This window comes from Dipteris shenzhenensis, chromosome 14, assembly GCF_047967505.1.
Source record: "Dipteris shenzhenensis isolate YYH24624 ecotype China chromosome 14, Dip_SZ_1.0, whole genome shotgun sequence".
In the NCBI taxonomy this organism is placed as follows: domain Eukaryota; kingdom Viridiplantae; phylum Streptophyta; class Polypodiopsida; order Gleicheniales; family Dipteridaceae; genus Dipteris; species Dipteris shenzhenensis.
In genome coordinates this window covers 50,808,461-50,952,639 of record NC_141609.1, presented here as the reverse complement: position 1 = coordinate 50,952,639, position 144,179 = coordinate 50,808,461, and the positions used below count along the sequence as shown (strand labels likewise).

At 43.2% G+C, this 144,179-nt stretch overlaps 1 protein-coding gene across 4 annotated transcripts; it reads left to right on the top strand.

The window, feature by feature from the left end:
* The first annotated feature begins 29,856 nt into the window (after positions 1-29,856).
* Positions 29,857-116,895, top strand: LOC147894783 (uncharacterized). 4 transcript variants are annotated; one of them, XR_015542113.1, is made up of 16 exons: positions 29,857-30,311; positions 30,439-30,538; positions 77,763-77,832; positions 110,797-110,936; positions 111,973-112,040; positions 112,158-112,220; positions 112,350-112,506; positions 112,623-112,765; positions 112,862-113,044; positions 113,129-113,287; positions 114,302-114,343; positions 114,503-114,543; positions 114,663-114,777; positions 114,960-115,033; positions 115,428-115,553; positions 115,684-115,778. XR_015542113.1 is itself a non-coding variant. In XM_087384860.1 (16 exons), the coding sequence occupies exons 1-16, from the start codon at positions 30,146-30,148 to the stop codon at positions 116,765-116,767; spliced, it is 2,850 nt and encodes a 949-aa protein (XP_087240986.1). In that variant the 5' UTR covers positions 29,857-30,145; the 3' UTR covers positions 116,768-116,895. The 4 variants fall into 4 exon arrangements, 3 of the variants coding, with proteins under 3 accessions (XP_087240986.1, XP_087240987.1, XP_087240985.1); XM_087384860.1 differs by having other exon boundaries at positions 112,862-113,017; positions 114,960-115,179; positions 115,684-116,895; XM_087384861.1 differs by having other exon boundaries at positions 115,510-115,553; positions 115,684-116,895.
* Positions 116,896-144,179: the final 27,284 nt, after the last annotated feature.

Below are 144,179 nucleotides of genomic sequence, written 5' to 3'. Positions count from 1 at the left end.
ATGGCCCCCATCCGGTGTCCAAACCAGGACCTACCAGATAACCGAGCTACTCAAATGCCTTCTCCTCATATGGGGGGCTTACAAGTAGAGTTAGCTGGTTCTTGCATAGTTACACAAGAGTGGAGCATTGATATCTAATAGTGTGGACAAGACTCAACATCTAAGCCAAATGTTGGGAAATTTTGTTTTATGCTAGTAGTGCTGTGAGTAAATTTGTACCCACAATGTGTGCATTCTTCTTGAGAGACTGATTTTGACACTCTTCATATCTTGATCACATATGATCAAATCTTACTGTGCACCATGCCTTTAACTTTGCTACAAAAGCATAGAAGCTAAAATCATTTACAATCTCACCATTGATAAGCAAGAGCTTGTGTAAAAATGTTAACATCCACAGGGTACAATCCCAGAATGCAGGGTAATCAGTGATTAGAGGTGATTAGGCTTCATGATTTACTTCAACGGTTGTAGCCATGGAAGGAGTACAGTGCAAGATTCACAGGGTTTGAACCATAAATAACTCAAGCGGTCACAAGTCTCAGGGGATTTGAGCCCCAAATATCCCAAGTGGTTACAGGATTAAGGCACAAATTGCCACAAATATCTCAAGTGGCTATGGGCCTCAAGGGATTTGAGTCCCAAATAGCTTCGACCTTGGAGGCATGATGCTAACATAAGCACCATTTGGCGCTCTTATATGGTTAACACAAGTGCTATTTCCAACACACGAGAGTGGAATAGTAGAAGAAAGATGGAAAGGATAGCAAAGATGCCTTGGCATCCTATGGGCAAGAGCCTTTTAAATGTAAGAAAGAGAGAGTGCTAAAAGGAAAAGGGTTGGCCCTCCCTTCAAAAGGTGACTTGTATAAAAGGCCAAATGGTTGACTTTAGTCTTCATTGTTGTATGCACAAGTTTGGAATACAAGCTCCCTCTTCTCTTCAAGAGTGTCTTTGGGTGTTCTCTTGTTTTCTTTGTAGTGCCTTTGTGTTTGCCACTCCATCCCTCTTTACTCTCCTCTTCCCTTCTCCTTCTCCCTTCCTTCTCCACTCTCTTCTCCCTTCTCCCCCTTCCCTCGTTCTCTCATGAAGACACACTGCAACAAATCCAAAGCCGCTCAAGTGATGCATGTGAATGGCTCGCGCCTTGTATTACTCCCACAAGGAGTAGCTATGAGTGGAGGCTCCATTGACATTCCTTCAAGATCCCCATGACATGTTAGTCACCATCGAGACTACACATTTTTGGCACCACATTGCATTTACTTTCTTTCATAATCTACCCATTGCACATGGCTTTAAGCTTAACTTGGAGCTTTGTTAGTGGAGTTTTAGTAGAGGAATGAGGAAGGAATTGTGAGTTGGACGGAAAAGAGAAGGAAAGCTGTCATTTCATGTTGAAAAGCATTTTTTAGTTTAGGAATCTTGTTTTTGAGGTTTGTTAGTGTTTTAGAATGATAGGAAGGTAGTTTCTCAAATTGCTAAGGTGTTTATGATGTCAAATCTTACAAAAAACAACCATGAATGAAGAATCAAGCTGAAAATCAAAGTTGTTTTGTGTGTTGCTAGCCACCCCTCTAGAAATCTCTGATTTTTGCACTCAAATGTTGTTTTTCTTTCTTGTTTTTTGCATTGACTAGGTAGGTAGGTAGTTTAGCATCCCCCCATCAGAAAAAACCTTGAACAAATACTCCAAATCTATCAAGAATCACTAAAAATCAGTTGGTGACATAGCGCATTCCTATCCCCATGGGTCAATGTCTTAGCGCTATCCCGCTGACCATTGCCATAGCACTATCCTGTCAATCAAACTTTGTTGACCCATGGCCATAGCCCGTATTCCCACGACCTAACTTTTGACCACGGTTTAACCCGCTGCCCTAATTAATGCATGTCAAAATCAAGTATCCCACCAGACTGATAGTCATTGTCTCATGGCCTTAGCACTATCCGCATGCCTGTCTCCATATTCGTAACCCACTAACCGGTGCCATAATCTTATCCCCATGCCTATCGCCATACTCGTATCTCACTAATCGATGTCTTAAACTTACCCTGTGACCATTGTCATATAGTATCCCGTCGATCTAGACATCCCACCGACCGATGCCTTAAGCTATCCCCATGCCCATTGCCATACCATTATCCTGCCGACCTCATTATCCTGCCGACTTGATTATCCCTTTGACCTAGTCTTAGCTCATCCCCATGACCATGGGGATACCACCTATGTCCTATCCCACCGACACGTGGCATCCTGCCGACTGGCACCTTAGTCTATCCACACGCCCATCGCCATACTCGTATCCAGTCGATCGACACCTTAGTCTATCCGCATGCCCATTGCCATACTCATATCCCGCCGACCGATGCAATAAGCCTACCCCTATGATCGTTGTCATAGCCCTATCCCCATGCTTGTCGGGATACCTCTGGGGTAGTCCAAAAATAAATAAATACAAAATCAAAGTTTCACTGAGAGTGTGCCCTTTTAGATGTCTTATACATGCACTTGTGATCTGGTAGAATTTTGTCCAAGGAGCCCACGCCTGACGACAGTGCTTCGAGCTACTCTCAGCCCACCTTTTGTCCCAGTTGGGGATTGGTCCAAACTGGAAGCTCACTTCCTAGCTCCCACTCCATAAGAGGAGCCTGATAGGAGGATCCATCTAGCTTCGACAAGACAGAGAGCTTAAACAAGGAGATACAAGACCCCATGGGTCCAAGTCAAGCCCCCTTACTAGTGTGGCTCCCCCCAACTCTCCTACTTCTGTAGCATCTAGGATAAGAGGTACATTCACCAACATGTTTGGACGTTGAGGCCAAATAGATTTGGCAGACATGGAGAACCCCTTCGCCAGCATGTCTATTGAAAGGAAGGTCAACAAAACAACCAATTCCTGAACCGCAAATAGGGACTGAAACCATCTTTGTGGACCCAAGTCCCACAGCTTTTGCAAGGCACTCTCAATGGAAACGCATGGAGGATGAAGACCCATGGATGAGGGACTTCATGGGACAAGACCCTAATTGAGGAGATGCAAGAGGCTCCCAAGGAGGGGCGTCTTATGAACTTCCAACCTTCTAAGTACCCCCAACCTTTGCCGGTTATGGTGCACCACAAGTTCCACCCAATCGCCCAATCCAAGGACCCTCCATGCCAATGCCCTGACCCACCTCCTCTAGGAGTCCAACCATTTCCACCCGCATCTGTTACTCCAATGAATGGAGGCCTTGGCGTGTCGACCCCAATGCTAGTACTAGCAACCCAATAAATGTCACCACTAGGGCTACCCCAATGTCTCGTTAGGCCCACAATGGCACCACCTCCACCAGTTGCCCAAATGCTGCTATTAGATGAGGCGATGTGCATCCTGGTGAATCAGCTAGGAAGGGGGGCCACACCACCCTCGCCTATACCAATGTTTCCAGCAGGGATCACAAACCCCTCAAGGAGTCGACCCATAGCCATCTCCAAGTTGATGACCAAATTCTTTAGGGAAGGAGACCTGATCTCCCACATGGAGCGATTTGAGCATATATGTGAAGCCTTTGGAGCTCTCAGAGATCTAGAAATGGCTAATGCATTGCAGATGGCAAGGCAGGCCAATGGTATAGGGCTCTCACCTCGGAAGAAAAAGTCAACTTGGAGACACTGAGAAAAGCCTTCATTGTAGGGTTCGCCCCCAGTGGACATAAATGGAGCCCGATTAATCGGTTATATGAGGTAAAGCAAAATGACAAGGAATCCCTTTGAGATTACATAGCTAGAATCAAGCACCTCAATTCCCGCTCTGTGAACCATACGAGCAGATGAGCAACGAGCGATTGTTGCCCTACTTCCTTATCGGATTGGTAGACCCAAAGCTGCATGACCATCTGATGGTTATGAATCCTACCTCCTTCGAACTACGTAGCAAGGTAGCTATCCATATAAGTGATAATATGATGGACAAGCCTAACTCGAATAGAACCCCATCAGAAGTATCACCATCGGTCAGGTCTTCCAGTGTGGAGATGTCCAAGAAGGAGATCAATGAGCCCAAGGGCTTGGATACGAGTGAGATGGCCTCGAAATTGCTGAATCAACTCTGCCAAGAGTGGAGGTTAGGGACCTCCAAGGAGGTGCCAAGGAATCCCCACTTGTTTCCACGGAGAGACAATGTCTGGTGCGGGATATGTAATGGCAACCATCCCTCCAATGAGTGTCCCCACCTTAGGGCAAGGCCAATCCTCTACTGCACACACTGTCATAGATGGGGGAATTATGATACCTCCCAATGCCAATTTTCGAGGTCCTTGCCCCAACCTATGTATCAATCAAGACCCCCATTAGCCCTGACACATCCGCCTAATCCTATAAACGCACAATGTGCTCCTTTGGCTAATCCAAGCTAGTACAAAGCACAAAAGGCTCTGCTACGGCTGCCCATATTGGGTCCTCAACCTCCCCTACCCTGTATAGCTCCCATCAATCAAGTAATGGTAGAGGAAGTGCCCGATGATTGGGAGATGGATGCAGACCACAGACCCCTCGATTACTACCCTTACGAGGAAGGAAGTGGTACTCTAAGTCACTACCTCCTGCAAGAGGATCAGCAAGTCCTAGTGTTCCAGACCTCCCCCTTGATCACAAGGGCCATAGACATAAACTATGTTGCTTGAAGGCCCCCGATCCAATGCTATATCTAACAAGGTCCGCACAGGGCAAGTGAGTGCCCCTACAAGGGTACTTTGAACCCTCCGGTGATATGCTTCAAGTGTTAAGAGTTGAATTTCTTAAAGGATTGCCCCTACATGGATCTTTCCCCAACCGCTCCCTCCACGATAGGTCCTACACCCTTGTTTGTGAGGTGCGAAATCGAGCATCTATTCAAAGATTGTCCCTTGAGAAGACCAGCAACCCCAGTCACCCCGCCTAAGGGCACCAGCCTTAACTTGCTCAGTATTGAACAAGGCTAAGTGGCTGCAGTACCCTTAAAGGTCATCACAAGGATGCAGGCCAAAGCCATAAGTAGGGTAATGAAGAAATAGGCAAGGAAGGATAAATGGCCCCTGTTGCCATAAAGCCCTGAGGTTTCTCAACCCCCGCAAACTGGTCCAAGAAAGCCATACAGGTAGGTGATGGGGTCAACCAAGTGCTCATCAAAGATGGTTCCAATGAGGAGATAGCCACCCTCACCACCTCCTCTACCTCCAAATGTACTTCCACCTAGGGTGACCCGAGTGTACCTCCATACCCATTTATAAACAAGCCAGTGCAGGCCCAAGGACTTGCACCTCCACCTCCATATAAGAAAGCCTATCCGGACCCAATCCTAGAAAAAAAATATGTAATAGAGGCTCAGAACCTGGTATGGGACCGCCAAGAAAAGTTTGAGCATAGACTCAAGGAAAGCAGAGGGTCGGATACCATCCACCCAACCCACTTGACTAACCACCGAGGGGCAAAGGTGCTCAGGGTGCCAGAAAGGGTAGAAGAAGAGGAATGTTTCAGCATCGGTAAGTTAGAGGCTCAAGATTTGATGCAGTGGATGTTCCAAGAGGACCCAGTGTTGCAAACCCTATAGGAGGAAGGAGACCTTTATGGTTTTGAGGATCTACTATCAGTAGGAACGGAGACCTCACAAGAACCCTATGATAGCACGAGGTTGGTTGCCTGCCTCTCTACTAAGGTAAAAATGCCAATTGCCTCCTTATTGAGAGGGAATCCTACCCTTTGGCAAGACCTATCCTACTAGATGAACGGATGATCCCTACCCTCAAGACCTGCTAGTGCTAAGGCAGATCAATCGCCAGAGGAGGGACATAACTTACCCAAGGTTCCCATCAATAAACTAGGCCAATAGCTCAAGGGTAAAATAATTATTTCTATAAAGATTTATGAATTATCTTTTTTACCTTTCCAATATGAATTGTCCACATTTTATTATTGTGGGGGTTAAAGGTCACTGTGCCTTAACCCCGGTTATGTACAATACTCAAACACATATATAAATGAATGAAAAAGAAGATTAGGGTGGTTCTGCACCCACCAAACTTGTGTGGCTCTCTGTCTCTCTCTCTCTCTCTCCTTCTTCCATTCTTGCTTCCGTTGAGAGCACTCTCAACTGGTATCAGAGCCCGGGTGATCTAGCTGAGCGTGCGTGAATGAATGCTTGAAGCTCAGCAGCTCTGTGGGAAAAAGGAGAAGCTCTGTGGGAAGCTTTGTGGGTGACTTTACTTGCATCCGAGTGTGCAGAGACCTTGGAGGAACCTTTGGAAAAGTTACTTTGGCTTTGCGAAGTGGTTTTGAGAGCCTGTTAAGTGGTTTGAAAGAAAAAGTCGTTTTTTGAGCTTTTCCCTGTTCCGTTCGATGACAGAGACTCCGTATTGACTTGTAGAGGCAACTATTGCTTGCTTTTGGTGTCCACATTACTTCAGGAGCTTGGAAACACCTTCATTCTTGAATCTGGGATCATTTCAGTGGATTTTTGACTCACTGTATCAGTTCTTGCGTTTTTTGCCCGGGTGTTGGAACTCAAGTTTGGAGCAACCATTTGCAGATCTGTCAGTTCCGGTGGACTCAGGAGGTCCTAAAACTTCTATGTTGCTCATCATTCGCACTCCGGTGGAGTTTACAGATAGCTCTGTTTCAAAAAAAACGTTTTTCAGTCCGTGTGTTGGACCTAGTGATTGAGACCACGGTTTCCAAAACCGTATGTCCCATTGCGTTCCGGACGCCCAAAAACCCCTACCTATCAGTTCTTGCGTGATTCGGTGGAGGATTTTCAGAGTTATAAATCTCTGTGTATTCGATTTCGTCTCTCTGTTATGCATTTTTCATACTAAGGTTTTGAAACCTTAGATTTATGCCACATGGCAGTGGATAAGTGTTGACTCCCATTTCTCACTCATCGGTTGGGATTTTGGAGTTCTGGCAGAAGAGAGATATTTGCAGATTTTCTTGCTGGTTCCGATTATGCAATGGCGCCCATGTTTTGAGGCATCTCAGGTTCTATTTTCAGTAGCGCTCATTACCGTGGGACTATGATTTCTTGAGCATACCTTATGCAGATCACTCTGGTTGCAGTTTGAGCAGTGTGCGCTCATTCGTGGTATGCATTGGGTTGCAGTGGATGATTTATAGGCCATTTTGATGCATTGCGGTCCTTGTTGGATGCGCTGATAGGCCCAAATTGCCTTGTGGGATGCTATTTTTTATGGACGCTTTGCACATGGATGCTATTTAAGCTGAGGGACAGCTTTGACACATTGCAGGTGATGCACTGATAGTGCTATGCTCTCTTGGATGAGACATTATTGATGCATATGCCAGTGGACAGTGTTTATGCTTGAGTCATTTGGCACTTATTGGCATTTTCTTTTGGGCCAGATTTGCTCATATGGATGCATAGTATATGCACATGAGTCAGATGCTTTGAGCTTTGAGTTTTGGTGATATTTCACTCTATTGTGGCATACACATTTGGGTGCACCTAGTATTTGGTGTGATTCTCTCTTGTAGGTACTAGCATTTGGGATTTTGTTTCATTTGCATCATGACATCCTCTTCCACGTCTGAAAAGGAGTTTTTCAGCATTAAAAAGTTTGATGGGACAAACTTTTCTTTGTGGAAAGAACAGATAAGGGATGTGCTTATTCAAAAGAAGCAGATTAAACCCTTAGCAGGGATTGAAGCTAAGCCTGCAAATATGTCTGAGGATGATTGGAATGAGTTGGATGCATTAGCAAAGTCTACTATTAGACTTCATCTTGCAGAGTCAGTTTATTTCACAGTAGTAAATGAGCAGACTACGGAAGATTTGTGGAAGAAACTGTGTGCCACTTATGAGAAGGAAACTGCCTCTAATAAAGTTTACCTCATGAAGAGGTTGTTTGAGCTGCAGATGAAGGAAGGGGTCTCCATTGCTTCTCATTTGAATGAATTCAATATTATTTTCAGCCAGCTTCAGGCTCAGAAAATGAATTTTGATGCGGAGACTAAGGCAATATTTCTCTTATGTTCATTGCCATCCTCATGGGATACCTTCCGTACAGCTGTCAGTAACTCTGCACTTGGTGGAGTACTGAAATTTGATGATGTTGTGGGTAGCTTGTTGGCCGAGGAGATTAGACGGAAGTCTATGGATGGCAACAAGCAGGATGCAGCCTTAAATGTGCAAAGGGGCAGATCACAGTTCAGGGGGAAGTCCCAAGAAAGAGGGAAGTCTCGTAGTAAATCCAGGGCACGGAACATTGAGTGTTACCATTGTGGCAAGAAGGGCCATATGAAAAAGGATTGCTACAAGCTGAAAAGAGAGCAAAAGGATAAGAAAAAGAATGCAAATTGGGGTGCAAATCAAAAGGAAGAGAGTCCAAGGGAGGACAAAGGAAAAGTGAAGATCGAGGAGATCAATGCAGTCACACATGATAGTGACAATGATGTTCTCTTCATGTCTACTTTATCTGCAGAGTTGCTTACCACTTCAGATGATGCATATTCCCAGGATTGGATTTTGGATTCTGGTGCTTCATTCCATGTTACTCCCCATAGGGAATGGTTCTCCACTTATGACAGTGGAAAGACAGGTTGTGTGCATCTTGGAAATGACTATGCATGTGACATAGTGGGAGCAGGTGACATAAATTTTTCTTTTGCAAATGGGTCTGCATTTGTTTTGAAACATGTGAGACATGTGCCTAAGCTGACCAAGAGTCTTATTTCAGTGGGTCAGCTAGATGATGCTGGTTTTCACACCACTTTTGGCTTTCAGAGTTGGAAAATTCAGAAGGGCTCTATGCTTTTGGCCAGGGGTGCCAAGTGTGGGACTTTGTATGCCTTACATGTATCAGGGGTATTTGATCATGTTGTTGCAATAACCGAGCAGCCAAGCACTTCTTTGTGGCATTGCAGGTTGGGGCACATGAACTAGAATGGAATGAAACTCTTATGCCGTTTGGGTTATGTACCGCATTTGAGTTTCTCTGATTTTGAATTTTGTGAGCATTGTCTCTATGGGAAGCAGACTAAATCAGCCCATAAAAGAAGGGGAAAGAAAGAGTTTGAAATGCTTGATTTGGTGCATTCAGACGTATGTGGTCCCATGCCTACACGGTCATTAGGCGGGGCCGAATACTATGTGACATTCATTGATGATGCAACTAGGAAAGTGTGGGCTTATGCTATAGCTCGAAAGAGTGATGTATTCCAGGTATTTCAGAAATGGCTGGCCTTGGTTGAGAATCAGTCAGGTAGAATGCTTAAATGCCTACGGACTGACAATGGTGGAGAGTATCTCTCTCATGACTTTCAGCATTTCTGTGATACACGTGGGATTAAGAGGGAGCTCACATCCCCTCGTACTCCAGAGCAAAATCCAGTTGCAGAAAAGATGAATCGTACCATTCAAGAAAGGTTGCAATGCATGCTTTCCAATGCAAGTCTTTCTGGTGGTTTTTGGGCTGAGGCAATGAAGACTGCAGTGCATGTGATCAATAGATCACCTAGTAAGAGTTTGGATGGTGGTATTCCTGAAGAGGCATGGAGTGGCAAGAAGCCCTCTTACTCTCATTTGCGTATATTTGGGTGTGAGGCATATGCACATGTGCCAAAAGAGCTTCGAAAGAAGCTAGATCCTAAGTCTAGGAAATGCATCTTTCTAGGTTATGGTGAAAGTGGAGAGATGGGCTATCGTCTCTGGGATCCAGAAGCAAAGAAGATCATACGTAGCCATGATGTGGTCTTCAATGAGAAAAAGATGCATAAGGCACCCATGAGGGATGTGGAAATGAGGAGAATCACGTTCCAGGATGTGAATCCACCTGCCTATGTTGATAGACAGCAAGCTGTCCATGCACCAAATGTGCAAGAAATGGTACCACCAAGTACTCCCACAGGTATACAATCAAGGATAGATGATGGATCATCTATTGGTGGAAATGATGAGCCAAATGTGGCTGATATGCAAGTGGGACAGCAAGCTGAAATGCCCTTGAGAAGATCATCTAGAGTGTCTAGACCACCTGATAGGTTTGTTCCAGGGGTAGACTATGTGATGCTTACTGATTGCGGGGAGCCTTCTTGCTACAAAGAGGCTATGATGCGTGAGGATCAATGCAAGTGGGAGTATGCTATGCAATCAGAGATGAGTTCACTTATGAAGAATAAGACTTGGGACTTGGTTTCTTTGCCACGTGGAAAGAAAGCATTGCCATGTAAATGGGTCTACAAAATGAAGGTCACAGGTGATGATGTGCCTAGGTACAAGGCCCGTTTGGTTGCTAAAGGGTTCAAGCAAGAGAAGGGTGTGGACTTTGATGAGATCTTCTCTCCGGTTATGAAGATGACCACACTTAGATGCATGCTTGGACTAGTGGCAGTAGAGGATATGGAGCTTATGCAAATGGATGTCAAGACAGCTTTCTTGCATGGGGATTTGCATGAGGAAATTTACATGGTGCAGCCGGAAGGCTTTGAAGAAAAGGGCAAAGAGCATTTAGTTTGCAAGCTGAAAAAGAGTCTCTATGGTCTTAAGCAAGCACCTAGAGAATGGTATCAGAAGTTTGATGCTTTCATTCGGTCCCAGGGTTTTAGAAGGAGTGAAATTGATCACTGCCTCTACACTAAAAGAGCTAAGGATAGTAGCCTGATAATCCTGGCACTATATGTGGATGATATGCTATTGGCTAGCAAGAACACTTATGAGCTAGATGCATTAAAGGCCAAGTTGCATGAGGCCTTTGATATGAAGGATTTGGGACTTGCAGGTCATATTCTTGGTATGCGCATCACGCGTGATCGGAGTAGGAAACTCCTTTGGCTTTCACAAAAAGAGTATGTTACAAAAGTATTACAGCATTTCAATATGGAGGGGGGGAAGGCAGTGAGTACTCCATTGCCTCCATATGTGAAACTGAGTCATACAGATAGTCCCAAATCAGATGAGGAAAGGGCCATGATGGCCAAGGTTCCTTATGCATCAGCAGTTGGGAGTCTTATGTATGCTATGATAGCTACTAGACCAGACATTGCATTTGCAGTGGGAGTTGTTAGCCGATATATGGCTAATCCAGGAAAGAGGCATTGGGAGGCAGTTAAGTGCATCATGAGGTACATGAAGGGTACTAAGGAGATGTGCATTTGCTTTGGTAAAGGAGACATGCGTGTACTTGGGTACACAGATTCAGACTATGCAGGGCATGTGGATAGTAGGAGATCCACTTCTGGTTATGTGTTCACCTTTGCAGGTGGTGCAGTGTCATGGATGTCTCGTGCACAGAAGTGCGTGGCTTTATCTACCACAGAGGCTGAGTATGTTGCAGCCACAGAGGGTTGCAAGGAGGCTATATGGCTTGATCGGCTAGTGGGAGATTTGGGGATTCATACAGGTGTACCGACATTGCATAGTGATTCCATGAGTGCTATTCAGCTAGCACGGAATCCGGTCTTTCATGCAAAGACCAAACACATTGAGGTCAGGTACCATTTCATCAGGGAGGTACTTGAGGACAAGCGCATAGAGCTTGTCAAGGTTCATACAGATGATAACCCTGCAGATATGCTGACGAAGAGTCTACCGAGTCAGCGGTTTGAGTATTGTCGTGTATTGATGGGCATTGGATAGTATGCTCACTAGTTGTTCTCTCTTAAAGGCACATTGTCCTTTAAGTGGGAGGTTGTGGGGGTTAAAGGTCACTGTGCCTTAACCCCGATTATGTACAATACTCAAACACATATATAAATGAATGAAAAAGAAGATTAGGGTGGTTCTGCACCCACCAAACTTGTGTGGCTCTCTGTCTCTCTCTCTCTCTCTCCTTCTTCCATTCTTGCTTCCGTTGAGAGCACTCTCAATTATAATTTGGTAAGACAAAACCTTGTTTAGGACAAGACTTTAAAGAACTGTATAATGTTTCATCTCTCGTGATATTAAAAGGCACTCCATTCTTTGAAATTGCTTTAGTGCATCTCAAAGTTCTCTTCATGCACATGTTATCTAAGAAACCATCGACCATGGGTGGATGATTTCCTTCCTTCTTGCCTCTTCTTAATGAGGCTCTAATGGCATGTACCATTCATGAAGAGGAAATTTTTCCAATAGAGGGAAATTTGGCTAAAGAGAAAATGCATCCATCAACATGTCAAACATATAGTGCAACTCCTATTACAAGTTTGAACATTACAAAACACATTGATGTGCATGACCAAGGTGGTCAATATAGTAGCAATAGAGGAAATTCCTCTGGAAGAAAAAATCATCATGGTTTACATCAAAGTCATAGTCATTATGCCAATGAACCCAATACAATGTATCTTTGGTTGAGGGTATCAAAAAGAACATCTAGTCCAAGCTAGAATGAAATTATCAAATTGAACATGTAGATCAATATCCATGATACATTGATAGTGGTGCATCACCTCACATGATAGGAAATCAGGAGTGGTTTTTAGAGATCAAAGCATTAGCAAGATCTAAGAATGTCATCTACACTGCAAATTATTCATAGTCTCTATTAATAATTCGACTAGTACAAAAGGATTGATGAAAGATGTACTTTGTTCCAAGACTCAACAAGAATCTTTAGTTAGTTGAAGAAGTGTTTAAACATAACTATAGACTCATCTTTGATAAAGATGAATGTATAATTAAAGTTAAATCCAGAGGACATCAACTACTTGGAAAAGTAAACAAATAAGGATAGTTATTCAAGATATTAGCTTCAATACAAGACTTGTATGACATGTCAGTCTAACATTAACCAATGCCACTTTCTACAATATGGCATAAGAGATGTGGTCATGTCAACTTCAGAAGTTTGATTGCTTTGATATATATAGATGTATGTGTTATGCATAGAACTATAGCATCAATGGTTTAATGTACTACTTGACTTTCATTGATGACTGTAGCAAATATTGTTGGGTTTATTTTTTCAAGGACAAATCTGAAGTCTTTTCTAGATTTTAAATGTTCAAATTCATGGTAAAACTAGACAAGAAAAAATCAAAGTCCTCAAATTAAACACAAGAGATGAATACACATCTTTTGCATTTGTGAAAGTTTTGCAAAATAATGGTATTCAAAGACTTTTCACATGTGGAAATGCTCCTCAACAAAATGCAATAGCTAAAAGGAAGAACGAAACTTTAGCAAACGATACTAGAGCAATGCTCAATGACAAGCATCATCCAAATCAGTATTAGATAGAAGCACTCCACATTGTAAACTTTTTGCTTAATCAACTTCCAATTGAACCAATTTAAGGTATGACACCTTTTGAGGCACTCACTGGTATAAGCCATGCATTGGGCATCTCAACTGTGACAAGACCTCAATCCTCGAGGGCTTCTGCTCTACTAGTCCACCCAGCCACAGATTCCTGAGAGTCTTCAGATTACTTTCTTTTTCAGCTCCTTCTAGAATCCTCCCTCCTAGCCTAGTGCATGCCACATGGTGTTCTCTTGAGTGCCATGTGTCCATTTGGACCTTAGAGTCTCTATGCCCATTTAGGCCTTACTTATGCACTCCGTATTGATGCAAGCACTATCGAGCCCTCTGGTTTCCCGCTTCACCACAACCACACTAGACGATTCTGGGATTATGGCTGATGTAACATTCCCTTCCCCTTAAAAATTGTTTACGTCCTCGAAAACAAAATTGGGAAACCTCCTCTAGAGACTACTTACCTTTTCCCATGTTGAACTCTCTTCAGATCTATCTTTCGACTTAACCAGACATTCTTTCCATATAGTATGTCACGTTCCTTTTTCTTGTGTATCTAAAATTTTTTTTGATTCGTGTGGTAAATATGTGGGTTCAATACGTTCAACTAGGACTTCATTTCCAATGAGATTATCATCATCTCCTAATTTTCTTTTTAGCCTACTAACATGAAAAACTGGATGTACTCTACATCCCTTAGGTAAGGCTAATTTGTAAGCAAGTTCTCCAATCCTCTTAAGTATTGTGAATGGTCCACAATACCTAGGAGACAACTTTGGACATTTACCTATTTTTAAAGATTCTAAAGATTCAGGTACCTTAAGGTAGACTTTCTCATTTGTTTCAAACTCCAACTTTCTACGGTGGGGGTTTGCATAACTTCGTGCTCTATCTTGAGCTCTTCTTATACTATCTTTAGCTAACTTAAGCATTTGATTCATATCCTCAAGAAAGTCTTTGGCTGCTTGAACCTTCTCTTTTTCAAGTCCCACTGTCATTGGGGCTCTAGGTTGAAATCCATACATCATCATGAATGGACTAAAACCTGTAGCTGAATGTTTGGCACTGTTATATGCAAATTCTAATATGGGCAAATACTGTTCCTAATTAGTTTGTTGTTTATTTACATATGCTCGAAGCATATCCTCAATGATCTGATTGACTCCTTTAGTTTGACCATCACTCTGTGGATGGTCCACGGTGCTCATATTCAATGAAGTTTCCCGTCTCTTAAATACAGCCCTCCAAAAATGGCTATTAAATTTGCTATCTCGGTCACTAACAATACTGGCTGGTAGCCCATACAATCTGTAGATATGCTCCACAAATAGCCTAGCTAATTCTGGAGTTTTAACATCTTCACTAACAGTAAGAAAATGAGCCATCGTGGTCAACCGATCCACAATTACCCACACAGAGTTGTACCCCCTTTGTGTCCTAGGTAACCCCACAATGAAATCCATGGAGATGCTTTCCCATTTGCCAGATGGAATCTCCAATGGGTGTAGGAGACCTCCTACCTTAAGGCGTTCAGCCTTATTGACCCGGCATTTTTGGCACTTCAATACATAATCTTGGACATCTTACCTATTCCAGGCCAAAAGAATTGTCTTTTCAGAAGTACATATGTCTTCTGAATTCCCCAGTGTCCAACACTCGGACTATCATGACATTCAAAAAGGATTTGGCGCCTAATGTCATTATCATCCGGGACACATACTCTGCCCTTGTAGAGTAGGTAGCCATCTTCAATAGTATATTTTCTCCACTTGAGTCCTTTATCACCAACCTGTGGTTTCTCTTTTGAGGTTCATCCCATATGAAGGTGCTTCCCTTCCCCTTAAGCTGGTCCGTTATCGGAACAACAATCTTAGCATAATCTTGGATGAATCTCCTATAGAATCCTGACAAACCTAAGAATATATGTAATTCTTCTAGATTTGTAGGATGTGGCCATACCAATATGGCCCTTACTTTGTCAGGGTTGATACGAACCCCTTCTTGGGATATTATATGTCCCAAGTATTTCGCTTCTTTTGCAAAGAATTCACATTTGGATTCTTTTGCAAAGAGTGAATTATCTCTAAGCAGTTGGAACACTTTTTGCAAATGTTCCAAATGTTTTTTTCTGGTTTTACTACAAATAAGGATATCGTCTAGAAATACTATAGCAAATTTCCCTAGATATGGCCTTAAGACACTATTCATAAGTGTCATGAAAGTTACTGGAGCATTTCTTAATCCAAATGGCATTACTTTAAATTGATAATGCCCATACCTAGTACGAAATGATGTCTTAGGGACATCTTCTTCCCTAATTCGTACTTGATGATATCCTAATCTTAAATCAATTTTAGTAAAGTATTTTTCCCCTTGCAATTGATCAAAGAGCTCATCAATGCGAGGCATAGGATACTTATTTTTTATGGTGATTTTATTTAGTGCTCAGTAATCTATGCATAAACACATAGTACCATCCTTTTTCTTTACCAGTAAAACTGGTGCAGAGCAAGGTGAACTACTTGTTTGGATTTGGCCCTTTCTAAGATATTCTGTTAACTGTCTTTCGACCTCATGTTCCTTTGTTTGACTAAGCCTATATGGGGGTTTAGAAACAGGGGTGGATCTAGGAATTAAATCTATTTTATGATCTATTTCTTTCTCATGAGGTAAACCATCAGGTAAATCAGACGAAAAAACATCTTTAAATTCAAACATCAAATCTTTCAAATAAGATTTATGCTTTTTAACATTATCAAAAACAACATTACTTCTTTCCGATGCAAAAGACATAAAATCACCAATAAAAGTAATCTGTTCGGTCGAGATGCATGATTTGGAAATCCAAGGCATCCTGATAGCCTTGAATATCCATCTCTACACCATATATCATGGTGTCCCAAACTTTTTTATCACTGCCCTTTGCCAAAGAGACCACATATTTATGGGCACTGGGACTCTCAAGCAATTTTAATTTATTAATTAACGAGTAGTTTAAGAAATTATGTGTTGCACTATCATCGACCATCACTCTTACTCTTTGCCCCTTAATTTTTCCATGCATCCTCATTAAATCATGAGGACCAAAGGTGGGCTGCCACATTGCCGATGATAGACAGCACATGTGGGTGCTATCCTCATGATAAACCTCTACCTCAATGTACTTTTCAGTACCATTAAGTGGTAACACTTGCACCGCATGCACTTGTTTTTATGGAGGTCTATTTGGGGCTTTAACTCCTGCTGGTTTATTTTTAGGGCAGTTCCAAGCAGCATGGTCTTTGCCCAAACAGTTGAAGCAAAGATTTTCTTGCCTGGCACTTTCATAATCCTCTTTCTTCAAGAGAGGATAATTTTGTGTTTGAGGTTTCTTAGGTGGTGCCTGAGGAACCTCCTTTTTAAAGTGCCCCTTCCTTTTCAAATTGGAAAATTTATTGAACTTTGGAACAAATCCTGTTTGCTCCGAAGTTTTAATTCTGAATTTCCCCGTCGTATCATCATATATTTGGGCATACTTAATGGCTTCCTCGAAGGTTTTTGGAGAATTTCTTTTCACCTCAACCTTATAAGTGTCTTTGAGACCTCACACAAAACCCCTTATCTTCTAGAATTCATCAATTCCCTTCAGCTTAAGGACTGCCTCCCTATAATTTGCTATGTACTGGACTAGAGTGTTTTTACCCATAGTGCAATTGTCCCAAGCCTCCCACGCTCTTTCTAATTCATTTTCTGGTAAAAACTCTTTTAGGAAGGCTTGCTCAAACTCAGTCCAATATCTAGGAATTTTATCACTCTCCCTGAGGCTTATTTACCATTTATAGGCTTTATTTCCAAGGGAAAGACTTGCTTCCACGACTTGATTTTCTGGAGGTGTATTCCTGAGTCGATGAAAGTCTTGCCATTTTTGCAAGAATGTATTAATTGTATCTTTATTATGCTCCTTTTCTTCCCCATTGAAAATTGGCGGTTTTAAGTCCTTAAGGATGTTCGAGGTTTCTCTAAGTCAAGAGGTAGACCTCTCAACTTGATTAGGAGGAATCGGTGATTTTTTAGTAATAGATACCGATTGAGACTCGGCTATCTTAGTTATAGCTTCAACTAGGGTTTTTAATGTTTCACTAATAAACCCTAACTGTGTTTCTATATTTTGCGTTCGAGTTTCAAGTTTAGTGAATTCCGCATACGGAATTCCATAATCACCATAATCAATATCCTCCATTTGTACATTATCTTCTTGAGTTTCAGTTTGTACCTCCTCATGTATTTCCTCTCCAACTATTGCTTTTCCCTTTCTAGCCCTTTCCTTGGCCTCCCTAATCATACCATCCCTTTCTAGAGTGGTGATTATAAAGATGTATATTTTCCAGAAATTATAAAGCAAAGCGCTTTACATCATAGAGAAAAAATATGATGCCCACTTTCCTGGTATTTGTTCAAGGTGCTAGATTTGTCTTGAAAGTCACTCACTTTCTTTGATTCGCGCCTTCTCACTTTCTTTCAATTCACAATCTTTCGATCCCGCTTCTTCCGTTTCCCTCGATGTAGAACCTTGAATTCCTCGACATCTTCTTCTTCTTTCAATTTGGCGAGGCTAAGGAGTTTTGGGAAGAACAAGGGGGTAAAAAGCTTTTGAAACCTTAAGAAGAAGCGGGGTAGAAAGGGTGTTGGTGATGTGGCTTTTACTAAGGTCTTGTAGACCTTAGATGATGTGCTGATTTCTTGTTTGCCAATGAATTCTCTATAAAGAATGTACTCTGTCAGAGAAATGCGACGCGATACCAATGTTGCATCAATCGGTGCTTACTGATTCAAAGTCCTTTTTTTTTTTTAAGACGGAAGAGACAGAGTGTAAACATGTATTTAAAGCCAGCAGCCAGTAGCCCATACGTCATAACAGAATCCTGTAGATGAGCTGGTTTTGAGAATCAGAAGGTTGCATGTTCAATTCACGTCGGGTTCACCACGCTTCCGCTGCGCCACTCTGATCCACATGTTTGCTGCAATCTCTATCAGTTTCGGATGGCTTCATCCCCCACCTAGCCTGTCTGAGTGGACAATGGTACCTGCAGTGTTCTACTGTAACTTCTATTTCGATAACCTCAAATGCTTTCGAAACTACTCATTGTAGCTCGCAAAAGCTGCTAGAAGGTCATCAAGATAATCTCAATCCTTTGGAGTAGTGGAACGACAGCTTTAACAAGAGATTTCTAAAGTCTACGCATCTGACAGGTGAGGATCCTTTTTGGGCGACCTTTCCTTCGGTGGTATATTAGCTAGCACCTATGCATTTAGGCGAAGCAAACCAGTTGTTCAACAAATTGCTTAAATATATGGAGCTACTGCTACCATAGCATTTCTCACCACCACGAAATGGGTGTGGCCAGGAGAGCTGCTCCTGCCTGCAATCTCTGTGAGTCAGCATATGTGAAAATATTTTAGTCTTCTAAACCGATCACAACCTGCTCTGATACCAATGTGATGAGACCTCAATCGTAGTCCACCTAGCCACGGATTCCTAAGAGTCTTCAGATTACTTTCTTTTTCAGCTCCTTCTGGAATCCTCCCTCCTAGCCTAGTGCCTACCACATGGTGTTCTCTTGAGTGCCATGTGTCCATTTGGACCTTAGAGTCTCTATGCCCATTTAGGCCTTACTTATGCACTCCGTATTGATGCAAGCACTATCGAGCCCTCTAGTTTCCCGCTTCAACACAACCACACTAGACGATTTCGGGATTATGGCTGACGTAACATCAACATATTTAGAAGCATAAAATATGCCCACATACATGACAATCATTGTTGCTAAAAATTGTGTGTCACATCACGTAAATGCACCATGGTTGGCTGCAGTGAAGAGTGCAAAGCATCTAAGGTGTTGATCCCATCAACCAAAAGGTCATAACCTTTAGAGATGTAGTGTTTGATGAAGAATCATAATGGAGGCATCAAACACATAGGACATAGTCAGACCAATTACTTAGTCACATATAGAGAAGGTTGATATGGAAGAGCAAGAATTGCCAGAAGATCCCCCAAAAGTGCAAGAACTTAGATAGTTTACAAGACAAACTAGGCCACTAGCCAAGCTAACATATGCTTAAAAAGGCAAAGCAATTCAAGTTGAAAGCACAAATTATGCTCTTGTGAGTATGATCATGGCTACATTTTCGCCAGTGTACTGAGGATGCAGTCAGCAAGCCAAAATGTCAATTTGCTATGGATGAATAGGTGGATGCTTTCCACTAGAAAAGAAGGACAAGTGGTTTTACAATTTCAAGAACAATCTAGATGGTAGCATTGAAAGATACAAAACCAAACAAGTTGCAAAAGTTTTGGCATAGCACTATGGCCAAGGTTATGATGAGATCCAGTAGAGAAAATATGGATTCCATAAGATTTTTAATATCACTAACTATACTCCATAGATGGAATGTTTACCAGCTAGATGTCAAGTATTCTCTCTTCTCTATGGGTACTTAGATGAGGAAGTAAACATGGAGCGACCTTCAAGGTATGCTAAATAGAGAAAAGAGAATTAGGTTTTCCATCTTAAGAAAAAGAATCTATCTTAAATCAAGCATCCAAAACTTGGGTACAACAAAATGGATAAGTATTTTGTTGATTTGGGATTGATCAAGTCAAATGGAGATCATACACTCTACTTCAAATTTCAAGTGAAAGAAATTACCCTTAGACTTTTGTATGTAGATGGTACGATTATGATAGGAAGCAATGAAAGGTTCATCAACAAGTGAAACAAGACTTAACTAGAGATCTCAACATGAAAGATCTTGGACTTGTGTATTGCAATATTGAATTCTAGAGAGACTCAAATAGCACCTTCATGAGCCAATGAAAGTTTGTGGATAGTCTCCTAAACAATTTTCATATGGTAGATTGCAATCTTGTAGCCACTCCCATGGAGAAAAACTTGAAACTCACCAAAGATCCCAAAAAAACTATAGACAATGGCAAGTATTATCGGTAGCTCATTGGATCTCTTATATATTCGACTATCACAAAACTAGATATTTGTTATGTAGTAAGTTCATTTGCAGATAGTCCCCTAAAGAGTTTTCATATGGTAGATTGCAATCTTGTAGCCACTCCACTCCCATGGAGAAAAAATAGAAGCTCACCAAAGATCCAAATCAATGACAAGTGTATTATTGGTAGCTCATTGGATCTCTTATATATATGAGTATCACAAGGCTATATATTTGTTCTACAATAAGCTCACTCGCATAGTCTTATAAGAATGGAGCCACAAGAGTATTAAGTTACATCAAAGGTACAAGACAATTTGGAATAGAATACAGTCATCCAAGGTTGCATGGATATTGTGGCATTGACTATGTAGGGGATTGTGAGACCAAGAGATCCACTCAAGGATATGTATTTTTCCCTAATCAAGGTCCTATATTATGGTTATCAAACAAGAAGGGACCTTTTTCTTTATCTTCAACAAAAGCAAAAGCAACTTTTTCTTTGTCTTCAACAAAAGCAAAATATATCGCTCACAGTAGGTGCATGTGAGCCTATATGGATAGACTATTAGTAGAAACATATTACTTTGATGAGACAAAGCCAACAATAATATATTGTGATAATCAAATTAAGCTTTAACCGAGAATACATTATATCATTCCAAATTAAAGCACATGAATGACAAAGAGAAGTCCATTAGAGAAATAATGTTACTTGTTGGTATCACATTGCAACATTGCGAAGCAAAGAGAATTTTACAGATATCTTTACCAAACCATTTGTAGAGATTTTTGAGAAACATTGACAAGCTCTAGGAAGGACATTCCCATTAAAGGGGTGTTGTGATGGAATGTAATGTTATTGTCTTCTTCATTCACTCAAATCATCATCTTGAAGAAAGGCGTACTTCATGATGTTGATCTTGAGGGAAAGTATTGAGGATTCATCTCAATATCATGTGTTCATTTTACGCATAGTACTAACACACAAAGTGCTGAAAGGTAATAAGGGTTGGAAATCCTCTCTAAAGCGGTATGTGTATATTCATTTGTTTTAACTAATATAATGTACAATTAATCATCTACGATGTACTCTCAATTGAAGCCCTTTCTCCTCATCTCTCCTCTTCTCCTATCCCTCTTCATAATTGTTCATAAAAGGTCATAATTTTGGTTCATGATTTGATAGCCATGGTTTTGCTTCATGGTGTTGGTAAGCCATGTTTTAGGGACATAGATTTAGCAATCCATGGTCTTCCATGCAATCAAATGAGATGGAATTTGTTCCAATGTATCCAAAATAGATGAGCTTAATTCATCAACCTAGATGAGCTTAATTCATCTATTTAACCTAGGTAAATTTAGTTCCCATCCCACCAAACGAGGTGAACTAAGTTCTCATTAAACCAAACTAGGTGAATTTTGTTCCCAAGGTGGAGCTTCCCCAAATCAAAGTGTCAAGCCTTCACTTTGTATACTAGGGCTTTCCTTCAAGTTTAACCTAGGATATGGTCATTGCATGTCTTAACATGTATCATGCCTTTCTTATGCAATATGATGAGCTAAATTTAGCTTATGTATAACTCTTTTCATTCTCTACATTTGAGCATATAGAAGGTTTATAGTGTATGTCCACATTCCCCTTAGATGACATTATGTTGCATATATGGAGGCACATACTAGCTACATATGGTTTTATCATACCAACAATTTGATGGATTAAAGATGGTGGATCCAAATTGTATTATAGTGACCTTTACCCATGGTCAAGATTTGCATATGTATTCACTATAAAAGGGTAAAGTATGGTTACGAAACCATACATCCCTCCCACTCTTTAGTAATTGACTCCATCTACTAGGCCTTTGAATTTTCTACTTTAATAGAAAATAATTCATGTGCAGGCATCATCTGTAATACCTTGCTAGATCATGTGGAAATTCTTTTAATAGCACCACTATGCTAATTATTGGTTCTCACCACCTTTTCATCATGACCCTAGCAATAGCTAGATTTTGGGATTACAAGCCCTAATCTAGGGTGCAATACACAAACTTCTCATCTTGTGAGAAGAGAATATATGACTTATAGTCTACATTAGCATGCCTTCTTGGGAGGAAGCCTCCTCCTCATCATGTAGACATTGATCCAGTGTCACTTAGCAACATTGTTGTTTGCATGATGAGGAGTTATCTAGGAATATGGAATACATGAATCAAAAGTATGGGAGAGATTCATTTTATTTATGTACATCACAATGTAATATCTACTTCTCCATGTGAAATTCTCTCATCAAGTGGATAATAAGAATGTGGTCCATGTACACTACTTTTTCCTATCATGTGCCTCTTAGTGGCATGGTTGCCTATTAGTGGAGAAGTCAATTTGAGGAGATGGAGAAAAAAATGTCACTTTTTATATTGTGCACTACAAGACATATTCGACTTCTCCAAAAGGAATTCTCTCATCATGTGGGGATTGGGGACATCGTCCACATTATACATTTTCCTATCATGTGCCTTTTAGTGGCTTGGTCACCTATTTGTTGAGATTCCACTTTAAGAGACAAGGGAACTCAGTATGGCACTTTTCATTATTTTCATTTGAAGAATCCATGTAAAATGAATGAGGTATGAAAACATTAAAATTTCCACACTCTCTTTCTTAATTATGAACAAGGCTGCACATGGTGTGCACAAAAGCACTAGCTCTAAATCCCAAAGAATTAAGATAAAATGCTCCTAGTCCTTTTCATCCCCTTTTTTTTCTTTCATGAGTTATTGGGGCCAAGTGGGAGATTAAGTCATAGCACTGCCTAGGACTAGTCCTTGCTCACCTTTGCTAGGGTGGATCATTGGTACTATTCACTGCATCTCCTGGCGCTAGTCCTAATACCTATTCCCAAACCAAATCATCAAACTAGCCAACTCTTTCCTTTTGTTGTTTCTAATAAAAGCAGCATATCCAAACAAAATTTTGCTAACATTAGCAGCAACAATGAGTCAAGAAATCAATCACCACAATAAGTACCATATGATAGCTATGCTATTGTTTTTAGAAAACGAAGAGAACTAGTCTAAGTAAGGACAACTCTTTTGAGGAGTAAAGTGCAATGCAAACTTCTTTTAATTTTCTATGAATGATGTTGATAAGAAATATAAATAGGGCTTTGATCAGTCCAATAAGCTTCAGTTGTTCCATAGTAACTGCTTGTTATAGGAGCATTTCTCCAAACATGGTCAAGTTGCGATGCATAAATCATTGTTGTTGTTTTATTTATTAAATGCAGATTATGTTTTCCATAAGTTTTACTAACTGCTTTTGCTTTGAATATTTGACAAGGATGTCAATGTTTAAATCCCTACTAGCACAAATGTTGGATAATCAATTGGCTTTTGATTTAGTATTTGTGTTAAGTATTGCAAGAAGATGGCAAGGGTACATGAGTTGCTTTAGTGCATCGGTACTACAAACATTGATTGCTTGTTGGCCGAAAATGCATTGTCATTATTTCAAGTATTTTCCAAATGATATCATCAAATATGTGCCTTTTCTTAGCATTTAGCATTCATATTTACAAGAGTGTTCACTTAATAAAAGTAGTTCTTCTGCTAGTTGCAAGAGCTGGTAAGACTTAGTGATGTCATTTCCTTGTTTATTTCTTGTTTCAGGAAATGGAAGTTCTATTGGTTGATTCTTTGAGCAATCATGATGTGTCACATCTATTATATTAGTTTTGTCCATCAATGTAGCACTATTGAAAGAATCAAGCCAAACATTGTTATTTGCACTTGTAGCCATTTCATCAACTTGTTGCTCAAAATTTTGCCAAGCTTTAGCATTTTGATCATTTAAACTTATTCTAAGGTTGAATTTTTTGTGCACCTCAATAATTGAGGTAGGCTAATTTTTGTGTCTTAGTTGTTTGTTTTAAGCTCTCTTTTGTTTCTCAAAATGGAACATAAAGTATTAGCTACTCCTTGTAATAGTTTTCAGGATCACAATGCTGATCAAAGTGTCGGAATCAAATTACTTGTGGCTTTCGTTTTTTTTCTAAGACTTCTTGTCATACTTAGACACAAACTCGTGAGAGATATGAAGTCATAATATTTGGCCATGCTATGTAATGGTCAGTACTTGTTGCAGTAGAGATAAATCTAGTAGAGTCATCCGCCGGCACTGTTTGCAATATCTTGTCAAGCTTCAGGACTGCTACACGGGTGATGTATTTATGAATTGTATTGTTCTGGAGGCATCGTGTAATGGCAATGAAAGTATTGTGTAGACTACTTGTTGTGCTAACATCTGATGTAAGGTTAGAAACGCAACTCCCATCTTTTTTATGAGAGAAATTGCATCGCTATTTTCATTATTGGATTTTCGATTATGTCATGGAATGCTATTGTCCACTTTTGTAAGATATGACATGCAATAAGCAACTGTAGCATATGGAACCAATATGAATTATGGATCAGTGTTTGCATCCCATAACGGTGCCAATGATTTAGCAAATAGATTTGTCCAAGCATTATATGGATTTCTTTTAAAAAACAATGTGGGTCATCTTAGATTTACTCGCAAACATTCAATGTATTTGTCCTTGTTGAGCTCCAATTTTGCTAAGAAATCTTGCAAGTTCTATGCTGCACTTTAAGTCAAATCATTTAGCTCTTTGTCTACATTTTTCAATGTGGCTTTAGTTTCTTTACACTACTCCTGACCCTTACAAAGCCTTGCGTGCCTCTTTTATCCAAAGGCAGCTAGAACATAGGACTCCACAAGGGAGGAAAGGATCTCCTATCTACTCCTTTTGCCTCTATTGTGGGACAGCAGGAGGGACGAACTCCTATCGTAAGCAAACACTACTCTCGACTCTTATGAAGCCCTGAGTGCCCCTTTTGCTCGAAGGCAGCTAGAACACAAGACTCCACAAGGGAAGAGAGGATCTTCTATAAGATCCTTCACTAGTAGAACTCTAAAATAGTCATTTCATCCATTGGAGACAAGGGGAGATAAAATGTACACTTTTTGAAGGTATTTGATGCTGAATACATGGTCTTGCCTTCGAAGAAGTTTCTAGTGCTCCTCTGGGAAGCATGCTAAAGACACACGTGGTTGGAAAAAAGGGACCTTTCTATTTCACACTCCGTACAATGGAGGATCTTCTTACTTGCATCCAGTCAAAGGGCTCAAGTCAAGCAAGTTGTGAAAGGGGAGAGAGAGGAAAAGACGAAAGACTTGACTTCTCATAGAAGACCAAGGTTATGGATTCAATAGCCCCCTTCATGTAATCTCCATTCCCACACTGTGGAAGAAGAATAAAAAAGTTTGCTTCTTCCTATGATGTTTTGGATGATCTATTTGAGGAAAAAGAGTCTCTTACCCACAGCTTTTGATGAAGCTTATCTTTGGTACCAAAAATGGTATCATTATTTCTGTTGTAAGAGGGATTGTTTACGGCAAGTCAACCATTTGATGAGGATCCCTATGATGGCTCACATGAGAAACAAAGAAAGGAACATAGTTTTTTCCGCATGTGTATGGTATATAAACCCAACGTTTGCAAACGTCTGAAGAAAATAAGTATGAAATGGCATTTCAAACGTTACCAGGGGCACATGACTGCAAATCCATTCAGTATACATATTTTTTTGCTTTAAGCATCATGCACACTTTGTTTTATTATTTTGTCTCAGCACTATGGGGGCCAAAAGAATGAATATCAACCAAAGAATTGCCCATTCTGTAGCTAGCAAAGAAATCTGTACGTCATTTAGCTCTTAATTGGATTAAATATTTTCTTAAGACTTGTAGTCCTTGATGTGAAGGTTTTTAAAAGAATATTATGGTTTTATGGGGTCGTGGAAGTTCAAAGATACATCCGCTTATAGAGGCAGGTGGCTGTGGTGCTTGATATAGGTAATGTGATGTCATCATTGGACTTGGATAGTGAGGAGTGGAACAAAGTGATGGCTACAAATTTGAGAGGATTGTGATATCTTTTGTGCTCTAATACCTTATGTTACCCTATGAAAATTTCCTTGATTTCAACATGTAGCTTGGATGAATTATTCATGAAAATGTGGAAATTGGTTTATTCATAAGCCCAGTTCCTAATTAAGCAGTCATACTCATAATCACACATACTTTGTCCATGATATGCATAGGTAGGATTTCATGAGGTACTTACGCATATGGAGATGTACCCATGTACAAAATAATAAATAGCCATCTTTTCTTCTTTAAGATATAAATGGCTTACACAAAAAGGTTTGAAACATACAAAAACACATGAAATAGTATTATTACTCATGGCACATGAGATTTGATCCAAATGGCTCCGGAGACCCATCAAGCACTTTATTCACTCACCAAGGATACATTTAATTCTAACCCTTAACCAACTATCAAGTCACCAAATCAATGAATTCTTTTCATGATTTCTCATCTTATCATCCATGTCCAATGCTTCATACAATCCAAGGAAGAAACACACCAAGAAAAAGAGATTTCACAACATCTAGATGCTCATCTAGAACTTAAGGTACTTTCAAACATAGAAATAATAAGAAAAGTACATGATACCTAAGGAAATCCCTTTACCCTTTATTGAAAAACTTATCGTAATATTCCTACCTCTAAAAAGAGAGGATCTCAATAATTAGAAATTCACTCTTACAACAACATCTTCATCACAACATGACTTGCAACACTCAACATAGAGTAAAAATGTAACAAAACATACAAGAAACCATTTTTTAAATGCAAAGAAAACAGAGCAATCCCTTGTAAAAATGCAAGAAAACACACAACAAATCATAGAAATTCTAAAGTTTGCATTCTTTGTTTTGTTGCTCTATAGGCAGACAATTAGAAGCACAAATATTCTAAGCCATTGCAATCGACATCAAATCATGATTCTTAACCTATGCTTTCTTCACATTCCATTTACAATCTACTTCAAAGATATGTTCCATCATCAAAGAGCTTCACACAATATTAATAGTTTCATGTCATCCTCTTTCTAACAGAAAACATTTTTCGCTAACCTTGTTATGCATAATATACCATACAATAGATCCGAGCTTTCTTGCTAGACAAACATCCCCCAAATGCTACCCAAAGTATATTTCTAGCTCGGCAAAGTGCATAAAGTCTTCAACTTTGCATAGGTCACTAATGCTAAGGACAAAGCATTTCAACTTTCTCATCAAAATTCTCAACCTATGGTTTCTCACATTCTATTCACAATCTACTTCACATATATATTTCATAACCAAAGAGCTTCACACAATATCAACTATTCTCATCACGTCCACTTTCTAACCATAAAAGAATTTTTGTTGCACATTACATCCTCTAAATAGAATCAAACCTTACTCCACATAATATACATACACAAATGCAAGTTTTCTTGGTGGACAAGCATCCTAAATGCTGCCAAAAGAATATAAAGATCAAAGACAACTATTTGTAACATCTATGCATAGAAACATCTATAGAAAGACCAAAGAATTAATGGCCGAATCATACACAATAGAAATTGGTCTATCAAGGCCGTCAACACAGCTGCAACTATAGAATTTTGAAAATATATAGAGGTATTTCAATTCCAAACTTGCAACCTTTTTTATATCTTTTCGTTTAGCTTTTCTTTCTATTCATCATTCTGTCCCCCACCTTCACCTTTGTCCTCTTTTCCCTTACCTTTTCTATCTAGTTTGTATGAGTTGGAATTTCTTCTATTGCCTATTGGTAGTCAACGAATTATTGGTTGGGAATCCAACTTGCTTTTTTGCAGAGGATATGGAGGGTGTTTGAGCATCTAGTGGTAGCTTCAAGCAAACTGTTTGCTTCTCATTTTTGAGTTTGTCCATTGTTCTTTTCCTGTGGGATACATTTTTCTCTCTTGTACTAAGTGGAATCTTTGACCGAGTTAGCAGTTGGTAGGCAACAGGTCAGTTGTTGACAGACATTGGTTTTGGTGATGTCTTCATTGTATGTAAGGGTTTCCTCTTCCTTTACTTTTTAGAGATCAATTCTGGTGATTTGACCATTGGCTAGTGGATGCTATGTTGTTCATTTTAATGGTATTAGTTTAGTCGATGCTTATGTGGATGGATTTATCTTTGTATGGATAGTCCTTGTGTGATTGTAATCAAAGAGGATTTTCTCAAAAGGGAAGCAATCCCTTGATGAGTTTCTAGAGTTGAAGGGTGTACACTTATGTTTCTTATGATCTTCCATATTCACATCGTAACTTTTGTGAGTTCATGATGAATTTTCTAGAGGCATATTATTTAGGAAGAGGGAAGTATTTATACGTAGAAAAAAGAAGAGGCGTGTTGGAAATTTGATGCCATATAAATCAATGTGTAGGAAGATCAAAAAGGGGTGTTGGAAATTTCATGGTATGTACCATGAATGCACAACATTTGGAAACTTGACGCCGCATAAACCAATGTGTGAGAGAATATAAAAGAGGTGTTGAAAATTTCATGCCATATAAATGAATGGGTTGTGGAAATTTCATTAATGTGTGGGGAAAGAAGAACAATGGAGGTGATGGAAAAAAAGAGGGGAGAGGATAAGAAATGCCAACACAACACACCTCAAGCTACCAATCATATATATGCAAAAGAAATATGAACACAACGCCTCAAGCTCTAGTCCTACCTCTCTACCATGTAGATGAACAATAGTGTCTTTCATCCATGATCCCTCGAAAGAAGCAAGCTAGCAGTGAATTGAACCAATTATTAGTTAGTTAGTAACAATTGTGGACCAAGGCTTCCAGTTGCATACTAACAACATTATTCCATTGCATAGGACACACACAATATTCCTTGCAAGACAAAATAGGGACACCCCTGGCACAACCTTAGCTTTCCCATAGTAGACTGACTTCTCCAAATCTTCTTTGCAGGCAGAGTGAAAAGCAAAGGAGCAACCCTTTTCAAACTCATAGACTACCAAGAAGTCGACTCTCATCAATACAAACAATCCTAAATGATAGACATAACCACAATAAGGCACATTAAAATACACCCTTTATTAGCCTCGCACATGTTCCTTAGATAACCCCATAATGAGCTCAGGCCTTCCCCTTGACAGAAGCCCATAGACTCCAAACTCTTGCAATTATGCTCAATGATGCATGCTACAAGTTATTGGTCTGCTTTTGGTAGTGATGATTTCTCCTTGAAAGGGAATGGAATGTATTGTTCCACATGGTTTGGTGTCAAGTCTTTCTATTTAAATACCATGCAATCCACCATCAACTTATATTGAAATTTGCTTTGCCTTGCTCCTAACACTCTTGTCGAGATTTGAGAGAGAGAGAGATAGAGAGAGAGAGAGTTAATGGTTGCACAAAGTTGATCCGTTGATCCCTTCAATCCAGGATTCTCAATTTTGCTTTCAATGTGTCATTGTGATTTTATTTTACATTTTAGTCGATGTTTTACATTTTGGGCAGGCCTTCTGAATGACAAAAGTCATTCATCTTGTTTTCGAAGATCATTTAACTTCGGTTTTCCGTTGGAAGGTATGCACCTCCTCTCTCCATCTCACAAAATCCTGTCTTCGTAGTTGCTACGGTTGTGGCATCGGCCCCTTGTTCCTCCGTGAGAATTAGCTCGAGCAAACCAGGAACTTGCCTCCGGGGAAGGGCTTTCCAGCCTTCTACCAATTGGGAGATTTGGCCAACTTACGGGCTCCTGCTCTTGTTTTTGTTTGCTTCACTTCGCAATGCTGGCTTGTGAACTAAGAAATGCGTATTGGAGGAGCCACCGAGATAGCTTGCCTGTGGCGTTCCCATTTCGAGTTCGAAAGTATGGTACAGTTTGGGCGCTTGCGACTGAGGAGATCTCTCGGTCCTCCGGAACCTGATACAAGCATTCGGGCATAAAGTGATGGGAAGTCCTGGCGATCCAGTAAAGAATATCTAAAACATGGCAGTGCATTTCAAGTTCAGAAGCGCTGTACAGTATGATTCTATCAACCTCGATGGTCATTGTATTAGTATTGCTAATTTGAAAGAAAAGATCGTGGAACAGAAGAATCTTGGCAAAGGCACCGACTTTGATCTTTTAATAACAAATGCCGAAACTGGAGAAGGTATTTTTTTTTGCACCTCAGTTTTGTTGAAAAGGTGCAGTCCTCTTTTCATGGCTGCCTCAGCCAATCCATGCGGTTACCGTTTTATGTGTCTTCAAGCTTATAATTTTACTGTCTGCATTTGCAGAATACACTGACGACAGCTTTCTCGTTCCAAAAAATACGAGCGTGATCATTAAAAGAGTTCCTGCTACGCGTACGAATGCAACACTCCTTGTTCATGACCCGTACTGTCCAAAGCCTTCTCACTTTTTTTGTTCAAAAGTTGTATCGTCTTCTCTTCTAAAATCCTTCTTTCGGTCTGGCCTTTTTTGTCTCTCAAACTCTCCCCACTCATCCCGCCCCCCCTTTCCGCCTCTCTATAAAGAAAATTCTCAAATTGTGGGATTGGATATGTTCTATTCTTACGATGCTACATTGTTTCAGCAGTTGCAATTTGTCAACATAAAAGGTTTTGTGAAATCCAAGCTCATTTTGTTCTTAGTTCATGATTTCAGCGTTCACATATACATACATAGGTGCGATTGTCTATTGTCTGTTGCGAGAATGCATTTCAATGCCTCACTGCGAGACTGTTCACCTCTGCACGTTAAAAAATTCTCAAAACCTCCATATGGCATATGAAAAGGTAGTAGATTGTAGAAGAATTTTTGAATTATCTACCCTCTAGCGTTGCCAGTGGAACTCGTTAAATGGAATGCACCTTTCACAGAGGCACATAATTATGTGTGTTTTTTTGGCCTTGCCATAGGGAGGCCTAAGTGAAGGCAACGCTTTTTGGAGAAGCCAAATTTCAAGGCAAGCACTCTCTCTCCCCCCCCTCCCCTCTCTTTCCTTGGTCAGAATCCAAGTCATCTCTCTCTCTCGTTCTCGCTCTCTGACTCTCTCCCCTCTCTTTTCCTTGCTGCACGGCAGGCCACTTGAATGTCGTTCACCTTGTTTTTTTTTTTTGGGGTTTAATTCTTGAAAATGTCATGGCTTTTGGGGTGTAGCTACCGTTGGTTTGTTGGGATATAGGAGTCACGTCCCCAAGTGCGAGCCCCCAAATGAGGAGGACATGGGGGAGGATGACCTGTATCAGAAGAAAGGGCCAGAGAGGTGCCACGTGGGCAGACAAGAAGGCTGCCTCGGGGGCAGATGAGATAAGACGGAGGGCTGCTGCAGGCTTCATGTGGGCAGCAAGATCTGAGATGAGTGGCTGCTGTTAGAGGGCAGCACTATGCTGCTGTTGTGCCCTAGAGTGTGGACTGAAGGGCCCACAGATGGGTGCAAGATAGGACAAGGGAACAGACGGTGGCTCATGTCGACAGTACAGATCCCAATAGGGACTGCAGCAGGTTGGCAGACAGCAGCATCAGGGTCAGCCAGGCTGGCAAGTCAGTCAGGCTGGTAATGGGTTGAGCCTGTCTGTCCTGAAGGCTTGATGTCCTAAAAGGGCCCATTTGTGGGCCCTTCCAAATGGGCCCTTTAGTAGTGTAGTCTGCAGGAATTTTTGGCCTTCTAGGTGCCTATACTAGAGCAGATCTATAAGCTAGTAGAAGAGTAAGAATTGGAGCACAGGAAGGGGGGGGGCAGAAGGACTCAGCCTTGTAGTCACTGAAGCCTTTGGACGCACATGGCAGGGGGACGAGTTCCTACAGTGGAGGGTGCAGCATAAAGTGATACCAACCTGAGCAGATCCTTGCCTGCAGGTGTGTGTACAGGATAAGGCAGTTTTGTATTTGGTTTCTACATCAATACATTGTTGTTTTGGCTGTACAGCTGAGTGTACTTTCTCTAGTTCTGAAGTGTCTTTCATTATTTGTGTGCACATGGTTTATGGAGTGAGGTGTGTTTACGCACTGTGTGGATTTTGGGCAGTCTTTCGCAGTGGGAGTGTAGGCTACAGCAAGCAACCTCCATCTGTTATTCTAACATGGTTAACTTATTAACAACTTGTTCTAAGTAGAATTAGCTTGCAACGCTATTCTATGGTGTGAACAGGTGTGATTGCATGCATGCAGAGATGTATGAAAGCATGTGTAGTTTTCACAGAGAGAGAAAAAGAAAGAAAGAAAGTTTATTAAAGTTTTCGAAGCAGACGGGTACACATAGCCTGGCATAATTGTCTGCATGGGAGGATCCTTGTTAGTCCATCAGAGTGTCGGAACCTTTGTATGCTGTTTGGGGGACCAAATCCACTGGTCGGCTGGAGTTAATGCCTAAAGGATAGGACCTTGCTGGTGCTCAACCTGGTCAGCCTGTCTGGGCCCCTCTCTCCCCCTCTATGGTCTTTGAGAGGTAGCTTGTGGTGTGGCGAGCGCCACTGTCACTCCGGTCGTCTGTCTCCCCGAGTTGAAGAGTGAGGACACCTTTCCTGTCCATATGTGTGGGACCTGGGTCAATGCGAAGGCTTGTTTGTCGTGTTGTGCTCTCTGGATCCCAACTGTGTTGTGTCCCCTGCGGCCTTTTAGATTGCAAGAATGAGATACAAAAGGGCTATCAACATGATAACCCTAGGGTGAGTTAAAACTGGCTGTACTACTAACTCAACCACTAACTGTTGTTAGGAGGAAAAACCATAGAAGGAAAAAATGTCCCTAATCCTCTCTTAATTAACTATTTCATTGGCCACTGCCTTAAATATTACAATATTTCCAACACCCCCTGCTGTGACAATGTCCTGGTGTACAAGGATCTCAATCACCAAATGGAAGTAAGCCCAAAGTGTTGCAGAAGGCTTCAAAATTTCTTTGGAGAGGGCCTCTGTGAAAAGATGTGCAACGTTCAGATGTGTGGGACAGTATATCAAATTGATCTCTCTTGCATGTAACCTCTCTTCAACAAAATAATAATGGATCTCAATGAGATGGCTGTAAACCAACCATGAAGATCTGCCATCAATCTCCTGAGCCATACACATATAACTGTTATTGTGAAAGCTACCCTATACTTAGCTTCACAAGATGAAGTTGCACAATGGATTGTTTATTGCTCAACCAAGAAATGCATGAACAGCCAATAAAGAATAATTTCCACTGGTGGAATATCTAGTGTCATAATCTCCAGCCCAATTTGAATTATAGAAAGCATGCAAGTCAGAGTCAACGTCCTGGCATAGAATTAACCAAGAGATTAAGTACCTGCAAATATCTAAAAACATGCTTTACAGCACACCAAGAAGGCTGTGCATATATGTGCTGAATTGGGATACACTAAACTGAATATCTAGATGGGTATTGCAGAGATAATTAAGCCATCTAACAGCCTGACTGTATACAACAGCATCAAAAGGTTCACCTGCCTCATGCATGGAGAGCCTCAACCTTGGTTCCATGGGAGTTGAAATAGGTTTACAGTCCTGAAATTGAATCTTTGTAACAGTCCTTGAATGCATTTTGACTGTTTGAGCACAACGACTTCATCTGTTTGCATAAACTGAATGTTCAAATAATTTTTTGTTACTTTTTCTCATCTTCCTGTGATGAAGTCTTGGAAGATTCTCTGTTTTGGAACCAAAAGTATCTCATCATGCTCCACTTTTGGTGGATCTTCATAGACCAGATCATCAGGAATATCCCCAACATAGGGTTTGATCAAATTGACATGGAAGACATTGTGTATCTACTAATGTGATGGAAGATCTGGCGGAATGGCTGCAAAGGCCCTCTGTCTTTTTAGTTTCAGCTACCTTTTGTTCTTTCTGAGCCTTTTGGATGGTTGTGTGGACTGTGGAATAAGTGGAGTCATAATTCTCTACGAATTGGTAAGTGGCAAAGACTTTGCATTAATGGAATTGGTAGGGATTTGCCATAGATGATTTGAAAAGGAGTCTTTTTCATAAAAAAGTGTATGGTAACTATGGGGAGAAGCCAAGAGTGTTTAGTCCAAGAGGCGAAAACGTGCGGGTGTGTGTGTGCCAGTCCTGAGTTAAAACCCCAGAGGCAGCTCATGGTTCCATCTTGGTCACCTCGTACAGGGGCTTTGTTGGCACTTATCAAAAAAATAAAAACTATGCGGAGATACTTGTCCCAAATAGACTTTGAGTAGATCCAATAGGGTGCTATTAGTAATCTCACTCTAGCCATCAGTTTGAGTAAGTCAGGAGTGATGAGAACGGAAGCTGTGGTGAAGGCACGTTTCAGCTTTTGAAAAGATTCTCTCTTTTTAAAAGTCCATTTAAACTCAACCTTCTTCTTGGTCAGATCATGTAGGGCTGCGGCTATCTTTGCAAAATGGCAATTGAATCTCCTATAATATGAGCATATACCAAGAAATGATCTTATCTCATGAGGAGTCTTTAGATCGGGCCATTCCATGCTTGCTTGTATCCATTCGAATACTATCTTTGGAGATAATATGGCCTAGGTATGGGATTTCTACTAGGAAGAATTCACTCTTCTTTTAATTAATTAAAAGGCCATTTTCTGATAAGACTTGAACATAGTTTTCAATGCTCTCTATGTTCCTCCTTATTCCTACTAAAAATAAGAATGTCATTGAAGAAAGCTCTTGTGAATTCTTGATGCTTTCTAAATAATCATTCCATCATCCTATTGAAGGGGTTTGGTCATTAGGAAGATTGAAAGGCATTACTAGATGCTTAAAGTCCGAAAGTTGTTCGAAATGTAGTTTTATGAATATCTTCAAGCCTTACCGGAACCTGATGATAGTCACTCTTAAGGTCTATGCGGCTGAAAATTGTAGATCCTCCTAGATGATAAAAAATGTAATCTATTCGAGGAATGGGGAGATGGCTTTTGATGGCTTGACTCTATAGTCTACACACATTATGAAAGATCTATCTTTCTTAAGGACTAGCAAGACAAGAGAGTAAAAGAGTGAACTACTAAGTTGGACCAGGCTTTCTCCAAGAGTTCTTGAACTTATTTGAAGATCTCATCTTGTTGGGTTGGAATAACTCAATGTGGAGGTCTTATTGGGGGGAGTACATTTGGGAAGTAAGACAATTTTATGGTCTTCAGGCCTTTCTGGTGGAAGCTGACCATGCAACTCTTGTGAGAAACAATTTGAAAATTCTTTATGAATGCTTGACTAAGTGGATTTGTGGAAACCTCTTCTGGAAGTTCCTTTTAGCAACATAAATAAGGAAAGAACATATTTCTTTTCTAACAACTATTGAAGATTGTGAATGGCTCATGCAAAATTCAAGGCGAATCCATAACGCAATCATCCAGTGAATTCTTATTCACAAAGCAATTCAAACAATCCGCAACTTGCCTGATCTCTATCAAAATTCAAGGCGAATCCATAACACAATCGTCGAGTGAATTCTTATTCACAAAGCAATTCAAGCAATCCGCTTCATAACTGGTTAGATCTCTCCCTCTCTCTTCTCTCTCTGCACAGCTGACTAAGGTCAAAGAGATTTGACTAGGGTTAAGTATTTTGACCTCTATCAAGATTCTTAACCACGATCAAAGTGGGTCAACCTCGATCAACTAGAGTACTTTCATTTTGTGTGTGCACCGATTTGCTTTGTGGGGACGCCTACAGAAAATAGGATTAGTCTAGAGATTATTTTTGCATGCAAAAGCTAACAATTAATGGATGCCATGGTGGTGTGCTTCATTAAATTGTTGCAGGTACCAAGAGGGGTTAAAGTGGCCTACTTTTAAGGGGCCAAGGCTGCTTACCAAGAGGAATCTACATCAACATGTGACCCAGGGCTAGGAAAGCCTCCACAACTGCCAATTCATTTGGCATGTAGTTAGAAAATTGACACTTGGCACTTGCCAAGCATGGAGAGCTAAGCTCCCTTGTACTTTGCTCTTTCTCACGTTTTTGTATAAGCAGCCTCTGGCTGAGAACACTATACTCAGATTTTCATTGTGAAATAAAATCCTAGGAGGGGTCCACAGCGCCCAAGTTGGTCCTAGGCCCTTGTGCACAAATATTTTGGTTGACTGTAGTCAACCTTCTTGGACTAAACTAAGTCTCCTCGACCATAGTTAGACCTTCTTGATGTGAACTAAGCTAAATTGCCACGATACAAGGGTGGTGATGGAAGTAGCATGCACCAGACAAGGCCAACAAGGCGTGCAACAGTAGACCATAGCAGTTTTCACACTTGCAGAGAGGGCTCCATTCAGGAATGCAGATAGATCTCTTGTGAATTGCGGCAGTTGGGTGGAATACTAGATTTGAGTTTATCCATTGATTGGTGTAAGATACACCAAGTTCAAGTGGATTTAAAAGAGAGCAGGCTTTTATGCTAGCTGTGAGTGGATTACTGCCAAATATCAAGACCTAAAAAAGCAAGGAATGCCAAGACTGAGAGATTTAATGCCGAAGCCAATAATTTTTGGGAGTATGCATACAAAGCATTGTTAGCACAGCTTGTAGAAGCCAGGAAAGATCCTCTATTTTGCAGATTCGAACATCCTCTTGCAGAGGAAGGGCCAGAGAAAGCTCCTTCTGGAGCAACCTAGAAGCAAATTGGCAGGAAAAGATCTCTAAGTTCAAACCCTTCTCTTTCCTTAGATAATGCATCGAAGATGAGTAAGTGAGGTCCCTTGTGTATCGTATGATACACAATCTGCTCTGGCTGAAGGATCTCCTCCATCTCATCCACTTCTGGTGGATGTTCTGTTATAGGTTTTGTAGGCTCCGGTCCTTGATATTTCTTTAGAAGACTCACAGGAAAGGCATTATGAATATTCCAATACTTTGGCAACTACAATCTGTATGCCACCTCATTGATTTCTGTGACCTGAAAAGGGCCATAGTTCCTGGTAGACAGCTTGGCATCCATTTTCTCTTTGCCCTTAAGCTTGCGGAGCTTGGCTTTCTCAAATTTTAAAAGCACCCAATCCCCTCTCTAGCTGTCTTCTATGCTTATCTGCTGCTTTTTTTTGTTTCTCTTGAGATCTCCCAATTGCTGTCCACACTTGGCTGAATGCTGTCTGGAGATCTTTGACATACTGATAAGCTGCAAATATCTCATCTTTGGTCGTCAAGATTGGTGGCAGAATCATGTTTCCGTAAATGACCTCAAATAGGGCTTTACTTGTGGAGGTATGAAGTGTATTATTGTATGCAAACTCCAGAGCAAAAGCTACTTTTCCCAATCTGATTTTTGATCAGCCACGTAGCATTTCAGAAGGTCTAGCACCGTTGAATTTGCTACTTCACTTTGACCATGTCTGGGGATGGAAAGAAGAAGATTCGTTCCCAGATTGTCAAATAAAGCTCTCCAAAATAGGCTGGTCATTCTGGGGTCTCGGTCACTAACAATGGACTTAGGCATATCGCGGTGCTTGAAAATTTGAGCTAGGAAATGCCTCGTTTGCCTTGAATATTGGAATGAAATTGGCTTGCTTGCTGAATCTGCCTATAACAGTCCATATCCCATCATTCCAGTCTTTGATTGTGGCAAATCAAAGATAAAGTCCATTGCTATGCTTTCCCATGGTGCTTGTGGCACATGACGAGGCATCAGTAGGTAAGATGTCTTCCGTCTGTCATACTTGACTTTGTGACAAGTGAGGCATTCTTAAGCAAGCTGGTGTATATTCTTACGCATGGCTGGCCAATAAAAATACCTCTTCAAAGCTTGATTAGTAGATAGCTGCAATTCCTTTATGCCCAACATATGGAGGTGCATGGCATTCCTCCAAAATCTTTTGCCTCATATCTTTGGTGATGCATAGGCAGTCATCCTTCATTAAATAGCCATCTTTCATGGAATACTGACTTGCTAACTAGCCCTCCTGGCAATTTGCTGCATTATCTATCCAAAGTCTGGGTTGTTGGGATATTGCTCTCTCATCTCTTCGTGATCCCTATGATAAGCAATTGTCAGATTATTGACCTGGGGCCTTAGTGACAAGGCATCTGCCACTCTATTCTGAGTTCTCAGTGTATGGACAATCTGAAAATGATACATTGATAGCTTTTTTGCCAGCCTTCGCAAAATATGCGTGGAAGAGATAGTGCTTCCATGTATTAATGGCATGTATCACAGCTAGCAACTCAACATCCCGTATTCTCCGGCTTTCATAAGCCACTACATGGCCATTTTAATGAAATGCAGCCCCAACACATTCTCCGCAAGCATCACAATCCACATCGAAAGACTTGTACAAATCGGGGACTGCAAGAATTGGCTTTATAATCAGCTTGCTTTTGAGTGTAATAAATGCTTGGTTCTATAGTCACCTCCGGAGTGCCGACAGAAACTCAATACGAAGACTTTGTATAAATGGATGCTCAAGTATGTGTGGGTGTGTGGATTTGTATGTGTGAGAGCATATTTTGATACTATGGTCTACACCCACTGTTGGGCGCTGATGACGTCAGTGGGGATGTCAGAGTAGCTAGTCCCTGCTATGCATGATGGAGTTAATGGTTTTCAACCTTGTGAGTGACTATCATGAGATTGAAATTGCACTATGTTATGTTTTTAGAGGATGAGTTTGGGAATGTTCCTGGATTCATCTAGGTATATTAAATGCTTTCCTTTGTGGCTCATGCCATATGAAGGCTGCATTTTTTTGGGTCAAGTCATGAAGTGGAGCAGCTATGTTAGCAAAATGCATGATAAACCTTCTGTAGTACAAGCAAAAACCCAAGAAGCTGCATACTCCATGAATACTTTTCAACGCAGGCCATCCCTAAATGGCTTGAATCTTAGCAGGATCCATATGAAATCCATTCTTGGAAATGATGTGTCCCAAATAATGGATCTCTTCCCAAAAGAATTCACTCTTCTAGCTATTGGCATAGAGCTTATGATTATGCACTCTTGAAAGACAGTACCAAGGTGTTCCTTGTGCTCTTTTTTGGACTTTGAAAAGAATATGATGTCATCAAAGAAAGTACCAGTGAAATGCCTATAAGGACGGAAGATACGATCCATCATTCTGTTAAAGGTGGCAGGGGCATTTGTCAAACCAAACGGCATCACCACATACTCGTATAAACCAAAGGTAGTGCGGAATGCTGTCTCATGAACATCTTGGGGATGTATGTGGACTCGATGATAACCACTTTTCAGATCTATTTTGCTAAATACCGAAGCTCCACTAAGCTGATCCAGCACATCATCTATGCGTGGAATAGGAAAGCTATTCTTTATGATCATTGAGCTGTAAGGGTGATGAAGTCCAGGTGGATGTGCACGAACCGCGAGGAGGAGTCACTGGAGTATAGACTCTAGAGTCACTATAGAGAAGCAATCACAAGCTTGGCGCAGTAGTCGAGGCAAGGAGAAGCAGGGCGTGCGGGCGGTTTAACATGAGGAGTAGGGAGCTGGCACCGCAGTAGTGCGTGCGGGGTGGGAGGGATTTGAAGGCGGTCACAAAGCACGAGGTAGCTTAGAAGTTAGGGACCTTAGGGCAGTAGTTCTGCTTGCGGGACACAGCAGACTGAGCGGCGGATGGCGACGGGAATCATGCTTCAGAACAGTCGAAAGGCCGTGTGTACCGTAGAGAGCAAGGACATTGACTCGTTGAGATTTTAAGAGAGCGTGGTCAGTCAAAGGGCAGTGACACAGTGAGGATGGCAAGAAAAGGTAGCGCAACGAGGAGAGCAAGTGATTGGATGGTTTGGAGTAATGAGGTAAGGGAGGGCATCATTTAAATAGGAGGTGAATGGTAGTGGAAAGGTTAGGGGAGCGGGGAACGGAGTCGGTTCATTGTAGATTTTGGGAAAGTGCGATAGTCGGGGTAGTGAAGCACGATAGTCGGGGGTTAGGAATAGTTTAGGAGGTTTAAACTACGTGGATTTAAATAAAAGAAAGAAAATGAGTAGGAAAAGCAAGGAAATTTAAATAAAAAAGGAAATTAGGGAGAAAAGAGTATTAGAAAAATAGGGGGAAAATTAGATGAAATTAAAAGGAAAAATTTTTTAATTAAAATTTTAAAAAGGAAAGGGAAATGAGAGGAATAAAAAAGGAAATAATAAAGGAAACTAAGGGAAAAAATGGAAGAGAGATAAGATAAGGAAAATGAATTTAAGAAATTAAGGGAGACATTAAAGGGAAAGTGCAAGTGGGGGGGGGTGTGGGGGGGTTAGAGGAAAAAAGGCAAAGTGAATGTAAAAAGGGGGGAAGGAGTAGGAAGTGTGTGTGTGTGCGTGTGCGTGTGTGTGTGTGTGGTGATTTGTTTAGAGCGATACAAATATGGATCTTGTGCTTTTGCAATAGCATGTGAAGTTCATAGGTCTGTGTGTGTGTGGTGATTTGTTTAGAGCGATACAAATATGGATCTTGTGCTTTTGCAATAGCATTTGAAGTTTATAGGTCTTTTAAAAAGAATTAGGGTGTGGATGTGTCATTTTTTGGGGAATAAAGTATGTATGTTTCATGTGCTTTGGAGGATTCCGGAAAGGATTTGCTCAATTGGTATACGAAGTTTATAGGGCATTTCTTTTAGTATCATTGTGGAATAATGCTGCCTTATATAGTCATTGGCATCCACTTCTAGTGCCAATACATGGGCATAGTGTCACTAAATGCTTTAAGGTTTCAAAACTTGTATTCTTCCACCAGATAGGTGGCTTGGCTTGCCTTTCTTTCTTTTCATTCCCTTTTGAACATTATTCAATGGTGTTGTAATTGTGGAATAAACCTAGGTAAACTTCTAGAAAAAGCTTTATCTGCAAATTGTTCTAAGGATGGGCCGTTTCTTGATGCTTGTACTTTTTCTTCTTTTATCTAAAGTCCATCTAGCCACATGATGTGTCCAAGGTAAAGCAATTTACATTAAGCAGTTCATGCTTGAATTCCTTGGTATACAACGTCTCTTGCCTTAGAATATTCAAGGCAGGAGATCACTACAAATTTTTCTCATATAAATGAAAGAGATTATTCATCATCATCTATTGGAAAGTTGTAAGTGCATTTGTTAAACAGAAAGGCATAACCAACAACTTGTAGTAACAATAACGGTCCCTTAAATGTACTTTTGGGAATATCAGAAAATCGAAGTCATATTTTGAATTTGGTGATAGCTTGGATTGGAGATCGATCATGGTGAAAATTGTTGCATCTTGAAGCCGATCTATAAGATCATCCATCCACAATGAGTGCACTCTTGTGAGTTAGTTCAGACACACATGCGGAAAACCTTCTTCTTAGAAATAAAACTAGAGGTGGTCTATGGCGCTGAATCTAACCATATAGATATACTCTTGCTCTTACCTAGCAATATTGCCTTTCTTTGCTTGGCAGAACCTATAAGGTTGTCAGAAGATAGGTAGCTTGCTTGGGAGTAAATCAATTGCATGATTCACACTACATACGATAAGTTTCCAAGAAATAAATCTTGTTAATTGCGCTTGATATGTTGTATTAAATGTTCCTAAGAGGTGACACTATCAAAGTCATAGGTTGACAACTTGACCTTAAAACGCAGTCGTGTTAGCTTCATTAAAAGATTGATGCTATAAGCTCATTATCCATGCCAATCACAAAAATGTCTTGATAAGACTCCAAAGGCATTGTGAGTCTTGTAAGTTGTTTGCAAGGTCTCACTTGGGTGTTGGAGTTTTGCTCCAAACAAAAATTTGTATAAAGTTCTTACGTTGATCTATTTCAAACTTCACACGCATCCCATGATTGATTTAGTTACATGGATTAAACCATGCCAAATTAGGTATGATCTGACCTCTTTTGGATGGTGGCTTTCTCTAAAATATCAATAATTTTATTGAAAGGTCTATAGAAAAAAAATACATAAAAAAATCTCCTTCTTGACAATAGAGGGATTCACAAACATAGCTCCTTCAGGCCTAAAATAACCTGAGGGCTTTTCACGCCTTTTCATGAAATTATCAAATAATAGTTTAGCATACATTCTTTACAAGATTGACTTCCATCATTCAACCACTCGATTGGCACATGTCAATCACTAAGATCTTCATCATGTTTTCATTCTTGGTCATCCAACTACTCATCATCTATACTCAAGCCGCAAATCATATCAATAATGAAGAAATTGAAATATATAAGCATTTCTAGTAGACCCAATGTAAGACACTCTTGCAATATAGACCTCATACCAAATGTTTACCAAATGTTTAGCACCATGAACATTAATCGGAGTCATGCTAGTTGAGTCACAAGGAATGTTTCTAGGTTTTCACCTAGAAACACATTTCATGCATTTCTTCAAGAAACATTGTCTATAAGATTTAGAAATGCCTGTACAAAATTAGGTATTTTCATAACACAATAAACAGTTGAAAAGTACAACACTTACAGTATCTATCCTAGTCATGGATGCTGGAGTACCCTAGGCACTGTAGGTGCCCTTTGCTCAGTACCCACTATCTTCTATTTGATACAATATAGTAACTACTAGCTTCTCAGTACTTATTGTCATCTAAAGAGTCAAGTCTTACTCATTAGTTGATAGGTCTCTCTCTCATCTGAGACGTTAATTTTTTTTTGGCGCAAAAAGTAGTGCTAGTTATATTGCTTGAAAATGAGAGTACAAGAGGGCCTAAAGGCTAGCGGGCTGTAATCACAAAACGGATACAGCCCGTGGTAACAAAATACTAATTACAAGCCTCTCAGGGCATAATCATCGGAGCAGAGTGCTGGAAGAACAGCTCTTGATGGTCCCAGTCGCGAAGGAAGCGTCGTCTCTTCTCCTTCCCTGCCCGGGACTCCCCGTGAATGTGATCCCACTGACCCTTGAGCGTGTGAATGATTGTGCTCCAAATGTCCGCTAGGGTCTGGGTAGCAGAAGAAGCCTGATCACCTAAGGTCTGCGCGCATCTGGAAGTCCAGATATGCCAGCCTACAATACTCCCTATGATCTCCCAAACTGAGTGCCGAGTCATCGCTCCTGCATCTGTCTCTGCCAGATGCCAAGGGAAGCTGTCCATGTATGCCCAGGTGGCCTACGTGATGAAGAAAACTGGATCCTGCCTAGAGAACTCATAAGCCAAGTGATGTCCCATCTCGGTGCTGCACCAGCAAATGGCTCCCCAAGTGACCGCCGGTCCTAGCTCGGGTGCAGCCCTCGCTAAAATCTGCATGACTCCCTTCCACACTGTCTGAGCATGCGAGCAGCTCCAAAGGTAGTGCTTCAGGGACTCCTCCTCCTGAAAGCACATCTGGCAGTGGCCCCATCTGCCTCAGCCAGCTGCCAACTGGTAGCCCTTGTGGGCCACCATTGAAAGAAAGTAAGAGATCTTCCTCGGCCGCCAGCTTGCCCAAAGAGTCTTCCAGCGAAGAAAAATGAGAGATATCCCTTGGGCATACCAACTATATGCCTGTGTGGGTAGCCTGCGCTGGAGAGCCCCAAGAGCACGCCTACCAGTACGCGCACTGTATGAGAAGAAGGGGGTAGGGTTCTCTGAGGTCTCCAGTGGTGGCTAGCGCCACTCCCCTGGGTCCCACTCCACCTCTGTCAAGGAGCGGCCCTCCCAAATCCAGAGTCTCCAGTCCTGGTCCTGCATAATCAGGGGGTCTATATGCCACGTTTTCCCTTGCAGCCCTATGATGCGAAGGCACTGCCAGGGAAGCTGGGGGTCGATCATGGCCTCTCTGCTCTGGAGACGGCTACCATCGGCGATGGAGAAGAAGTGAATCGAGGAGTCTGTGAAAAGGCCTGCAACCACCAAAGGAATGCCACGGGGTGTGAACTGCCCTAGCCACCTCTCATCTCTCGGGAGGAGCTGTCTGGTGATCATGGGAATCCTCCAACCTGCAGGAATGGCAGCATCGATCTCCGCTCGCCGAGCCTGGATCCCACGTGCCGTACCTACTGCTGCTGCCAGCTCGCCTGGGATCAACTGGCTATAGACGTCCCTCCAAACCCGGAGCGAGCGCGCAAGCCCACGGTGCCCAGAGCGCCCATGGGATATGGGATCTCTCTCCAAGCTAGCGACCTATATCATCTGTCACTTGGCTGCTCCAGATCAGGGGCTGTCTGTCTATCTCCTCTCGGCAGCTGGGGGGAACCTGAGAGAGGTTGTGCCGCAACTTACTCTAGACCGAGACGAGGCCACGGAGGAAGGGCGAACGGGGCTGAGTCAGTGGGACAGAAGTGAAAATCCACCGGATAGACGGCTGCCAATCACCCCCTCTCTGGGGGATACACGCGCTAAGATGATGCTGAAGCAAGAGCTTTACGTCTGCCCTCCTGGGGTCAGACCGTGGATGACTAACTTGCCCAGTAATGCCTGACTCTGTAGTTCTGGATCTATGATGCCAAGACCGCCCTCTGTCTGCTGGTTCTGTCTGCTGGGGGAGAATAACCATCTGCCAGGTGACCCGGATTCTGGTGGTGCGGGAACCATTTGAGCCAGACTAAAGAAAGTTCCGCACCAGTCTCCTCAGCTGGGCTACACACGATCTTGAGAAACACCAGTAAGATGCCACGTACCAAGCGGTGGCAAGAAGGACCTGATTGACCACAAGGGCCCTGCCTGCCAAAGATAGCCGAGCCGTGCTCCAGAGGGCTAGCTTCCGTCGTATGGAGACTAGGACCGGTAAGAATTGTTGAGCCGGCGTGATATCCAGACCTACCTGGAATCCCAGGTAACGTGTCGTCTGTCCTCTAGGGATCCAACGAAACCCCAGGAAAATACCCCACTGTGAGCTGGCTCCCAGATCCGTAAGAAAACCAACCAACTTATGCCAGTTGATTTTCGCCCCTGCGGCTAGGCAAAAAACCTCTAAAGACAGTCTGACTCGCTCCAGTAACTCGATATCATCTAGCACATATAGGGCCGTGTCCTCTGCATACTCGGAGTCCAGAAGTTCTGCATCGTCCCGAATAGGGAGGCGCATCCCTCAAAGACCAGTGGCATGGGCTCGTAGGAAGTGAGTCATGGCCTCTGCAAAAAATAGGAAGAGGTAGGGCGCAAGCGGGCAGCCCTGACGCACCGAGCGCTCGAGGGTGAATCTCTCCCCCATCCTGTCGCTGATGATAACCTGGCAGGAGTCTCTAACCAACTCTAAGCCTCCGCCAGGGAAATACTGTAGAAGCCCGCTACCTCTGAGGTCCTCCAAGGGCGGAGCCCTTCCGCGTAGATCCACTCCAGAGGTGGTCGAATGATGACCAAAAGGCGGAATCGTTTGGCGCTGTGGTGCCATCTTAGACGAACGTCACCCTCCTTCCATTGCTGCTGAAGAAGCATTGCTCATTCCCGTCACTGGTGATAGTGAAGGAGTAGCTAGGACCATCATGGGGGGCAAGGACGGACACCTTACCCTCCGCCTCCTTTCGGAGGAAGAAGATGCTGATGTCTAGGCATGCAGGGAAGGAGCCAATACCCGCTGCATCCAAATAATCCCAAGGTCCTGCTCAGTAAAACTCCAAAGGTAGAGCTCTAGGAGCTGCCCTTGGGTGTGGGGATGAGGATGAGGAGTCTGAACCAGACAGAGGGGTGCTGGTTGTCGAACAAGTTGGAGTGGTGCTGGCCATCTGCGGGGAAGGGCCTCTCCCCTCCACCGGGCCAGGAGGGATAGGCGCGAAGGAGGTCTGTGCTGGCTTCGGGGCCGCAGGCGGAAGGGGGGGTTCCCTCGGGATCATGTTCGAGGGAGAGAGGGTGGCTGAAACCAAAGGTGCTGGGGGGGATCCCGGAGGGGGGGGAGGTAGGGGGACCGAGGAGGAGGGGGGAGGGGGGGGGGCGGGGTGAAGGATGAGGGGGAGGCTGGCTGATCTTCTCCTTCCCTTTCTCCTTCCCCTTACCGGGCTGCTACTGATTGGTGACCACAGGGGTCTCTTGCTGAAGATGGGAAGGCTTTTTTGGTCCTGTTTTGTTTCCTTTCGGTTTTCTTTTGACCTCAGTCCAGCCTTCCCCTTCGGGAGGAGGTGTCGATGCCTGGGGGGGGGGATCCTGAGTTGCCTGGATGGGGGCCATCTGAGGTTCTGTCCTCGCGAAGCGAGGGCAGGAGCACGCTTGGTTCCCGAAGCCATGGCATCTCAGACACTGATCTGGGCGACCACTGACCATAATGCGTTGCGTCACCACACCTGTGTCCGTCTCAATCTCGAACTCTGAGGGGATACTTTGAGGATCTAGGACTGCCACTTTGACACGTGGCACCCCTTGGGCTGCCGCCGCATCAACGAAGGTGTCCTGCATGAGCCAGCCAAAGTGCGCCTCCAGGTCCTTCATGATCGGGCGAAGCTCTGTTGCGAGGCTTGGGAAAATGAGGGTAACTGGATGGCGAGGAATGCGGAAGCGGGCATCGAAGTCCGCTACACTGAAACCCCTATACCATGGGACCATAAGGATGATCTTCCCACCCACAGAAGTAGGGGACCGTTTGACCATATCGCTCGCAGCCTGTGCTGAGGAGAGCTTGAGCCAGAAGATACCACGTCCCATGAGTGCGACCTCCTCAATGTGGCTGTCCTCAAGGTAGAGGGTGGATTGCAACTAGTCCCTGATGTCTGCTCGTGAAGGGGCGTAGCCAATGACTCTCCCATAAACGGACGTCTGGGAGAAGTCAGTGGCGGCCTGCTTCACCATTGAGACCTGATGCTCTGTCAGTGTTATGCGGTAGGATGATGGAGGGGGGGGTCCGTCTGGGCCACCAGTTCCGGGCTCACGGCCGCCATACCGCACCGACAAACTGGGCCAGGGTGGAGCGGCTACATGTTCTCAGGTTATCATGGATGATCCGTGGTAAGCCATCCGTTCCTCACTAGATCATTCGGGCGAAGTTTGGGTCACCCCCATTACAGTGGGATGCTGCATTTCAAGTCATCACGTATCTGTACCGAGTCGGGGAGTATGGGGATTACACCTCTGGGCGTAGCAGCTACCTTGGCTAGCACTATCCTCTTCTATGGCACTTGTAGCAGGAGGCGACCAGAGGTGCTAGTATGCACGCACAGAGAGATGGTTCGAGGGACTGGGTCTCCACAGGGACAGAGTACCCCCATTCCAGTACAGCATGGATGCTCCGTTTTCTCCCCTCCTATCACACGAGGTCAACCAGGTTATCCATGAGGATATATTACAGCTACATACATTCCGGACCTGGCTGGGCCCGAGTGATCTTCCAGTGAAGCTGGGCTTCTAAGAGATCACTTCTTACATATCATAGCGGAGGGTTTCATTGACCCACCAGAGTACACTCAGATTTATTTACCCCACTCATTGAGGATCTCTGTTGGGCAGTTCTGGGTCTCTTCACATAGACTTCGTATCGAGAGTAGCAGAGTAGCGACTACCCATGGAGAGGTGCATATGCACTTTGTGTGACATGTAGAAGGTTGAGACAGAGGAGCACTTCATCTTCAGGTGTCCTGTTTACTATGAGATCCGCGGGCGTTTCTACTACCTCTTCAGAGAAAGCTATGGGGTTTTGGCTCGATTCATCTCCTACCCAAACCAACGATGTTTGGCAGGTTTCATTCATGAGGCACTCAGACTCCTCGAGAGCCTTTTGGATTCACCAATGCACGTGCCACATTTAGTCGAATGATGAATCGTATCTTCCTACCCTATCAAGACTTTGTGGTAGTTTTCTTTGATGATATCATGATTTATAGCAAGAGTCGAGAGGAACATGAGAAACACTTGGATCTTGTTCTCTCTCTTACGTGAGAACCAACTGTATGCCAACTCGGAGAAAAGTTCTTTTTTCCAACCTGAAATTGAATATCTTGGACACATTGTTTCAGCTGAAGGCATTCGAGTAGATCAGAAGTGATAGTAAACTGGCCACAGCCTAAAGATATCCATGAGTTACGATCTTTTCTAGGTCTGTGTAGTTTCTATCGCAGATTTGTTAGAAATTTTGCACACAAGGCACATCCATTGACCGAACAACTGCGTAAGACTCGTGCTTTCTTTTGGGGTGAGCAGCACACTTTAGCTTTTCAACGACTTAAGGGTGCAATGACGCACACACCAGTTTTGATCATGCCGGACTTTACGAGACCCTTCTTTGTCATGGTTACTGATGCTAGTGGACAGGGTTTTGGGGCTGTGCTCATGCAAGACAACCATCCAATTGCATTTGAGTCACGTAAATTAAAACCAGTAGAACTAAACTATTCCATGTATGATAAAGAATTAGCTGCCGTGGTGCATGCCCTTAAACTCTGGAAACACTATCTTATGGGTTCCGAGTTACTCATTAAGATTGATCACGAGAGTCTTAGACATCTCCTTACTCAGCCGGTGATCTCGGATCGGCACATTAAATGGGCTTCCTTTATTGATAGCTTTAAACCGACGATCCAATATCAACCAGGCAAAGACAATGTAGTTGTCGATGCACTGAGCCGTTGACCTAGCATAAATAATATCTCAGTCATCGAGGGAGACCCTTTCGAGTCTATGAAGGCGGACTATCCTACTGATCGAGACTTTTCAGAAATCTGGCATAAGATTAAGCAAGCTAATAGTCTATGGCCTCGTATTCCATTCATAATGACTATCTATTCTACGAAAAGCGCTTGTGTGTCACTGCACCATTTCGACACTTGGTACTAGAACAGGTACATCAGCCACCCTACATGGGACATAGAGGCGTCGCTGTTATGTATTAGACTATAATTCAAGATTTTTTCTGGCCTAAGCTTAAAGTTGATGTTGCAACTTTTGTTGCACAATGTCTTATTTGTCAAAAAGTCAAGAGCTACAAGGGCAAATATCAAGGTTTACTTATGCCTTTACCAATTCCTGATGGCCCGTGGGAGCAGATTTCTATGGACTTTATTACTGGATTTCCTACGACTAGCTCAAGTTTTGATATGATTTGGACTATCATTGATAGATTTAGCAAGCAGGCTTACTTTATTCCTTGTAAGAAGACCTTGACCGTCATTCATCTGTGATTTATTGATTTCGCGTTGCTATAATACTGAAAGGTTGATTGATTGTGGTGATTAATTCCAAGGTTATCTTATGCTTGAAATATTTCATTACTATTAATTGTGTGAATCTAGGGGAAGAGTAATTGATCGGGCGATGGCATCTAGCAAGCATTATCCGCCATATTTTCGGCGCGTAGGCGCAACTCCAGAGATGCGGGGATGAATAAGGCTTATGCCTAATTTTTGATATTACAAAAGCTTATGTACATATTTGAATTTTGGAATATTAGTGGCTTGGCAAAGTGAATAAACTAAAGTTAGAAAAAGCTTTATTTAAAAGCCAGCTATTCTAGAAGGTGGATGGGCTTTTTGTAAAAGGGTGCATGGAGGAAAGCACAGAGGCTTTTTGTATGATTTTTGCTCGGAAGCTTTTGGAAAAAATTATACATAAATACATAGGAGATGGAAGGAGAGCACCACTCCTATGGGGGGAGATTCTATGTTCTGTCTCTTCCGTTTGTGAGTTTTGAGAGCTTGTGCGTATTTTCGAAGAGTGTTGCTGTGTTTTTCAAGGACTTTTAGGTTCCGCGAGCGTTTCCCGTCGCATGTGGATACGAGTGCAGCCACTAGATGCCCGACCTATCTTCATTGCAGTATGCTTTTTCCCTCCGCACACGTCATCATATGCCCATGATGTCACTACAGAGGGGCACAATCCTTAATGAGACGATACATGAGGATATCATAGAGTTCTTCAAACAGAGAGACACCCTCCTTTTGGGGGATTTCAATGCAAGGACAAGGGACATGCTAGTGGGCTTACTTGACTTCACATATGAGAGAGATCCCCACATGATGCCAGAGTTAGATGTAGTAGAACTTGGGATTCAGAGACTCTCTGCAGATACTTCGCACGTGACAGCATACGGGCGATACTTGCTTGAGTTGGGAGCTGTCCACGACCTCATCATCTACAATGGCCTTTAGAGGTGGCCATCATCTGAGGGATTCACATGCTTCCCACATGGAGGTGGGACTAGCACAGTGGACTACCTACTGGGCCCACTGGCTTTTGTCTCACGAGTACATGACCTCACCATATACCCCCCCCCCCCACTTGGAGCTGACCACTCATATTTGGCCTTTGTTACACCAGGCACAGGGAGAGTTCCTACCGCTACCCGTACCCAGATTCACTTTGACCGTGCTCTTGATGTGCCACTTAGCCAGAGAGCTTCTGGCCTTATTGGAGGCTGATCTAGACCTCGCCCAGGCCTCAGCTACGACCCGATCTTCATGGGTACGAGAATGGAAGATGGCTCAGAACGTGTGGTTTGATGATGAGTGCAGAGAGATGCGAGCCCACCTCACACGGGAGCGACGAGCCTTGGGTCAGTTAATGCCACAGGCCCACATGATATTTCAGCGGTTGACACGCCGCAAGAGAGACGAGCCTTCCTCACACATAGGATGGATGAGATCATCAAATCATTTCGCGGAGGAGATCCAACCATTGGGTGGGGATTCCTCTCGGAGGGAAAGCCACCCATCCACATCACCGATCTGGGTGTGTGGCACACCTATGCATGCTCCTTATATGATGTCCCGAGGCAGACACCGCCAGACATGTCCACTATGCCCAGGCCGACTACTTGTCATCTATTCACGCAGATTGTGCAGGCTGCACTTCGCCTGCTCCACAACCGGAAAGCACAGGATTACGAAGGCCTTCGGAGAGAGCACTTCGCACATGGGCAAGAGGTCCGAGCACCGATCCTTGCACATATGTTTAACCTTGCAGTTTGCCATGGCTTCCCACTAGCATGGAGTACCACTACTATTGTACCGATACACAAAGCAAGAGACCCCATGGACACCGGGAACTATCGTACCCCACCCTCATGATTGGCCACACACTGGCCAAGATCTATGGATTGGTGCTAGAGAGAGAGATTAGCAGTCACACAAAGGCACGGGGGCAATGAGCACTAGGGCAAGCAGGACTCAGGAGGCAGTACTCTACTCTGGACCACATTTTTACTCTGAGGGCTATCATTGAGGAGGTGAGGTCCAGACATCCGAAAGTCTACAGATGCTTCGTAGACTTTCGAAAGGCCTTCAACACTGTTTCACGATCCCGCATGATCAGGAGACTACAGGAGATGCAGATCCCAGAGATACTGATTTGGGGTGTGATGAGCTTATATGAGTCAGTCAGAGGCAGGGTCCGAGTTCCAGGCGGCCTATCGGAGTGGGTCGAGAGCACCATTGGGGTGAAGCAGGGCTGCCCTCTTTCACTGACTCCTTTTGGACTCTAGATCACATCTTTCATAGGTCGCATAGGTGGTGGGGGGGCTCATCACTAGGGGATCTCCTCATACAGATACTGTTATATGCTGATGATATAGTCCTCATATCCTCTTCAGCGGAGGGACTACAGAGAGATCTGGAGGCCTTAGAGCTGTTTTGCAGAGAGAGAGATCTGGCAGTCAACCTTGGGAAAACTAAGGTTATGATCTTCAACACCTCAACCGACTCACTTTCACCTATCGGGGTGAACCAGTGGAGATAGTGCAATCATACATATCTGGGAGCAGTCTTCACAGGGCCCATCTTCATGATGAAACATGCAGCCTAGGCACGACTTACACAAGGGCGTAGTGCTTTGGCTAGACTAGAGCGGTAGTGTTTCTAGGCGCACTTTCAGGATCCACCAACGAAGGGTTGGCTTTTCGACACACTAGTGCGATCGACTGTCATGTATACAGCACCTTTTTGGGGGTGCGATCTTTCGGCGACAGATTGGAGGAGCTTCGAGCGACTATAGGTGACGATGGGATCTAGGATGATCCGATGTAAGCCCTCAGTTTTACATGAGATAGTACAGGTAGAGTTCGCCATGACACCTCTTCAGGTTGACGCCATTTTTCAGACAGCGACTTTCATCCACAGGGTGTGGGACTTACCCCATTGGAGGCGAGATCGGCCCTAGAGTCATCCAGACGACTCGCAGAGAGCGGGGCAGACACATGGTATGCACACATATCTACATGGCTTGCCAGGCATGGTATCCAGATGGATAGGCTTCCCCCCTTTCAGTACAACATGGATGCACCTCCTAAGTTGATTCCGTGAGATGAGATCAACCGTATTATATGGTTAGACCTCCTCCAGCTTCAGACATCTCGGACTTGGGGAAAGGACCAGGAACTCCCCACCAAGACCCAGTTCTATCGTGACCACTTCCCGCGAGTATCATAGGAGGGATTCATTATCAGACCCCAGTATCTCGAGGATATAGGAGTATATCTCATGCACTGAGGATTGCCATTGGTCAGATGCAGGTTTCATCCCATCAGCTGAGGATTGAGGCAAGGAGAGCAGTGGGTATACTTAGAGAGTAGCGGATCTACACGCTATGTACGCTGGGGGCGGTTGAGACAGAGGAGCATTTCCTTTGTGTTTGCCCAGCCTATTATGAGATACGAGGACGCTACCACTGTCTCTACCTAGAGGGGAATGGCTTCGGTCCTTTGCCACGACTGGTCCATTTCCATGACCAGGTTTGTGATGGACTCTATCTGATGGAGATGCGGCGACACAAGGAGGCGCTTCTACGACAGATCAAAGAGCAGCAGGGGTTGGTTAGACCACTACAGGACATAGAGGGTGACTGGGCACAGTGGCATGTCACAGACTTCTATACATTTGAGTCAGCCCTCGGACACAGTGGAGTGGAGGAAGAGGAGCTAGCCAATATGAGAGTAGTCTGGATGAGCAGCCGGAATAGTACCGTCGAGAGAGGGACGCAGAGGCCACATGTGCGACAAAGAGCCCCCAGAGTACACTCTAGTGAGGTTCGACCTATCACAGCTTTCCTGAGAGGAGACCAATAGAGACGAGGGATCACTCTAGACATAGCCCAGAGAGTCCACAGAGCAAGGAGACCGTGCTCCCTGCTATAGGTCGAGACAGCTCGACACACGCAGATACGAGATATTTTCGCAGCCCACGAGAGAGCCATCACTGTACCAGGCTTCGGTTTCGTCTCAGCGCCTGGATAGATTGATTGATATGATATGATTATGATTATGATTATGTTTATGATTATGATTCTGTTAGCATAGATTAGTACTCAGTAAGGGTCCTAGCGTACCCTTTGCTTCAGCCCACTGAGGCTTGTATGAGTTCGCTTTTCTGTGCGCTTTGTCCCATAGGCCCACAAGGTCTTTCGTGGACATTAATCTCTCTCTCTCTCTCTCTCTCTCTCTCTCTCTCTCCCCCCCTCTCTCTCTCTCTCTCTCTCTCTCTCTCTCTCCCCCCCCCGCGTCCGTCGTTCATCCTCTCCTGTCCGTTGCTCAGCTCGTCGCTCGATGCTCAGCTCGTCATCCATCGTCGTCGTCGCTCTGCTCGTAACCCGTGCTATCATCACCCGTCATTGTCGCCTCAGCCGCTTTGTGCCTTGCCTACCTACCTATCTAACCTATCTACCTAGCTAATCATAACCAGCTAGGAGAGCCGCCGCCAGCCGCCAGTCCCCCCAGTCTCGTCGTCAACAATCCCCCTGCCCCCCTCATTTTTTTTCAAACAACTAACCCTAACCCTAACCCCGAGCTGGGCTAAACCCCCAACCCAACCCGGGGGTTAGGTTCAGCTAGGGGGTTCTACAGATAACCAATTATGGATTGGCCTACCCTCTTCTCCAAGTCCCCCTCAACTCCTTCAACCTCCATCAAGACTCGGTACTCTACAATTGCAGCCATGACACCCTCTCCGTATGCATACAATTATCAACAAGGCTCAAAACGACCCATCCTTGGGCAACATGATCATATTTTTTATCTACAGCAAGCAGTGAGAGAGCCATGGAACTGGCAGAAGTAAAAGCTCGACTTCACATCAAGCAGTAATTGATGAGGCTGTAAAATCTTGTAAGGATTCCTCCCCTTCCCCGCAGCTAGTCTCTACAGTCAAAGATCTTGTTCATATTGAAGTACAAACTGCTAAGAAGGAAGTGATCGGAGAAGTGGATACCAAAGCAAGTAAGTCTGATATTCAAGCAGAGACTAAAGAACACAAAGCTAGATGTGATAATGTGCTGAAGATTAGAATAGGGGGGCTTTCAGAAGATTGGTACAAAGAGGAGGACACTTATAGTGAAATATTGACAAAGATCAAAGTAGGCTGGCCCAACATTGAATGGACGGATGATGACGACTCCAGGCTTGCGTCTATCATGCACTCCAAAGGTTAGGCAATCCTTACACTGAAGTCAAAAGATATGCGAATCAAGCTTCTTCGACAATCTTACAATGTGAAGGGTACCAAGGTATGGATAGCTGAGGAGCTTACACAACCTCAACTCAAGAATAAGGCAACTGAATTAGCTAAAGTCAAGGCTGCCAGAAAAGATGGAAAATGGGCAGTTTACCGTGAAGGCGTAGCCCTAATCAGAGAGTTTAAATCAAAACCAAATGACTCTCAGTCTTAAACTGATGTATGGCTGATTACTCTTTCAGACTATTATGTAGGTACTCTAAATAAATTGGGGTTGCTTTTGCACTTCTTGGGAGTTGCCATGCGCCCTCCCTAAAGCAGATGTACTAGAGGGTTTCTTCGTGTCCCATAGTCCTTTTGGTCTCCAGTGGACGTTAATAGACTCTCTCTCTCTCTCTCTCTCTCTCTCTCTCTCTCCACAGTAAGTGAAGCTTAGTCGGCGGAGCACTGCTCGTGAGGTGTTGAAGACCATAGCCTTGGTCTTCCCAAGGTTGACTGTCAGGTCTCTCTCTCTACAGAACACCTCACGATGAACCGTGCAGCCTAGGCACGACTCACACAAGGGCGCGGTGCTTTCGACTAGAGCTGCAGTGCTTCTAAGCACACTTCTAGGATCCACTGATGAAGGGTTGGCTTTTCGACATGGTAGTGCGGCCGACTGCCATGTATGCAGCACCCTTTTGGGGATGCGATCTCCCAAAGACAAGCTGGAGGAAATTTGAGCGGCTACAGGTGACTATGGGATCCAGGATGATTAGATGTAATTGCACTTGCCGCGGCTACAGGTGACTATGGGATCCAGGATGATTAGATGTAATTGCACTTGCCGCACCACACCCCCCTCTTGATTCTGAGACCACGTTTGGAGTGGGCCACCATTGTAACAAAGGGGGTTCATTAGCAGTGCTTTTAGTAGCTTTGTACTTAGTACTTTTTATGTAGGGGCCAGGGCTGCTAGGATGCTGCCACGTTGCACTCTAGGGGAGTTGTCCCATAAACCATGTTGTATAACAGCCTGCCCTAATTTCTATATAAGGCATGGGTCCTCAGTTTTACTCAGCTTATGATTTGCCCAATCTAACTCTACCTATCCTTGTGCAGCCCCTCACAAGCATCTATTGTAAGTCCAGCCCCTGTTTTACCTTCTTTCGTCCTCTCTCCTACTCTACAAGGTACTTTCTTGTACTTCTCAACATTGTACGTCCTGCATACTTCAGCAATGCATTTTCCATACTAGATGAGTAGAATCTAGCCTACTTCTTGCTCATAGCTGTTCATTCCTGCTCTAAGAGATTAGGGATAGCCGAGGACTGTCTAACTAGGCCAAACTAGCTGGGGATAGCCTTAGTCAGAAGCAGTCCTTGATTTTATCCAAAGCTACCAATGCCTTGGGGTCTTATATAAGCAAGACAATATGAATGCCAGTATCCTAAACAAGCAGTTATAATGGAAAAAAATATAATGTCAACATCTGTCTTGCTAAGTTGCAATTTGACTCTTTTAATTTTTACAAGTCAATGAGTTTAGAACAAGATCTGAAGGTATGCTTTAAGTATCCACAAAGCATCATCACCAGGATAATTTAAAAAAGTACCTTTAAGGGATTTTCAACATGTTTTAGTCCACTTTAGAAAACATGGTGAACTATCCGGTTGAAAATTATTGAAGATATCTATATATAACATGTCTACCATTTCATACTAGTATGTGATTGAGAGAATAATGAAAACAAAGCCTGATTCTTTGGATCCTTTTATGAGCAAGAAAATACATATAATTTATTGAGAAATCATTAGAATAAGTTCAACTTGATCTCTTAGTTGGTAATGATCCAAAATGTTCTTTTTGCTTGGGCTAAAAGATATACCTATATGACATGAACTAGAACACTCATCTATTTCAATGTCGACCAGCAGCATATATGAAATTTCATATATATTAGCTCTCATCCACTTGCTTAGCAAGAATGTTAGCATGTAACTAGAATGGTTTTTCATTTCAATCCTTCTCCGCATCACATTTTGGTGGATTTTGGATTTTCTAGAGTACATTCAATGAAGCACACCATTCTATAAAGCAATAAAAATAATAGCAATCTATCATTTAAAATCATGAGATGCAAATCTTAAACATATTAGCATTTACTTGAACATGTTATAAGCAAATGCAATCTTAAATTCATACATAAAAAATATATAGATGTTATAAGCATCTATATATTGAAATGATTGTATCTTGTCCAATCATCATAATTTAATCTCAAATATAGAAGAGATCAAAGAATCACAATTCCTATTTACAAAAAAATCAATAATGGCTAAGTACTCGTTTATACCTCTAAATTGTGAACCTCATAGTTGTAACATTCGTTGTTGTAGGATCGTTAGATGAAAGAGCAAGTGCAAGGTGCAAAGAGTCGATAGATTCAGCCGTCACGTCAACTAGAGTAGTGTGTAAAAACAAAGTACATAGTACTTGTACCTAGTAGGACTAAGTGTCCTAGGTGTCACATAGGACTAAGTGTCCTATGTGGCATAAAAGGCACACAATAAACTAAGTGCCTATACCAATGCCTACAAGGCACATACCAGGGCCTATAGGGCATCACTAGAACTGGGAGAAGATGGCCTACAAACCCCCCTCCATGGTATGGGCTGAAGTATTCTGGAAACGTCTAAGAATACCTGGTATTTTTTGATCATGGTGGCACATGTTCATCCAAAAGGATATAGCCACCTATGAATGTACAAGGTATGTCAAATCATGTAACAAAGGGAACCAAGTGTAAAGCCTGGCGGAAGACATTGAACTTGGGACGAGGAAGTGCCTTTGTAAACAGATCTACTATGTTGTCCTCTGTGGGAAGATAGGACAACTCTATGTCTCCTGCTGACAACCGCTCCCGAACATAATGATAGTGAACTTCAATATGCTTGGTATGCGCATGAAACACTGGGTTACGCGCAATGGCCAAAGCACTCTGGCTGTCAGTGTAGACCATAGTGGAGGATGTCTGGCGAATACTAAGATCAATAAATAACTGTCGAAGCCAGACACACTCTACTGTAGCGGTGAAAGCTGCCCTGTACTCAGCCTCACAGCTAGATGTGGCAACTGTTGGTTGCTTCTTGCTAAGCCAAGAGATACATGAATTGCCAAGCAAAAAACAATTGCCGTTATGTGACACTCTGGTGTCGGAACATCCTGCCTAGTCGCTATCCGTGTAAGCATGCATGGTAAGTGAGCCTTGATCACCATAGAAGAGGGCTAAATTCTGAGTGCCTTTGAGATATCTGAAAACTCTCTTCACTGCCTGCCAATGCTGTGAACTGGGCATGTGCATGAATCTGCTGAGCTGAGATGCTGCATACTGTAAGTCAGGTCTGGTGTTACATAAATAAATAAGGCATCCAACAGCCTGCTGATAAAGAGTGATATCACATGGTGGGCTCCCATCATGAGCTGAGAATTTGAAGCCAGGGTCCACTCGAGTAGAGATTGGCTTGCAATCCTCAAACTGAAAACGATCAAGGAGCTGTTCAATATACTTGGACTGTGACATGATGATATCCCCCTCAACATGAGCAAAATGAATGCCCAAATAATAGTGGAGCTGTCCCATGTCTGACATTGCAAAAACTTGTTGCAAATCAGCCTTGAAAGCTGCAATATGCTGAGTATCTGGGCCCGTGATGGGCATATCATCCACATATAAAATCAGCACTAGAAAATCAGATCCACTCCCACGGACATAAAGAGTGGGTTCTGTGGGGCTATTCTGAAAACCGAGGGATAGTAAGTGTGCATGAATTTGGGCATACCATGCCCTGGGTGCCTGCTTCAAACCATAAAGGGCTTTTCTAAGCCGGCATACCTTGTTTTCAGAACTAACAACGTCAAAGCCAGGAGGTTGTGTGACATAGAATTCTTCCTGCAGATCTCCATGAAGAAAAGCAGTCTTGATGTCAAGTTGGTGCACTTGCCAATGATGATGGGCTGCAATGGCAATAACACACCTAATGGTAGTAATCCTGGACGTGGGAGCAAATGTCTCCTCAAAGTCAATGCCTTGTTGTTGGGCATACCCTTTTGCAACAAGATGGGCTTTGTGTCGATCTATGCTGCCATCAGATTTCCTTTTTAATTTGTAGACCCACCTCGTACGAATGGCATGCTTGCCAGGAGGGAGATCTACTAATTCCCATGTGTCATTTTTGGCAATGGATTGTAACTCAGCTCTCATTGCATCCATCCACTCTTTGCTGTCAAAAGCATCTTTATGGCACAGAGGCTCTTCATTGCAAGCTGTAGCAAGGAGTGCAAACTCAAGAAAGTGACCATGCATCTGTCTATTCACTGATCTTGTCCGGGCAGCAAAAGGCTGATCTTGTTTGCTGTCCCTCAATGTATCAAGAAGCCATCTGGGAACTTGCCTTTGCTGTCTATAGATAGCTCTTTCTTCAATCCTGCATCATGAATAGTGGGATCATTTTGTGCTAGAGGAGAAACCTGCAAATCAGCATGGGGTAGTGGCTGATCATTGCTTGTTGGAGGGCCTGCAGGAGGCTCACGTTGCTGGTCAAAGTCCTCTTTTGAGGAAGGCAGAGATAACCAAGATTCAAAGGCATCAAACATGTCAACTTCTGGCTTAGCTTTGCAGTCCACGAGAGGAGAAGCCAAATGTTCAGCAAAGATTACATCCCTACTGACAATAATCTTCCCAGTATTTGGTTGGTATAACCTGTACCCTCTGCTCTCCTGGCTGTAACCAATAAATATGCATTTGATTGCCTTGTCATCAAGCTTATGTCTCAGCTGAGATGGTACATGAACATATGCAAGAGACCCAAAAACTCTCATGTGTGAAAGTAAAGGCTTCCTGCCTTTCCATGCTTCATAAGGTGTAACAGTCTTCAATGCCCTTGTAGGTGATCTATTCAGCACATAGTTGGCACACATCACTGCATCAAGCCAAAATTTATTGGGCAAAGACTTGGCCTTAAGCATGCATCTGGCCATCTCCATAGTAGACTTGTTTTTCCTTTCAGGAACGGGATTATGCTGAGAAGTGTAAGAAGTAGTGCATGAGTGAACAATGGTCTATGAAGACAAAAATGCATCAAACTCCTTTGACATATACTCTCCCCCCCTATCTGTGTTGAGGGTGACAAGCTTGCATCCTGATTCATTCTCAACCATATTGAGCCACCTTTGAAAGCATGAGAACACTTCAGATTTGGCTTTTAAAGGATATACCCAGCAATATCTTGTGAAATCATCAATGAGAGTCATGAAATATTTGTACCTCCCAATGGCACTTGTCCTCATTGGGCCACAGGCAGCACTGTGTACTAGCTGCAATTTCCTTTGTGAGAGTTTTGGACAATTCTTTTGAAAAAGAAACCGATGCATTTTACCCAAAAGACAACCCTCACACACATGTTTGGAAACTGTGTGAGTTTGAGGTACATCATTAGCCATCTGCTGTGAATGTAGCTTTGGAAAAGCTCTATAATTGAGATGACCCATTCTCTCATGCCAAAGATGAGTTTCAGCAAGCTGTGAATCTGAAATAGCAAATGCTTCAATAGAAAGTGCTGTAGGCCATCTTTTGGTGGTTCTAGTGATGCCCTATAGGCCATGGTATGTGCCTTGTAGGCATAAGTGTAGGCACTTATTGTGTTAGTGCCTTCTATGCCACATAGGACACTTAGTCTTATGTGACACCTAGGACACTTAGTCCTAGGCCTAGATACAAGTACTTTGTACTTGTGTTTAGGAACCTTATCTATCAATCTAAGTTGACGTGACTTCTTCGACTCGTCCTGTACTGCACACTCTTTCTCTCTCTTCGTTTAGCATCTACAGTGGTATCAGAGCAAGTTTTGCTCTTGTCTTCCAGCTCTACTCAGCCCCCGAGTCCTCCATTGCTCTTTGGGAAGTCTGCTGCCCTGCTGGTTGACATATCTTCAGCACCTGCAGTTTTTCAAGGTCACCTGTTCCGTACTGCATGCAGTACCTTAGCCGTACAGCCCGTACGTGAACAAGTACATCGTCGTCGCCGTACAATTGCGCGGCACCGTACTGTGCATCGTCATACCGTACTGCCATAGTCCATACGTGAGCAGACTTGCATCACTTGTACCTTTTGCGTCGTCGCCGTACGCCGTACCCGTACTCTACTCCGTACATTCGCCGTACCCGTACTCTGCTCCGTACATTCGCCGTACCCGTACTCTGCTCCGTACAGTTGCCGTACCCGTACTCTGCTCCGTACAGTTGCCGTACCCGTACTCTGCTCCGTACTTTGCACCGTACATTCGTCGTACTCGTACCTTCAGTGGTACACCGTACAGGGTCGTACCTTCAGTAGTACACCGTACGTCCGTACAGCCGTACAACAGTACTTAAGCTGACAGTACAGCTGTACGTTGTACTTGAGCTGTTCGTACAGCTAAGATTTGCAGGACATTGGGTCACATTTGCGAGATTCCAGCAAAATTTGGGGCTTTCCCACATTTGCCCTCTTTTTGGTCTATTTGCCCTAAATAAACTTGGGGCTTTTGCCAAATTTGCTGTTTTTGCATTAGATTGCAGTACATTGGGTCAGATTGCAGGACATTCAGTTACATTTGCAGGACATTGAGTCAGATTTGCATAGATTGGGTCACATTTGCAAAATTTCAGCAAAATTTGGGGCTCTTCTGAATTTGCCCTCTTTTTGGCCTATTTGCCCTCAATAAATTTGGGGCTTTTGCCAAATTTGCTGTTTTTGCAGTGAACATTGCCTGTCACAGTCACATTTGGGTCAGATCTGCATTTGCCCTTTGATTTGGGTCAGAAATTTGCAGATATTTGCTGTCACTTTTGGGACAGCCAGCTTATTGTAGTGATAGCCTTGAGGCTTTTGGGTTTTCAGGTCTTTTACAAGTTATCACAGTTGCTATGGCTTGGAACAATCAAGATTTATTTGGAGTTCTTCGTGAAGATGATAAGTTGGATGGCACCAACTATCCGATGTGGTCTTATCTCATGAAACATATTCTTGTTGCAAAGCATTTGTGGAATATTGTTTCTGGGGCTGATCTGAGGCCAGCCAATCCTTCAGTGGTTGTTTCTACAGCTGCACCTTCTGCAGGTGGTACTTCTCCTGATGCCTCTTCCTCTAGCACTCCTGCTGCTGCTCTTCCAACTCAAGAACAGTCTAGATGGGATGCAAGAGATGCAAATGCACATTCATGCATTGCTTTATCATGCAAGAGAATCATTATTCCACACATCCGTTCTTGCAGGACAGCAAAGGATGCTTGGGATAAATTGGCTTCTCTATATCAGATTCGCAATGAAGCTCGTGTTGTATATTTGAGAAGGCAATTACAGGAAGTGAATATGAATGAAGGTGAGTCAATGGATGCATATTTGACAAAGGTTAAGGACCTCATGGAACAGCTTGCCAACATTGATGAAGTGGTGCCAAATTCACAGCTTGTCAGTACTACATTGAATGGACTACGAGATACATATCAAGGGTTTGCTACAACCCTTCGATTAGTGGCCATGGGTAATCCAGACCACTTTTCTTTTGATCAGCTTGTTACTTTGCTTTTGCAGGAAGAGCAAAGTAGAGCTAACAGACAAGCCATTATTCCTGATCATGCATTTGCTTCACAGCAAACAGGAAGAGGCAAGGCTTCCACGTCTATGAACAAGCCAAAATCTGCGCATAGCAGCTGCAATTCCTCTACACATAGCAGCTGTAATTCCTCCCATGCATCTAAAAATACAGCAGATAAAGGAAAGAAGAAAAGATGCAACTATTGTTGCAAGCCTGGACATGACATTTCAGAATGCAGGAAGCGCATTGCTTCGGAGAAAAAGAAAGCAGGATTGACAGTTAATGCCTCACATGCCATTGAATCCCATGAGCCAGCAGATGCTTCACATGCACATGCTCTTCAGGATGATTGGGCATGGACTGTCCATTGCTCATTTGATCCCTCCAAAGCTGATGCACTTTTTACTGCTAACGATGCTCAGACCTGGTACTTTGATAGTGGTGCTTCCAAGCATGTCACATCTTGCAGACAGTTGTTTCATTCTTTAGCTGATGCACCTCGAGGGGGGACTGTTACATGTGCCAATAATGCTTCATATGCTGTAAAAGGAGTTGGAGATGTGCAGCTCACATCCATTTCCAGCCATCCTGTCACTCTGACAAATGTTCTTTTTGTGCCTGGAATTAAAGTCAACTTGATTTCAATTTCAGCAATTGCTACTTCAGGTTTCAGAGTAATTTTTGATGGCTACAGATGCCTAGTATATGATCTTCGTGATGACAATGCCATAGTTCTCACTGGCACTTTGCAAAAAGGACTTTATCACCTTGATCATCATGCAGCTGCACTTTCTACCGAAGCATTGGCTATTTCAGATTCACAGCTTGCTGAAACTCATCTTTGGCATGAGAGAATGGGCCATCTCAATTATAGAGCTCTTGCAAAGCTACATTCACAGCAGATGGCAAATGATGTACCTCAGACTCACACAGTTTCTAAACATGTGTGTGAGGGTTGTCTTTTGGGTAAGATGCATCGATTTCTTTTTCAAAAGAATTGTCCAAAACTCTCACAAAGGAAATTGCAGCTAGTACACAGTGATGTCTGTGGCCCAATGAGGACAAATGCCATTGGAGGATACAAGTATTTCATGACTCTCATTGATGATTTCACAAGGTATTGCTGGGTATATCCTTTAAAGGCCAAATCTGAAGTTTTCTTATGCTTTCAGAGATGGTTGAATATGGTTGAGAATGAATCAGGATGCAAGCTTGTCACCCTCAACACAGATAGGGGGGGTGAGTATATGTCAAAGGAGTTTGATGCATTTCTTTCCTCACGGGGCATTATTCGCTCATGCACTACTCCTTACACTCCTCAGCAGAATCCTGTTTCTGAAAGGAAAAACAGGTCCACAATGGAGATGGCTAGATGCATGCTTAAGGCCAAGTCTTGGCTTGATGCAGTAATGTGTGCCAACTATGTGCTGAATAGATCACCTACACGGGCATTAAAGACTATTACACCTTATGAAGCATGGAAAGGCAGGAAGCCTTCACTTTCACACATGAAAGTTTTTGGGTCTCTTGCATATGTTCATGTACCATCTCAGCTGAGACATAAGCTTGATGACAAGGCAATCAAATGCATATTCATTGGTTACAGCCAGGAGAGCAGAGGGTATCGGTTATATCAACCAAATACTGGGAAGATTATTGTCAGTAGAGATGTGATCTTTGCTGAACATTCAGCTTCTCCTCTTGTGGACTGCAAAGCAAAGCCAGATATTGACATGTTTGATGCCTTTGAATCTTGGTTACCTCTACCATCATCAGAAGAGGATTTTGAGCAGCAACATGTGCCTCCTGCAGGCCCTCCACAAAGCAATAATCAGCCTCAACCTCATGCTGATTTGCAGATTTCTCTTCCGGCACAAAATGATCCCATTACTCATGATGCAGTCATTGAAGAAAGAGCTGTTAATAGACAGCAAAGGCAAGTTCCCAGATGGCTTCTTGATACATTGAGGGACAGCAAACAAGATCAGCCTTTTGCTGCCTTGACAAGATCAGGGAATAGACATCATGGTCACTTTCTTGAGTTTGCACTCCTTGCTACAGCTTGCAATGAAGAGCCTTTGTGCCATAAAGATGCTTTTGACAGCAAAGAGTGGATGGATGCAATGAAAGCTGAGTTACAATCTATTGCCAAAAATGACACTTGGAAATTAGTAGATCTCCCACTTGGCAAGCATGCCATTGGAACGCGATGGGTCTACAAATTAAAAAGGAAATCTGATGGCAGCATAGATCGATTCAAAGCTCGTCTTGTTGCAAAAGGGTATGCCCAACAACAAGGCATTGACTTTGAGGAGACGTTTGCTCCCACATCCAGGATTACTACCATTCGATGTGTCATTGCCATTGCAACCCATCATCATTGGCAAGTGCACCAACTTGACATCCAGACTGCCTTTCTTCATGGGGATCTACAAGAAGAAGTCTATGTCACACAACCTCCTGGTTTTGAGGTTGTTAATTCTGAAAATAAGGTATGCCGGCTTAGAAAAGCCCTTTATGGTTTGAAGCAGGCACCCCGGGCATGGTATGCCAAAATTCATGCACACTTACTATCCCTTGGTTTTCAGAATAGTCCCACAGAACCCACTCTTTATTTCCGTGGGAGTGGATCTGATTTTTTAGTGCTGATTTTATATGTGGATGATATGCTTATCACGGGCCCAGATACTCAGCAAATTGCAGCTTTCAAGGCTGATTTGCAGCAGATTTTTGACATGTCAGACATGGGACAGCTCCATTATTATTTGGGCATTCAATTTGCTCATATTGAGGGGGGTATCATGATGTCTCAGTCCAAGTATATTGGACAGCTCCTTGATCGTTTTCAGTTTGAGGATTGCAAGCCAATCTCTACTCTAGTGGACCCTGGCTTCAAATTCTCAGCTCATGATGGGAGCCCACCATGTGATATCACTCTTTATTAGCAGGCTGTTGGATGCCTTATTTATTTATGTCACACCAGACCTGACTTGCAGTATGCAGTATCTCAGCTCAGCAGATTCATGCACATGCCTAGTTCATAGCATTGGCAGGCGGTGAAGAGAGTCTTCAGATATCTCAGAGGCACTCAGGATTTAGCCTTCTTCTATGGTGATCAGGGTTCACTTACCATGCATGCTTACACGGATAGTGGCTGGGCAGGATGTTCCGACACCAAAGTGTCACATACTGGCAATTGTTTTGTGCTTGGCAATTCATGTATTTCTTGGCTCAGCAAGAAGCAACCGATAGTTGCCACGTCTAGTTGTGAGGCTGAGTACAGGGCAGCCTTCACCGCTACAGTAGAGTGTGTTTGGCTTCGACAGTTACTTACAGATCTTGGTATTTGCCAGACATCCTCCACTATTGTCTACACTGACAGCCAGAGTGCTTTGGCCATTGCGCGTAACCCAGTGTTTCATGCGCGTACCAAGCATATTGAAGTTCACTATCATTATGTTCGGGAGCGGTTGTCAGCAGGCGACATAGAGTTGTCCTATCTTACCACAGAGGACAACATCGCAGATATGTTTACAAAGGCACTTCTTCGTCCCAAGTTCGAAGTCTTCCGACAGGCTTTACACTTGGTTCCCTTTGTTATATGATCTGACATTCCTTGTACATTCATAGGTGGCTATATCCTTTTGGATGAACATGTGCCACCATGACCAGAAACTATTAGGTATTCTGAGACGTTTCCAGAGTACTTCAGCCCATCCCATGGAGGGGGTTTGTAGGCCATCTTTTGGTGGTTCTAGTGATGCCCTATAGGCCATGGTATGTGCCTTGTAGGCATAAGTGTAGTCACTTATTGTGTTAGTGCCTTCTATGCCACATAGGACACTTAGTCCTATGTGACACCTAGGACACTTAGTCCTAGGCCTAGATACAAGTACTTTGTACTTGTGTTTAGGAACCTTATCTATCAATCTAAGTTGACGTGACTTCTTCTTCGACTCGTCCTGTACTGCACACTCTCTCTCTCTCTCTCCGTTGAGCATCTACAAGTGCAGCTGAGTGATGATCAAGGTGATAAAGCCCCTTTTGCAAAGTGCCAGTGAGAACTATGGCATTGTCATCACGAAGATTATAAACTAGGCATCTGTAGCCATCAAAAATCACTCTGAAACTTGAAGTGGCAATTGTTGAAATTGAAATCAAGTTAACTTCAATTCCAGGCACAAAGAGAACCTCTGTTAAAGTGACAGGATGGCTTGAAATGGATGTGAGCTGCACATCTCCAATTCCTTTTACAGCATAGGAAGCATTATTAGCACATGTGACAGTCCCCCCTCGAGGGGCATCAGCTAAAGAATGAAACAACTGTCTGCAAGATGTGACGTGCTTGGAAGCACCACTATCAAAATACCAAGACTGTGCATCATTAGAAGTAAAGAGTGCATCAACGTTGGAGGGATCAAATGAGCAATGGACAGCCCATGCCCAATCATCCTGGAGAGCATCTCTGGCTCGTGGGATTCAATTGCATGTGAGGCAGCCCTGCTTTCTTTTTTTCCGAAGCAATGCGCTTTCTGTATTCTGAAATGTCATGTCCAGGCTTGTGACAATAGTTGCATCTTTTTTTCTTTGACTTATTTGCTCTATTTTTTGATGCATGGGAGGAATTGCAGTTGCTATGCGCAGATTTAGGCTTGCCCATAGGCTTGGAAGCCTTGCCTCTTCCTGTCTGTTGTGAAGCAAATGCATGATCATGAATAATGGCTTGTCTATTAGCACGACTTTGCTCTTCTTGCAAAAGCAAAGTGACAAGCTGATCAAAAGAGTAGTGGTCTGGATTACCCATGGCCACTAACCGAAGGGTTGTAGCAAACCCTTGATATGTATATGGCAATCCATTCAACGTGGTACTGACAAGCTGAGAATTTGGCACCACCTCTTCAATATTGGCAAGTTGTTCCATGAGATCCTTTACCTTTGTCAGATATGCATCCATAGAATCACCTTCATTCATACTGACTTCCTGCAACTGTCTTCTTAAAAATGCAACACGTGCCTCATTGCGAATCTAATAAAGAGAAGCCAATTTGTCCCAAGCATCCTTTGCTGTCGTGCAAGACTGGATGTGTGGAATAATGATTCTCTTGCATGATAAAGCAATACAAGAATGTGCATTCGCATCTCTTGCATCCCATCTTGATTGTTCTTGAGTTGGGGGAGCAGTAGCAGGAGTGCTAGAAGATAAGGCATCAGGAGGAGTATCCCCTGCAGAGGGACCAATAGTAGAGGCAACCACTGTAGCATTGGCTGGCCTCAGATCAACCCCAGAAATAATATTCCGCAAATGCTTTGCAACAAGAATATGTTTCATGAGATAAGACCACATCGGATAGTTGGTGCCATCGAACTTATCATCTTCACGAAGAATGCCAAATAGATCTTGATTGTTGCTAGCCATTGCAAAAGACCTGAAAACCCAAAAGCCTGAAGGCTATCACTGCAAAGAGCTGGCTGTCCAAAAATGACAGCAAATATCTGCAAATAAATATTCTGCAAATTTCCAACCCAAATCAAAGGGCGAATGCAGATTGGACCCAAATGTGACTGTGTCAGGCAATGTTCACTGCAAAAACAGCAAATCTGGCAATGAGGGCAAATAAACCAAAAAGAGGGCAAATGCAGAAAAGCCCCAAATTTTGCTGAGATTTTTGCAAACTTGACCGAATGTATGAGAATCTGACTCAATGTCTTGCAGAAAAGACTCAATGTCTGATAATTGGACCCAATGTATAGCCTCAAGGCTTTAAACTGCAAAAGTATGATTTAATGTCCCAAACACCAGTTGAAATTGAGCTCCCCACACAAAAGCCCCAAATTTTGTTGTACTGAGTGATGACGTGGCACAATGTGAGTGTCCTGAACCTGAAATTAACTGAAAACTTCAAATTTTGGAAAGATTTCAGTTGTCAACCTTGTCCAAAGTATTGTATTGATAGGTTGAAGGTCCAGATGTCAAAAGCCCTAAATTTTCTGTTAGAAATTAGGGTTTGACAGTAAAAACTGTCAAAAACAGTAAAAGATTGCAAATTTTGTTTGTGAATCAGCTTCCCGTCCTCTGAACTTAAAGCTGAGACTTAAAAGACCTCTGTAGGTAGATTATAACAGACCACGGAGCTGCTGCAGCAGGTTGAAGTGCAAAAAACGGCTGGAGCGTAAGTGGAACTGCCCTCAGGCACTTCGAAATAAATGCGTGGCTGCAGGTGTTTTCTGTGGAGGTCTCTGAGCAGGTGTGATAGCAGGACACCTCCTGCAGATGACTCTGAAGAGGTCACGTGAGCTGGACGCCTGGATCTGAGGCTAGTTGAGGTCGCGGGAGCTAGGCGCCTAGATCTGCAGTACAAAAGTGACGATAGATGGCCACGGGTACTGCAGAGGACCTCGAAAATGCTGCAGCTGGAGCCTACAAGCAGTCACCTCAGCCTGGGAACAGCAATGAGGCACTTTGTGGCGATGAAAAGGCTTTGAAATCCTTGGACAGCAGCTGGAGAGATGTACGGGATCCGTACGTATCTGTACGGATTATACTGAAAAGGGACCAGGGAGCAATGAAGGTCCGGGGACAGGAAGCAAATCTGAGCTCTGATACCACTGTAATCGTTAGATGAAAGAGCAAGTGCAAGGTGCAAAGAGTCGATAGATTCAGCCGTCACGTCAACTAGAGTAGTGTGTAAAAACAAAGTACATAGTACTTGTACCTAGACCTAGGACTAAGTGTCCTAGGTGTCACATAGGGCTAAGTGTCCTATGTGGCATAAAAGGCACACAATAAACGAAGTGCCTATACCAATGCCTACAAGGTACATATCAGGGCCTATAGGGCATTACTAGAACTGGGAGAAGATGGCCTACAATTGTCAGAACCCGTGTATACTTTTGTTACAATGTTCATCAATTCTTTGATGCGCATGAATTTTGATAAAAGTATATTCTAATTCACCTAGAAGCCCTACAAACTTTCTATGAGTGACTTGATAAAAACTAGTTGGTCAAAGACAATGATTCCTTCGTGTAAATATTATCTAAGCCTTTAGTAATATTAGTATTCCTCCCTCTCTCTCTCTCTCTACACACACACACTTATGTATGTATGTATGTATGTATATGTATATGTATATGTGTGTGTGTGTGTGTGTACACACACACACACACACACACTTTTTTTTTTGGTAAAACCAAGATACTTATATCATAAAACATTCATTTACATCCAGGCCGTGCTCAAAAGAGAGCTACAGCCCTATCCATCAGAAACAGTAAAAGAAAAGTTGGATACAAGAAACATTCAAATCTTCCTCATGTAAGGCATCATATAAAGACTGCCTTAATGAGGCTCGGAAAAACTCATAAGGATGCTGAAGAGGAGAATTCAGATATGCTTGGATGCGCTGCAGCCAGAGGGTCCATAAGGCCCAGTATCTGATCCAGTGGAAAAAGAGAGAATACTGTGACAAAGAAGCTGATAGTGTGCCATACATCCAGAAAAACCTGTAGAATCTGTGTGCTGGAAATCTGAGAGATAAAAAATAGGAGATTCTATCTAGAAGGTCTCTGGAATATGAACAAAACCACAATAAATGTGGAATACTCTCCGATGCAAGGTGACATCTTGGACAGAGAGGTGAAGCTATTCGTCGTTTAGCCAATTTCACTCCCACTGGGAGAATACCAACAATACATCTCCATAGGAATAGTCTTTGCTTCAATGGCATTTTCAACTTCCATATCATTTGCAATCTTCCTTTCCACCAGGCTAATGATTTGCTCAGATGCCATAAAGAATTAGCATGATGAGCAATCCAAGGAGGAGGTAATATTAATCTATAAGCCTGTATAGATGTCAATGACTGCAAAGGCTTAGAAGAAATGCTTGAACTCGAAGACCGAAGGTGCCAATCTTGAAGCCTGTCACTGCCATTCAATGTCGGAATCGGAACCAGAGGAAGTAGAAGATCAGCAATAGCTTTCCAAATAGGTCTATGATGCATAGCCAGGTTGTATTGTCTACATGCTGCTGGAAAAAGGAGAATATTTCCTTGCATATCTACAACGTCATCAATGAACCGGATACCCATTTTCATAAGATTGTAAGCTCTGATGGGTTGTTGAACAGCAAGGGGAGAGGAAAACACAGCACTCCAATGAATACTCTCCAATCTGAGTGACGATGCTAGAGAAGCAGGATGAGGAGACCATTTGATGTGAGAGAGTACTTGCTTCCAATCCTGAATCAAGGAATTAGAAAATGGACAACCAGGGATTTTACCTTGAAATTTTCCAAGTACTACTTCCGATGGATCTACTATCCAATGTCCATAAGCATGTGTGCGCATCTGACCACACAAAATTGCTAACATAATAGACCAAGGCTGCTCTTGTTGAAAGAATGTTTTGAGCATAGTAATCTTTCTTGCCAATACATGATATTTGATGTTTATTATATTCAAACCACCATGCATTCTGGGTGAGCAAAGCAAGTCCATTTTGAGCAACCGTAAAGCTTTTTTATGAAGCTTGGTTTTCCAAAAAATCTCCATGGCTTGAGACATAAAAGATGAGAGATCTCGAGATGACCAATGTAAAAGAGGAAGGTAGAACTGGACATAAGCTAGAACAATAGACTGGACAATTCGAAGCCGTACATGCAGAGGCCATGTGGAAATCTTCCAATATTGTAATTTGTCCTGAATTTTGTTGAACACCCACAACATTTGTTGCTTATTACTGATTTTCCAGCCAATAGGATAACCCAGATGTCTGACTATATTTTCAGGTTGAATAATCTGGCCTGGCCACAGAATAGCATGCCAATCACAAAGCTTAAGAGGCAAGAGTTTTGATTTCTGAAAATTAATTTTAAGACCAGCTGCCAACCCAAAATCTGAAAGGGTATCCATCAAGAGGCGAATCTCCAATGGACTGTTCTTTAGCATGAAAAATGAATCATCTGCATAGGCCTGCGCTATGAAGGGTCGTGAACCAGAAATCTGAAGCCCCTCTAGCTGTCCAGTATCAACCATGTGATCCATATAAAGAAGCAAAGGATGTGAAGCGATGGCATAAAGCAAGGCACTGAGAGGACATCCTTGTCGAACCGAACGTTCGAGAGTCCAGGACTCAGACAAATGTTTCCCTATAAAGCATTGTGCAGTGGAATTTGAATAAAGCCAATATATGACATTAGATAGCTTTGGCCCAAAACCAAGTTTTTGCATGATTTGAGAGACATAATCCCACTGTACTGTATCAAACGCCTTCGCCACATCCACCTGCATGACCAACACATCTTGATCTGAATATTTAGCATATTCCATTGCGATAAGAGTGTTAGTGATATTGTCATGTATGTGCCGTCTTGGAACAAAACCATATTGCCTGGGATGAAGTCCATCATGAAGGATATCCTTTATCCGATGTACCAACATTTTGGCAATCAGTTTGTATATCACCGGCATCAAAGTAATTGGTCTCCAGTCATCCATAGTCTCACAAAGAATCTTTTTGGGCACAAGCCTAACCAAACCATGCTTCCAAGCTGAAGGAAGATGTTGGTGTTGCCATGCTGCATTAATAAACTGCAGAATTGGACCCTTTATTTCTGGCAAAGGCTTCGAAAAATTCAACCGTCAGACCATCCCAGCCAGGGGATTTATGTTTACCCAAATGCCTAAGGGCTTCATCCAAATCATCATCTGAAAAAGGCATTTCCAGCATTGATGCTTTTTGCGGGGAGACAATGGGAGAAACAAGCTCAGTAAATCTGTTACGAGCCAATGCGACCTGAGGTGCAGAAGAGGATGGCTGAGAATAAAGAAACTGAAAATGATCCAGACATTGTTTTTCAAGCTGAGAGAGAGACTGGGTCCAGAGACCATCTGATTTCCTTACCCTCATGATAGATTGGCTTTGTCTGTGTGCATGTAAGTTCCGGAAAAAAGATTTAGAGGAACAGCCCTTATCTAGCATAGGTTTAACTCTGGCCCTAATCTGCCATTTTGACAGCTTGCGTTTGTCATTGGCATCAATTATAGAAGAAGCACAAGACAATAAATGCTGCTCAAAATCAGATAGTGATCTTTGATGACTAATCTGTACAAGATACTGCTTGTATGATTTTGCCCACTGGATATGCTGTCTGGTTTCTGCCAAGTACCATCTTCCATATTCCTTGATGACATTTTGAATACGATGTATGAAAGAGATCCAAGCAAATTCCAGATCCTCCTGAGCATGGGATAGCAATGGCCTACAAGCCAGTCTGATCATATGCTGAAGTTTTTCATGAGAAAGAAAGAATTGATTAACCTGTAAATTTCTGACTGGAGAGAGCTGCAAGTCATCCAGAGGCATTCCAAAAGAAAGGGTGAGCCAAAGTGGAGTATGATCAGATAATTGTTGTGAATAATCAGTCCACATCTGACATGTATATTCATCATATTGCTGAGCATGAATGAGATAAAATCTATCAAGCCTGGCCCAATAATCTGTGAGAGCATTATGGTGATATGTAAATCCCATCACTGAAGGATGAGTTGCTGTCCATAAATCTGCAAATCGAAGTGATGAAGTCAGGTGTTCCCATTGCTGGATTTCAGAGGGCAGCATATGTGATTTATGCGTGGTATTGTCCTTCCAGTGAGGAGAATTGTTAAAATCGCCACAAAGTAGAGCATTAGAGGACCAGGGATATTGCTTTATGGAGTTCCACATTTGAGCTCTGGAAGCTGAATTTTGAGAGGCATACAAAGATCCAATTTCAAAAATCTCTCCATTGATCATGCATTGGATAATCATCCATCGTCCACCTAGATCATTATATGCTATCAAGGGATGCAGATCATGTCTGGCTAAGATGCACAGCCCAGAAAATTGTTCCGATCCTGAATAGAATATATCATATCCTGAAAAAAACCCATGCTGTCCAGCAAAAAAATGCTGATTATGCTCTTGGAGACATACAACATCCGGATGAGTTGTATTTATATAATGCCAAAGAAGCCTCCATTTATTCTGGTTGCAGAGGCCCTGTATATTATAGCAAAAACATTTAAGGGAAGCACGCATGAAAATATATACAAGAGAATGATCGGTCCTCCAAAAGAGCGGGAGGCCTCAAGCCTCTGCCATTGCCACAGGGTCTTGCTGACCCTCAGCTTCCAATTCCCTAATAATATCATCTTCTTCACAAAGGGGAAGACCCTTTTTGACTGCATTGACCCAAGCCTTTGAGATGGGGCTGCTTGAAGAGGTAGAAGATTGTCCTGGAGAAGGAGCAGAGGCATCCCAATTACGAGATTGGAGAGGTCTTTGTTTAAGAGGGACCGTCTTCTTTGCAGTCTGCCATCCCTCATGAGAAGATGGAATGTTTTCTCCTAACTTGCTTTTGCCTTTATCCTTATTTTGAGCTGAATTGGCCTGGCTCCCTGTATGAACTGAAGGCTTTGCTGCTTTAGCTTCAATCTTTTCCACATATGTCTTCTGACCTCCTTTATTAGATGGCAGAGGAATAGCAGCTGGAGGAGGTGGATGAAGGATAGAAGGACACTCCGAAGCAAGATGCCCAAATTTGTGACAAGAAAAACAAGCTCCAGCAAAAATGCCCCATTTTAAGGTGAAATATTTCTTGCCCAAATTAACACCCTCAATCTCAACTGCAATAGATGAAGGGGTCGGCCTATCAGTATCCCATAATATGCAAAAACGATTTTTATTACCTGTTGGACGAGGGGGACAGATCACTTGTCCCAATGTCATAGCTAAACCTGGAAGCTCTGTTCTCATATAATCTGGAAAATCAACCACTTCAACCCATACAGGGCAATGATGCTTGATGAGGTTCTGATAGTCCTTATTGGGGGACCAGGGCATGATATGCACCATCTGGCGACCAAAAAATAAAGGGGACATTTCCAGCATCTTTTGTTTTGTCAAAGCATCCAAAAGATGAAGTTCATAAAATCCTCGGGAGGCAAAATAGACTCCTTCTACAAAGCATCCACCTAGGAGAGAATTTACCCATTGCCCCACATCATTAGCAGAGGGAATTTTGCCTGGGAAAAAGATGATAACTGCAGTTTGAGAAAGCTTCTTCAAAGGTTGCACAAGAGATGGCAGCTTCATTTTGTAAGTGAGTTCCGGAGCAGGTTGAATCCATTCCCTTCTGCTTTGTTGAAAATCATCATTCAGCATATCAAACACATAGGAAGCATCTTCAGAAGAAGGAGCTATGGGGGAAGAGGCTTCCCTTAGTTGTCTTTTGGGTTCAGGAGAGAGGGCTCTCTTGACATAGAACTTGTTTGCTTCTGCCATGGGGGCCAAGGAATTAAACAGATATCAAACAGGGAGAATCGAACAGGGCACAACGAGAGGCCGGCAGGAAGTACGGATGCTGGGATGCAGCACTGTACGGACACAACAAAGGAACTAACAAAAACTGTACGGACAGATTATAGAGATTGCAAGAAGGACCGACAAGCAGTACGGGATCACTGACAGGCTGCACAGGACAACAAACAGTCTGTACGGAAGAGTTGACGACTGTAGGAATTGATTAAACAGGAAAAAGACGGACAGACTGTATGGGCTTTAGGAAGGAAAACTGCAGGTAAAAGCTGACGTGCAGGGTAGAAAGGATCAGCGATGGTACGGTAATCTGACGCAGAATCTGTACGGAACCGTACGACAGCCGTACGATGGTGCAGACAAAAGGATGGGCGCCAAACAACGACGGGCGACGCTGACCAGCAATCAGGATCGACGCTCACCGTCACACACCGGCAGCCAACTCTCGTCGAGGCTCACACCACGCTCACCGTCACACACCACGCTCACCGTCACACCACACACACACACACACACACACACCGCTGCAGACCACACACACACACACACACACACACACACACACTTTTTTTTTTTTTTTTGGTAAATCCATGATCATTTGTTTTGGATGTGTTCCAGCACTAAGACCTTCTTATGCAAAATTTCCATGTCGCTTCGCCTTCGTTTCCCTAACTCACCTTTTGGGAAACATTTTTGGCTTTTTGGCAGACTTCCTGCAACCCTGGTCCACACACACACACACACACATATATGTATGTATGTATGTACACACATATACATGTAATATGTATATATGTATGTGTGTGTGTGTGTGTATATATATGTATGTATGTGTGTGTGTGTGTGTGTGTGTGCTCGGGGGTTTTTTGAGGTTATTATGACAGATGAACTGACAAACAGATGCTCCTTGAACACTCCCCTTTGTTTTATGGGCAACAGATGGTGCATGTTTTGCCCTGGTCGCGCACCAAGGATTATCAGGCTTTAATTCGCCATCGCTATCCGGTATAGTTGGAAGTGGTTGACTTCCCTTAGTGCTTGGCTTCTCTCTTACCTAAAATTGCAGCATCATTGGGTAAGGTGGTATGCCCTCCGCGGCCAAATGGGAACTCCAACCGATCTTGCATTTTGTGGGATACTGATCATCCCACTCCTGACTCCTATTCTGTTACGGTGAATCAGGTGGATATGGGCAGTGCTTTTTACAAGCTCAAGTGGGGCCTGTTTGCAGGTGCATGTTTTGAATGTAAGAAGTTTGGTCACATGGCTCCTTAGTGCCCTCTTGTTATATATAAAAGGCCTTTGGAAAATTTGCCTTCTCAGATGCCTACTAAAGAAATGATGGGTCAGCTCGTTCTCAAACAAAAGGGTGTCAAGCCTCTTACTCCAGCTCAGGAAAAAGGCAAGAGACCTGTTGTGTCCAATGGGAATGCCTTTTCCTCTATGCCTTCCACCTCTCAGCCCAAAGGGAAAGATAAAACTTTGCATATGGCAGACTCCCAGGAAAACTGTCGCAGGTAGACGGCCTTTACCTTCTCACACTTGGAATGGTGCATCCTCGACTGGTGGTACTCCTGAAGAAAATTCAGGAGACTCCCCCCAATCTCCCACGCGGTTATAGACGCAAGCGTATATTAAAGAGGTATTACATGGGTAGCTGTGACAACCAGTCGGACTCTCTTTCCCAAAGAAGATATTGTTGGTTTGCTGTCCACTTCTGTCCACTTCTCAACCAGTTGTGATACCTCAGGGCCGGGGTCCGGATCTTGAGGTTGATATGCAGGCCTGATTTCAGTTCTCCCTTTGCTGTACATAATCTGTAAATATGCTGTCAAAACTGTTATGTTTGACACTTAAATGTACAGGGTTTTTGTGATGCTTCTAAATGGAAGACAGTCTGGGGGTATCTCAATCACTTACAACCATGTGGTAGCTTTGCAGGAACATAATCAGCATCTGTATGTGGACAGCATGGTCATTTTCATGGTTATGAGATTTTCTATGCTGGACAGCATTCCTTTTCGGGAGTGGTCTTTTTGATCAGGCATGATCTTCAGCCCTCTGTGGCCTTCAATGATTCACAAGGTAGATGGATGGTTATGCAATGCATTGTATAGGGTGATATCTTTGAATTTGCATTTGTCTATGCTCCTCAATCCTCCCGTCATCGAGGACAGATTTAGGAAGATATACAGAGGTATCCATGGAGGCAATATGCTTTTCTTTGTGGTGACTTCAACAATGCTCCTCAGCCATGGGATAATACATCTGGCCATACACATATGTTGGCTTCTGAGAGGCAGAGCTGGTCAAAATCGTTGTTTGATTTTAATTTTGTTGATCTTTGGACATCATCTTATCCATTGTTGCCTGGGTTTACTTTCCAGCACAATGCTCAATCTACATACAAAGCTAGACTGGACAGGTGGTACAGAGTTGATCCTAAGCACTCTGATACTTTTACTACTACCTTGTCAGTTGATTATGCATTTGTGCATTCTGATCATGCACCTCTATTTTTGAGGGTTTCGCTGCATGACATGCCGGATGGATCGGCTTCCACACAGAAGGCTTCTCATGGTTAACAATAGCTATTTGGATCATGATCTTTTTAAGGCCATGGTGTATGATGCATGTCAACCTCTTTCACCTCAGAGTTTTATTGATACTGATTTTTCACGATAGATTTTGAGAGAGAATGCTCTTGCATTGACTTAGAAGGGCCTTATGCTTTAGACCTTCCTTGTTTCCTTGCCACATGGATCCTTAGTCTGAGTTTTGGCTGAAGATCTAGGTTCAAAACATACATAATTTTAAATGGGGATCAAACATGATTTTGAAACTTAGTCTGTGTACTGAGGGTGCTCTCATAACTTACTGCTGCAAGAGTGAGGCTACAAAGTCTAAAGTTTTAGCATGTTAGACTTTGTAAACTTGAGTTTCATTGTGCATGTGCAGAAGCGTAGTAACACTTCTTTTAAAGGGTGGGTAAAAATACATATGCAATTTTAAAAATTATCGATAACTTAAGATTACCTATAGCTTCAGTTAACTCTAACAGGGCTAAGGGAGCCTGCACATTCTGAGTCTGCAGTTTTTGGTTTATCATACTTCTGAGGTCAGAATTTTTATATTATGTAAACTTTAGGCTCCTTCTGCATAAGTAACAACTTTTTAACTGGCTAAATTTACACAGGTGCAATATATGGCCTCTGGTTTTTTCTTGTTGTGGTGATTGTATTGTGTATCGGGATGCGATACTAATAAAATATCACAAAATTCTAGCAAGTCTTCAGGGACCATGTGTTTCAGTTTTGTTGAACTCATTTTATCAAATTTCTTATGAAATGCTTCGTCTTCAGCTGTATTATATTGTAATGATGTGAACATAAGCTGGTACACTATGGTGGGTCAAATGTGCTAGTATGTGTAACTGTCATTTGATTATGTAAAGCTGGGTTGCAGATCCAAGGCTGATGCTTTAGAAGAAAGATCTGGCACTGACAGCAAGAATGCTAACAGTCTGGCCACCCCTGTAAGTTTCACTACATTGTCTTAATCATCTGCCACTGAACCAGAAACTTATTTCTGGTACAAAACTAGAAATGTGGATAATCTCTATGTTTTCTACCTCATCTTTTTTTGTCTGCCTTACGTACCTGGAGAGAAACTTAGTACGAAGACTTCTGTATAAATGGATGCTCAAGCGTGCGCGGGTGTGTGGATATGTATGTGTGAGAGCATTTGTTTATATCACCCACCATTGGCCTGAGTTTGAAATTGCAATATCTGTCATGTTTTCAGAGTATGAGTTGGGCATGTTCCTAGATTCATCTAGATGTATATTTGGCACAAGATGAGAGACACACATTTGTTGATTGCTTACCCACATGGTAGAGAAACTCAGATGAAAGGATGCAAATGGAGGAATTCACATTGCAGAATAATAGGATGGCTACTCCAGGTGGCTATTTGCTGTGTAGCACTGCAGGTTACTGTAAAAGCAATATAGCTTACATAATTGCAAAATATATCCAGAAGTAAACTCACAAGGAGTAGAAAAAGAATTGTTTGCTCCTTATAGATCCCTCATATAGGAAGGATTACCATTATATAATTAATTTGTTGCTGTTTGTCTCTCTATATGCAAGGCATGGCTGAGCATATGGACATGATCAAATGAGAATGGGCGTGAACAAGTCTTATTGATACTTCATATGTCTATCAAAACTTGAAGGGGTCTCTCCCATTGATACGATCCCTAGGGCCTTACTGATTTTACGAGTTATGGTTGCTCTGATATCCATAGCATTAGATGTCAGCAATAGATGATAGTATGGATGGTGGTGGCATGCATGTTGGTGTCCATATCATCAGGTGTTGTATTAGGCAAGCATGTCAGCCATAGATGAAATAATGGATGATAGTGTCATTGTGACAATGTACACAATGATCCTCCCATACTTCCCTTGTAAGTTGAAAGGTTGAGGAGCTCAAGTCCTTGGCCTTAAGGAGGCGTGAAGCTGCGCCCTGCTCCCGAAGCTCCTCCTCATTGCCATAGCCTCCCCTCCCTCCCATCCAGCCCACCTTCATCGCCCTCGCCACTCCTGCTGCTTCGCCTCCCCCCCCGAGCCCCTCCCTTCGCTACTCCCTCTCCGTCTGCCCCCCGCGCCTTCTCCTCCCCTTCGCGCCTCTCTGCCCCCACCACACACCTCTCTGTCCCCCTCGTCTCCTTCTGCCCCCCCCCCCCCCCGCCTTCTCCTCCATCCCTGCTTCCATTCTGCGTCCCCCCGCGCCTTCTTCACCCCCCTGCCCGGTCCTCCCTCCCCTATGCACTGTTTGATGAGAAAGCACACATAGACAAAGAATTGGCTGAGATAAAGAAACAAGGTGGACAAATGCAAGATGAATTGTGGAAGGAGAAAAGCAAGAGGGATGAATGGGAGAAACAGAGGGCAGCACAGGAATCAGAAAAGATCAGCCTCAAAGATCAAATGCAAGCCACGGGAGCTGAACTACGACGACTAAGAGATACGCAAGGAGCACTTGAAGAGGCATGCAAGGCAATGGAAGAACTGAAATCTGAGAACGAAAAGCTCAAAAAAGATTTGGGAGCCTTGCAGGCCACCATGCAAGGTAAGCATGCTGAATTTAGACAGCAAATCACCAAAGGGGAAGCAGCAATGCTAGATTGGGAAGATGTGCTTAAAAAAGATACAGCAGCCCCCAACAGGCTGTTGCCACCCCCGCCGCCCTCTTCCTCCTCCTCCCTCCTGAGCGCTTCTTCCCCGTCCCCTTCTTTGAGCTGCCCCGCTCCCCACACTTCTTTCTTCACCCCCTCCTCTTCCCGCACGGTCCTTCTCAGCGTTCCTTGCGGTAGTTTTTTTCTTTTCTCTTCTTCCATCCTTTTAGCCTTTGCTTGGAGCTGCTGCAGTAAGGCGGATCAGCTGCCTGTGTTGGGGCTGGGCTGAGTCTCGAGGGTCTTCTTCTAAGCCCCTCAGAGCAAGACCTGAGCAGAGTGCGCTTCTTGAGAAGCCTGGAGGTGTCGTCGTACTCCGGGCTGCTTGCACGTTGCTCGAGTTTAGCTCATTTCTCAGCCTCAGTGCCAGACCGTCTGCAGCGCTAGCGTGTCTTTTTTCCTTTTTCTTTCTTGGAGCTTTGGGTTAATTGTTGACACTTGGAAGAAAGAGAACTTGGTGGCGACTTCTGTCTGGTCAGAAGGGCTCAAATGGCAGGACCTTCAAACCCTACAGCCGTCAAGGTTATTCTCTCTCCCCAAGACAAACAACAGGTCAAGCAAGCAGTTCAATCCCTCATGGACAAAGCAGTAGTGGGCCAGATAGTATTGCTCACCCCTTCCAGGAGCTAGGTCCGTGACTGGCTACAGGCGAGTTTAGCATTAGAGGGGGACCACATCCAGGAGGTCACCATCTATGGATGAGGAGTCTTCCTTCTCCAGCTGTGCTCACCCGACACCACCTAGGCACTAGTTGAGCAAAGCCCCATCTATCTTGGCCCGCAGCTGGTTTTCCTTTTCCTTTGGTACCACTGCTTTACGGTAGAGGACATCGACTCGTCCCACATGTGCCTCACTTTTTGGCGACACTTCATTTTCTAGAACTTCCCAAGGAGTGCAGGCCCATCCTCCCTTCCATTGATGGCAGAGCTTTTGGCACGGTACTGGAGTCCCCCCTAGAGTTAGCCGCATCGGTGGTCACAGATGAGGGGATCCCTAGACGAGGACCCAGAGTCCATCTCGTAGTGGATCCTTCTTGAGATTCTCGAGGGGGGTGAGCTATGTCAGAGGATTGAGATCTCAGGATTACCGGGTCATTGCCTCCGTTGTAGAGAGCATGGACACCTAGCCAGGGATTGTTTCTCGAGGCTTGAGACGACCCCCTCAGCCCCGTAGGATTGTGAGTGAGAGCCGCAGGTGGACATGCACAGCCACCTGCGCAAGCAGCAACAACAGTCTCAGACCCCTAGGTGAGCTCTCCAATGGAAATGGACAAAAGTGCAGCATAAGAAGAAACCTTCCAAAAAGACTCTAAAGAACCGACGAAAGAGAGCCCGTCTTAAAGTGAAGGTGAAAGCTGAGCGCGAGGCAACCTCTCAGTATTAAGGAGACCAGACCATGAAGGAGGACTCTGCCCCCCCTATAGATCCCGTTGGGGAAGGGACACAGGGCACACAAACCACCACTTAGTAGCAAGAGGCCCTAGGAGGTGCGCGGGGCCCCGCTCGACAGGCCGACAGACTCACTTCATCCTCATCCTCGGCTTATTCTTCCACATTAGGGGAGGTTGCCTCCCCCCCCCCCCCGGCCCCCTCCTGACTCCTCTCCGTCGCCACCAGCTGCCCCTCCTTCCGCCCCGGTCCTCCCTCCCTCCCGTCCACTCATTCAACTGTTATCACCCTCACCACCCGTCCCCCTCCCCCTCCTCCCCTCTGACCCGGCAGTCCCTGTCCCCGCCCCCTCATCATCCCGAGTTCCTTCTCAGATTGTGCTCAACCCTCAGCCCACAGGCAAGGGTGCGACCCCGCATGCAAGGGCTTCTTCGTCCTCTCAGAAGCCTAGCTCAGTAGTTTCCCCGAACATGGCTCCGCCTGATCAAGCGGCTCCCCTCCCCCCCCCCCCCCCTTTCTCATCCCTTAGTTTCTAGACGGGCCTCAAGGGGAACTAGCTTGTCCTTCCAGTCCTCACCTCCACTACTCGAGCCTGGGCGTCCTCTTCTGAGGGAGTTTTGGAGGTTGGGGCCTTGGAATTATCTTGAGATTCCGGACTCCTATCATTTGCTGCTGGGGGTGACGCTTTTGGTTTTGCAGCCTTGGAAAGGGAGTTCGATTGGTGCAGTGGGCTCCCACATAGATCCAGCTTGGAGGTTCTAGTTCGCCTCCATAGGGGTGGAGAAGTGAACTCCAACGATGTTTGATGCCATGCTAGGTGATCAATTATCATGCATGATCGACGAGTGGATGGGTCCACAGGTTTGGATCTATGGCTCGCCTATGGTGCCCAAGTTAGTTTTCAGGTGGGATTCGCGCAGGAGAAGCTGATCTGTGGCATGGTAGTATGAGTGATCAGATTGCCACCCGAGGCAAAGCTTGATCAGTCGCACTATTGGCCACTCTACAAGTGTGCTGAGATGTTTCGGGTGGACTTCTCCTTTATGTTGTGGTGAGCACGGAAGGTAGGCATGGAGCTGGTAGCCACTTTGGTACACGAGAGGACAGATATGGAGTATGTGTCTTCCAAACCCCCACCAAAGTCGCAAAAGGGAGTTTTCCTAGAACAAAGTTCCCACTCACAGGCAAGCCTTGTTTCCTACTTCCTGCTCCTCGTGAGTTGGACCATGTTGAGTTGGAACGTGCACAGGCTTCATGACCGTGCTTGTAGTCAGACACAATACTTGATACTTCATCATGAGTTGCAGAGGGCAGTGGTTGGTCGGAAAGTGGACATTATGATTCAGGAGCATATGTTCTTAGCTGCAGACATTGGACGCCGTCATCACCTCTCGCCAGATAGAGGCCCAGAGGTTTGGGCCTCGACAGTAGGTAGGAGCACCTTTGGCCAGTGAAGACAGGATGGGCTTGTGGAAAGACTAGAGAGATTCTACGTAGGGAACTCGCATAGCACAGGGGCGGCTCTACGGGCATCTTGGCAGGTACCACCATGTCACACTACTCCCCAGCGTTACTATTCCTCGAGCAGCCTTGCACCGGACTTTCCCAGATCGGGATCTGCATCCCGGATAGCCTCCTACAGGAGGAGGAGGTACGACATGTAGTGGCTTTGATATGGCAGCGGCCGTCGGCTGACGGGCTAGTTGAGGAATGTGCGGCTTGGGTTGCAGATTCGATCCAGAGGAGCAGTGAGGAGCTTCCCTCACAGGCCTTGCGATAGAGACATGTGCTTTAGGAGCGAGAGAGAGCGTTGAGGTGGGATCTAGCGTCCATAGAGAGACTCAGCGAGCACGACCCAGACTCTCAGTGGCTTCGAGACCGTCACGAGGTTGCGAGACTCATCTTACAGGATACCGAGGCTCGTAGAGTTGAGTTTTTGTATAATTCGTCATGGGCCAGGTGGGTCCAGTAGGGGGACAGATGACCATGCGGTTTTTTCAGACTACCAGGCCATGTTCAGCAGGGACGCAGCTGCAGAGGTTGCAGGATGCCTAGGGACACACGGAGTTTAAGCAGGTCCGTGGACACTGGAGGCTCTGTTCACGAACCAGGAGCTAAGGGTGGCCCTCAAGGCCCTCCCTCCTCAGAAGTGCCCAGGGGAAGATGGCTTGCCTTTGACTTCCTTTCTGAGCTTCTGGGAGCTCATTAGCAAGCCCTTTTGTCTGGCTTGTCAGGAGATCTTTGATTTTGGTTCAGTCCCATAGTCCTTGAGTTGAGGTTGGATATGCCAGGTGAGTCCAGCAGGGGACAGGATGACCATGCAGTTTTTTTAGACTATTGGGCCACACGGTAGTTTGAGCAGGTCCCTGGAGGACCTGTTCACGAACCAGGAGCTCAGGGTGGCCCTCAAGGCCCTCCCTTCTCAGAATTGCCCAGGGGAAGATGGCCTGCCTCTAACTTCCTTTTTGAGCTTCTGGGAGCTCATTAGCAAGCCCTTTTGTCTAGCATGCTAGAATTATTGATAAATTCTACAGTGACCAATGAAAAGTCAATAAGTGGGTTAGGGGCACTTTTACCTCCTTTAGAGGTTTTTTTCCCTAACCACAGTTAGTTCACTAACTACGGTTAGTGAAGGATAAGGTTTGTCACTTAGACAAAACTTCATCCCCCCTTTGTATTGCTTTACTTCATTCTATTGCATATTCGACGTTCAGCTTTCTCTCTCTCTTGCTTCCTGCTCACTCTCCCATTTCTATCATTTGGTATTAGAGCAGCCCATCCTCCGGGCCCAAATCCCTGCTCCCAGCCCGTACATCTGTGCAGCAGCCATCCGTACAATAGTACGGATTCCATACCTGCTCATGATGCCATCAGCTCGTCCGTACACCTGCAACTGCCCGTACCGCATGGAGGCATTCGTATAGTGCCGTACTGCTTGCCATTCCCGTCCGTACAGAGCATAGCGAGTCATTTCCGACCGTACAGGCTGTACATCCGTATTGTGCCTGTCCGTACAGCCACACGTGCAGTGCCGTACCTGCGTCCATACAACGCTTCAGTTTGCACGTGCACTGCCAGTCCGTACAACAGACATTGACCGTACAACTCCTTTGCTATGCTGCCCGTACAGGCCATATCGCATGTGCGACTTGTACTTGCCTCGAAATCTGCAACTCACATCTGTACCTCCGGGCATTTTCGTACATTCCGTACATAGTGTACGGGCTGTTTGTCTAGAAATTTGCGCTGCTGTACGTACATCCAGCAGCAGACTAAAGGTGCAGGTACCTCTATTTTGGAAGCAGATAATCTTCTGTAGGCACATTGCATTTTTTGGGACAAAATTTTAGGGCTTCTGTGCATTCTTGGACAAGTATTGCAGGCAGATTGCAGATTTGTCAAGAATTTGGGGCTTTTGGACTTGTATTGCAATTTTTGCAACATTTGGGGCTTTTAGTCAATTTGCCCTCTTTTGGTTGCAATTTCTAGTAAGAAATTGGGGCTTCTGCAATTGGATTGAAATTTTGCAGTGAAAGGTGCATTTTGAGCCATTGTTTGGCTGTGGATTCAAGTAGGTGCATTTTGAGATGTGGTGTGCTCACTTGCACACATTGGCAGTAGAATTTGGTTCTTTTGCAGATAAATTGCAAATTGGGGCTTTCAGACAATTTGCCCCTTTTTGAGTTGCAATTTCTTGCAAAAATTTGGGGCTTTTTGCTTTACACTACAATTTCTTGCATTTTTGGGGCTTTCAGGCAATTCGTCCTCTTTTGGATGCAATTTCTCTGAAGAAATTGGGACCTTTGGCATTCTGATGCAATTTGGCAGTGTACAAGCATTTTGGTACTGTTGCAGGCAATTTTGGACTCATTTTGAGTGACATTGGAGAGCATTTGCAGGATAATTGAACTGCATTTTGAGCCTTTGATAGGTTGTGATAGTATTTGTCACTGTGGGCAGATTTTTCTTTGCAGATTTTACTCGTGCATTTTACATCCCAAGAAGGGATTTTACTTGTTCAGTTTGCTGTATTTTTTGAGATTCTCTGGTGAAAATGGCTCAGAACAACCCCAATAAGGTGTTAGGAGTACTCACAGAGGAGGATAAGTTGGATGGCACCAACTACTCCTTGTGGAGTATCTTGGTTGGCAAACGTCTTTGGGATTATGTCAATGGAGATGAAGCAAGACCAGATGCAACGGCTACACCTGTCACTCCTATAGCTGGAGGCAGGGGTAGAGGTGCAAATGCAGCACAAGTAGTTGGAGTACCCGCTTCAGGAGCTCCCACAGGAGAGCGGAAAAGATGGGACTCTAGAGATGCACAAGCTCTTTTAGTAATTTCTCTTTCTGTCAAGAGGTTCATTATACCTCATATTCGGTCATGCAAGACATCTATGGCAGCTTGGGAGATACTAGAGAGTATGTTTACAGCAAGAAATGATGCCAGAGTTACCTTTATGAAGAGAGAGCTTTTCCATACGCATATGGACGAGGGAGATTCCATGAATTCTCACCTCACAAAGCTTCAGGACTTAAGGGAACAATTGCTGAATATTGATGAAGTCATTCCAGATTCAAAGATGATCACCACTACTCTGAACTCTCTTCTTGAGTCTTATCTCGGTTTCCACACCTCACTGAATTTGTCATTGAGGGGGGGCAGCAATCCTCTCTCTTTTCACGAGTTGGTAGGACTTCTATTGTAGGAGGAGCAGACACGCAAAAATATGGCAACCCGGACTGGCGAGCATGCCATGCTTTCCAAGTTCAAGCCCAAGGGTAAAGGGTAGCAAAAGACACATGCCAATCAGCCCACAAATCAGCATAAAGCTGATTCAGGACAGCCCTCTTATAAGGCAAAGGGTGATACAAATAAGCAGAAAAAGAAGGGCATCTGTCATTATTGCAAGAAGCCAGGTCATTATATTGGAGAATGCAAGAAGCGCATAGCCAAAGAGAAGAAAAGGGATTCCGGTATGGCTGTGTCAGATGCATTAGCTCCACATTCTCATGATGGGGAGATGTTGTAGCCAACTTTGTGGAAGAGCACTATGCCTTTCTGTCTCTCACTTCCGATTTTTCAGTGGGTAGTTCAGATGCTACAGCCACTAATGATGATGACCCATATGCTTTCTTGACTTGCAGCTATGATCCTTCAAAGGATGCATGCTCTCTTAGTGTCGATGAGACACTTCATACTTGGTATTTTGACAGTGGTGCTTCAAAGCACATCACTTCCAAGGAGAGTCTGTTTGTATCTCTGCATCCTCCACCCACAAAAAAGAAGGTAACTAGTGCGAATAATTCTTCTTATTCAGTATGTGGAGTGGGAGACATTATTCTCACATCCACTGATGGCACAGATTTCAGAATTTCAGATGTTCTCTATGTGCCAGGGATAAAGAAGAATTTGCTTTTAGTGTCCTTACTCAATAGAGGAGGATTTCAGGTTGTTTTTGATGATAAGTGGTGCAGTCAGAGACAAAGAGAATGACTATGCTTTGATGTTGTTTGGCACTTTGTATCGGGGTCTTTTTCAGCTTGATCTATATGAAAAAAGATCTGATCTTGCATTATCAGCTAGCACTTCCACTGCTGCGATGCAGAATGCAGAGTTATGGCATGCCAGGTATGGGCACATGAGCTATGGCAGCTTAATGACACTTTAGAGGCGTGATATGGTTGATGCATTGCCTCCTTTGTAGTCGTCGCCTCCTCATGCATGTGAAGGTTGCATCCTTGGCAAGATGCATAGACTTCCCTTCAAGACGGATGGTGTAGTGAAAGCTACACGGATAGGCTAGACAAAAGGGCTTCGTAATGAGCTCCGAGAAGCTCAGAAAGGAAGTTGGAGGCAGGCCATCATCCCCTCGGCAATTCTGAGGAGGGAGGGCCTTGAGGGCCACCTTGAGCTCCTGGTTCGTGAACAGAGCCTCTAGGGACCTGTTCAAACTCCGTGTGACCACTATAGGAACCTTGTTCCAGACTGCCTCGCGTGCTATAAGTGCCTCAGGGGACGCCACCTCTGCCTGAAACAACTATTGATAGAAAGATGTGGTCATCTCAAGGATCTCATGTGGGTCTAGTGCATCTGTCCCTAGCCATTCCACAACCTATGCAGCTACGTCCCTGCTCAACATGGCTTGGTAGTCTGAAAAAACTGCATGGTCATACTGTCCCCCTGTTGGACCCACCTGGCATATCCAACTTCAACTCAAGGACTGCAGGAGTTAACCAAAATCAAAGATCTCCTGATCGGCTATGATAGAAATGGGAGAGTGAGCAGGAAGCAAGAGAGAGAGAGCTGAGCGTCAAATATGCAATAGAATGAAGTAAAGCAATACAAAGGGGGGATGAGGTTTTGTCCAAGTGACAAACCTTATCCTTCACTAACCGTAGTTAGTGAACTAACTGTGGTTAGGGGGGAAAACCTCTAAAGGAGGGAAGAGTACCCCTAACCCACTTATTGACTTTACATTGGTCACTCCCTAGAATTTATCAATAATTCTAACACCCCCCTGCAGTGCCAGTGTCATGTACAAGGAAATGATCAATCACCAAAAGGAGATAAGTTCAGGGCACTGCGAAATGCCTCAAACTTCTCACGTAAAAGTGCTTTGGTGAAGATGTCAGCAACATTGTCATGTGTTGACACATAGATTATTCTGATCTCTCCTGCATGCAACTTCTCTCTGACATAGTGATAGTGAACCTCAATGTGCTTCGTGTGAGCATGAAACACAGGATTCTTTGCTACTGCTATAGCACTCTGACTATCAGTGAGAATCGGAGAAGGACCCTCCATTGAGAGATGAAGATCAGCAAGGAAACGACGCAGCCAAACACATTCAGCTGTCGCTGTGAAAGCTGCCCTATACTCAGCTTCACATAGATTATTCTGATCTCTCCTGCATGCAACTTCTCTCTGACACATAGATTATTCTGATCTCTCCTGCATGCAACTTCTCTCTGACATAGTGATAGTGAACCTCAATGTGCTTCGTGTGAGCATGAAACATAGGATTCTTTGCTACTGCTATAGCACTCTGACTATCAGTGTGTGTGTGTGTGTGGTGTGTGTGTGAGCGGTGGAGGAGCTGAGGAGCACGACCGTGCCATCCCCGCGACCTTGTCAGAGTCTGGTGACCTTCAGCCACCGTCGCGACCTTTGCAGTCTCCCATACCACCTGTACGGCTACCCGTACAGGTCGTACGGCTGTAGAGGTTTCCAGCCTGCCTCAGCTGTTCCGTACAAGCTCGCATCTGCTGCCGCTCTTCCGTACCTATTGTACAGTCCTCTCGGTGTGTGTGCACTGTTTGCAGTATCTTTGCGTGATTTCAGTGAGGTGAATGCCGTTCTGCATTTCGTCCTCGCCAGGAACCCTGCGCAGCTTTCGTCCGTACATCTGTACGGTCGCCGTACGGCGTCCGTACGTCTGTACAATTCCGTACCAGCTTGGTTTTCCCGTACAGTCAGACTCCCCCCCGTGCAGCCCGTATATATTACAGCACAGCTCATCGTCGTCCGTATAGTTTAGTACGTCTTGCCGTACAAGTTTTGGGGTTTTTTTGCTCCGGTGTCTTCCCTAGCAGTCCTGTGTCTTCTGCCAAAATCTTACCTATCCCTCTGCTCTCTCCTTACCAGCTATACTCTTCTTCTCCTCTCTTGCGGGCTTCCTGTGAATATTTCTTTGGGACTGGTTTTTTTGGCTTTCATTACCCTTTTACAGGTACTTCATTTCTCAAGCTCCCTTTCTTGCAAAGTCATGACAGAGTATTCATATGAAAAAACGTTTCAAAAGGAGCGCTCGGCTCCCTGCAAGAAGCAAAAGCAGGTTGAGGGTCAGCATGACCCGATGCTTGATACTCTTGAGGCTCAACTGGTATATGATGTAATGCATGAAGGATTTGCAAATACGAGAAAAGAGTGGAAAGACTCGGTTCCTTCAGTTGGCCTCATGGTTGAGGTCGATGAAATTGTGGATCCAGTCAGAGAATATGCCAAGAATGCAGTCATATTATTTTTTCCAGGCCGGATGCCACCTGCTGCAGAGATAGGCAACTGGCTGACACGCACATTGGCTGGCTCTTTTGTTCGTAAAGTACACTATGCAGCCAGGGGCTTTTTTGAGGTTATCATGGTGGATGAGATCCACAGACAAATGCTTTTGGAACATTCACCTCTCTTTTTTGGGCAGCAAATGGTGCATGTCTTGCCATGGTCTCCCACAAGGGACTTTCAGGCTTTAATCCGACACAGATGCCCGGTTTGGGTTGAAGTTGTTGATTTCCCCCAATGTATGGCCTCACTTTTGCCTAAAATTGCAGCATCTTTAGGTAAAGTGGTCTGCCCACCACGGCCAAATGGCAACTCAAACAGATTTTGTATTCTCTGGGATACTGATAATCCCACACCGGACTCTTATTTGGTCACGGTGAATAATGTGAACATGGGAAGTGCCTTTTATAAACTCAAATGGGGTTTATTTGCAGGGGCCTGTTTTGAATGCAAAAAGTTTGGACACATGGCTTCACAGTGTCCAATGAATCAACATAAAATGCCTCGTGCCACTTTGCCAGTTCACATGCCTACTAAAGATGCTCCTACTCCAGTTGCCAACAAAAATAAAAGCAGTAGACAGCCTTCTGGGAGTCGGGATAAAGGCAAAGCTCCAGTGGCTCCCAATGGAAATCTCACTTCACATTCACCTCTTGCTATTCAATCCTCGACCAAAGGACAGCAACCTTCAACTGATGGCTGGCAAAGTCCAAGAAAAGTTATTTCTGCTCGAAGAATTCCACCCCCCCGCACTTGGAATGGTGCATCTTCTAGCGGAAATACCCCAGAGATAAATACAGGAATTGGGATTACATGGGCTGCAGTAACAGCCAGCAGACAGCCAGCAGAACACTCTTCCCTGAAGAAGAGGTTGCTGCTTTGCTGTCTACTTCTCAGGCGGCTACTTCTTCTCAGGGGCGAGGCCTCGACCTTGAGATAGAAATGCAAGGCTGACCTCATAAATTTTGCTGCTGTACATAGTTGTTACATTACTATAAATACCTGTATATATGACTGCTCACATCAAATGTTTTACACTCAATGTCCAGGGCATGTGTGATAGTAGGAAATGGAAATTTGTGTGGCTGTACATCAACAGCTTTCAGCGTGACATAGTGGCATTACAAGAACACAACCAACATATTTATGCAGGCAAGACAGGACACTACTGTGGATATGATATTTTCTATGCTGGGGAGCACTCTTTCTCAGGGGTTGTCCTTCTGATCAAACATGAGCTTCAACTAGTCATTGCATTAAATGACAACAAAGGCAGATGGCTTGTTCTCCAATGCATTATTAGAGGAGAGGTGTTTGAATTTGCTTCAGTTTATGCACCTCAGTCCTCTAGAGAAAGAACTGCAATTTGGGATGCCATGTAACAATATCCGTGGAGATATCATGCCTAACATATGTGGGGATTTCAATAATGCTCCACAACATGGAGACAACACCTCCAGACATGACCATATGTTTTCTCTTGAAAGGTATGCATGGTCTCAACTACTTTTGCATCTGGATCTGGTTGACCTTTGGAAGGAATTGCAGCCTTTGTCACCGGGCTACACTTTTCAACATAATGCTCTTTCCGCTTATCAGGCATGTCTGGATCGATGGTATAGTGTCGCTCCCCAATAAAATGGGAAGTTCACATGCAAAATGTGGATTGACTATGCCTTTGTGCATTCAGACCATGCACCACTATGGCTGCGGTTATCTTTTCATAATATGCTAGATGATAGATTGCCACAAAGGAGACATCTAATCATAAACAATAGTTATTTGCAACATGCTGATTTCAAGGCAATGGTTACTGAAGCAGCTCATTGTCTTTTCTCTAGCAGCCATCTCATGTTGATGGTGCGTGGGATTCTTTTATTTCTAAAATGCAAGTGGTGATTAGAGCTTATGGCAAGTCTTACATGAAGACTCTGAGGGAAACCATTGCTTAGGCCAAATCTACTTGTCAAGACCTCACTGAACTCAGTCATCATCGTTCGTTGTCCATGCATGAGCAAACAACACTATGCCAGGCCAGACATTGTCTTAAACTAAATGATAACAGGAAACTGGCAAAATGGGAGACTAGAGCAAGACAAAGAGCCTTTACAGATAAAGGTTGCTCTTCCAAAGATTTTTTCAAGTTTACATCAGAGGAGAATCAAAACAGAAATTTGCAGAGTGCTTATGCCCGATGGATCATGCACTACTTCACGGTCATAGCTTGCTTCTGTTTGTGTGCATCATTTCTCTCAGCAATTTGGCTCTGCAGCTCCTCCCTCGCAAGAGATTTTGCTTGCACTTAATTTACTGTTGCAACATGTTTCTCCTATCATTTCCCCTACTCAAGCTTTGGAATTGGAGGAACCCTTTACTGAGAGGGAACTGTCAGATGCAATCAAATCATGTGGTAGATGGAAATCCCCAGGATGGGATGGTTTAACAGTCGAGTTTTTTCTAGCATACTGGCCTATTTTGAAGCATTCATTGCTATATATGGTGAATGCTGTGTGGCAAAATCAGAAAATGCCGGACACATGGAAGAGAGGTCTTGTTAAATTCCTTCCCAAAAAACAAATTTGTGAGTCTTTGGCAGATTGGAGACCTATCACTCTTATGCCCGTAATTTACAAAGTCACTACGAAAATGATTGTTGATCGGCTAAAGGGGTTTTTACATGATGGGTTGCATCCTGCTCAATATGGCTTTGTCCCGCGTAGGCATATCACAGATAACATTGCTAATGCCTACATTGGAATTGAATATGCCAAATACACATAGCAGGATGTTTTGTTATTGCAAGTTGATATTGCCAAAGCCTTTGATACTGTTCAGTGGGATTTTATTTCATCGACTATGCAGGCATTGGGTTTTGGCACAAAAATGCAGCATCCTTTCAGGAGATATTTCTCCATCCTGGACTCTTGCTTGCTCTGTCAGGCAAGGATGTCCCCTGAGTGCTTTACTTTTTGCCATAGCCACTCATCCACTGCTTCAATATCTGGATCACCTCTTGGACACTGACCAGTTGCACGGTTTGGAGATTCTTGGCATTCGCAGCATGATTGCTCAGGCATATGCTGATGATTCATTCTCTACTCCAAAAAATACTCGGGCTGATCTGTCCATGATTATGCATGCTCTTTCTACATATGGATTGGCTGCTGGCCTTTGGGTAAATTTTCAGAAATCAAAATTGCTGCCGTTACATGCACAGGAATGGCACAACCTTCTGTGGCCCAGGGAAATTGTCCCCACTTCTCAATTCATTCGACATCTTGGTTATCCTCTAGGATGGGGACTCACCCGTTCACAACAAACTGATTGGGTGCTAGTAAAGTTAAGGGCAAAACTTGAATATTGGAAGCTTGCAACTTGGCCATTACATGTTCGTCTGCGAATTACACAATCCATTTTGATAGCATACATACAATTTTATCTGCCTCTCACTATGTTCACTAAGGCAGATCTGGTTTCATTTATGTCAGCTATCATGGAAATTTTCTGGCGTTCAAAACATGGCAAGAAAAGTCTCAGATTACTCTCTATGCATCATCTCTGTTCTCCAAAGATGCACGGGGGTCTGAACATTCTCAATATCTGTGGCGGATGTACTTCAGGATGATGGCACAATTTTATCTTTTTCTATGGCTGCTCGCAAATATGGCTTGGGAGCTCATTATCGTCCTTTATGGCATACAATTTCAGCAATGCTCCAACTGTACTTGCCGGTACCTCATTTGGAACTTCAGAATCGGCTTGAGGATTGGATTTTACGCTCTCCTTCCTTATACACGCCCGTCCTTTAAAGCTCTCACATATCACAGTGTCATCAATGTATAAAGTGTTATTACCTCCACCTTGGATTTCCCACAGAGCAAATACTGTTTGGCATATGGATCGTCCAATGAAGTGGTGGAGAAAAAGGCTGCGTCTCCTTTGGCATTACAAAGTCCCTCTTCGACAATAGCTTTTCCTATGGCGAGTTCTCCTTGGCATTTTTCCATCCGGACAGTTACTCGCACACAGACATATTGCTTCAGTTGTTTATCACAGATGCGAGCACTCTACTGAATCAGTGTTTCACATCTTTTGGTCCTGTCCAAATACTTCTAATCTCATTGCTCCTGTCCAAATACTTCTAATCTCATTGCTCTCATCAGACAGAGGCTTCGACAGCGATTTCCTACTGTTACTTTTGGCAGATTTTTCTGGTTGTTTGGCTTTCATCCAAAGAGACAGGGTTTTGATTTATTTTTTGTATGGGTGCGCTATTGGACCCTATGGACTTTATGGATGGACATAAATCATAGAGTCTTTGGTGATCCACGATTTTCATCCTTTCTTTTTTTCAAACGATCTCTGCAACAATCATTCTACGATTGTTTTCAGACTCGTTTGATTGATCAGGATGTGTATACAGCTTATACTGAGATCTTTAGTTGAGTAGTAGCTACTTCGTTTTTGAAGTAACTATGAATGTAATTATTCTACAGAAATAAAAGATTTCTTCCCACAAAAAGAAAAAAAAGAGAATCGGAGAAGGACCCTCCATTGAGAGATGAAGATCAGCAAGTAAACGACGTAGCCAAACACATTCAACTGTCGCTGTGAAAGCTGCCCTATACTCAGCTTCACATGAGGAAGTAGCCACAGTAGATTGCTTCTTGCTTAACCAAGAAATGCAAGCTTTGCCCAAAAAGAAACAATTACCACTTGTGCACTGCCTAGTGTCATAGTCTCATCTGAATCCCTGTAAGCATGCCTCTGCAAGTCACCCCCCTGGGAAACATCGAGCCATAAGACTTTGTGCCTTGCAAGTAACGAAAGATGTGTCTTACAGCCTGCCAATGTGTTGTCTTTGGGCTGTGCATATACCTGCTCACCTGAGATACTGCAAACTGAAGATCAGGCTGTGTATTGCACAGATATATGAGGCATCCAACCGCCTGACTGTAGAGTGTGGCATCTACAAATTCTCCTGCATCATACATTGTAAGCCTCAGCCCTGGCTCCATGGGAGTAGCTATAGGTTTGCAATCTTCATCCTGAATCTATCCAAGAGTTTTTGAACATAATTGGATTGAGACATAATGATACCGTGTCTCTCTTGAATGAATTGGATCCCCAAATAATAATGTAACATGCCCAAATCCGACATGTCAAAAGTGGCTCTCAATTCAGCCTTGAAATCTGCAATTTTATCACCATTTGGCCCTGTGAGGAGTAAGTAGGTCATCTACATAAAGAATGATGACCAAGATTTCCCCCCAGTTTTTCTTGATGTAGAGGGTGCTTTCAGTTGAACTATTGCTGAAACCCTTGCGAGACAGAAAGGCATCTATCTTTGCATACCAAGCACGGGGAGCCTATTGCTTTATTCAGCTTGCATACCTTACGTGCATCATCTGATACCACAAAGCCTAGAGGTGGTTTCACATACACCTCTTCCAACAAGTCTCCATTTAAAAATGCTGTTCTTATGTCCATCTGATGGACTTTCCAATCCAAATGTGCAACCATGCCAATAACAGTTCTTATGGTTGTCGTTCTGGATGTAGGAGCGAATGTCTCCTCATAATCAATGCCCTTTTGCTGAGCATATCATTTGGCAACCAGCCTTGCTTTGTACTTGTCAATGGACCCATCCCTTGCGTGCCTTACGGCACTATGAGTCCTAACAGGCAATGGAGCCTCAAGCCTACTCTCCCTGAGAGTCTGAAGCAACCAATTCGGGATTGTTTTGGCTATGTGTATCTCTTGAATTTCTTGTCTGACAGCAGGAGATCTTTGATTTTGGTTCACTCTCGCAGTCCTTGAGTTGAGGCTGGATATGCCAGGTGGGTCTAGCAGGGGGAGAGGATGACCATGCAGTTTTTTCAGATTACCGGGCCATGTAGTAGGACGGAGTTGCAGAGGTTGGGGGATGCCTAGGGACAGATGCACTTAGACCCATGGGAGATCCTTGAGATGACCACAGCTTTCTATTGACAGTTGTTTCAAGCAGAGGTGGCGTCCCCTAAGGCACTTATAGCACGTGAGGCAATCTGGGATTAGGTTCCTATAGTGGTCACACGGAGTTTGAGCAGGTCCCTGGAGGCTATGTTCATGAACAAGGAGCTTAGGGTGGTCCTCAAGGTCCTTCCTCATCAGAAGTGCCCAGGGGAAGATGGCCCGCCTCCGACTTCCTTTCTGAGCTTCTGGGAGCTCATTAGCAGGCCTTTTTGTCTGGCCTGCTAGGAGATCTTTGATTTTGGTTCACTCCTGCAGTTCTTGAGTTGAGGCTGGATATGCCTGATCCCGAAAGGGGGAGATAGATCAAACATTCGTTAGAGTGGAGATCGATCACGCTTTTGGATACCGCATACAAGATCTTGGCCAAGGTCTTGAGCTTGCAGTTGCGGCCACACCTTGCGGCCATAATCATGACATTGATTGTGCAGGAGAGGAGCATTCTGGACAACATTTTTACTTTCTAGGAGGTAGTGGATTGGGCCAGGGAGGAGTCACGGCTTGGAGGAGTCACGGCCTCTCACCTCTTCTCTTGGATTTCAAGAAGGCCTATGAGAGGGTGGAGTGGTCGTTTCTAGAGGTCACGATGCGGAGGCTAGGCTTCACAGACAGGGGGATTAGAGGGGTGTCGGCTCTATACGCGGGGAGCTCCAATCAGGTGATGATTGAGGACCCACATGGGAGACCTTTTCTCTTTCACGCTTGGCTCGCCAGGGCTGTCCTCTTACCCCCTTTCTCTTCTTTTGTGTAGTGGAGGCTTTGGGCTACTTCCTTCGCTTCCGGTCAGCTAGGCTCATGGGGATGCAGCTTCCATTAGACTGGAGGAGGAGCTGTTAGACTTGGAGTTTGCTGACAACACAGCCTTGTTTGTCGAGGGCACCATATCGAGCCTAGAGGCGGTTAGGGGAGCTCTAGCCATCTACTGTGAGGCTACTTACTGTGGATACCAGCTGAGGTATTGATGGAGATGAAGTACATTTGTGTAACACTCCTTGAATAATTTCCTGATTTCCTTTCTCTTCCATATCATTATTTTTCCTTTCTAGAGCTGCAATTCTAAGCTTGAGATTCCGAATTTCTTTGCTGCATATAATAAATGTGCTCTTGCGGGTTTGTCATGCTCACCATTTTCTTGTGCTGTAGAAATGTCTTTGCATATGGACAGGGTGTCTTTGAGAGAATGCAAGGGGAGGGGGAAGGGCGTTGACGAAGCTGAAGATTTTGTATAAAAGGATGCTCAAGTATGTCTGGGTGTGTGGGTTTGTATGTGTGAGAGCTTATTTTTATACTATGGTCTACACCCACTGTTGGGCGCTAATGACGTCAGTGGGGATGTCATAGGAGCTAGTCCTTGCTATGCGTGATGGAGTTTATGGTTTTCAATCTTATGAGTGACTATCGTGAGATTGAAAGTGCACTATGTTGTGTTTTTAGAGGATGAGGTTGGGAATGTTCCTGGATTCATCTAGGTATATGAGCTAGGTTGGAGACAGCTCCTCAGATATCCAAATTCTTGTACCCTTCAGTTTGCATGTCTGTCGGAGAATATTTTCTCTAGCTGCCCTGTCATTGAAACAAATCTGCGCTTGTGTTCCTTTTTGAGTAATATTACCTATGGCATTTTCATCCCATTCAATATGTGGTATTTCTTTTTGAAGGCATATGATTTAATCCTCCGTGTACCCCTCTTCATCTCCAAGGCAGCCATTCTACAGTCCCCGGATGCAAAAAATCATCTTGTTCTTTGCCATGCTTTCCTGTTCCTTGACTTCCATGTAAAGGTCGACTTTGTTAACTTTATTGCTAACATTTGCTGCCATCTCGTGCTTTTGATAGAACATACCTGAGTTTGCGATACCTTTTGGATAATTACCTGCTTTCCCTTCCCTTCCATATCACAGTTTTTTCTTTGTAGAGCTGCAATTCTAAGACTGAGCTCACAAGTTTCCTGCTGCAAATAATAAATGTGCTCTTGTGGGTCTTTCATGCTAACCCTTTTCCTGTGTTGTAGATATGTCTTTGCATACGGAGAGGTTTGAGAAAATGTATGGGAGGGTGACAAGGTTGCAACACCAGAGAATGATGGCTTGCTTGGGGTGGAGGCAAAGGTTTTCACCTTAGAAAACTCTATGACTTTGGCCTGTGCTAAGAAACCCCTCTGCTGAGACTAACCCCCAAGCTGAGAAGAAAAGAAAGAAAAGATATGTTAACGTTTGCAGAAGCCCTCATGGGGCTGTGAGACAGAAGTACACATCCAGAAAGGGAAGCCCTTACATCTTTGAGTGTTAGAGAGAGTTGAGGAGTGCACAGGGCATGGCCTTCATTACATCATTTTTAGACTGAGAGTCTTTGGGTCTGGATAAACAACCCATTTTACCTCCTTTCGAGCTTCTTTTACTTTTGTTAGCTTTGCATTTCTTGCCTTGAGTTGAGTGGGAATGAGCTCCTGTGAAATCCCATTTTCTAGTATCTCTCAACTTGTTGGTTTGTCTTGCTGTCTTGTCTTGAAAGATTACTCTTGCCTGTGCCCCCTTTTGGTTGACAAAATCCATTTGTTTTGGATCCCATTCAATCTGGGGAATTGTCTTCTTGAGATGTTCAATCTTTGTTTCTGTACATCCACTTGCTAGAGTCCAGCCCTCGGGCAGCCAGCCTATGCATGTAATCCGGTTATTTCTAGGCTTGGTTTCTTGCTCTTTTACCTCCTCATAGACATCACATCTGTTGATCTTTTTATTCACAGTTGATGTGAATTCCTGTTTAATAGACTGGATCTGAATGGTAACCAATTCTTGTACCTTGGTCACAAGTTGTGGTGCCGGTTGTTATGCTCTAGCTGAGATAGCATGACCTCGGAAAGATCTGTGGGCATTTTCTCTTAGATGACCGACTTCTGTGATATTTTATGTGCGTAAAGTAAATGGTCAAGGGAAGTAACTGCCAAGGTCCTAGGTGAGGGTGTATTGGCATCGACTAGGTGGTTCTGAGTGCTCAGGCCTAGGTGCACCTAAATGTGTAATAATGCCAAGGGGCAAATGTTTAGATTGTGCCCCAAGAGAGGGGTAAATGGTGTACCAAGCTAAAGGTCTAGAATGATGACATGTGGCAGAGGGAACCATCTAGGGAACTGAGGGCTTGTGGATAAGCATGAATGAAGAAAATTACGTATCTTTTGATGCTTGCAGTCTAGAAGAGAGGCTGATGCCATCGCCTGTGATATTATATTGCCTGTAATTCGACGGAACGGTAAGAATAGACAAGTGGGACGTATCATTTGGTATCAGAGCTTGCAGGTTGAACGAGGGGACTGCGTACGAAGAGAGTGCAGAACATCTGGGTAGCACGGAGACGAGCTGTCTACGTGAAACTATTGGTTTACGGTTAGCTTAGAGCCAGGGAACGGTGGCGCGTGAGACTGATTCTACGGGCAGACCCTTCGACGCGATAAGCGGTGCTGGGTGAAACACCTGTGAAATCAGCGGAGTATGCTGGCGACGGGCTCTGACGGGCTCTTGGCGACGACACCCTTTGGACTCTTGCTTAGGATCTCGGTGTCCCCTGGGAGGATATCCAGTCTGCTAATGGCCTCGAAGATCACTTCATTTATTTGGGTGACGTCCTCAAAGTCCTGATCCCAGTTGTGCCATCCCGTCGGAATTTTTTGCAGCCACTGAGAACACAACCTTGGATAGTGAGGCCTGGCGACACGGCTTGGGATATCTGCAAAAAAAAAAAAAAAAGGGCATACCATTGGAGGATCTGCTGAGCGCCAACCCGTCGCTTCCCGAAGTGTTGTTTGTTGGAGAGGTATTACAGGTACCGGAAGATCCGGACAGAGACTTGAAATTCAAGGTCTCAGCGCTGCAGGATTAAGATGTGTAAACAGTTAGGTGAAGGGTTGCGCATCTGGAAGGTGAGCGCAGAGAGCTGCTTCCGTTGATGGAGTGGCTGAGCCGTTGATGAATTCGCAACAGGAGTAGCGCCGATGATGCGTGGGATGTAGGATATGGTCACGTAAATAGCCCGTGAGCACTGAGGCTGATTCCAAAAGAGAGAAGCGAATAGCTGGGTGAGTGCCTTGGTTGGTGGCGCAGATTTTCGAGGCTTGGCAGAAGAAATAAGTCGAGACATCTCCGTTACGTGGAGTTTCCAGGGAGCAGTTCTTTTCCCTTCTATACAAATTTTCAATTTGTAGTTTATTATTCCTGTACAGCAAAGGGGAATCTGAAGTGAAAAAAAAAAAGAAAGTGGCTGCGATACTGACTTGGCCAATCTCTCAGAGTTTGACTGCTTTTTTTTGCGATCATTCTTGGGATTTGTCCAATTTTATCGAAGGCATATCAAAGGATATTCCGAAATAGTATCGCCATTGACTGATCTGAGCTCAGATAAAGTACCTTTTATATGGGGACAGAATCAACAAGAAAGTTTTAACACCATAAAACAAGTTGTGGTCTCAAGACCGCTGTTAAAAATAGTTAGAAACCGTTGTTCCTTGAAACCGATGCAAGTGGCATTGCGGTAGGAGCAGTTCTCCTCCAAGAGGGAAGGCTAGTAGCCTTTGAAAGCAAGAAGCTTTCTCCCTCTCAAAGGAATTGACCAACTCATGAATTAGAGTTGTATGCTGTTGTCCATGCTTTGAAAACATGGAGACATTATTTGTATGGATCAGAGTTTTATGTGGATGTTGATCATGATACTCTAAAACATTTTTGTAAACAACCTGACTTGAGAGGCTGCTAAGCTAGGTGGGCAGAGCTCATGCAGGAGTTTAATTTGACGATTCGGTACCGAAGAGGTAAGGATAATAAAGTTGCTGATGCGTTGTCACGCATTATGCATAACCTGAGTTTCACGGTGTTAGAGAGTGCTCTAATGGCTGAGATTAGAGAAACTCAAAAGGTGGACGAGTTCGTCCAGAGCCTATCGCCTAAGGCTCATGTGTTAAAACCCGGGGAAAATGATAACTTGGTATCTAGAAAAGGCCAAACTTATGCAAGATATGCCATAAGGGATGGTATGCTGAAAAGGAATGGCAAGGTAGTAGCACCTAATCAGAATGATCTCAGGCAAAGAGTCATTCGACAATGCCATGATAGCCCATGTGTGGGACATCCAGGAGTCGAGAAGACATATGATCTCGTGAAGCGAGATTTCTTTTGGCCAAAGATGAAAAAGCATATTCATGTGTCTGACACTATGAATTTGGGTAATCCATGCAGACAAAATATATGTCTAATAAACAAATCCGCCACTTGCGGGGCACTAACAGATTCTCTAGTTGGAATGAAGTGAGCCATCTTGGTAAGACAATCAACCACCACAAGGATAGAATCATATCCACCTTGTGTCGTAGGCAGCCCTACAATAAAGTCCATGAAAATGCTCTCCCACTTACTTAGTGGTATCTCCAAGGGCTGTAAAAGGCCGGGTGGCTTCACCCGTTCTGCCTTACTTACCTGACACGAAAAACAACGTGTCACATATTGAGATGTGAAATTTACCGGTCATTTTTGGACTGCGGTATTTAAGACACTAAGGACTGAGTTGGGAATGAGTAAGTGAGGATCATCCAGAAACGGATGGTCAGACAGAAAGAATCAACCAAATTTTAGGGGATATGCTTAGAGCATATGTGTCATTGAGGCAACATACATGGGACAAGTGGTTGCCATTGTTGGAGTTTGCCTACAATGATAGGAAACATTCCTCTACAGGGTTCAGTCCGTTTGAATTGAACTATGGTTATAGACTGGCGAATTCAACTATAGTTTGAATACCATCCGACATGTCAAAGTTGGTCTGCAAATCAGCTTTGAAATCTGCAATATTATCTTCATTGGACCCTGTGAGCAGTAAGTAGAGATGTGATATTTGCAGAAAATTCAGCTCACACTTAGGGCCTAGTGCCGCCAACTTTGTGGTTCAGATGCGGAATATGCTAGCACTTGCGAGAGCTAACATCCCCCAAGCTATGGATAGAGCTAAGGCGTATGCGGATGAAAACCGATCCAATAGAGAATTTAAGGAAGGATAAAAACTTTTTCTCAAAGTTCCTTCGCACTCTAAGTCTTTGACTGCAGGAGAGTGTGCTAAGTTATCACCTCGATATTGTGGGCCATGGTTAATTCTAAAAAGAATAGGCAAGGTAGCCTATAAATTAGAATTACCGCAGGGGTGTAAGGTGCACCCAGTGTTTCATTTTTCTTGTTTAAAGAAATGTTGCATACAGGTGACTCACTAATCGAAGGTGTTGTTTTGTTTCAGGAGATAGAGGATAATGCAAGACGCAAACCAATCGAGGACGCTGATGCTTGAAGAGGGAAGGAATGTTATGCTCTAGCCGAGATAGCATGACCTCGGAAAGATCGGTGGGCATTTTCTCTTAGATGACCAACTTCTGTAATATTTTATGTACGTAAATTAAATGGTCAAGGGAAGTAACTGCCAAGGTCCTAGGTGAGGGTGTATTGGCATAGACTAGGTGGTTCTAAGTGCTCAGGCCTAGGTGCACCTAAATGTGTAATAATGCCAAGGGGCAAATGTTTAAATTGTGCCCCAAGAGAGGGGTAAATGGTGTACCAAGCTAAAGGTCTAGAATGATGACATGTGGCAGAGGGAACCATCTAGGGAACTGAGGGCTTGTGGATAAGCATGAATGAAGAAAATTACGTATCTTTTGATGCTTGCAGTCTAGAAGAGAGGCTGGGAGGAAATTTATGATGCCATCGCCTGTGATATTATATTGCCTGTAATTCGACGGAACAGTAAGGATAGAAAAGTGAACGTATCACGGGTGCTGCTGTATTGCATTGCTGTAGAATGTCTTGAATCACTTCCTCTTTGCCCTTGCTTTTCATTTCTGAAACTGTCTTCTCCAAAGAGGCAATGCGGAGCTTTGCATCTCTAAGTTCTTAATGTAGGAAATAAATATGTTCATGTGGATTGAACTTGCTCTGGAATCTGTGGTAAGTCAAGGCTTAGGGAGATGCTGTTGAGGCTATGGAAGCATAGGAGGGTTCTTGCTGGCTGGGGGTGTAGCCAACAATTTTGTTTTGGGGAATTCCATTTGGTGGCCTGTGTTGAGAGCCCCACCTAGCCCGGGTGTTTGAAACCTGACTGGCCCTTGAATACCAACGAATTGATGCACTTGCCCGCTCCTCCCCCCCCCCCCAAAAAAAAAAAAAAGAAAAGAAAGAAAGAGAAAAAGACTTCACCTACTGTGGCTGCGCTCCCCTGAATTGGCTGCTGCTGCTACTGTTGAAGTCAATTCTGGAGCTGTTGCTGCTGATGAAGGCCTGCTGTATGGGTTGGGTTGCGCCTAGGCTGTACGGGATGTAAGGTTGCGCCTAGCTGTATGGAGAGGCTACATGACTTGTATGGGAGAGGCTACGTGGAGCTATGCAGCTGTAAGGGAGGAGGAAGGGAGGGACACACACACGCACGCATGCACGCACGCACACGCACACCCCCACACCCACCCACCCACAGAGAGAGAGAGAGAGAGAGAGAGAGAGAGAGAGAGAGAGACTTGATACAAACAAGCTGAAAGGGTGGAGCCACATCAACACCCATGCTAAATGTAAATGCTCCAGTCATAATAAGATCAGTGATACCATCACAACCATTAGTATCGGAATGATCATCTACAGCATCACTGTCAATGTATCATATGTCCTCCCCCGGGGGAGTGGTAGCATGAAGTCAAAGATAAAATGTTGTCGGCTGCATGTGGACGTGGTCCTGTGCGGTCTGCTGGCCATGGCTATGCGTCTGACTAGGGCAACGGTGACCCTTGTCGGTCGTTCTTTAATTCTGAACAAGGAGGGGATGCCGCCTAGTGTAATCTATGTCTCTATCCTCTACCTAGTTTGTCGTGTCACTGGCTCTGGGTCACAACGGTGCCAAAGGCTCGAGGAGTTGTATGGTTCGGCTGGAAAAACTCAGTGATCATACTTTGCAAAGAGTCTACCAAAGTGCTCTGCTCTTGTCTCCGTGATCTAAGTAGGTGTCTGACTGCCTCGTGGATGAAGATGGCGAATAATCTCTAGTGTGGAAAAGAGAGGAAGCGGGATAATAGCCCGAAGCTATCTTTGTAGAGACAATAGAAGTACTAGATCTCATAGTACAGTGGGCATCTGAATATGAAGTGCTTCTCTAATTCAACCTCTTGTAGGCCACACAAGGTGCATATGCGCTTCTCCCTGGGTATTCCCTCTACCCTGCCACTCTCAATGTGGAGTCTATGCGATGAAACCTGGAACCGCCCAACAGAGATAGTCAGTGAATGGGGTAGATAAATCCGCATATATTTTGGGGGGACAATAAAGCCCTCCTCTGAAATACGTAGACAATGATCTTTGTAGAAGGTGAGCTTCAATAGGAGCTCATTCGGTTCCAACCCGGTCCAGAATGTGTGTCACGTATGACTTGGTTAACCTCGTAAGACCTGACTCGTACAAATGGCATGTTAATGCTCTATTGGAAGGGAGGAAGTCTATCCATGTGGAGCCCTAGTCTCTCTAACCACCTGCCCGTGTTTGCATACTAGCGCAACTTTTGGCCATGGTTGTTTGTGATGTCCAGAAGTGTAGTCCTTGTGCCTCCTGACCCGATATAGAGAAGTGATGACCTAGAATGTTGCATCGAGCTGTAAGAGAGATCACCCAAACTCAGCCTGGATGATCTGGTGAGGAATGACGGCTTACTTCGATTCCTCCGTGATAGCATGAGAACCTGTAGGTGCTCCACACTGGCTCACTCTGCATCTGATAAATCCGGTCCCTGACAAGGGCTGCCATACCTCCCTGCTGGTCGGACCAAGGAGTCAAGGGTCTTGGAAGTGTGAGTGGAAGCACTATCTCTCTAGCGTGGCTAGAGAAGTATATCCTGTGCTTAGACAGGCTTGCATTGCCGGTCTGATCGTAAAAATAGGGCCAAAAAGAGAACTCCTAAGTATGTTTAAGACGAGACAATCTCAACCGATGATCCATCAAAGGTGAACTGCTCTCTATGCATAGCTGCTCGAGATGTATTGAAGATCATGACCTTGGTCTTACCAAAGTTGACCTTCAGATCATGTGACTCACAAAAGGATTGTAGTGCATCTAATTGTCTCTGGAGACTATGTGTAGAGGAAGATAGGAGTACCGCATCATCTGTGTATAACAAAATGTGAATCAAGGTGCTAGTGAGAGAGCTTCTGGCCCCCTAGTGTCAGCATCAATGTCTCTAGCTAGTCAATGTAGAGGCCAAACAAGGTTGGTGAAAGAGAATACCCTTGTTTGACCCCGATAATCCTCATAATATCCTTTGTCCATCGTGCTCCTGTCCAGGCTATGCCTGAGACTCTCGTAAAGTGCCACGACTGAAACCGCACTATGTTGTGTTTTTAGAGGATGAGTTTGGGAATGTTCCTGGATTCATCTAGGTATATGCTTCTGTCGTATTAGTGGACATGCAAATTTAACCTTGTGAAGTTTTCGTCCATGTTGCGGCCTGGTGGTATTGTGATAACTCTTTTTATCTTAAATGGTGCGCGTTGCCCTATTAGCTAGATTTAGATGCTCGTTTGGGAGAGACTAAAATGAAATCATTTAGTCTTCACAAGCGATCTCATCTTGTGAGATCATCTCGAGTGGTGCATCCATGCTGTCTAAAAGGAGGGGAGTCTCTCCATCTGAAAGCCGTGACTATCGAACCATGTTCATACCCGTGCATACCAAGCTGTATCAACACCGCTCTCTGCCAGTTGCCTGGAAGACTCCAATGCTAGCCTCGGTAATCTCCATTAAGGGAAGGCCCATACTCTATGGAGGAATGTTATTGTCTGAAAGATGGAATCAACCTGCCTTTCAGTACAACTTAGATGCCCTTGACCATTTGATCCCACTAGAGGAGATCAATCGTATTATACGATTGGACCTACTCAACTTCATACATCGCTCGCTTGGGGGGCGAATTAGGAGTTCCCCACCAAGATCCAGTTCTACCGTGATCAATTCCTAAGAGTATCAGTGGATGAAGTGATTATCAAACCCCAATACTTGGAGGACAGACAAGTCTCGCATGCTTTGAGGATCGCCATCGACAGATGGGAGTCTTGTCCCATCAGCTAAGGATTGAGGCAGGGAGAGCCACAAGTACATCCATAGAGTAGCGGATCTGTACGCTATGCACTTTGGAGGAGGTGGAGAGAGAGGAACACTTCATGTGCACTTGCCCTGTACATTATGAGATCCGAAGAGGGACACTTGTTTGGGCCTCTCTCCCAACTGATCCACTTTTAGAACCAGGTTTGTGCTGGTCTCTATCTGATGGAGATGTGATGGCATAGAGAGATCGTGCTGCACTGTGCCAGAGGGTAGGAGGAGACAGTGACAATGGACCAAAGTGAGCTATCGCTGTCAATGAGGAGCTGTCTTGCAAGTGAGCTGATTGCCTTGGCTTCCGCTTCCCACGCATCTGGACTCTCAATACCATTTCACCCATTCACATGGCAGGGGATCCCATGAGCCCGGAGAATTATAGGACCAGTAGGTGCTTACGACGTTCTTAAAATGGGTATTTGTATTAGTCAAGGAAGTAGGATGCCCAATTAACCTAAGCTTTGTGAAGGGTGCCTAATTAAATCTAGAATTAACCTAAGCTTTGTGAAGGACAATTCTTGGAGAAATCGGGAAGGTTCGCAATTCGTGAAGAAATCCAGAAGCTTACTGAGCTACCGCCCTAGCGAGTATATTAGGGGAAGGGGAAAGGAGAGTTTGGGATGTTCATACTACAGCTCAGGAGAAACTGCAGAGCGGTGAAATGAATTGGTATGGGATTTTGCAGCTTGATCCTACTACAGCCAATGAAAGTCGCATCAGAAAGTAGTACCAAAAGCTCGCTCTTCTTTTGCATCCAAATAAGAACAAGTTTGTTGGTGTTGAAGCTGCTTGCAAGCACATCTTTGAAACTTGGGGAGTGCTCTCTGACAAGACTAAGAAGGTAGTCCATGATATGAGACAAACTCCTCAGCCCTCTTAGCGTACGAAGGTATCTCTACACAAGCAAAATGTGCTAGCTAAAAACCCGTTCTTCTCCCACTGAAAAGCCTCAACCTCAACCCACTCATCCTCCTCCGCATCCATCAAATGCCAATACTTTCTGGAACGCCTGCCCATTGTGCAAAATACAGTCTGAATATCTCGAACAAGAATTTGTGCCGTGTGATATGCTATAAACCGTTTTTTGTGAGACAGGTTGCTTTCATGGTTGGAACAACATTGTGGCCTCCCTAAGAGCAACAGGGCTTCTGCGTCTATATACCTAGATGAATCCAGGAACATTCCCAAACTCATCCTCTAAAAACACAACAGTGTGTAGTTTCAATCTCATGATAGTCACTCATACGGTTGAAAACCATAAACTCCATCACGAATAGCAGGGACTAGCTACTATGACATCCTCGCTGATGTCATCAGTGCCCAACAGTGGGTGCTGACCATATACCTAGATGAGTCCAGTAACATGCACAAACTCATCCTCTAAAAACACAACATAGTGCAATTTCAATCTCATGATAGTCACTCATAAGGTTGAAAACCATAAACTCCATCATGCATAGCAGGGACTAGCTACTATGACATCCCCACTAACGTCATCAGCGCCCAACAGTGGGTGTAGACCATAGTATAAACATATGCTCACACATACAACTCCACACACCCACACATACTTGAGCATCCATTTATGCAAAGTCTTCGTGCTGAGTTTCTGTCGGCACTCTAGAGGTGAAGGGAAGACTCATCCATGACGAAGGCTAGCACTAAGGAGAAGACTAATCAAAATGTACTGCAAAAATTCTTCATTCAAGCTAAACTTCCATTTTAGTCTATCCCAGACAAAGCATCTAAATCTAGCTGATAGGGCAACGCATCACTTAACATAGAAAGAATTAATGCAAAACCAGCAAGCCGCAACATGGACGAAAATTTCACAAGGTGAAATTTGTATGGACACTAGTACGGCATAAGCATATACCTAGATGAGTCCAGAAACATGCCCAAACTCATCCTCTAAAAACACAACATAGTGCAGTTTCAATCTCATGATAGTCACTCCAGGTTGAAAACCATAAACTCCATCACGCATAGCAAGGACTAGCTACTATGACATCCCCATTGACATGATTAGCGCTCAACAGTGGGTGTAGACCAAAGTATAAAAATATGCTACACATACAAATCCACACACCCACACATACTTGAGCATCCATTTATACAAAGTCTTCGTACTGAGTTTTGTCGGCACTCCGGAGGTGAAGGGCAGACTTAGCCATGATGAAGGATAGCACTAAAGGAGAAGGCTAATAAAAAAGTAGTCCAAAATCTCTTCATTTAAGCTACAACTAACCGTATCATACGGTTGACCTCCTTCAGCTTCATACGTCTAGGGCTTGGGGTGGAGAGGAGTTCCCCACCAAGATCAATTCTACCATGACCACTTCTTGAGGGTCTCAGAGTATGCCTAGTCATCAGATCTCAGTATCAAGAGGATAGGAGAGTCTCACATGCACTGAGGATCGCCATCGGACAGGTGTGAGTATCGTCACATCAGCTAAGGATTAAGACAAGGAGAACTGTAGGCATATCCAGATAGCAGAGGATTTGCAGACTATGGCCGATGGGGGAGGTTGAAGGAAATGGGCAAGCAAGATGCAAGGGAGCAGGAAGATGCAAAACGTCTAAACAGATGAGAGAGTGAGAAAGTACACGAGTGAGAGGTTTTGTCTAAGTGACAAAACCTTATCCTATCCACTAACCGTAGTTAGGGATCTAACTATGGTTAGGGGAAAAACCTCAAAGAGGGAAAAGTGCCCTAACTTGCTTATAACATTACATTGGCCACTGCCTAGAATATACCAATAATTCTAACACCCCCCTGTAGTGCCAATGTGATGTACAAGGTAGTGATCAATCACTAAAAGGAGATACGTTCAAGGCACTGCGAAACGCCTCAAACTTCTCATGTGGAAGTGCTTTGGTGAAGATGTCTGCAACATTGTCATGTGTTGACACATAGATCATACTGATCTCCCCTGCATGCAACTTCTCTCTAACATAATGATAATGAACCTCAATGTGCCTCGTGCGAGCATGAAACACAGGATTCTTTGCCACTGCTATAGCACTCTGAGTATCAGTGAGAATCGGAGAAGGACCCTTCAATAAGAGATGAAGATCAGCAAACAAATGACGCAGCCAAACACATTCAACTGTCGCTGTGAAAGCTGCTCTGTACTCAGCTTCTCATGAGGAAGTAGCCAGTGTAGATTGTCTCTTGCTCAGCTAAGAAATGCAAGCTTTGCCAAAAAAGAAACAATTACCACTAGTGGACTGTCTGGTGTTATAGTCTCCAGCCCAATCTGAGTCATTGTAAGCATGCATTTGCAAGTCACCCCCCTTGGGAAACATCAAGCCATAAGACTTTGTGCCTTGCAAATAACGGAAGATGTGTTTCATAGCCTGCCAATATGTTGTCTTTGGGCTTCGCATATACCTGCTCACGTGAGATACTACATATTGAATATCGGGCCTTGTATTGCACAAATAAATGAGGCATCCAACAGCATGGGTGTAAAGTGTGACATCCACTGATTCACCTGCATCATACATAGTAAGCTTCAGCCCTGGCTCCATGGGAGTGGCTATAGGCTTACAATCTTGCATGTTGAACCTATCCAAGAGCTTTTGCACATACTTGGATTGAGACATAACAATGCCACGCTTGTCTTGTATGAACTGGATCCCCAAAAGAATGATGACCAAAATATCCCCCCCATCCTTCTTGATGTAGAGGGTGCTTTCCGTGGGACTATTGTGTAACCCCTTACTTGCCAGGAAGGCATGAATCTTGGCATACCATGCACATGGGGCTTGTTTCAGCCCATATAAAGCTTTGTTCAGCTTGCAAAGTTGAAGTGCATTGCCCGAAAATTCAAATGCAGGAGGTTGTTTGACATAAACCTCTTCCTGTAAGTCTCCATTAAGAAAAGCTGTTTTTATGTCCAACTGATGGACATTCCAAACAAATTTGCAGCCATGGCAATAATTGACCTTATGGTGGTCATCCGGGATGTAGGAGCAAAAGTCTCCTCATGATTTTGCAGCAGACATTTGCTATGTCTGATCTTGGTCTTCTTCACTACTATCTGGGCATTCAATTTGCTAGTAGTTAGGGGGTATTTTGATGTCACAATCCAAGTACATTGGACAGCTTTTCAGTTTGAGGATTGCAAGCTAGTATCCACACCATTAGAGACTGGTTTTCATTTCTCTTCTGAGAATGGCAGCGGTACATGTGATGTCACTGTCCATCAGCAGGCAGTTAGTTGTTTGACTTGCCATGTGATCGATCTATCATGTCATCACCTGACTAGTACACGTGGCCATATGCTACATCATATGGCGACCATATGCTAACTTGACATGTGGAAAATTTCCAATGTCACTGCTATGGATTTGCAGATGTACATGTCACATCATCATGCCAGCTCATTTTGTTTGATATGTGGCTTCTTTGATAGTCTATGGTGGTGTCCATGCATCAAGCTCCATATGAGATTGATAGATGGATGAACATTGATGCTAGATCATCTATCCACCTTCCAAGTTAGTGCTCTTGGCTACTCATTAACATTGATAGATGGATGAACATTGATGCTAGATCATCCATCCACCTCCCAAGTTAGTGCTCTCATTCTGGGCCTTATAGGTTACCATTTAACCTAGATTCAGGTCATAGAGGTCAGCATTGATTCTCCAATAGCTGGATGCTGCATTTGATCTATCATGAGTGATCTAAGCTGCACATGAGCATCGTTGGGGTCCCATCAAGAATCTTGGTCGCTTGATAGCATGTAGCAGCATAAACTAATTCCAAGATGCAATGTCAAATGGGCACTAGCTCGTCATATAGCACTTGGCTTAAGTTAATGCATCCATCTATGCTTATGAGAAATAGCAATGATGCTTGACATGTTGAACCCATAATTAAGTTGTATAATAGTTGCTCAGACATGGGTACCTTATCCAAGCACTACCATATATAACTATAGCTCCGGAGCTTAGAATATCATAAGTGAGCACTATAGAGCCATCTTCTCCTTAAGACCTAGCTATCTAAGCTAGTAGAACTTATAATCAGTGACTATTGTATGGTGCCTTCTAAAGGCCATGCATAAATTTATGTTGTGAAACATGTAGAAATCATTGAAACATGGTTATGCTAGCATAAGTGGTGATGGAAGATAGCCTTTGTAGCTGCACGGAGGCGTGTAGAACCGTGAAAGTATTGAAACGTTTAGTATGGCATTTGGACGTAGATTGAACTCTTGAGTTTATGCCATATGGATTAATGTGCTACACGCTTTTGCTTTGGTAAGGTCAAGTTGTGCCTGAAGCTTAGTTGGTTAGAAATTTTGCTTGGGGGTTAAGAATTCAAAGTTGTAAATTTATTGAGATTTCGAAGATGTAATTTTGTTACGCTTTATTGGTTCACAATTGTGACAACTTGAGGCTTTACAGAATCTCTTTTAACGCTATGTCTATGTTATGATATTATAGCTTTTCCAAATTGCACTTTGGTTTAGTGCTTTTGTCTTTCACACCAGTTGAAATTCAAAATGTATCATGAATGATTCAACAATTAGATTTGCATGCTCTTTAGATGTTACTCTTATGGAGGGGGCATACTTGCTCGTTCGTGTGTCTTTTTCGCAAGTGTTTTAAAAATTTTAAAACATTTTTGGTGGCAGATGGATGATCTTTATGATATGGATGATTTCGGGGTGGATTTGTATGCCATTGATGAATCTGCACCCACAAATGTTGATGCTGATGGGATCAGCACTAGTAACATTCTAGCAACAACAAAGATAGCTTTGGATCCAAATCGGTTCGCTTTTACACATTCTATGATGAGCAAACAACTTATGTTTCAGCTTTCTTTCTTGAAAATGAATCTATTTTTTTTTTCCTATGCATTGTTGCTTTGCACCTGAAAGACAAACTCAAGCAATCAAGGGATAGATTTCTGAAATGTATGTGAGCTTGATGTACTTATATGGACTATGGTTTTTTTGTTTTGGTAAGGGGGTGCAGGAATGGGGTATGTCTATAGGGGCTATTGCTTTTATGACTTCACAATTTCTATGACTGCTTATTGAATCTTATTAGATTCCCTGTGATACTATTGTAATGCTTGTAGGGGGATGTCATTACTCATAAGCTATAGGTTTTGTTTGTGTCTTGATCAGGGGTAAATCATCATGAATCACACCTACAAGCAACCAGTTCATGGTGGTGCTAGCTGATGAGTTCATTTTACTTGACTAACAACTCTCTGTTTCTATTCTTTTTGTCTTTGGGTTTTTGGTGTGTGTGGGGGGCGGGGGGCAAGAGACTTAAATGTTAGTTTCAACTAATATTTTCTAACCTTGATTTAAAGGACAACTAGAATTGCATTGCATTGGCAAAGAATTGTGTGTACAATGCCCGCACAAAGTGTATACATGGTTAGCATAACTTTATCAGAGACATGCAGGAGAGGTTCATCATACTGATCTATTGGATATGTATATGTATTTTGCACATTTACGGCTGACTTGATACTTTATCCCATGCGTTGTGCGAGCATCCTAGCCTAGAGTGTGGACTAATAAAGTACATTAAAAAGGCGGAGTTTGTATTTGCTCATGCTAGCATTTTTCATATTTGCAATCAGCATGATGTTCTTGCATCAAACCTTTGTGCTCATAAGATGTTACAGTTTTGTATCGCTGCAGCCTTATTTAGCTGATAGCATGGAGGATTACTTGCCATGGTTGTTGGGGAAGAGTGTAACTAATTTTTTTAAAGGTAGCAAAGTGCCTTTCTGTGGACCTGGCAGATATACTATTGTGGACTGAATACCTCCTATTTTAACATAACAGGCTTCATGAGACAAGTGTGGGTGCTCATGTCTATGGATGGGGCCTTTATGGCAGAGGCTTTGCAAGAGGTGACCTAAAGGCAGTTCTCCCTTCTTGGTATATGTGTGTGTGTGTGTGGGGTTGGGGGGGAGGGATCTATTGACTTTAGGAGTTTATACATTTTAATAAAATGTTTTCATGCGCAGGACGTGGTTACACTAGAGGCCTTCCCCCTCCAGGCTACATTTGTCATCGGTGTGGGCAACCTGGTAGGATCTTGATCAGAAATAATGACGGCTGTCTTGTGAAGCCTTTACCTCCCATTTTCACTGCTTCAGTTTTTCCTCTTTCAGTTGTGTAGATTGTAAACAGGGATTTCTTTCTTTGGGGTCAATCAGGTCACTTCATTCAGCAGTGCTCTACAAATGGGGATCCTGCTTATGACATGAAGAGGGTTAAACTTTCGGTGACTCTACCAAAGACAAGGCGAAAGGTTGATCACGAATGTTCAAATATGTTGCCAGATGGATCTGTAGCTTTCACACAACCTGATGGGTATGGGTTCTCCTTATACTTTGTCCAGCTGGCATCATGGCCAGAGTTTTGACAGAGCAAGGTCTTGTTCCTGCAGCGATCAACTGCTTTAACTGGTTGCTATTTTTGGAATCTAGAACTGCCAAGGAGGCGGGTGCTTTACTGTCCATGAAGCCAGCTCAACTGGAGCTTCCATCTGAGCTTCGATGCCCATTGTGCGAAAAAATATTTAAAGAGGCTGTAATGATCCCTTGCTGCCATTACAGCTTTTGTGACAAGTGTAGGAACTGCAACCCTTTCTTGCTTTGTTCATTTCTCAGGTCGATCAGTGTACTTCTACATCATGAGTAAAGCCTTTTTAAACATATTGCTCCAGGTATCAGGCAAGCCTTAGTTGAGAAAGAGGAATGTCCCCAATGTGGCTCAAAGAAGTGTAAAAATGATGATTTGCTTCCAAATGTAGCTCTCCGTCAAGCTATTGACCGGTTTGTTGATGCTCAGTTAAGTACAAGTAATGCAGAAGATGATGCAAGTAAGCAGGAGAAGCAGAAACTTCCTGGTAACGTTCTCAGTTTATTAAAGGGTGTAGACCTGTAGATAGTTTGGAGATTGATGTTGTTTGCACATTTGTGGTAACATACAGATGTGGAGTCTGCCATAATAGCCAAAGTCTCTGCTCCGGCTTCGTTAGGTGCCAGAATCAAGTTGCAGAATTCATCCAAGGTGAATAAGGGTTCGTCAGACTCAGCTACAGCGGTGATTGAGAATAGGCCTGACCTCCCATTTGTTACTGATTCAGCTGGTGAGTCTGCCTTTAGTTCTTGTCTCCCTCTCCCTTGCTTCTTTCACTAAGAAAAGCAGCTTGCCAAAAGCAATTTTGGCTGCTCATCTTTTAACCCTTCCCCATGCAATTCGCCTGTGGCCACAAAGCTTGTGGAGATGACAAACACTTGGCTGCCCTTACCATACGAAGCTATGCAGAACGAGACATGCTCTCAAACTCAGATTTACAAGAAGATTGCACAGAGTAGTTGTGACTTCTTTTTATCATCTGTGTCGACCAAACTTAATCCTGGCAGCCCTTGGTTTGAACACAGTTGCCAAAGGTCTTGATCTCCTCTGTCATATTGGGTGAGATGTATTGTTGGCATTTACTTATGCTACCATTTACTTATTGCTCATATGGTAGCCCCACATTCTTCCAGGAGAGAACTTGAATTTTCATGGATGCAGGGGATAATTGTTTTTGACCAATCATTTTGTAATGAAAGATGCATCTGGTTCTGTTAACAAACGCTAATTTATTTTTCTTTTTTTAAAAGGGGAGGGGGGGGGAGTGTGACATGGTCTCTAAAATCTTAGAGACTTCAGTTTTAGATACAGAATCAATTTCAGCTTAACAAATTTTAAGCACCATCAACTACATTTACTTTTAGAAACCGCAGCAAACTCATGGAATGAATGAGAAACAACTAACTTCAGCAAGATGGAGTCTTTGTTGTAATACTTTAAGTGGGTAGTGCTTCTTGTAGCCATAACTGTAAAGCCATGTTAAAGATAGGTAAACTGTTTAGGGATTCAATTTTAAGGATTAATTAAGGCACATGCACACACCGCTCACATTGCAGCGCACATTTCCTTGCAAATAGTTTGGTATTAGGTCTATATTTAACTTTAGGTAGTCAACAGATACCACTGGTCATAAGACAATAACATAAGTGAATAGCAGATAAACACATAGCTTGTTTACCTACTTATGCACATGTTTCCCTTTCGATGTAGTTTTTAAAGGTTTCTATGTTTGCAATCTTTTCAGGTAAGAAAAAGAAACGGTGGGCTCAGCCATTGCCTGCTGCTGGTAGTTTGCCAAATGCCTTTTCTGTGTATTTTTCAATATATTACTGCTAACATTAAAGTTCTGGTTTTATTTTGCAGCATTTCCTGATTAAGAGGAATTGTTAGGGATATTTTAAATGGATGCATTAATTTGTTGATTGTGCTGCTGAAACTGGATCAGATGGTGTGGTGGAACACATTGCCGCAGGAAAACCCAGGAAGGTATATTGCAGCCCCCTTTATTTAAATATATGTATCTGTTCTGGGATGCATATCAAGCTTCTTGAACTGTCAGGGAGGCCATCTGTGTATTAAATAAGATGCTTGGATCTGTTTTTTAGATGGACAGATTTTGCTATCTATGTGGTTCTCCAAACCATTTGGCACGAGAATGTAATGGAAATGCTTTGGACAATAGTGCTCCTTATCCCCCACAACGGGGTATGCTCCGTCCAGGTCAGAAGTTTCTGTATGAAAAAAGGATCACTTGTTATGTTTAGAGATCTATTTTGTTCTGGTTGCCCAACAAAGAATAAGCTTTATTCGAAGTATGGTGCTAGAAACAGTCCCCTTGCTATTTTCATGGGTAGACAATCATGCCTTTGTTTTCTCATTTTTAGTCTCATTTTTTTCATTAGTTGGACGAATTCCTCCTGGAAGCATGGCCCCATATGGGCAAGAGATGTATTGGCATGGGCCAGCGATTTCGCAGGTGAGACCCTTTCCTTTGGGATATAGGGAAGGGATGTATGGTGCATGCACAGTAGCCGTCCCTTTTGAGGCTCCAGTAATACCCATTGGTCCATATGGTGTTGGTCCTTACATGCCTCCCATATATCCAAATCCCTCAATGCATGGGTGAGTGTACTTTGACAGTTTTACTTGACACTTGCCATTTTGTATGAAAATTTATACATATACTCCAAAGTCTTTTGATGTCTTCCTATTGCATTTTGCCACATTATCTGTGAACGAGGCAATCTGTTGATTATCCTTGTGCCTCCCATAGATTGCAGTTTTTCTTGCTGTAGGCACCGTAAAGATTTCTGATACTCTTTGCATCTCTCTCATATTTGGCTATCATGGCTGCCTGCCTACCTTGTCAGTGGATTTATGGGTGGTATTGGGCCTAGAATGATGGTTCCCATGGATAGACCTTTAAGTCGGGAGGAATTTATGGAACTTCAGGAACGTGAGCGCAGACGAAGCCTTATACAAGAGCGGCAGGCAAGGTGGTCATTAATCTTTCTGACAAACATTTGGAAATTATGAAATGTTTGAATTGCCTTGACACCTGCCATTTAGATCTCATATGTGAAATTTTAAGCTCGTGGTTCTTTTCTGGTTGTTCAATAAAAACAGAGAATGTTCGGAGGATAATCCTTACTCAAGAGATGGAGATGGGAAATCTATGTCTCTAGACTTTGAATGTAAACCACATGACCGACGGATGCGAGCTGATGAATATCTGGGTCTTTCTCAGAAGCGTGATCTTGACCAACAATCTGTCCGAAAGTTCTCTGATGAGACTGATCACACTAAAAGCAAGAATAAGCACAGCAGGAGACACCTAAGTGAAAGACTAGCAGAGAGTGCAGCTCACCATCAAGCTGATAATGTATCTCATGATGATACTGCCTTTGAGGATTCCAAAGGTGGATCACATTCAGAAAAGAGGCAGCGAAATGTGAAGTCCATTTCATTGGAGACAAAAAAAAGCAGTAAATATTATTTACAGGGTAGTGGTGAGAGAGAGAGTTCTGAGGTAGAGGATGGTCAACACAGCTATTCTGTGAGAATGAGAGACAGAGCCTCAAGAGATGAGGAGCATGTGAGATCAAGCAAGCTAAGTGGTTCTTCAAGGTATGACACAGCTAAACTTGAAAAATACGAGTGCAGTAGCTCAAAGAAATATGAGGAAACTGGAATGATCCATGATGAACTTGGCAGTAGTAGTCATTTAGGCCGTCACAAGAGCAAGATGCCAACTTCTGAAGGTTCAAAATATGTTTCTCGGCACGAAAGAAGAAATACTAGGCATTCTGAGCAGTATGATGAGGGTGCTTTGCATTGTTCTCACGGAGATATTGAGTATGACGGTGAGAACAAGAAGAATGAGGTGAAACACACCAGACGGAAGCATCGGGGTCACACTAAATGCAAGAGTGGCACTGATATAATAGATCATGCTTTTGGAGATGAGGAAAAAACGAAAAAAAAGAGGCACAGGAAACACTATCCAGAAGAAATGAGCGATGAATTAGCATCTGCCTATCTGGGGGAGAATGTTGAGGAAGAAGTCATCAACTACAAGAAGCACAAATCAAGCCTTACTATGGAAAGTTCTGGTAACAGCAAATCTAGAAGCTCTCAATTGGAAGCTTCCTATGGCAAAGACTATGTAGACGAGGGCAGGTGGCAAATGGATTTTGGTCTGGATGGGTAGTATGGGGAAACCAGCCCCTATAGGGATCCCTCCAGGCTCAGGCATCAGGTATCTCATGGTGTATAAGATCTAGATTAGGGTTTTCAGATGGAGTCTGTTGACCCTGATTGTAAATTATTTCTGTCAAAGAGGGAATATTTATTATGTATCGTTATTTTTATTCATATGATAAAGATGGCTGTCTTTTTCATATTTAGCACTGGTGGTCTTCTCGTCTTGGATGACAGTATATTACTTCAAAATCTTGACAACTTAGTCATGAATCGCGTCGAGTATTCTGTGGCGACATGCATTTCTTTGCATCAACATTGTCATAGAGATTATGTTGGTCGTAGTGGGTGGGAGTCGGGCATATTTTAGAATAGTAAGCATTTACAGAGACTCGCAGCATAATAGGAGTAATTGTCTTGCTATCTCCATACATGCATGCTCAGTGTGTGGAGATTGTGTGAAGACGAGTCCTATGTTCAAGGTGGGGCACTGGGCATTCTCTCTCCAACTGATTCCTCAAACTCCCTTATTTTCCCCTTAATTTTTTTCTAATTCTCTCCGTATTTGTCTTCTCAATCTCCTTTATTTTTTCTAATCTCTCTCTCTCTCTCTCTCTCTCTCTCCATCTCTCTCTCTCTCTACCCTCCTATCTCTCTATACCATCTCTCTCTCTCTCTGTCTCCCTACCCAGGTGTCAAGTTGATGAAAACATAGTTGAAGAGCCCATCTATGAGGGTTGTGAGGACTTGTTGAGTAATGTGCTTGTTGAGGGAGACAATTTTGCTTCAATGCAGAGGAGGGAAATGAAGGTGTGGACTTCTTCATTTTCTGCAGTTTGTGCAAAGTGTTGAGTAGCACTTACAGGTGATGTGTGCCTGCCATGCTTCTGAAAGTTAAGGAACCTTTGAGATTTTGTTGATCCTATTTATGAGTAAGCTATGTTGTTTCTGTTCTAGCTGGAGGTTATCAAGATCAAGAGTGAGCCTAAGGACAAATGTAACCAAGAGAATGTTGGACTGAAAGTTGACACATTTTTACATGGTAGGCGCGTGTCTCCCATTATCAACCGTGTTTGGCCCCTGGAGGAACCAGTGAGAATTCAACGGGCAACGGTGATGAATTATAGGTCGTCACATAGTTCTCTTTGTTTTGTTCACAGCTTCTGTTGGTATGAAGGTTTCTGAAAACAGAATTTGAATTATTGAACGCTTCTGCTGGAGGTAAGCAAGAATTGATGGAGTGGTTTGAAGGTGTTGTCGATTATAGTATCTGCTCTTGAAAAACGCTTTTGTCCATTGCATGCATGGTTCGAGGGTTTGTTTGAATGCAGAATCTATATCGGGTACTTGCTTTCATCTCTGTGAGAGGGAATCAAGGCAAGCTTTCAAAGTTGCATATCAAGTGATATGATGTTTTATTTGTTTAGTGTTCGTCTTCTTTGCGTTTTCCTTTTCTTGGGTGACTAAAAGACAAAAAAGGGCAATGGAACCTTTCTACATCCAAAAGAAAAGAATATGTGAGTGCCAATGAATATTTCATAGTATAACAGGAACATTCAGCTTCTACAATTTGAGAAATGCGCTATTTGTTAAGTGCGCTATTGAGAGACTGGAAACTGTGTGGCTTGGATCACTATCTTGAAAGGGGAGATCTCGATGCATACAGGTCATTGAGTCTTGCTTTCTAGGGGTGCTTGCAATTTATAGAAGCAATAAATTCTACCTGTTTCTTGTGAATGCTAAAGGTATAGAATTAGGAATTTATGTTGCAGTGTGAACAATATTGTAGACATCCAACTACATCATTGGATGTGCATATTGGGGAGTGCCTAAGCACATAGGAAAGCTTTAACCAAACCTCTTAACTTCTGTTGATCCTCTATTTGTCTTGAAAAAGATCATGGAGGTCCCCATTGCTTCTTTTGCAGTGAAAAGCTGAACTTTATTAGGCCATACAAAGCTAAAATATTTATGCTATTCTTGATTATATTGGCTACACAAGGTTGCGAGTACATGTTAGAAATCATTCCCTTGAAATAGGGCATACAGTGTTTACTACAACCAATGAGATAGCTAGGTGTCTTTTGGTGAGTATGTCCAAAAGGTTCCTTTGTTGGACAAAAGAGAATTGAAACAGAGATGGCAAAAGACATCATAAATGCATTGTTTGTCTTGTGGCGATTTGAATGCAAAGATGATGGGTATAAATAGCTAATAATGTACTAGATATAATGTAAAACTTTTCAAACATGGCTACGTCATTGCTGTGTAATACAATACTTAATTTCTTGCAAAGTGGATTTCAGATGCAAATAAAACGTCATGTATTCTAAGTTTAAAAGAAATAACATCCTTCCTCTTTTGAAATGGCAATTACTTCGATGTTCAGTGTGAATCTTGTTGCATTAGTTGAATGGAAAGTACAAACTAGCCACTATCTGGTGCCCATTCCCCCAATTGTTATTTGTGTCACTACTTGCTAAAACAAATTCGTGTATGGATGTCATTTGGCTGTATAGTTTGACATACGTCTTGGCATTACTATGTTAGATTATGGTACGCTCACCTTTTCGATAATCACTTATATATCACCTAGAACCATCCTTTCTTTTTTTTGATGTAATTGAGATGATTTATGTAACCTCCTCACCACTATGGGACATGGTGTCTAATTTGAACATCAAATTTTATTCAAGAACCTAATTGTTTTAGCTAAGTCATTGCCATTTAATTCTATGGGTTTTGACATTTGAAAGCTTTAAACAAAGCAACAAACGAAGGAGAAAACAAAGTGAAAATGAAAGGATTAAATAGTGAACCAAAAGAGCACACAAAAAATATACACTACACAAAAATAAAAGAACAACATTGACTAAAAAACTCTTTAACAAAGAGTACACCCTCTACTTAGACAATTATATACTCACACTCACACTCACACTGACACTCACACACTGAAGGGAAGCCTTCTCTCCCCATCCTCCACTGGCGTGCTGAAGGAGAGCCCGCTTCTCCCCTAAGGTAACCCACGCGCCTCCCAGTGTTGGAGTATTGTCTTCTACGTGATTATAACTCTCTCCTGCCACTGGGCGTTTTCTATTTAGGAAGAGACATGCACGGTAGTAGCGAGAACAAGAGCTAAGAAAATTGCGGGGAATACTGCATGCTGCACTTGAAGAATACATGTTGTGCCCTCAAAGATGAGGTCATGACTGTAGGAGCGCTTTCCCGGGAGGGAAGCGACGGGAAGGCGGTGAGCGGCCGACAAGCCGCGAGCTACCACTTCCCGACCGAAAAAGGGCGACTAAGGCTCGTTCCTGACCGTCGAGGGCCATCGGGAGGGGGTAGAAATGATTTTTACTGTGGCGGCGACAGTTATTTCGCAGTGGAACTGATGTGGTGCGGCGCTGTGGAGTGTGTGCAAGAGTGGCACGGTTCAGACGGGCAGACTGTGCGAGGAGCAGAAGTATAGTGGCCAGACTGACATGTGTTACTGGGAACCACGTGTTGTGTGGTAATCGTGTCTCGCATCGCTTTCTCATTGGGGAATTGCTGAGGTGTCGAGTTTTGGTGGAGTTTACGTTTTCCGATGGCTTACAAGATGTTGCTCGGTCTTGGCGGCGGCTGAGTCTGGGCGACTGGCTCGCTTGAGGATAATCTCATCGTGGAGAGTTTGTCTTTTTGCGCTACGCTCCTCAGCTAGAAGTGCAGATGGGGACCCTCTCTGTCCCGACCCTGTCCTCCAAATCCCGTTCAAGGTGAATTCCGATGTAACAAATTCAAAATTCCTGACAACAACTGAGAGGGCGTTCCCACGCCCTCCGTTTGTATCCCTATTTCACCACATGTTCCCACGCCATCCTCCGCGAAATTGGCCTCTGAATTCGGAGCTCCAAAGCAGTCCACTAAAGTCGGGAAAATTGGTGATGTTAAGCTTGATTTTCGTTGTTCCCCAAATTTCGATGGGTCGGCAACCGGTTGCATGGAGACCGCCAATTCTCTGTGCATCTTTCCGCCAACTGCAATTCACAAATCGTGCCAAAACTGTTGTTCGTGCTCTCAAAACTTCAACTGTTCGTTTCCATCAATGTATCCTGCTTTTCTGAAGGTTGCAGTACGAAGCTGCCTTCACTACTGCGTAAAGGTTTCTGATAAATGCTTCGTCTATACAGCTTGCCCTCCAACACTTCCCTCAACTTTCGTCAATCTCCTTTTGAATTTTCTAGGTATGTCTTTGCGATACTGTTCTGAATGTATTGCAGCTACGAAAATCCTCTCATCATCGAAAGCAAGGAACGAAATAAACGATCACGGCATGGGCAAAAAGTGCAGAGAGCTCCCGCGAAAAGCCTACCGGCTCACAACGTAGCGGACGGTCCTTTCGGTCTGCAACCCTGACACCTTAGCGACAAGCGAGGGAGTCTGGAGACGTCCAGACACGGGGGAACGTCCTAGCGTTGTTACAGGCGATGAGGGTGGCGTCTGTTTCGGTGAAGGGAGAGCGTGGCGTGGGAATGCCTCTAAGCTCTCCAACTCCAGCTAAGCTGCTCCACCTGCGCTTTCAACCTCAGCCCCCGCTCCACCTTCTCTAGGTCCGTGTGCAGCTTCAACGGTGGAAGCTCAACGCACACAGCTTAACGTTGCAGGATGATGGTGTAAGCGTGGACTTCACATTCTCCTCTGTCGCTCAGGCTGTAAGGTAAGCATTCGAACCGTTTCCCTGTTGTGAATTTCATCGTAGGTGATAGGACAGGGAAGGTTCCGTCGTGCCGCCCCCCAGGCCCTTCAGCACCCCCGGAAGGTTGCCATCCTCCGTGCTGCACACCCCCGTAAGGCTCTTGCAAAGCACCTCCCACACAGGCCCTACTCTCTTCCACGCCATCTGATTCTGGAACCTGTGTGTTTGTCCCTAGTAAATGCTCCCAAAACAGATCGCTCTCCCCATCAACGATGGCTATCAGATCAGTATCGGCCAGCCCTTGGCCCTCCTCATGAATCTTAAGATTCTTAAACCCCCTCGTCTGCCGCCTCGCCCTCTATTATATCGCTGGCACCCATGGCGTTGTCACTGAGGTGAGTGTTGTTGTTCTCCATAGTTTTGCCATTAGATCACTGGTGAGCGTGTTTGCCATGGTTTTCCATTCGAGGAACCGCGAGGACAATTCTGCAACACGGTGTTTTGATGACTGGCTGGAATGGCGACGTAAATTGTAAGGGCTGTCGTCTTTGATCCGTGTTGCGTTGTGCATACCTTTCCAATCTGCTCCTAGTTGCATAGATTGACTTACATACTCATTTAGAACGATTCATCATTGTGGAGCAGGACAATACACGAGAGTATATAATCCATGAGGCCAGTGTCTGTGGAATTAGAGATTATATTGATTATATTCACTTAATGCATATAATCTCTTAATCTTTGAGTATAATCAGAATTAGAGATTATATTGATTATATTCACTTAATGCATATAATCTCTTAATCTTTGAGTATAATCACACTCTGTGAATGTAATCTCCCCATGACGTTTTTTAAAAATAGAAAATTTTAAAACTTTTTTCATACTCACACCCATTTCATTTTGTGGTGGAAATGTGTAGCAGCTCACCTTAGCCAACCACGTCCATAATGGACAGTAAAAATTTCAAGCGTGGAGTGGATGGTCCAGGGAAGTATTGTTTTGTTTGCTGGGTTAAAATATGCACGCTTCAACAGAAAAAGGTTACAACTTTGAGGACCTTCAACAACCATAGGCGAATTACATGTCTCCTATTCCATAGTTGAAGCGTGGACTGAAGACACGACGAGTACGTACAGAAGGGCAAAGTGAAGATACACCAAGCCCTTCTCATCACATACGATGGTCGACAAAGCACTCAATCTAGATTGAAGGGAGGCATGTCAACTCCAAGGCCCACGCTTTATATAGGGCAAACTGCACAGCTAAAGAATTGTGGAAGACCTTGCCTTGCAAAGAAGGAAGAGATGAAGCAAAGTGGATTGAAGAGCATGTTCAGGGCATCGTGGTTGCCTGGGAAGTTGTAGCTCGCAAGGAGAAGCGTTTGTGTTTGACTTTTGAGAAGGTTCTCGGAAAGTGTGGGGCCCTTTATGATGACCCTTTTGTTGATGCTTCCTTTGAGGAGGACTAAAGACATATTTGCAACTATTGCTTTGTAATCTTTATTTGGGATATAACATTGTAAGCTCTATTTATTGCGAGTCATAGAACAAATCTTTACTTTGTTATACATGTTACTCTTTTCAATCATATAATGCATTGCCTTAATGTGCATACATGGTAAATGTGTAGTCTTGCCATGCCTGCAAACCTACGGCATGAAAGGAGATGTAATGCAATTGACTTCATTCCACCTTCAAACCAATACCATTGACTTTATTGCACACTATTTGGTATGCACATAATCCAAGAAGATGTAATGAACCATTGTGGGATGAAAGGATTCAATTCGATTTGCATGAATCCTCTCCATCGCCTCTAAAATTTAATTTAAGGTAAAACAAATCTAGCTTACATTCCCTCGCAAGGTTACTTCAATAAACAATCACAAATCCACCCTCTTATCAATACAATTGACTTTGTTGCCTTCTATGCAAGTGCAATCATGTTTCATCCAAGGTTAGTATTTCTATCTATTCCAAGATTTCTAGATTCAACTCAAGTTTAGAATTCCTATCCAAGTCAAGATCTTATATACATCCTTTGGCATGTTTTTTCACCCTTATTTAACCATTATCATATTTCCTCTAGCTTTAAATTTCTACATTAATCAAATAAGAGAACTACAAGATTATTTAAATAAGAGAAATGAATGTAAGAGAAATCTAACATTCATCAATAAGATTGGCAATTCATTCAATGAGGCAACTTTTATATTAATATCAAGATTTTGCTTGGCTTGACATAGCTTGCTTGTCTGGTGTTTTTTGCATGGTTGTAGGGGCCTTCTTCTTGGGCCTTTGGAAAGGCTTTGGACTACCACGTTGCGTAGTTCGCCTACCAAGCCTTTGTTCCACAAATGCCTTCTTTCAAACAATGCTATTATTGAAACCGTCTTCCACAACTTAAAACTGAATGACACAATTTGTCGCCTCGCTAGTAGCTTTTACATCACAAAATTGATGCTTCATTCGCCTCGTTAGAGATGTCAAATGGTGAAGAAGTCTCATGCCATTACCTGCAAGTAGTCAATTTAAAAATAAGAGGCTCTTCAAAGTTTTACAACACTGACATAGAAATGAACGCATCCCTACTCACCTATACTCGCCATTTCCCAAGCGGGTCTCTCCAGTTTGCAAGAAGCATAAGAAGTGCTTTGGAATATTTTTCCTAATATGAGATTCAATCCAGTGGATATTTCCACTTCCATACAGTACAAAACATGCGACTTGAATCTTTCCTAAAAGCAACCATAGGAGCAAATGTCCCAAATTTTGGGGTGGCCTAATCCAAAAGTCGCATTCAAACCAATAAGCCCAACTGGAATGAGGATCACTTGGCATGTAAGTCAAACGACCATGGCAGTTTTTCATTTGCCTTGTCAAATATTATTTTTCGCACGTTCTTGGGATTGCTAGCCATGCCATCGATGAATTCTTGCAAATGCATCTCTAACACTGCTAAAATATGGTTGCCTTAGCCATACGAGGTATACAAGAGGACATTTTTTTTAAAAGTAAACACATAGTGACTTTTGACAAGTTTCTCTTGGGCATTGCACCTGAACAATCTGGATCCCATGGCATGGCAATGCTCAATCTTCTTTGTGGTGCCAACATAGGAACACGTGCTATGCCATTTTGAACAAAGCACAAGAATCTCTCGGGTATATGTGGTCTCAATTACTACTCTATCCGTGCTCCCTCACCATTTGTTTCCAAACAAAAGCAAATGACTTGTAATTTGCCTAGAACTATCAACATAAGCAAAGGTCCCATATTTTGGATTGGATAAAATTGAAACTTCTTTTTCAAGATGTAAACCCACCTTGAATATGGATATGTGGGCATATAGTATAATGGAAGGACATACTCCCAATTTGATTAGGCTTGCAAAAGACCATATATTTTTGTTTTGATAGGAGTAGGTAGCTTTCCCATGTACTGCTTGAAGATAGAAATTTGTGTAGGGTCGATTGCTACATGTTCCTTAGGTTCACCTTCCAAGATTGATTCCATATCTGCTGTGAGTACATACAAGCCCACAAGAAAACACATTTGAATGTATGTTTCCAAACATTGCCACACCTTTGCTCTGATCCTACAAAAGAGAACCTAGTGCATGAACTAGAAAAATATGCAATTCACCTCCAAGTCCATCTGAACTTAATGCCATATTAGTCTCATGTGACTTCTTCTTTGAGAAGGTAGTCAACTTTCTTGTCTTGAAGGCGGAAATTGCTCCTAGGACATTTACTATATCTAATCTTGGCCCCCCCTCAAAGACCATGCCTACTACAAGTAGACACAACTCCATTAAAAGAATGTATTGCAAGGCCTTTGGTCCCACCTCGTATGAGCATGTAGTGTGGAAAAAACTCACCTGCAAGCCCGATTGCTTCATCCAACTCCGACATAATTCACTTCAATATCATTTCTCTCTTGAGTGGATTCTCGTAGGAGATATCTATTTGAAGTTCAAGCCAAGTACACGTGTTGACAATAAGTTCAGGCCAAGGACCAAGTGCACATCTCATTACAAAAGAAAATAACACAATTTTGTGAGTAAATTATGTGTATCTTTATATGAATGTTCGTGTAGAGGTAGCATTGAGTCATGAACTTGCATTCTTGTTGTTGGAGCATGTGATGAGGAGGTACCACCAAGCTCATCTTGGTACAGGTTGCGGCATTTGCGAATGACGGTGTGCACCTCCAAACCTTGAAGAAGCATAAATTTGATTTGATGCTTGCACATTCCCTTTCTTAGATCAATTACAATTGCAGCATGCCCATTCGGAGAGGGCATTGTACACGGTATAATGATGCTCACTTTTGCTTTCACTAAAACTGATGCAGTGTGGCCATCACTTGTAAATGAAACAAATTCATCACTGATGTTGAGGGCTCTTGTGATAGAGTGCTCAATTAGTCGATTGATACTAAAGTTATGCTTGAATCCCTTCTCTTTAAGAATATCTATATACCAATAGTAGGGTAAGCAAGCTGATGCAAGCTTATGTACCAACCAATCTAGACGCCGTCCATAGTTTTTTTTTCTCACATAAAAAGCAAGACTTTAGAGTTGCATGCTATGACTCGATTGCCCTGTTTGTGTCTTGGTTTGCATGTGGGAGAGTGCGTGCTGCTTGAACCCACATAGCTATAGCACAATCAAGGATGTGAGAGGTTATATAGGATTTTTAGGCCCAATAGATAAGTCAACGTGTAGGGAAAAACACCAAGCTGAGATTGAGAACGTATGCAAGCGATGGGCCCATCGGTCTTGAAAATACTCTAGGAACTTTGACTCCTCGGCAAAGTCTTCCATGAATTGGTTGATCTCTATCTCAGCCTCAACCATCAGTTGCTTGTCAGGCCATGATTTATCACGTCCCATATGTATTATTAATCCTAGCCTTTTGAAAATCTCTGCACGCTTGGTCCAATCGTTAACCTTTTTAATGACATGCTTTAACTAGCAACGTCGAACATGCCAAAGGCATAAATATATAGGTACATTAAACACCCATTTACATGGAGTTAAACAAAAAATAAGGTATTAGGAGTTATTGTATTATCATAGAACTAAAACATGCAAATGATGAGTAGCATTATCTTGCATGTATGATTACCTCAAGCTTGGATTGATATTAGATGACTTGTTAAAGTTGAGTATACGATTGCATAAAATTGTCAAACAATATTTGGCCACATCTGATGTGGAACCAGAGGTGATCACCTAAGCAACCGGGACTCCATTACGATGTGGGTCAAATACCAGCACAGTGTCACAATTGAAACTACAAGGTAGCCAATGTTTAGCTATCATTATATTACGAGAAGATGAATGAAATATAGGATGAGAATGAGAATCAAATATCTGGTATTCAGGTGGGGAGAAATATTAAGTCTTACCTTATACACATTTGTTCCAAATGTCGAGTCCAATGCTACTATCATTTCCAAATTCACTCATCTTTTGGAGCTGCCAAGGCGCTTGGATACGAAGGATGAAGTCATGGTGATTGTCTTGTTCTGGGTATAGGAAGACATGATCTCTATTCTCAATCTCCCACATTCATATGATTTGGGCATCATTAGCATGTGGTTTATAAGTACCTGAGGCTAAGTGCTTTGCATTATTTAGTGCGTCAACGTTTGCTTGGGTGTAGCCAATCGCGGAACTATTTTCGAGGCCATTTTGGGGCGACGATGCGATGTGCTTCTGGGTGAATATTTGAATTTTGTGCGGACCCACGCTCTCGCTAAAAATTATCTCGACATCATGAAGGCGCACTGGCATAATAATGAGACACAATCTATTTATTCTGAACACCACATAGCTCGACACACGGCATCTGTGCACTGCTTTGTGAAGTGCAGTCTTTGGCCTAAGTTGCCTGACCACTATCACGCAACCTTTTGCCGGCAGCTTTGCCACCTGCCACTAGGCACCGCACCCATGCAGATCATTAAAATTGAAGGTTGGCTTAGAGAGACCACTGCGCTGGTTCTTGGTGTAATAATTAGATGCAATCTATCATTTTGAACACCGTCGCAGTGCAGTCTTCGGCGTGACCACATGTCATCGTGTAACCTTTTGCCGCATCTTTGCCTGCAACCCACGCAAATGATAGGTTGGCTTGGAGAGACCACCACACTGGTTTTTGGCATAATAATGAGAGGCAATCTATCATTCTGAGCATTGCCTCAGCACAGTCTCTGGCCTGACGACCTGTCATCGCCCGGAATTCAAGGTTATCTTGGAGAGACCACCGTGCTGGTTCTTGGAGTTATAGCTCCGTTACCTATTTTTACATATTACAGGAGGACGCCTATGATGACCAGTGCACTGACAAATAGAAGGAGATCTATGATAACCACTACGCTGGTTCTTGGAGTTATATGTTTGTGTACCAAGGAAAATGTATTCCCTTCCATTGTGCAACCAAGCAAAATGCAATTGATGATATCGCCCTTGAGGGGTCTCCTTTAGGGGCAAGGGCCATATCGACATGCCATTTCTATCCAGTGGCATCTTGGATATTATATAATGCATGTCGATATGGCCCTTGTCCCTAGAGGGGACCCCTCAAGGGCCACATTGCAATTGCATTTTTAGAAAGTTTAATTGTATTTTTCTAGATGTATCTCCATGCAACCACAATGGTGGGTCATTGGAGTTATTTTAGGGCTATTTTGGTCATAAACCAAGGAAATTGTAGTCCTTCTTTCTTGGTGTTTTAGTCCTTATTGGAGTAAATATAAATGAGGCTAAAAGTATAATTTATGTAGTGAAAATTGAGCAAAAGAAATTACAATGTACATCTATGTCCAATAACAGGTTATATAAAAATTAACAACTTATATGAGCAAAAATTGAAGAGAGGATCTTACATTTATAAAAACTCGGTAATTGCTAAGAGCCTTAAAGGCCACTCGAAAGGCCAAAAGGTTATAGCTAGCGACCAAGTTGCTTGTAAATTCAAGATTAGAAGAATGGAGGCAAGATGAGAATGGGTTGCCCCTTCACACACTTGGATTACACATTGCTTACTTGACTCTGCTGACTTGTATGCCCATAGTAACTCCTTTTGTTGGGGGTCTTCTTCATCCTAGTCTTTGCGCTCTATACATCTTCATGCCTCTATCATGTCCTGCCAAAAGAAACCTACATCATGAGGTTGACAAGTACCTTAAAGGAGCAGGAAGAACAATAGCTAGGCAAATTAATATTCACCATCTCTACGACTCCAAGTAATACACCGACCACCGAAGCATGTCCTCCTTGCATCTATTTTCCTCCTTCGGGTTTGTTTTTGCAGCATCTACTTTCTCGTCGTAGATAGCTGTAGCAGGCAGGCACATTTGATCTATCCAACCTGGGCAATGGCAAATGGCATTCTCTACATAGCGATTTTGTATGCACAAACACCCCAAAACAAAAAACATGCACAGGGTGATAGCACGCAGGCCATGGGATCATGTAGTCATCTATGATGGGGGTATGGCAGACCATGCATTTCAGACTCTCCTACATAGCTAGATAGGTATCCAATTTAACTATTGTGGCCCATCAATACCACAATCTTGCTCTGTACATGACAAGGTTGCTTTTTGATTCCTTCCTCCCTCATCCTAAGGTTGCAGATGTTCTCCTTCATCTCCTCCACTCTTTGCTCACTTTGTGCAATAGCTTCGTCTGAATCCCTTAGCATCTGTTGAAGCTACTTAAAATGCTCAAAAACATCAACATGGGCCATTTCCAAGACTTCCATCTAGTTTGGAAATCTCTTAAGATGACGGGCTGCTTTTCATAACTATCAAAAGCCATGGCAAGCTCGTGCATAGCCCTATCGTAATCTTGTTGCAGGGTCTTGTAGCTTACTCTTTGGACTTCCAACAGTGTTTCGAAAAAACAACCCTCACCATAGCTGCTGCAAATTGCTCCACCATGGCTACTACAACTTGCTCCATCATGGCTGCTCTCGACATCCTTCTTGGGCTAGAGAGCTGCCTCGTTGTCTTCTCCACCCCAGCTACTCACTGCCCCATCCTTCCTGGCCTTGAAGCTCTCTCGTAGTTCTTGCATCACCTTTCTGGTTTTTGCATCCTCCCTTTTCAACTCCTCCATCATCTGGTCTTTTTGAATGTTAAATGCATTTTGCATGTTGCAGAGCCATTTGTAAAGACCCTCCTTCTCGGCACTCTCCTTTCGCATCATTTCTAGCTCCTTGTCCGCCATGTCCCCATCACTTCTCACTTCTTCGAGCCTATCTCAGAGCTCCTTCATGTGCTTCTTTGCTTCTTCTCTTCTATACCTTTCCATGTCGACCATTTTTATAGCGACCTCAACTTGCTCTTGTGCCTGCAAGGCCCTCGATTGTGCCTCATCTACCTTGGCTTCTACACCTTCCCTAAGACTTTTCTCAAGTTGCGCTACCTTTGCTGCATCGGTGGCTTTCTCTTGTAGAAAAGTCACCTTGTGAGACATTTACTTATTGTATTGCTAAAAAATCCCTTTGAGGGTAGATGCCATCAGGTGTATTGCAACTCCAAAACGGATTGAGATGACAATTGGGATTTGCCATCCATGCAATTCTTCAGGTTGGTTAACACGCTCTTGGAGATCGCCCTTGAGAAAGATACATCACGTCCTATGAATGGTCTTCTTCAGCACATCTTGGAGGTTTGTTGGCAAGCTAGAAAGCTTGACTCCACCATCTTTACTAATATGAGCATTAGGGTATACATCTAGAATATCCTGTCTCTTCCACTGCTTCTCGAAAAAGTATGCTTGCAAACTACCTCCAGAACCTTAACAGACTAGTTGCCCCTCCTTCACATTCACCTCCTGTACCGACCTGGTAAAGTTTTGGAGAGCATCCAAATTGGGATTTTGAAGAGCGAGAGATGAGCTCCCATATGTCATGATTTCAAGATCAGGGAGGAGGGGCTTTCGCACTGTGTTGTAGAGAAGAAGGAAAGATCATGTGAGGAGCTCCCGGACTATGTAGGGTCCATTACGAGAGGGGATAGGAGTTGCAAGAAGAGTGCAAGGGAGATAGAAATGGTCGAGAGATATAGAAGATGAAATAATGAAGGAAATGGAATAGTGGAGGCTTTAGTTTGCAGTCCGATTGCAAGGGAGAAAGAAATGGTTGAGGGATAGAAGATGAAATAGACAAGGCTGGAGTCTGTAGTCAGATTGCAAGGGAGAATGAAACAATTGAGAGGGATAGAAGACAAAATGGTTAAGGGAATGGAATAGCGGTTTGTAGCCCGAATACACTACCAAGGTGAGAGCCACTGTAGTGGTTGTAGCCTGACTACACTATCAAGGTAAGAGCCACCATGGTGGTTGGCTAGAAATTTGATTAATTCAAGGCGGCAGTACTGACTTGCATGATAATGAGTGATTAGAGATGGTGGCATAGATTGGCCTAAAGAGTTGGGAGGTGCTTGCTATAGAGAGGATGATAAGATAGTTGGGAGTCTGGAATTTCCTTGAGCCACAAAATGTCGTCGTATTTTGAAAAAATAAAAATCTTACAGACATTTCTTGGACTTATGGACTTTCTCATGCTGTTCGTACTACCTTATTTTGTATCAACCTACTTTCATGTTAGTACTTAAATGTTTTAAGTAGCCCTGTGGTTAAAATCTAGCAGTTAACGATAACTAGTCTAAAGGGCACTGTTTAGTATAGCACTGTGTAACAAATTTTAGGATAGCATGGCAATAATGTAGGGATAGCAGTGCATGATAAGTTATTGCCAGCATGGTGGTTGGTTGCACTAGGATATTAACAGCCACCAACATGATGGTTTGCTTCTATTATTACAAGATGAATGGATTTGTGGATTCGTTATGGGAAACCAACGTGGTGGTTGTTGGGATATACTTCAAACAAGCATGGGATTTACCGTTTGGGAATTACAAAGACAATTTAATAAAATCAACACGGTGGTTGTTTGGGATATACTAAAAGGAAGCATAGTCTCAAATACAAATTTCATTTTCTAGAACAAGTGGACATATTGTTTTCTTGCAATGAAACTACATACATTTTCTTAGTACTATCTCAATCGTCCTCATCCACCACTCAAAGATGCCCCAAGATGTGCTCATGCATGTCTAAATCCAATTTGAAGACACGCTTGCCCGTCTTTGTTTGGCATAGGTTGCATCTAGAACTTAATAGCTCTTACTAGATGAGAGTACACACATGTTTGTGGACTCTTTTGTAGCAGTTCGTAATTGCAGCCTCTCTTGGATGTTTTTTGTACCAAAAAGCTCCGACTACTACATCCCACTGCCCATAGCTTGTTTCCCAATCATCCTTAAATGTTTCCTCAACCTTTTGCTTAGGTTTTGTGCACTGCAATAGAAAGTATGGGTCATCCTCCTCATTCTCCCCAGATACTGTGACAACTACAAAGTTATCCCCCTCTTCCAGATAGTCAGTGAGGTCATCAAAACTGTCCCCAAATTGTGGCAAGTCATTTGTCTCTCCATTGTTTGTCACTCCATCTGAACGTAGAGGGAAAAATTGAACTCGCTCCCATGTCTTCACAATTGCAATGTTCTCACAATCGTCATAATCTCCTATGATGCACGCATTGCAGAAACAAGAAAGTTTTCTTGTTTTAATCAGTTGGTTGTTTGAAAAGCCCCATATGTTGTGCAAACCACGAACTCCTTTAATTTTCTCACAATCGTGTCGGCTTCTCCTTTGCACTTCATCCACTTTCACTTCATGGAACACTGTGCATACTATAGTATTCTTAAGGCTTTATTTATTGTATTTTGAATATGCGCCTATGGAGAGGTTGGCTATAAGCCATGTTACAACATCATGGGCATCATTGAGTTTTTCTTGAGGGCATGCTAATGGGTGTTTAAACAGAGCTTGCTTAATAACAACACCTCATCCATCATGTTTACCCTTGTCATGGCTAGACCCAAAAAAATTCCACATCATGTCTAGATCGGTCAGGGATTTAAACCTTGAGACGAAGTAGAATCCATGAGCTAATTTAAATTGAGAGGTAGCACCATCTAGCCACACCCAATGTTGTTTTAAATTTTTTGCATGGGGATTTTCCTTTTTCAGCCATTCCCAATGCAGTAGAAAAGAATGTTGCACAAATAAGGTGTCATGTTCCCTATCATCTGAAATGTAGAAATGGTACATGCATTGCACTGACCACGAATCCTATGAGTCAGCAAGCAGATTGGCATCAGGCATGAAAGAATCAAGCAAATGACTGTACGTGATATGCACAAGAATTGTTATCTGCTTGTTGTACTAGTGAGCACTTTGTATCTCATCTTGTTCTTGAAATGAATAATTTTCAGCAAAATCTATGACAGATACAGTAGTGTCACGGGGAAAATTAGCAAGGCATGTCTTGAACTGCTTATCCAACGAGTTGGCCATGAAATTATGAAGCACATATTTTGGGATGGATTGAACCACGTGACCTATAAGCTACCTTGGTTGGGTGATCTTATATGATAGTAGCCATCTCCTTTTATCGAATCCTTCAACATTGACATTTTTAAATCTCCTCCATTTTAGAGAAACATGGTTGTCTTCCCTCATTTCATTTGGATAGACATTGAATGTCTTCTTCTTCAGCTTCAAATTGCAATGCTTGCATGTGCTGCAAATGCATTCAATCCGGTGCCACTCATGGTCTCCCTTTGGACAAACCATTGGCTCTCACACAAACTTGAGGCTATAAAACCTGCCCTCCCTTGCAACACACGATGAGGATCCAGATGACCTATAGACTTTGCATTCATCGTGGAGGCATGGGCATCGATCCCCATGGAGCAATGCTCCAACACAACTAGATCTTAAGTCATTCATAGCTTGCCGCGCCTGGTCAAAGTCTATGTGTGTTTTGCAACAACAAACATTCCTGTCTTTGAGTTTCCTGACATACTAGGGCTTACAATGCTCAAAGCTCCTCTGCCCAATTGAAATGTCTAGATTTTGATCCATAAACTTGAGATACAACTCCGTCTGCTAACGCAACATGCAGGAACAATAGAACAGTGAGCTCCTTTTTACTACTACTAAAAGAAGACAAAACACAATCTAATTAAAGTATATAATGAAGCAAAATAATTTTCAATCACTGCACTAGTTTAGACACATTTAGGACTGTCAACCACCAGGCTCTACTACTAAAAGAAGATAAAACACAATCTAATTCAAGTATATAATGAAGCAAAATAATTTTTAATCATCGCACCGGTTTAGAATAGTCACAATTTCAATCATCGGGTTGGTTTAAGACACATTTGCTGTTTGTCTTGAATCGGCATCGGGCTGGTTTAGGATAATCACATTAAGTCCAAGCCATCTTGATCAAGAAATAGTGGTATATGACCCGCGTCGTAGGAAATTGAATTTAACAAATTTAAGTACTAAGAAACACAATAATTTCAACCAACGGGCTGGTTAATAACTAATGTTTGCTCAACCACACTGGTTCATGACAATCACATAATTGGTGATTGAGCTGAAGTAGCCATGGTTGCATGATGTTCCCCACCAGGCTAGTTTAGTAAAATAAGAATATATTGTGAAATATATTGCTATTAATTTTTGCTCAACCATGCCATCAGGATGGACAACAACTAATGTCTGTTTAGCTAGGTTGGTTCAGGACAATCACATAACTGGCGATTGAGCTGAACCAACCTATGGTTGCATGATGTTCCAACCACCGGGCTGGCTTAGGACAATCACATTCTGGTTTAAGAAATGAAACAAGTAAACTATCCCAAAGCTCAATCACAAAAAACCACCGGCCTTGTTTAGGCACCACTGACATGCATTGTATCTAGCATGTGTATGATGTGCTCCTCAAACACCTTGCGTCCCATCCGCTTCTTACATGTCCTTTCTATTTGGAGAAACTCTCATATTTTCATGCCAAAATGTCATCATTGTAGCAATGACTTTCACACTTAGGCTGTCTCTCCTTTTCTTGCATTCTGTTGAAGCCCTTAGACTTCTCGGATCGGGATTGTCATGCATTGCTTTTGCTCTACGTTCAACTGCTGGAGCCATGTTGGTCCTTCTTATTGACAACATCCTTGACATTGTGCACCCAAGCCATTTCTCCTTTGTTTCATGGGATACCAACATAGCTCATGTTGCCCTCTTTGCAGCTAGTTGATCTAAGCTGTGCATCCCTTTCACTTTCTATAGGCCATTTCTCAGGTTAGAGAGCATCGCCTTTTGGGCATGCATCTCCCGAGGTGTTGGTAGGATTGTTACTCTACAAACTTTAGGGTACAGGCTAAAGCTTTTTAAAAGTTGAGACTGGTAATCACCTGAATGGTCTGATGTTGCTGCTTCAAATGCTCCCACCAATCATGACACCATAGCTCATGTTCTTCGCTCCAATGGCAATGATCGAATGTGTGCATCTACAAATTGCTTCTTGTTGCTGCTCTACAAGGAGTCTTCTTTCTTGTCATTGTTTCTCCCTTCGCAGATGTTGCAAAAGTGTCTTCTATTTTTTATTCTATATCATGCTAGTGCTTTCCTCAACCCGTACTCTGTTCCTTGTGTCTTGACCTGGCCTTTTAGCTTTCCTATCTCATAGCCTCTATCTGCTTCTCTTGCAAGACATGGCGAGCTGCATGTTGCCATTGACACCATGGCCACGATCAGTCCAGAATAGACCTAGAGAACCTAGCTGATGAGGCAAGCAAAGAATATAAGACAACTTACCCGAAAGAAGACAATGGTAAACCAAAGTGTGCACAAGGTCATGTCAAGTTGCATGCATGTTGCAAGGCATTTGTAGGGCAGGGGCAGGTTGCAGGTACTTATTCTTCCAAGATTTGATGGGCGGGAGGTGTGAAAATTCAAAATTCACAGGAGTAGCAAAATTTTTGCCGCCAATTTTTCCCCCTCCGATGATACACGTCAGTAGAATTGGATATCCCAAACAATGGCCTAAAATTCTTCAAAACACAAATAGGCCAAAGGGCACACTATCGAGTTTGATGCTATGTATTATTAAATGCAATGACCTTTGGCATGCTTATGAGCTATATAGCAAGCAAGTGCATGGAAAAATAAACAATTCAAAATTGTAAATATTGTTGGATTTATTAAAATATCTTCCTAAGTTAGGTATTTTTATTTTCCCTTGAACCAAACTATCCATACCAAACTTTTTATTTTCCATACTATCCTAAGTTTGATATTTTTATTTTATTAATGGAGGGAAGTAAGGGATAGGATTAAAAGTAGGGAATAAGGTTATCTGCCACATCATCGAGGATTACTTTTTCATGTTAATTCATAATGAAGTGAAACTTTAATATTGGCATCAAAAGTTTATATGACGTGAGAAAAATAAAAATTTTAAAATTTCACCAAGATTTGAACCTTTTATCTCAAAAATTTAAAAAGTTTCACAGGATTTACATATTTTACTTAGAAATTCAAAAGAAAATATACAAAATCATACTATGCTTGTCCAATATCATGAAAGTAAAAAAATTAGCTTTATAACCTTTTGTCAAGATTTTATATTAATATAAAAGTATAGCTTCAATAAAAACATCGACGCACATCATTTGGGATTGCTTAACCCAAGTTAGGTCTGACTAAACCAACAGTGCAATGTCAGCTCCATGGGCCTAAGGGCCATGGCAATAAACCCACAAAAATAAGCCATAAAAATAGCTAGCTCACATAGGCCATGTAGGCTTCCATGTCACCTTGTACAATCTGCAACCCCGCATCACCACATCATCATGGCCATGTCAGACATGCACACAGCCCATGCTAGGCACACCTAGCCTATGCATGTGAATATAGGGTGCCACATCAACAATGCCTCCTAAGCACATAGTGCCACACATGCACAACTTTGTAAGCAACATGTGACCACCATTGCCATATCACACTACCACATCACCCTCCATCCACCTCATCATTTTGATCACCCTCTTGGGATAAAAAATTGGCCATCTTTCTGGGAGTCATAACTTTTGTTCCATGTGGAATTTCGATCCAAAAAGTAAAAATGATTGCTAGATCATTCTCTACGCACTAAGCACCTCAAATCTGCACTTTGAATTATCCACAGGTCCATATAACCAACTCCTCTTCATCGGAACCAACTCCTGATTCATTGTAGCATACCCATCACATAAAAATGAATAGGATAAATTTCATTTGCTACATTTTGCGCTTCGATGTGTAGTCTAGATGTAGGCTATCACAATCTTTAGAGGAGATCCAACTCCATCAAGCCAAGTGATCCATTGCCACATTACTCGATTAGTTCGCACCGGTGTCAGTCCCATCAGATCTTTCATCAGTGTAGACACTCACACATCTGACACCAACTCAGTATTTTGGCATTTGGTAGTTCAGCATGATAATTTGAATCTTGTCATCAGTGATCTTCGTGTCAGATTTAGGATTATTGCACATCTGCACTCATACATGCCACCCATGTAAAGTCACACATTGTTGACTTTTTTCTGACATTGGTTCTTGCTCATATATACATCAGCCTTATACATCCTCTTGGCTACTTTGGACATTCAGTTGTTATCATTCAATTATAGGCTTGATCCTTGTTGGCACGTAGTTATTCTCACATGACTTGGCTTTGACAATTTAGTGTAAGCCCCCCCACTGGCAACTTTTTGTAAGAAAACAATACGTCTGTGCTCAACAGATAACAGGATCTCGTATGCAAGAGAGAAAAGCTGATAGTATGGAGAATCAAAAATTTGATTACTGTAAAATTGATACAATAGATGGCGATGCCTCCCGGCCGTGCACTCCTGTGTGAGAAGCTTTGATGGCATGCTGGAAATAGTAGAGGATGGAGGCTGGATGCTAAGGAATCAAGGTTGCTGTAGCTAGTGACGATGATGGGCTTCACGGGCTTGCTCTTATATAGCCACTAGTCATAGTCGGTTAGGCCCAATTGGGAGACCGACCCAGTCGGCCCAAAATGGCTTACTAGAAGTCTCATCAAGACCATTCAACCTTCTTCACAAGTCAAAATGCCTACGAGCCCATACATCCTTAACAACACTCCTATTGAGCCCACCTTCTCTCACAATCCTTTCTTCATTTGTCATCAATAGGCAAGAAAGGAATATCATCATACAAAAACACATAAGAATCCTGGCCCAAAGCAGCAGGACCAACCCAAACATCCACCCCAATAGAAAATCCAACCCCCTCACATGCAACACCAGAAGAAGCACCCACTACCCCCCGCATCGAAACCACTAGAAATCACAGCCTCAGATACACCCAAGGAGAAAGATGACCCCAATTGCTGCCTTAAATAAACACCGATGACCAATAGAGATTTATAAACACCGACCACCAATAGAGAAATCCCAAAAGCATTTGAAAAAACACTCACCATCAAAGAAACGATGACCATCTATCACAAATACCATGCCCCCACACTAGAACCAACTATCCAATCTAAGCACCAACCAGAAAGAAGCTCTGCATCACCACCCTAAAAGCTCTCGACACAACCCAAAGCCATTTTGTGAACACGAACTACATAGAGCCAACCAAAACTTCCATAATGCAAAGCAGGTAGGTTTAACCTCCAAGAACGCGGATTAACAAAACATCCAACAACCAAAATACAAAATCCAAATGAAAACAAAAAACCCAATCACTGAACAACGTGTAGCCACACCAACCACTCAACCACATCATACCATGTCACATTAAGCATCACAACCATAGGATCAAAAGACATCCAACGACCAAGAAAACGAATAACATATTTTTCATTCATTTTGGACTTGTCAATGTATAAATTCATTTTTATAGGTACTTTTGGTCTGGCTTTTGGATAGAATTTAAGAAACAACCCCACTATTCAAAACACAGACAAAAACATAAGAACAAGTAAAATTTTAGGGGTTTTTTAAAGGAAATGAAATCAAAATTATAATAACGTGACACAGTTAAGTTACACAAAAGATCAGAAGTAACTGTAAACTCTCATAATATTTATAATGGTGGTAATATATACCTTCAAAAGATTACAATATCATCCATATTATTATCACTGGAAGGCATTAACATTCACTATTTCTATCTAAGATTCCACCCATTGCTGTGCTACCACCATCTCATCATGATCAATGTAATTATAACTATAGAAGAGAAATAAGGAATTATTAATTTTTTCCTTGATAGTACTTTCTTGGTTCCATATGGCTTGTGCTTCATGTGGTGGAAATCTCCCATAACGAGTGTTACAAGAAGCAACCTCACGTAGAAAGTCTAGTGTTTTCTCTCCTATATGAAATTTAACTATTTATTTCGGTATTAGACATACTCATTTTTTATCTCTCCTCCCTCTCTAGGTGCTTCTAAAGAGCAAAGTCTTCTTTTTCTTCCTAGGTTAGTGGAGATCACTATCTCTTTCTTTGCTCTCTGTTTGCCTCATTCTCGGTGATCCAATCTTTATTGTTACTAATGGCAACCTCGATGGAAAAGATTACTTCGAAAAGATCCATGAAGTGTTAAGCTAAGAGAAGATGGAATGAGGAACAAGAGAAAGTGAGGGAGTAAGGAGAGATGGACAAAAAGTGTGAGAGTAAGGTTGTGAGATGAAAGAAGAGTGCGAGAATGGTAATGAAAGTAGACTCCAAGGCGAGATGGAAGAAGAGTTCGAGAGTAAGGCTGTGGGTGAGATGGAAGGAGGAGTAAAGCTTGAGGATAGGAGAAAGTTAATGAGAGCAAAGCGGAAGAGTTCAAGAGTAAGGTTGCAGGTGAGATGGAAGGAATAAGATTGAGGATAGGAGAATAGCAATAATAGCAAAACTTTGATCCAGATTGAAGACAAATGGCTAGAGAGGGATTTAGGAATTGCATACTCATAATGTGAGATGAAATATATAGAATAAAGAATTGGGAGAGGCTGAGATGTCACTATGATGATGGTTGGAGAATGCTAGACTACTAGATTGTGTGACATAACATATGCAAGACCGTAATGTAAGACATATGAGATGATATATTTTTAATTCATTGAAATTGTGAAATAAAGTGATTGAAGACAAGAATGATATAATTATTAGATTCTTATCATGAGATATTTAAATTATACTTCGAATAAAGTGAAACCAATTAAATAAATTGAGAGAGGATGAGTTGTCAATGGGTTGGAGAATGCTAGACTACTAGATTATGTGAAGTAACACATGCAAGACCATAATGTGAGATATATGAGATGATAGATTTTGAATACATTGAAATCTATGAAATAAATTGATAGAAGACGAGAATGATATAATTATCATATTCTTATCATGAGATTTTATTGTATATAATAAATTAGACTTGGAATAAATTGAAAACAATTAAATAAATTGAGAGAGGATGAGTTGTCAATGATGAGCATCAAGAATACTCTACTAGATAGTGTGAGGTAATCTACTAGAGGTAGTGTGAGGTAACAAGTGCAAGAATCTACTAGGTAGTGTAAGGTAACAAGTGGAAGACTGTAATGTCAGATGACAGATTTTGAATAAAGTGAAATATAAGAAAAAAATTTACACTCCTCCTCCTCCTCCTCCTCCTCCTCCTCCTCTTCCTCCTTCTCATCTTCCTCCTCCTCCCTTCTCCTCTCTCCTCCTCCTCCCTTCTCTACCCTCTCCTCCGTCCTCCTCCTCCCTTCTCCACCTTCTCCTCCTCCCTTCTCCTCCCTCCTCCTCCTCCCTCCTTCTCCCTCTCCTCCTCCCTTCTCCTCCCTCCTCCTCCTCCCTTCTGCTCTTACACCTTCTTCATCTCCCACTCCTATGCTCCTCCTAAACCCTTAGTCACAGTCATGGCGTGCGGTCGAAGGCCTGAACAGTCTTGCTTTGGGTTCTCATGACGTAGGAATAGCGAAAGTCACACAATTTGTGGAAACTGTTCCCGGGGTAAGCTATGACCTCACATTTTTCTTGTATGGAGGTTCGCTTTGTTTGCCAACCGAGTCCAGTGTCACTAAAACCGTCATAGTGGAGGTTTCACCTTATACAAACATCTCCTCTGTAGTGCGCCTTACAAGACACGTTGAGGTAACTCAGCACAACCAACCCGTGAACTGGAAGCCGTTGTACTTGACCTTCACAGCTTTGACCAACGCGACGAACATCACTTTCGTCAACCCCGGCAATCGTTCCAGTTGCGCTCCAGCGATCGACTATGTAGTGGTGACCGCAATCCAGGAGGAATACGAAAAGATAGTTCTGCTGGTTGCTACTTGCGTTACCTTGGTAATATCGGTAATACTGGGGTTATTCCTTTTTGTTAAGGAGAAACTTTGCGGCCTGAGTCGGCTATACAGGAAACAAATAAGTGCAACGACAGCGGATGGGGATTTGAAGCTGGTCGAAAGCTGGAATTCGAACTCTTCATCACAAATGGGAGACGTGAAGACATTCTCGCTTAAGCATATCAGGGCAGCCACCAACAACTTCAAAACAAAAGTAGGTGAAGGTGGGTTCGGTGTCGTGTACCGCGCGAGGCTGCAGAATGGCAGATTGGGAGCTGTGAAAAGAGCAAGAAGATTGGGAAAGTCTAATGCGATTTTCAGAAGGGAACTGTCAGTGCTGCTCCGACTGCGCCATCCCAGCCTTGTCAATTTGCTAGGATTCTGCTGTGACGGCGGTAAGAGAAACCCCTGAATTCCGTTTATTGAAAAATATCTAACTCAATCTTGAAGGCTCCATAGTAGTGCTAGGCCCTTGGAGTATACACGAACAGAGCCGGAATTTGCAGAAATCGTATTTGATTTGCAAGGCGTGTTCTTGTTAGTGACGATTGGTCGTGGTTTGATAGATACTGATTATTGCAATTTGTCAACACATATTTCTATTTCTTGTATAGGCGAGCAGATATTGGTGTTCGAGTTCATCGAAAATGGCAGCCTTTTCGACCGATTGCACACAGCCAAGGGAAAGGCGCATCCGCTACCTTGGATGGCTCGAATGATGATTGCCTACGACGTGGCGCGTGCCTTGCAATACTTGCACGAAAAGGCCAAGCCACCGGTGATCCATCGTGATGTCAAGTCATCCAATATCCTTCTCACGAAGCAAGACACAGAAAAGCTAGCAGATTTTGGCCTCTCCAAGTTGCAGGGAACGACACAGCAACAACGTCAGGCGACGACAATGGCACACCCCCCAGGGGCTCTCATGGCTACATAGACCCACACTACATGAACACAGGGGAGCTAACTGAGAAGAGCGACGTGTATAGCTATGGGGTGGTGTTACTAGAGCTGATAACGGGGCGAAAGGCAGTGCAGGGGTGCGCGACACTGGCAGATTGGTGGGAGGAGCATAGCAGAGATGATGAAGGGAGCATTGTGGATGGCTGCTTGGTGCTCGAGGGATCACAACAATTATTAGACTTGAGCACCTTAATGCAAGTGATCGACAGGTGCCTAGACGACGATCCAGAGCTAAGGCCGTCCATGAGCCAAGTGCGTCACATGTTGGCTTCACGTCTAGACAAAGACAGAGAAAATCATCCATGGATAGAAATGGCCCCTCTCTCTCTCTCTCACACACACACACAACACACTTTTTTACTTGGCCAGCAGCACTAAGCTCTGAAATCTTGTAGAGCCGCGTGGTGCATTCTGAAGCATTAGATGTGACATCTAAAAACAACGCAAGTAAAAACAACCTTACGAAAGGGTCCAAAAACAACGTGTATAGATTCATAATCCTCGCTTTTGGTCCTTCATTGATCATCGAGGGGAAAAATTATTGAAAAGCTAAGTATATAAGAGCATCTTCCTACATTGCTTTGACACTATGGACTTAGTCTCCACGAAATATGGATCTTCATGAAAGATTGATAAAAGAAATCTTGGACTTTCCAGTGCTATCTATCATCTTGGACATCTTGGACTACCCAGTCCTATCTTGGAATTACCCAGTCCTATCTATCATCTCCCCTCGATTTGGAATGCATTAGAGGAATGGGATGCAAGGCAGTGTGGGTGTGAAGGATAAGAGCACCACATCAGTGTTTGAGGACAAGAGCATGGTAGTGCGGGTGTGATACGATAAGGAAAGGAATCTAATGAGGATTGATTCTATATCTATCTTGAAAGAATACATTAGCATGATCTATTTATCCAAGGCTGGCATGGTGATAAGGTACCAAAAACGTGATAAGTTGGTGCTTAAATGTGGCATGGTGATAAGGTACCAAAAGCGTGATAAGCTGGCACCCAAATGTGGAGCGACAGCTACCAAATGCCAGGCTTCTTCCAACTTTTTAGGAGCCCTCGCATATTCAAGAATGACTTGGCTTCCTCTATTTGAGATGACTACTTGGCGTGATCAACACAGGAACCCACGCTGCTGTCTCAGGCCTTGTTGCACCTGCAAATCTACAAAGGTTTGGACAAAAAGTTTTCCGAAGGGCGAATTTGATGGAGAACTAATGGACCTTGGGAGGCTACCTACGCGAGTAGGCGAGCCTGAGGATATTCTTTGCACAGCATGGGAGCAATAGATGATGATGCAGGCCTGCTATGTGATGATCCTATCTACTACCTACTACGATGCAAGTTTGGCAGTTCTAGACTAGCTACTACCTACGATGGACAAAACGTAGGATTCGGTAGGAACTTGATTCGTGAAGCTTGCTCCTTGCTAGCATTCACAAGTACTTTGGGCTCTGGGCTGCAGCGACTCCAAGTCTAGCAGGAAGGAGCGATCGTTGAAACTAAAGGTGGAGGAGGACGAGAGAGGTGGAGCTCACGGGTGAGTAAGCTGGAGCTGAATGACGTGAACATTGAGCTGCAAGGGAAGGTGTCTGTCAGGAATGTTGAAGGCAGCAACACAGAGCTATAGTGGTAGCGAACACAGAGCTGGAGTGACTTTTGCCAGGTAAGGTGGGTAACTGGGTGGGAGTGAAGGTCGTTTGGTGAAAGGCGCGACGGTGAATGGAGTGTCGGAGGTGCTTTCCGTTCACGAGATGAGGGCCCCATGCAACGCTGGTGGAAGAGGGAAACAACAAACGGAGCTGCGTGAAGATTATCCTCAGGCCTCCTCTCTCTTTTGTGTCATCTCAACTGTCGGCCAACGGATCACCCTTATTTGTTGAGCTTCCTATCGTTTGGTCACGGACTCCTTAAGAGTACTTTGGCCTTTCCAATAACGTTACGCTAGGCATAATGGCTCGCCTCAGTAGGCGGTCCGTGTCCTCAATTGCAATTTTGGAGCCAACGCTATATGGCTCCCATAGATGCCCAAAAGGACTACATCTGTTCGTTGTAAGCACCAAGATGAGAGCATGTGTTGTAATGGAATTAGGATCTTGGAGACACTACCTCGTGTTCTGATGTTCTGTCAAACTCGGCTTGCCGGGAGATGTATCATTCTACTGGTATTGTCATTTTGGCTGAATAGAGTTTTTGGCTTGCCCTGTGGGAAGGGTATAGGCAAGGTTCGACGTTCTAAAAAGGTAAAATAATTTATTTAATTCTTTTTTTGGATGGTCTACGTGGCATTTATTTGTTGGTACCCTTCATTAGCACCTTGTGCATGTATAAATGAAACTTTAGTTGCAGCGCCTCTTCTTCCTGGGCGCATTCGTTGGAAATTTTTCATGCAATTGATGGCATTTTGAACTCTTCCCTTTTCATGGGATTTTCTCATTCATGGAGAGGATTCGCCCGACGGCTACC

Excerpts from the sequence above, each read along its gene's own strand:
- LOC147894783 (XM_087384859.1), top strand. The coding sequence starts at position 30,146 with ATGGCAGTGCATTTCAAGTTCAGAAGCGCTGTACAGTATGATTCTATC. Across the intron at positions 112,041-112,157 it reads TGGCAGAGGCTTTGCAAGAG|GACGTGGTTACACTAGAGGC; the intron begins GTGACCTAAAGG and ends TTTCATGCGCAG. Across the intron at positions 113,045-113,128 it reads GGAGAAGCAGAAACTTCCTG|ATGTGGAGTCTGCCATAATA; the intron begins GTAACGTTCTCA and ends GGTAACATACAG.